The 144,179-nt window shown below is 41.3% G+C and overlaps 1 protein-coding gene across 1 annotated transcript; it reads left to right on the top strand.

The window, feature by feature from the left end:
* Positions 1–53,912: 53,912 nt before the first annotated feature.
* Positions 53,913–129,331, top strand: LOC115371772 (CXADR-like membrane protein). The gene is made up of 7 exons (XM_030069289.1): positions 53,913–53,993; positions 116,019–116,176; positions 117,402–117,600; positions 124,148–124,315; positions 125,042–125,164; positions 127,171–127,312; positions 128,956–129,331. The coding sequence occupies exons 1-7, from the start codon at positions 53,960–53,962 to the stop codon at positions 129,329–129,331; spliced, it is 1,200 nt and encodes a 399-aa protein (XP_029925149.1). The 5' UTR covers positions 53,913–53,959.
* Positions 129,332–144,179: the final 14,848 nt, after the last annotated feature.

Genomic DNA, 144,179 nt, shown 5'->3' with positions numbered 1-144,179 from the left:
CACCCAAACCCTGGCTTTTTCTATCAAAAGCTAAAGTGAAGATTTGGGTTTTTCCACTCTGCCTTTTACACCCAGGAAGCAAGACTTGCACAAACTGTATGGATTCATTTTGTTGTCATCTTTTGTCCTGTTAGAGCTCTGAAAAACAGCACCCACTGACAGCAGCTGATGCAACTCTTCTGCAAAACATCTAAATTGTTTTGCACGGAAACGTTTAGATAATGTCCAAATTTTCATCTTTGAGTGAACTATTCCTTTAAACCCACTGTTGCACTGCCTGTGTACCGGACATTTCGGCACAGTTTAGGGTATAGAACGACACATCCAGTCCGACCTCATCAGTCTATGTACAAATAACATAACTTTGCAACTTTCAAATGGCATGCAGTGGCGCATGTGTTGCACGCAGTCTGAAAGTGTGAAGTTGTTTTATTTGTACGCAGATTAACGAGATTAGGTTGGATATATCAGCTGATACCACTACATACAATGGGCTGGATGCTGTTTGATTACATGTTATTGCTGGCCTTTTAATACAGTGGTTGTATATGGGAAAGCCTTAACTTGATTCGATTCGACTCGATTCTTATGAGACATTTTGATCTGACTCCACGTAAGGCTGCATAAATACATATATTTTTATTTTCCTGGGTTTCAGTATAGTTTTCCTGTCTCTGGCTCTGTTTATTACTGTCATGTTCCACACTGTCAAGAATGACATTTAATGGAGAACACTGAATACTTGTCATCTTTTGAAATCTTACGCCGTAAAAATAGGGGGAAATTGGATGATATTGAATATTGACACACAAATATCGGCCTTCCAAATCCCACATCAGTGGAGCCCTTCACATATTTTACATTTTTTTTTACAGCTGCTCTGTATTTTTAGATGGTATTATTATGCTGAATGTCTAAAGAATGTCTAAAGAAAGAAAGATAAAAAAGGTTTCAGCATGGTGTTTGTATTTTCTAAATCCATACTCCCAACTGTAAATGTGTCCCAGTGGGACTCCGTGCAAAATGTGCTCAAACTTACATTTTTATATCCTTTTAGAGGGATCCCAGTCTCAGGTGAATACTTGTTGTTGCTTGTTAAGGCTGTTGACAGTTGTCGGCTTTCATCCTGCGCAGTTTTCTTTCCCTTGCATCATGTAGCAGCCACCAAGCTGCTTGTTGTGCATGTTTATCATGCCTCAGGCTTTGTCACCGCGGCAGATGCCTCATAATTCTGTTTATTCAGATGTAATGACACTAGTGTACAGTTATATAAATATAGTGTTAAGATGTTTCAGACACGCCCGTTCAACTGTTGACTGCAGCTGAAGGTGTGTGCAACATGCTGGGACAAAATGCTGGGTTTTTCCTCTAAAATACAATCTCCAGATAAAAAGGAGATAATAAGCAGCCCAAGCTTCCTCTCATGCATGCGTTAACAGATTTGTTCACAAACACGGGAATAAAATGCAGCGTAATTCAGAATCATTGCTGCGTCACACCAGTTTTACACAAAATTCACCCGATTCCAGTGTTATTGTACCATTGACTGGACGTCCTCTGGCATCTTCGCCCCCACCGGGAACCGAGCCCCGACTGCAGCAAGAACCATGTTGGTTTTGAGCTGGCTTCACCTTTTCCTTAACCTTTACCTTTACCTTAACTTAACCATCATGATGAATGCACTAACTGTAACAATGACCTTTAATGTTATAGTGGTTAAGAACAGCAGGATGATAACAGCCTTCTGACCCACTAGCAGGTGCAGTGACTTAATTATTAACACAAACCCGTGGGGGTGATTATGACTGATAACGTCCATGCAGTTGTGTGATAAGATTCGAATCCGGTGCAAAGTTTAATGACGCAAACCTCATGGGCGACACGTGCAGTCTCACTAGAAACTGTGAAACTACCATGAATAAGTTACCGCAAATTATATGATATGGGCACAAATCTGCCTAAAATTACATGATGGAGATGCGTTCAGGTTCATTCAAAGGTAATGAAAGTTGACTTTTTTTTTTCTCAAAATTAAAGTGGATTTCTACACTGTCACAACACTCATCTTTTTTTCATCAACATGAACAACTATATGGTCATTTAAATAGCTTTCTGTGAAATAAACCATTGTAATCATTTTGTTAAACTTCACCAAAATTTGAAGAGAACTGCCTTTTTTTTTTTTTTTTTTCACCACAGTGAATATTAGCCCAAATACCAAAACTGATGACACTTGACTTATTTAAAACCAAACTTGTAATTTTGGCCTGGCATAAACCTTATTTTCCCTTTAATATGCAAGATTTTAGCCCTAACCCTATTCCTAACCCCAGTACTTTAGCCTTCCCCCATTTTGCCAGTTAATTGAGGTGTAATATTGGCTAAACAAATAGTTTTCTAGCACAACTACCCTGTCAAAGCTCGTAGCCCTCTGGCCACAGCAGCTGCAGCATAATGTACATGTACCATTCATATGATTGTGGATTTTATTTGGGGGAAAAATGGACGATTATTGAAGAAACATGAACCAATAATGTTAAACTGATCCATAACTCGCTTAAACCTGGAACACTGAACCCTAAAGTGATGCAGGCAATGCAATGTGTTTGTGCTTGATACTCCTCCCCAAACTCACATTCACTATTAAACAGCTGCCTTCTTGTTTTCACTGAGAAGAAATGCCATCCAGTCCTACAAATGCCACACTGTGAACACTGTACAATACAGTGGTGCACCTGCTGTGCTGCAAGGCCTCTTCCATGTCTCCACATCTGTAAGCTACTCACAAAATGTCAAGTCCTGGCATAATACAGCAATGCTAATATTGACCTTTTGGGCAGTGCATTTCTCTTCATGAACCGTATCACAAATTAAATCTCGGCTGCAGGTTGAGGTAAAACTGCTTCAGGACTTCAGGCGTGCAAGCGACGCGAACGGCTCTTCTGCGCTATGCAAACACTTGAATTGATGTATTGATCAGCTGGAGTCCAGAGTGAAGAGGGAGGCAGAGGCAGGAAGAGTTATTGGCGAGAAACTATGCAGAAAATGGCTTCAAATGAAGACAGAATGGAATAATCGGCGAGCCTCATCTGCAGCTCATGAATAAGAAGTCGCTCGTGCGTTTGCGTTGTTCTGAGTCCTCGTATGATTTGCTTCGTGTTTAATTATCATCGCTGTTTTGATAGATGAGCAGGCTCGGTGCAGAGGGCTCGGTTTCAAAGGGAGATGATAATGCTGACAGCATCACAGAATCACATGGCAGGGGCGTTCGAGATATTGCTGAAGCACCAGCACGCCGCCACAGCCCAGCGCTAGGCTTTGAGACTGTGTTAGTATTCTGTGTTTTGTCTCTGTTCTTGATCAATGTTCATTTACAGCATGCTGCAGGACGTTGAGAGAGCGCTGGTCTTTACCGTCGTAACTCCCGTTATTGATTAGCCGGGGCTGATAAATCTCATTTGATGTCAAGCAGCCTGCTTTAAAAACCCGTGGTGCATGATGGTCAAACTAAGAGGACTGGCTTACACGACCAGTGGCAGTTCTAGGCCAATTTTACTGAAGGGGCCTGGCTGGGGCCAGGGGTTTTGTCAGAGGGGCACATTCAACCTGGGGCAAAAAAGACACAGATTCAAAATTATATCAGATTTTTTTTTTTTTTTTCCATAAAACTAGTGATTACCCATTGTAACCAAATTGAATGGTTCAAAATATCACATTTGAGACACAGGTATAAGAGACAGAAACAATGGAAACATCCTATTTTTCAGTGTAACCTTAGTACAGACCAACTCCTCACTTAGTACAAAGTCCTGCTTCTAAAATCTTGCCTCTTGTCGGATGGAGATCACGTAGATCAACAAAACTGACTGCCATTTCCAGTGGTGCAACGCTCTAAAGCGGCTTTCACATAGCGCATGCACGGCACAGCCCTCGGCCGGCGCAGCCATTCATTGTGTATGTGATTGCGGAGCGCACCAGTCTGCATTTATATTTAGAAATCTAGATGATTGACATTATAAGATATGCACTACTTTTGCAAAGACAATGCAGTATAGTCATACATTGATTATAAAATCCCATGTGAAGTCACACACACAACAGGTAACAGGTGAAATCAGATGAAATGAGAAAAAGATACAGCTTTCATTCATATAACGAACCGCCAGTGTACACGACCAAAATGGTTATATTCTTGTGTACGGTTTTTTCCTGATTGTCCATTTAATCTAATAATATTTAAACTAATACTCTACAACATGTAAATACAAACTCTGATAGTCCGTGTTGATGACCGATACAGCTCCATATATTGGATAGCCAGTCCTTTTGCATTTGTTGATCTAAATACCGGGTGTCTGGCAGCTATTTCCCAGGGGAATCCTTACCAACACAAATATGCATTCACAGATTCTCTCACTTGTCTTTGTATCTGCAACAAGTCCTCCAACCCACACAGCCCCAACGTCATTTGTTCCAAACGACCCACAGGAGCGTCTCTAATATGACCCAAAGGACCGTTTCCCGCCAGCCACTTATAATACTTGGTTAGGAGGGGGTTATTGTTAAGGTCAGCGAAAATCTTGTCATGGTTAGTGTTAGGAAAAGGTCAGGGATAAGGCTCCAAACATTGCATTCACTAATATTGGGTAGTTAATGTTAGCTGACTCTGCTAAGTGTTAATTGACCCATGTTGATTGACCAGCGTCTTTACGTGAACGTTGGCACCTCCACAGTGTTGTTATTTACTTGACCACTAGAGGTCATAAGTCAAACAAACAGTCAAACAAACAGTCACTACTCATGTGATGGACATATAAATGCAATGTCACTAGTTCAAGTCCCACCACTGGCTGGAAAACCAACAGTGGAAAAATTCAAAACCTTCCTTAAAATCACCATCAGCCTGTAACTGGGAGGTATAAAACTTTTAGTTGCTCTGTAAAGTAGGATTTCGTACTAATTAGTGTGTGAGCTTCTAAGTGGGATTTGCTCAAAGTGGGTGTTATGGATGAATAAAGGTAACATAGTGACTGGGCATACAGAAAAGAAAAAAAAAAAAAAAAACTTAGTCTGAAGTCTCTGCAGTAGGATATTCACGTTGGATGAGACACACCAGAGAATCATGCAAGAAAAACAAGACTGAAATGAGAATTGAATCACAAAAGGGCATGCTGATTGGTTAATTTTATTTATTGTCAACTTCAATTTCCATTTTAGTTCACTTTCAAACAGTGTTCAGTGATGCTGCTGTGATGCAGAACACAGACCACAGAGCGGACCTGATGCATTGTGAACAGCACCGAGTGCGTCACCAGTATACATTTAACGGCTATATTTCATAATAATACTCACTGCTGCCTCCGAATCATGTCCTTTAGTCATCCAAAGAAAATTACACACTAGGGAGTTGAAAGCCAGCCCTGTGCTATGCAGTACTTCTCAACAATCCCTGTGCTAATTAATGTTTCACATGAGAACACCTAGCTTCAGTGCATGGACTTGTTCTGATTCATCAGGAGATGCAGAGGATGTGACCGGTGTTCAGATGGGAAGGGATGTTCCCTGCCTCTCTTTTACAGTTGAGCTGAATGAAATGTTCAATCCTGAATCTCTATGGGATCCTGATTGACTTTCAATTGTCCTGCAATTCCAATTTACCATGCACAATATGGTACCATTAAATAAAGTTACCTAAGGCCTGGTTCTAGAGCTAAATAGTAAAAAACAAACAAAAACAAAAACAAAAAAAAAACAAGCAAGTGTCTGCTAGTTCAGTGCATGTCAAGGGAATGTGTGTGTACATTTTGGCCTGAGGGTGGCACTAGAAGAGAGGTGATGAGACCACTGAACTTGACAGAGTTCATCCTCTGGGGAGCATGAATGTACTTTCCAAATTTCATGGCAATCCACCCATTAGATTTTGAGATATCACATCTGGCTGAGGGTGGTGCTAGAGGAAAGGAAGCTTTCCTTTGGGGAGCATGAATGCACTCATCAGAAATCTGCCAATTAGATTCAGTGATATTTTTTTCGCCAATTGAACAATTTGGGCCTGACAGTGGTTTTACAGGATAGGTCATGAGATCACCAAAATCAACAAGGTTCATTCTCTGGGTAGCATGAATGTGATCACCAATTTTGGGAATCCGCCCAATAACTTCTGAGGTAATCAAATTGGACATTTTGGCCTGAAGGTGGCACAAGAGAAAATGTGATAGCAACACCAAAACTGACAGGGTTCATTCCCTGGGAGGGATGTGTACGCTGATCAAATTACTCGGCAATATGCCCATTACATTTAGACATACGTTGTGTACGAGTCAAGTGTTTGACCAAGAGGAATCTTCCTTTGGGGAGTATGAAGGAATTCACCAAATATTAATGCAATCACTAATTACACTTGGTACAAAATGTACATGAGGATGACACGTGGATGACAAAAGAGCAAATGCAAAGTCATGAAGTAACCAAAATGGACAAGGTTCACCCTCCAAGGAGCATGACCGTGGTCACTAAATCCCATGGCAGTACACGCTATATGTATGAAGAAATGTTGCCTCATAGTTTCCAAGTGTGGAATGAACAAACATATAGACAAACTTACAAAAACCTTAAATGATATGTGGCCCGGTAAGTCTGGTAAAATTTTCACCAAAATGATAAACATGTAGTTTTGAACATTAAGAGACTGCTTTCCCTGTTTCAATGGGACGTGAAGGTGGTGGAAGAGTGTGCACAGGGAGAGTGTGTACAGCTAAAAGTCAATGGGCAGCAGATGAATACAACTGCTCACCTGAAGCAGTTAAAGGAAAGCTTACTCTATCCTCCATCCTAGAGATACTGTCTATGTTCTCATCACTTTGCAGGTAGAAAAAACTTTTTACCTTTCATGCAAAATGTTGAACAGGTCCAATAGTGAACAAAAGATGATTGGGGTAAATTATAACAGATTATTCTCACTTGATATGATTTGAAATTGGTGGAGTGGAGGTTTTATGAAACGTAGAGACTAGATAGAAGCTGATTCTCTTAGAAAGCCTCTTGAAAGCTCTGGAGATTTCGTGTTGGCTTAGTATCACCAGGCTCAGAACATGTGACAAAGGCAGGATCCTGATTACCATCTGAATAACCCTGCAAGACTGTCTTAGTTCATAAGGACTACCCGTTGTAATACATAAAAAGTAGATCAGGTAAAATAATAAACTATTCACCTCATAAGCTTTTCACTTGTTGAAATAATTTTAATTAATGTAGTAGGGGAGAGCACTAACTTTTTTTCATATCCTCAGATGGCTGGTTATTGCTGGAAAGATCAAACATTATGGAATGAAAAATGAAGGCAGGATGCTGAAACACTTTAGAGGTTTTAATCTTTTAAATAGAAGCAAGCTATTCAAGAGAGGCTTCCCAGCAGTTCACCTCTCTGGAAACCTTTTTGTCAACATAAAATTTCTTGCAGATGTTTACACTGATTTGCATGAATGTCAGGTTTATTTTCTAACCTTTTTTTTTTTTTTTTTTTTTCTAGCTTTAACATTCCTTTCATCACCACTGGTTGGATAATGTGTGTCATATATCCATTTTTACTCATGACAGCATGCAATCATTTTTTTTTAAATTGCTGTGTCAGTTTTAATTTAAATGGATGAGAAGAGGACAAAAGCACCAGGGTCTTCTGTCTTTTTAAAGCCCAACTAACTACACACTGAAACAATTTTTCCAATTGAAAGTCAATATTAACCATTAAGTCCAATATAAGTATTCATGTATGAGTAATCTTATATTTTCACAGCTTGTTACTCCATCTAATGGATCAAATCTCCCTTTGAAAATTAAGGGTGTAATTGGGTACTTTATCTAAAAATGACGCCTTTAGGGATTTCTCACCCTTGCTCCAGTTTTTCCTAACAACGCCGCCCTTCACTGTTTTGTGTTTACGGCCAAAAAGCGTTGTAGTATTTCGGCAGTTTGTCTTGAAATGGCAGAGAAAAGGGAGAACATCCAAAACTGATGTGGATCACACACTTCTAAGAAAGCTTTGATTTATCAAGACAATATAGACATGGGTATCAGGTGGCTATTTCATCATTTTAATGGATTTTAATTGGGGGAAAAATCAACTTGAAAACCTAATTTATTGCTTTGCCAAACAGTAATCAGCCATTTGTCCAGGTTCAGGAGGTTTGGTAAATAAAATGTAAGTACTTTGCGACATTTCAGGTTTTAGTGAACTAACGCTTTTGGATGGTCATCCACTTGAATATTTGATCAAAATTAAACAGTGTTTAACCTGAACTGATTCCAATGTAATGTTTTTTATCTGATTCCACAAAACTATTCACACTTATGTTGTTATTATTCATATAATTAGGGTTTATTAATGTTATCATGGGTATCCAGGGTTTAGCACAATTTTTGTTATATGAAAATACTCAGATTTAAAAATAGTTGTATTTTCTAATCTTTGTCTCATTTTTTTCTAATCCACATTAAATTGAATCCAAATTTTCCACATCATTTTTAGCCACTCACACATTTGAATAGCAGCAATGATATCAGTGACTGGCAGCTTCAACCCAAACATATCAGCCCCGGTTTTCAGAAACCCATATCAGTCGAGGTGCAGCTTGCATCATGGACAAGACGAACATCCAGTGACTGGAGCTGTCCTGTTTTCCTCTGCAGTGACTTCCTGATTCCCAGGATACACCATGAATCATTGACTGAGGCCGCACGCATGCTGCCCCCAGCTCACCTCGCTCACTAGCTGTCGCTGCTCTCTTGAAAGTTAGGGAAGAAGAGTGACACACAGCGCGGGCCTTACAGCTCAGGCTTAGCGCTGACACACTCACAAGGTCATGCATGAACTCTCCAGACACTGTACATGACAAAGGCCTAACAGGAGGGGACAGTGTGTCTGGGGAGAGCAGCCATTTTAAGTTCTTTATCTGAGCCCTGTCGCAATGAAGAGACACCTGCCACTTGTTAACGGGCAAAGATGGAAAATCCATCGACCGGTGCCATGATAATGCAAGCTGGCCACAAAGTTTGGAAAGACTGCGGTTAAAGCTGCACTAGACAAGATTTTTGTGTGAAAATGCAGCTGTATTATCACACTAGATCACGAAGCGGGGCTGCAACAGAGAAAAACCTGTCAGCGCCCCGACTCAAACGTTGCAGAATCCAAATTAAAGGTGTACTAGGCAAAATTAAAGGTATAATTCACCACCGGGAAGATGGTCTTTTCATACAACTGGGCTGTCTGTGCGGTAGAAAAGTGCAAATATTTTTGAAACTGGTACAACATGACTAGAGAAAACAGAGAAAAGGGGCTGTGTTATTCCCTTTGGCTCAAAAAGGTAGAAAACTTGCAACAACCAGAAAGCATCGTGCAGATTAAACAGGCCTCATAAAAAAAATATGTGTTGTAGTTTTTTCACACAGTAGCGCTGAAAGCTGGTTGAAAATCAGCAACGTATTCCTTTAAAGGTTGATTCAAATAAGTAGATTCAAACATCAAATTTCATGTTTAGTCCATGTTTCCTTTTTTTTTTTTTTTTGTCAGCTGAATCTGACATGTATTCGTCATTGGTCCAGTGACAAAAAAACATACAGTTGATCATCAAACTGTGTGCTTTTTCCATGTTTTTTGTCATTTGCCTCTAAATGGTCCTCACTTTGATGCAATTTTAGTGTACCTTTAATTTCCGCCACATGGCCACTGAGACAAAATCTTCTCACGAGGGAGCAACAAAAATTTGAGAACGAAATACAAACCAAATACATTTCAAGCAGTGAGTGAGCCATCAGAGAAAGCCTCGACTCTCCATTAGCTCTTTCGCCTGAGTTACTCCAAAAGTCCAAAGTATTGACGTCGCCTTGCAGGATTTCTGGGTATTGAGGTCAAATTTCCTCTGTGGAGCTGCCAACATGCAAAGGTGCCTGGTGTAGCTTTAAGGTTTTTTTTTTGTTTTTTTTTTTTAAATGGGTTTATATGTTTCAAAATGGTTAAATTTAATAAGTTACACCAGACTTATATTTCATTAGTGGGTCACTGAGCTTTACAAAATACTGTTGTACCCACAAGAGAGTGGTTGGTAGGCCGCTGCATTCACTGAAGGTGTTTCTCAGTGTATGTGACAGAGAAAAATAAGAAAGCTCACTGTAGATGGGAGCAGTTAAGGGAAGGCGACACTAGTAAATGATCCTGGTTGCGCCCGTGCGTAGATGAACAGGGTGCCAGAGGGGAAATCTGATAATACTTATATCTTACAGGGAAAATGATAAAGATGAGAAAATAATCCCACCGAGAGCACAACACCAATTTGTAAAAATCTCGCCGCAGGTGGCCATTAGCGGAGTCCAAGCCCACGGCGCCAAGGATTTGACAGCGAGAATCACAAGATCGGCTCATTTTCGGAAAAATTCCCCATTTCACACTTGGAAAAAAAAAAAAGTCTTCAGAGTCACTTGCAGATGAAATGGTGCCTGACATATCATGATTTTAAAAACCTGGCAATTTCGGCCAAACGATAAAGCTCACATGTACAACTAAATGCGGTCTGACAGACTTTCAAGCCCATCAAACATTTATACAAAAGCTTGGTTACAAGAACATTTATGTGTCAAAGATTTATGCATCATGTCTCCGCCATCAAATACTTTTGTGATACAGTTTGAGACTCGAAAGCAGAGCACTGACAGGAGAAGGTAACGCAAAAGTTGAGGATTTACTGCCGATAATGGAGTCGTGGTAGATGAAAGAGAGGTTGGCCGGTGATGGAGTGACGCAGTCGAGGAAGCTGGAGAGAGCGGTGAAGCCAGGCTTTTCAGGCGGGCTTGTGATCCCGTAAGCTGAAGCAGGAGGCAGGAGGCAGGAGGCAGGAGTGGCGTGGGCGAGCGGGGAGATAATGAGGCAGAGGGCACGAGGGATTCCCGGGCACGAGGAGACAGATCGAAAGAAATCACAGGCACAAGGGAACACAAGGAGAACACTCTTGGAGAGTTAATGGGGACTAAGGCGGCGCTAAAGATCTGTTACCACGAGAGCGGCCTGAACAATCTGGTGACGAGTGGAGGGAGTGCCAGGGTCCTGATGCTGCAGAGCTGATGAGGTGAGGTGGTGAAGCAGCAGCCAGGGAGAGGGAATGAGGCACCCACACACACACACACACACACACAGACACACACACACTAAGGCCTTGTTCAGACCGCCAGCCCACTTCCACTTCCGGCAGCGGCCACAGTTTGGTGTGGCTCAGGTGAGGCTGAGGACAAGGGGAGTGTTGCCAACAAGTGCTGTGATTGGTCATAAAATTTACCGGCCTGTTGCCCATTCGCTAAAACAAAAGACTGGATCCAAAGACTGAATCTGAGGAAAATGAAACAAAACAATTTGGATTTTAGGATTTTTTTTTTTTTTTTTTTTCAAATTAAGTTTTTTGTAAATGGATTTCTTGGGATAAAGGGGCAGATTAAATATGATTATTCTTCTTTCTGCTCCCTTTCATTCAAGATCTGGGAACGTTTGTATTTATATTAAATTGTTCTTTTCTTTTATGAATGAATGAAATAAAGAATAAATAAACAAATAAATAAATAAACTTATGTCAAGAAGTTATCAGACAAAATGTCAAGTTGGACATTTTCAAGCACCATGATCTGGTCAACTGGGTCCATTTTTTTGGCCTCAGTAGCGGTTTGTGCAACTGTCCACGTTATTTATGTGTCATGGTCAAACAGTTGTGAGTATGAAATATTTGTCAAAGAAGTAGAAGTATAAGATAGCCAGCTTAGCCATGCAAGGTATTAGATCTGCTGTATTTTGAGTTTCTATTACAAAGTCGGTCAGATGATGGCGCTATCGAGCACAACCAAATATGTTTGGTGACACTTTTAAGTCCGTCCTAATTAAGTCCTAATTAGTATTTGAGGTTTGTCTGCTACAGTATCAAGCATGTAGGAATTATGTCTCACCTAATATGTCCATGTTTTACTTCATTTATACATCACAGTCAAATCTGTAAATGTGTAAAATTTCAAAACTCTGGATAAAAGCTGTCATCTAGGAAGTTTCCATATGCTGTGTAGATACGTTTTTGCAAGTTCAAAATTGACTGGATTAAAAGACCCATCTCACCCAATATAGTGCCTCGGATGTATTTTAGGGCTTTTCTCTTGTATATCTATTTTTGAGGATTTAAAAATTTGAGAGTTACCATAAAGTTACAAGTTAATGCTCCTTATGTTGAGTAAACTTTCATCCTCATCCTCATAACAGCCTGCAGCATCCCCCCTCCCCTCCTTGTCCGTCTTCCTCCCGCTTACCTCATCCCTCTCTCCTCCTCGGTGCTGCACAGAGTACATCAGAAAAATTACAGCAGATTGATTTTGCCGGAGCCTCAGTGGAGTAAAGTTCAACCAGAATCGTGTGTATGTGTGTGTATGTGTGTGTGTGTGTGTATCTGTGTGTCCACCGCGCGGCCAACCAATGAGGTGGGACCTGGCATAAAAGTGCTGACTCCACTCCTTGGCTATGTGGGATAGTCTCATCCCATCAAGTGACGTTATGGATTGACTATTGACATGCACCTGCCTGCCAGCCGCCGGAACAAGGCAGCGAGGACGACAGCTGCAGCCGCACCACGCCGCCGTCTTTTCTATCTTTTGCGAGAAATTGAATTTCTTCCCCCCCTTGCAATGAAAAGATGAAGCTATTAAGTATACACTGCATATCTGAAGGGGATAACTCTCGGGGAATAAGACATTGGGCTTTTGAATAATGCATCCATTTGCCAATTAGAGGTAAGACTTGTAGTGCCTCTGTGAGCAGACGCTGCAAATCGTACGGGTTACTTTTATTGGCGAAGTATTATTGGATGTCTGGAGATGCAAAGACACTGTCACCGGGTCAAACTTAGGTCAGATTATAAACCATAGTTAATATTCATTTATCGTACATCCGAGCGACCTTAGTGGGTTAGAAGTGAGGCTTACGGCTGAGGAGGATAGAACAGACAATTCTTCATTCTTTTGGAAATAAGCCGATGCTCTTGGTCTAGTCACATTTATTCTCATGAATAATAATATAATAATGAATTTGGAGAGGAGTTTTTTTTGTCTCATTTGTGTGATAGCCTCCAGTACAGAGAGAGACCGGAAAGAGGAGAGGAGAGCGAGATATCGTGTAACAGAGGTCCCGGGCTGGTGTCAGGCCCGGGGCATCGCAGGTGAAATAAAAGGCATGTGCCAGCCGCAAGGACACAACCATGAATAATTATTTTGAATTATCACCGCATAAATATGGACTGCATTGACAAAACCATTCGTAGGGTCCTTCCTTCATCCATGACTCTCCACATTGGGGCTCAGGCAGGTTCCACAAGGGGGAAACAGCAACGCTACGACAACAGAGAGCATCGCTGTTTGACCGGGACGCCGAACACACATGCAACTGGAAGACAGAGGTGAAGGCTAATCATTAACCGCTCTTAAAATAGATTTGGTTGGGGTAATGGAGGAAACTCGATGGTGGCGCGGCCATTGGAGGGAGAGCGCTCTGGGCTTTTGGCATTAATCTCAGTTGACCTGCGGGAACTGATTGATCTACCGCTGCGTTTGTGCCCCAAAGCGCCCTGAATAAATGGGAGGTGACAAAGACACTATTATGCAGGCAGGGGAGGGTTAAAAATCGCACATGTGATTGAATCTGGTGCCAGAAACCGGTCTGGGGAGTGTTTACAATCTTAACTGTGATTCTGAAATAATTTCCTTTGAGAGATCTAAGTGGTTTTCCAAGTATTTAAGATCTGGCTAATTAACAATCCAATTGGGAAGAACAAAACTGAATAGAATAGGATTTCTGTGTTTCCATCCGGATGAAACTGCATAAGAGTCTGGATACCCGTGCTCCCTTAAGGAGGTTCAAGGCCAGGGAATCCCAAGAAAATTGACAAAAATCTGAATTTAACTAAAGTTAATTTCACAAAAAATACAAATTATAGGATGCAGAGGACATTACTAGTCTTATTATAGATTTTATTTTATTAACAGCAACAACATTTAATCAAATGAGGGTCCATATGGCGTTATGTGTGTCTGCGTGGGGCTCCATGACTTCAAAATGCATGAGAAAACTGGCTTTATAAAATCATATATTGTCATTAACATGATTTAGAGGTTCACAGCAAATACATACATGTAATTTAGATCACGGTCTAATTTTTTAAGTATCTCCTGGTTAGCTGGCATGGTTGGACACAGTTTATTATGATGTAATCCTTGTGATATCTGCCCCCATTTCATATTTTGCCATTGTACCTTTATTTCTCACAAAATCCCTTCACTGTTGAGTGCCCTGCTGATGTCTTTTTGTAGGCCATCCCAGTTACTTCAACCATGGCTTCCCTTGGCAGACTTCCAGTGTTTTTTTTTCCAAGAGTTTTCAAAAAAAAATTAAGAAAATAAGCTCTTTCACAAACAAATGCTTGTGATAGACAGTAATCTCCACAAACCAGTACACTTTTGTCACGTTTTAAACCACACATGAAATTAACAAAAGCAGAAAGCGAATGTTAAAACAAACATGTCTGCTACTCCTCCTGCGTTCAGGCAGCTAGAAAACTGTCAAACGCTAAAAATCCATAAACACGCAGTGGAAATGTTTGACAGAAACATGATGCAGCTGGAGCAAAGTGAGAATGTGAGTTAGCGTGCTTGATGTAAATACGTTAACCACTGTGTTTTCAGTAGAGCAACTTTCTTTTTAAAGCGGTTTCAAGGACTATATCAATGATTCTGCATGTATAGCACCATATCTACAGCATATGTACTGTCTGCTAATCTCAAAGTGAGCAGTTGTATGTCAGAAGTCCATTTTCCTCCCTTTACTCCAGCCATTGGTTTCCATTCATCCTGGAAGTTCACAAAAATGAACTTCCAGAGACTTCAAACTTTCTTAAACCAGTTTTCAGCGTAAAAAAAAGTCCTCCACATTTGTTTCCCTAAAAGCAGTAGCACTGTCGTGTTTTGATGACTTGAAATTGGACAGTGAGACGACCTCTACGCCGGGGAAAATAGTCCCTGCGGAAATATTTGCTTTCCACAGCCAATCGTCAGTTCTGTGGTTTATGAATAGCGGCGACTTTGTTAAAGTGGCTGTTTCAACCAAAACTTAAAATTTGAAATCTTTAGTGCCCCTGCATGATTCGCAAAATGGTTTGTTGGAACGTAAAATGTGGGTAAATTGTGGCAAATGACCCAAACGTTCAAAATCAGTGGTACGGTCCTTTAACAGCTTAAAAATTGTTATCAAAACTACAACACTCTAGATCAACAGGTCTGCTGCAGTGTCCAACAGGATTGTTTTGCAGGTTTTAGTCTTCCTCAGCCAACAACAAATGCGAGTATTTTCAGACTTTGGGCACAGGTGATGAGACAGAAACTGTGCAGAGGAACAAACACAGAAACCGTCATCGAAGCTTACAGTCGATCCACGTCAGTCGTCGAGGAGGAGGAATCAGATCCCGGGGTCAGGCGGTTCTCGGCGCTGCACTGGGGACGTCTGCCCTCCTCCCTTCGGCTCAGATCCGCCTCCGTCACTTGAGAATGAATGAATTTTACTCAAGGTGACTCTGGTGATCCATGTTTATCTCATCATGTACAAGAGTACGGCACTTGTCAAACTGAAGAAGTGACTCATTTCACACACATATACACAAGTGTGTGCACAGTGTTGGCCCAAACCAGCAACATCTGTGTGTGTGTGTGTGTGTCTGTGTCCTCTCTGTCCTTTAAACTGTGATTCATGTGTAAAATGGGCCCATATTGTCAGTTTAACTCACAACATGGGGCTGCAGCAGAGATGAGCATCCCATCCCCCCTTACTCACACACCCATTCACCCATTTTTGGACAAATTTCTGGTATGCACATTTCTCCATGACCGACTGTAATTTCAGAGTGAAATACAAACTGTGAGAGCTCTGTCGAAGCTTTCTCTCCAATTTTAAAACGTCAATCATTTTCCTTTTCTTGACCTGTTGGTATATTTTTTGCTAAACACCAGATCGGTAAACATGAGGATGTTGTGTGCCAGTTTCATTCGGTGCCGTCAGCGTGCAAACTTCTCTAAAGGTCACATTATATTTTGGAGGTGACGTGTTGCCGTGGCAGCACCGTAGTGGCCTCTGCCGGCTCGTGCTGCCAAGTCAAAAATCACCAGCGTCACCCCGAGTGTCTCGTGAGCATACCGCCTCAGTACAAATGAGTGAGTTACAGAGCAAATTATGTGCAATATTTATCTTTTACATGGCAGCAATTATCTTGTTTGGATGCACAGCGCCAATGAAAAAGTCGAGAAAGCCTTTTTTTTCAAGCTTTGTTTATTAGAACATCATAATATTTTTTTCACATTTGATCCTAAAGTACCAATGAAATGAAAAATCCAGTTTCACCTTTTTCAAACATATACAAACAGAACAATAACATAAATGCATACATATGATTATGCAGAACAAATTTTAAAAATGACTTAAAAAAACAAAAAAAAAAACAACAACATCCATACCACCCTCCCCCCACTTTCACAATATCTATTAGTGTTTCATAGCAAAATATCTAGTAAGACTGGGTAGCATAGTCAAAATCAGATATCACAACCCTCAATTTAGTTGAAAAATACACACTCTAAGCGCTAGTAACCGTGGATGATTTATCAAAATATGAGAGCATTGGTTGCCATGTAACATAGAAATTCATTGTCAGTCCTCTAAGAGAGAATTTTTTTTTTTTTTTTCAAGTTTAAGGAATGACCTGAGTTCAGTTCTGCTGGGGGCTTAGGTGGTTTCCAGTGTCAGAGGATGCATCTACAGGCAATAAGAGAGGCAAAAACTTGGACATGAAATTCCTTTTTGCTGAATTTGAGAAATTAGACATAGTTTTTTTTTTTTTTTTGCTATGGAGTTGGACAGAACCCTTTGGAGTCAACAGCTGATAGACCAAAAGGCAACCAAAGGGTCTTGTATCAGCGCTAGGGTTTAGTTACAATTCATGCAAGAAAAGTTCAAACAATGAAAGAGGACGGAAGCACTTTGCGAAAAATAAAAGAAAAATAAAAAAAAACAGCACCAAAAATGATAAACAGCACATGACAGGCAATGACAAACATACTGTATGACGGCTATAAATAAACATGTTGATATGCATCACGTTTTGAGCTCAGTGAGCTCTAGCTTCTTCGGGCAGGATTCAAAGAAACCACAATGTATCAATAAAAGCGACATGGAAGCAGTCAGAAATAATGTGCAGACAAGACCTTTCTTCTGCGGGGAAACAAACACGGAGCCTCGGCGTCAGCTACAATGCACCGCGTTCTCTGCAGCTGCATGGGATTATGGTCAGATTGCCCCGAGGCAAGGTTTTTGGAAACGCATCAAGAAACCCGTCTCTGCAAGGTCTGACTGTTTTGGTCCGAACCTGAAGGGGATCGCTGAGTTGTGATGTGCACCAACGAACCAAATTCAATGGGAAGCTGCTGTGGGATTTGAAATAACAAGCTCATTGTGAAAAAAAAAATCCCTCAGTCCCTTTGTCTCATCCTCTGTCTCTGGAAGCACACACTCCTTTAGCTCCTTTACCATTCATATATATGATTTTTGAATGAGTCGGCTCAAAATGCATAAAGGGAGAAAATGGTGTGTGTGTGTGTGTGTGTGTGAATGTCTGCCCTCTATCCAGTGTAATCCTCCAGGACTGCAGGTTGTTGGCTGGCAGGTTGCCTCTACTGCCATTCTCCAGAGCTCCAGTGCCTCTAGTGCTGCTGTGCGCCCAGGACTCTCCCAAGGTGACCTCCTTTTATCATCATGCTATCAGATCCTGGGCTGCTCTCTGCCTGCCATGCACTACAACCACAGCACACACACACACACACACACACACACACACACACACACACACACACACACCAGAAAAGGAGCAATAGCGGGCCATGTGGGTGGACTGCTGTTTTACACCATAATGCATGGTGATGACAATGATAATGACAATGCTGATGAGATGATAATGCCATTATCCGCCAAGCCTATTGAGGCTTAGCACCACGTTCACCTGCATCGCTGCTCTTGTGATGGAGGAAGAACACCAAGAGCGAGCACGTCTGCCAGGATTTACATTTCAGCATGTCAAAAAGCTCCTTTCGATGCCACAGTCCTGTGTAATGTCATATAAACAAAACTAGAATAGGAATATATCTATAGCTGTCATAAGAACAGAAATGCACTGTCTAATAGTATGTGTTCACGAAATAATATATGAAATATTGCTATGAAAAAGCTGCTTCTATAAACTCTTATTCAAACACACCACCTTTTAACGAATGATCAGATAATGCATTTTTTATTAACAAACCATCACTCTCTTTATGATGAGGGAACAGAGGTCTGATGGCACATGAGGCGCTGCTTTCAGTTTGAAAAAAAAAAAAAAAATGTTGTATGACCTTGGGAACTCCCCAAAAATCAACCCCAGTTCAGACAAAAAACCCACAAAGAGCTCCTTTCTCATAGGATTTCTTTTGGTGAGACAACGCACCTCACTACGACTTCATCTTCACAAATGGCTGCACAAGATATGAAGCTCAGCAAACGTTCAAAGACAAGGCGTGCACCTACTTTTCCAAAGTGATGACAGCAGCATTGACGGAGGCCATCCTCGCTGGCACATCCTAAGAGCTGGAAAGCTTTGCCGCGGGCTAGAGGGTGGCTCACTGATACCACTGGAGCGGAAATGAAATGCCAGACTGTGTGAGACAAGTTCGGAGGTAGGAATATGTTTTCCTACTGTCGTCGGTAGGCGAAACCTTCAAAACACATCTTCCAGTTGCAGACTCTGGTGTCCCTCAGCTCTCACTCTGTCACACTGATCAGAGGCTGGATATGTAAAACAGCTCTGGGGTGCGTCTGTGATTCATTGCAGACTCTACAATTGCTTCTCGCGCAAGGGCACCGTTTTAAGGACATGCAGTGTATCGGCTATTGCAAGGAGGGATTGATTACCCTGTAAAAGTGAGAATCTGCAATGAGAATTTCAACACCAGAGAATAAATGTTGTTTAAACTTTAATTACTGGCAAAACAGATTAAAAAAAAAAAAAAAAAAAAGCACAATCCTGCTGCCCTTTTTCTAATAGAAAATACAGTGGGGGGCTATTGAGCTTATGAAAGTGAGGGAGCTCACTTATTAAAAATGGCTTTCTGGGCTCAGCTGCATGAATTAAAAGTCAGTTTTAGCCTTAAACATTTCTTTAATGGTCACCTAATCCTCACTGGAGTTGCATAACGCACCCTTGTTTCCATCCATACCTCGCAGCATATGGATCATCCTTTTATGATCATGAGATTAGCATTTATTTGGTTGGATAAAGTACCTAAAGGGCATTTTGTTTCTATGGTCTACTGAATGTAAATCAAGCTGAACAAGCAGCATATGAGTTTATGAGCTGGATTTTGGCTTATTTAATATTATATTGTGTGTATCAGTGGGTGTTAATCAATAAGTCATTATATAGGTTAAAAAGTTGAGTTGGAAATTAAAGTCTTGATATCAAGTTAGCTCCACTGAGGGGTATTTTGATCGTTCTACAGCTCCTCACTTATCATTTTTTATTTGGTGGCAAAAGTAGTTTTGATTTATAATATAAAAAGATGTGAAACACTTACACACTGTGATTCATGATGTTAAAGTGCGCCAGACCGGGGCAATTAAAAGAAAATAGGCTGCCTGTATGTAGTCAGAACTATCTAAGCTATGCCTAATTGTCATTTATTTCATCATTTGACAGTTTTGTTTAAGGAACACCAGCAACTTTTTTCATTTCGGAAATGCAGCAAGCTGAGCTACAATACAATGACAACATGTAGCTTAACTACATCAAAGTTACTTGTTGTTTTTTAACATTGAACCAACTTCATTCCAAGTCACTGCTATCTCAGTGATCAATAAAACTGCCAGTCAAACAGAGTCAGGCAAAAAATGTTCAGCTCAATAATTTATGAAACTGAGCTCTCTCTGCTTTTACTGCTACAAACCACGGCAACAAAAACACACAACATGCCTCACATGACAAAAAGCAGGTGGTGTGTATATATGTTAGTGTGTGTGTGTGTGGTCTAGGTATTGCTAATGTTGTGGGGACATAAATCTGTTTACACAGTCATGTTGTGGGGACTCACCTCCCTTATGGGGACAAAAAGCAAGTCCCCTTAGTGAAAATCATTAATTTTAGGGTGAAGACTTGATTTAAAGGTAAGATAACTTTAGGGTTAGGTTAAGGTTAGGGTTAGGCTTAAGGGTTAAGGGTTAGGCAGGTAGTGGTTAGGGTTAAGGTTAGGATCTCCAGGAAATGAATGTAAGTCAATGTAATGTCCTCTGAAGTGATGGAAACACGACTGTGTGTGTGTGTGAGAGAGAGAGAGAGAGAGAGAGAGAGAGAGAGAGAGAGAGAGAGAGAGAGAGAGAGAGAGAGAGAACAAGTTTTTTCCTCATCAGTGGATCCGGAGGCCAGCCATCCTGATCTTTCTTACAACATCATCATCTTCCTCCTCTGTCATCTTCATCACCTGCCTGCTCGTTTCCCGCGGCAGCAGACAGTTAGCGCAGGTATGTGACGTCACAAAGAAGACCGTCTGTCGGCTACACGTGCAGGTCCGTGTGCGGCGGTCACGTCACCCGCTGCTCCCGGTTAGATTTCAAACTGCAGCAGAAGATCCGCTGCGTTTAAGGTTTAGAAATGCCTGGGAAAATGTAGCTCCTGTGGACGCTACTGCGCTATTTGATCCGTATAATGGTTTCACTGCTTAAAAGCTGTTTGATTTAGAAAACAGCGACGTTACAGCCACGCTACTGAGAAATGTAGGTAAACCAGTAACGTCGCTACTTGTAACGCCGCTACTGCCCTAGACTGCAAATAGTGGGGTGATGTTGAGTGTTTTGTCCCTACCTGACAACTGCCAGTGGTGTTTCTGCCTACAACCACAAACACTCTGTTTAAATCTACAAGATATCACCTCAGATGTGTGCATTTGTATCTGGACTCAAATTAATATGTCCCAGCTTCACAGCGGAGACTGAAAGCTAATATAACGGTCAAGAATGTATCTTACATGTTTTTTGTAGATTTTACACTAAACATGTTTAGTAGATATGTTTCTGCTAAACTTTTCCCAGAGCAAGCAGTCATATTTTAGAACTAGAAATATCATTTTTCCTCCCTTTTATCCAGCCGTTGGTTTCCATTCATCCCACTACAATATGAAAATGAACTTCCAGAGACTTCAAACTCTCTGCACACCAGTTTTCCATCAACGTAATAAAGTTTTCCACCGTAGTTTTCCTAAAAGTAGCAGCACTGTTGTGTTTTGATGACTTGAAATTGGGTGGAGTGATACAGCCCTCTGCCAGGAAATAGTCCCCATGGAAACATTTGCTTTCCACAGCCAATTATCTGTTCTGTGGTTTATGAATAGTGACAACTTTGTTCACCACAGAGACAGAACATTATAAGATGGGTGTGTTTCAACCAAAAATTCAACTTACAAAACATCGAAGGATCGTGATAATGTGTTGTAAAATCTTTTGAACCCCCTGCGCGACTTGCAAAATGATTTGCTGCGATGTAAAATGTGGGTAGAATATAGTAAAAGGGCCAGACATTCAAAATCACTGGTATAGTCCTTTTTAAAGATGCACTATGCAAAATGGCAAAGAACTGGTTGAAGCAAACCCTTACGAAACAAAAATATATTGCAGTATATTGGAAAATATCATGTGATATATTTGATAATACATTTCCATATATGGGAACTAGTCTTTATATTTTCCAATATATTGAAATATATGCATAGACCATACATGATATTGATACATATAAAAAAAATATATTGCAATCAAGACCAAAAATGGCACTATATTTTTACATGTAATAGTTTGTCTTTATATGTTCAAATATACTGCAATATATGCATATACAATATATGTATATACACTACTCACAAAAAGTTAGGGATATTTGGCTTACGGGTGAAATTTACGGAAAATGTAAAAAGTTCATGCTACAGTGATATTATATCATGAAAGTAGGGCATTTAAGTAGAAGCATGCACTGGTGATTTCCTCATCTCAAACAATTTCTTGAAACAAAAGCCAACAACAGTGGTGGATATACCACAACAAAAAATGTCAGTGTCAATAACTTGTCATGTGCCCTTGAGCATCAATTACAGCTTGACAGCGACGTCTCATGCTGTTCACAAGTCGACTTATTGTCTGCTGAGGCATGGCATCCCACTCTTCTTGAAGGGCGGCCCTCAGGACATTGAGGTTCTGGGGTACAGAGCTCCGAGCCTCTACACGGCGACTCAGCTGATCCCATAGGTTTTCTATGGGATTCAGGTCTGGAGAAAGTGCAGGCCACTCCATTTGAGGTACCCCAGTCTCCAGCAGCCGTTCCCTAATGATGCGACCTCGATGAGCTGGAGCATTGTCGTCCATGAAGATGAAATTAGGCCTGTGTTGTTCATGCAGGGGCACAATGACTGGATTAATGATGTTATTCAGGTAGCATGGGCTTGTCACAAAGTGTAGGGCAGTTCTGTACTGACCAGACACACCTGCCCACACAGTAACACCACCACCACCAAAGGCTCGTCTGGTGACAACAGTGGCTGATGCATAGGGCTCTCCTTGACGTCTCCAACATCGTTGGCGGCCATCATTTCTGCTCAACATGAATCGGCTTTCATCAGAGAACAGCACTGAGGCCCACTGGTCCCTCGTCCAGCATAAATGCTGCCTGGCCCATGCAAGACAATGACACCTGTGCCTGGTGGTGTGGTCAGGTACCCTTGCAGGTCGTCTAGCACGCAGACCATGCTAGTGTAAACGGTTTCGAATGGTCTGACGTGACACTTGGGTGCCTCTCACCTCCCTTAAATGTGCCTGGAGTTGAGTGGCATTCATCATCCGGTTCCACAGGGCACTGTTCACAGTGAAGCGGTCATCAGTGTGGGATGTGGCCAAAGGACGTCCACTTCTATGCCTTTCTGTGACTCTTCCAGTCTCTCTGTATCTCTGTTGCAACCTGCTGATGACACTCTGTGACTCTGTGGCCACTTCCGTCTGAGAACATCCTGTTTGAAGCCTCGCAATGGCGAGGTGCTGCTGATCAATTGTTAGGTGTCGTCTTGGTCTCATGATGTCAAAATGTGAACAGCATAATGAGGAGGACTGTTTAAATACAAATTCTAATTGAACCAGGACATTTATTGGTCGATTCATGGATCAAACACCTGTTGTGAATTTTGCCGTTAAGCTCCTTGTTAGAGAACAGCAACTTGTGCAAAAAGTACTGAAACACTGAACAGTTGGACATGTGCATTCAAAAGTTTACAGAAGGTCACATTAAGTTCACCTGTAAAGGTTATAATGCATTTTAGGTTCATCCTGAAATTTCACCCGAAAGCCAAATATCCCTAACTTTTTGTGAGTAGTGTATATATCGCAACATATATAAAAATATATTGGAATGTTTTTTTAACATTGCATATTTTCCCATAAACAACCATGACATATGCATGGACTATGCATGGCATATATTTGTACATATATTTCCAATACATGTTCCCATTTAATTGGTAAGTCATAGATCATGTATGTTTAAATATATGTACCCAGTATTCATCACATATAAATCTAAATGCATTATGGAGGATATTTATAAATATGAAATGACATATATTACGGATATAAACACATATATTCATATGCAATATATTGCAATATCTGAAACGCACAATTACTTATGTATTATTCCATATATTGAAATAAATTACAATATATTGATGTAATATATAAATATATTGCATAATATATGTTACACCAATATATTATTCCATGTATTGCTAAGACATTTTCAAATATAAAAAATATTTCAATATATTGTTATTCCATATATTAAATGTAATATATTCTAATATATTACCATATATTTCATTTAATATATTGGTAAATATATTTTCTTTCTGTAAGGTAAGACTCACTCATGGAAAAAGTATATATCAATGAGTTGCTCCTACAATGACAACCGTGTGGAATCAATCAAATTATGAGCTTATTCCATATTCATCAACCCTCAGTGCTTTTAGAAACCCAAAGAACTAAATAACAGAGAAAACCAACAGGGACTGAATGGACAGCTAACCAACCAGATTAGCCAGCTAGCATTTACTTTATCTGGAAGTTGACCTAACTGGGAAGGTAAGTTATAAAGAAGAGCCAACAAGCTTGCTAATCAGCTGGCAGGGCCCAGGAGACAGTTGCCAGGGGGAGCTCGCTGTTAGCCGCCGCTGAGGTAAACACGACAGGCTGGGAGACAGCAGCCCAGCCTCGCGGCCCCGCTCGCCGACTCGATCGTAATGACCAAGTGAAAAAGTTGATTCCTTAACGAGGGAAACGAGCGGCTCAGCGCTCCATGGTGTGACAGCGCACACCGGCTCCAACAGCCATGTATGTAAAACAACTGAAAAGGCAAGGAATGAGGACACACACACACACACCTTCTGAGCCCTGAAATAACCATTAGGCATGATTGGGCTTCAGCATATGACCCACGAGAAGGCATGTTCCATATGAGATGTGGTGTTACTCAGAAAGAGCAGCACTTTGCTTATGGAAGATGTGTGTAATGAGGGTTTCCAGCCCTGGCAATAATATCTGAAAAAGCATAAGGAGGATTTAAAACTGTCATCCTACCTCCTGAGTGTCATCTGTGGCCGGAAAACAAGGGCCACGGATAATATGGGCCGTGCTAATTTTGATGGAGAATGTAATAGGAAGGAAGACCGCACGCTGGATTGATGTTCGCTTAGTGGTTTAATCAGCAACTATTTGACCTCAATTGGTCTTTCTCAGGCGGGTATCTTTTTTCCCATTTCCTGGTCTTGCCTTTTGCATTAAGCAGCGGGCCAGCGGGCGACTCTGGAATTTAGATTTTTGCATCGGTTTGAATGAGGCTCATTACAAAAATGGGTTTTGTTTTGATGGTGTTTGTCATATGCTTATTTGTCAGTTAGTTTAAGGTAATCAGGAAGTGGTCAGACAAGATGATTATGAAAGACTCATGGTCATGTTATAAGTGTGTGAAAAGTACAAAATGTGCTCAGCAAATGATATGCATCACACCCACTGCCTCAACACATTCCTGTCCCTTTTTTTTTAAGAGCGATAATTCAATTTTAGAGAAATCATCAAATGCAAATGCACCCAAACTGGACACGTTGCTTAGGATTTATAAAATATTCTGTATTTACAGCTGACAACATCTGATCTGAACCGTCATTTTTGTTAATGAGTCACTTGATGAATTGAGCTAAACTGTCAAAACTCACCCACAAATGCCCACCCCAGCACTATATAAGATCAATTCTCAATGTATTAAGAAGCTGGGCCTCAGAGGATTACCTCTTCATACATTTTGTTTTATTCTCAGTGAACATGCTGAGGTCACTGTCCCATGTACAGATTACTGAGTGATTGAATTATGTTAATTATGCTGCGTTTCCATCACCAGATTGCGATATATACCTGTTATTCTTTGAAAAAGTGAAATAAATAAATACATAAAATAAAGTACATACATGTTCAGTAAGGCACTCTGGTAGTGGAGTGGTACTCTTTGACACTCTGTCCATTAATTCACTATATTGGGACACCTGCTTGTGCATTATTGCTAACATAAATCATGATGTATATTATAAGTCTGTCTCACAAAGATAAATGTAAGCCTATAGAGTGTGTATACCATTCTGCAAATAAAAAGATGGATAAACTGAGTTAAGCCAGGTTTCACCAAGTTAATACAGAGGTGAAAGGTCAATACAAGTGAAGGTACTCTGCGCATCTGACTGCGCTAACCAGCAGATTTATTTTTTCAGTTCTCTCAGTTCATTCTGAAAATAAGTCACTCTTTGATTGGGTCGGTGCCAGGGGACGAGCCATGAATTCCTGTTTGGCGCTTTCAAGTAAGTGGGAAATATAGACTTGACAGATACATGAATAAGATAGTTCTCAAGAAAAGCACAAGTGGAATTGTTTTTGATGTTTTTCTGCATCTCGTTCTGGGTTAAGTCTGTGTTACTGTTTATGTGAACTGCAAGTGACACCTCCACAATCTGATCGTTTTGGACTACAGTCAGGATTTAAGGTAAATACTTGGGGCATGATATGTGTTTTCATGGAGAACAATCCAAATGTCTCTCAAAATCTCCGCAGAGTGCATGTCGTTGGCTAGATATTTATATGCCTGCTCCACATGTCAGATTTCAACAAGATTTTTTTTTTCTTCCGTGTCCTTTTACCAACTTATTTCCCATCAGGAGATGCACACATTTTGACCTTACTTGAAATGGGATATGCAGAAAGACATGCCCATTTTTAATCCTAGACACTTGTATTATGTCAAAACCACATTTTAGAAAAAAAAAAAAAAAAAGAAACTACAGAATATCTAAACCAGAAATGACATCTGCTGCGTCCCTCTGTTGTCCAATGTGGCCAAAAATAGAGGGAGTGTATCTTCTAATATCTGCTCGGCACACAAAGTTTCGCAGTGTTATCTGAATCTGCCCAGAAGTTATGTATAGCATGCAAATCTATTCATAAGTTTTCTGAGATATCCTGCTTAACGGGCAAACAGAAAAAAAACAGGTGGACCAGGGCAAAGACATAACCCCCGTCCAGCTGTGTTAGTGGAGTTAATTAATCAGACTTGGGGAACACCGGCTGCCAAACGGTGGAACTCGGATCCAAACGGCGAACGCCATCGATGTTCTTATCCCGACACACACCAGGCCTACACGTCCCATCCTGCACCAGGGCCTCCCATGGCATTTCAGATGAACCCAGATGCATTGTAGCTGACATAAATTGTGTATTCCGTCAGTGTGTGAGAGAGGTGTTGTTGTGAAACAAATGAAATTAACCACCATATTTCACTGGGAAATGAAATCTAGATTTTATTTAAGACTCCGACTAATGTATGCAGAAGCCTGTGCATATTAGCATAATTGCAGCATCTTGGAAATAAGACCCTGGCACATTTCTGGATGTTGTTTGCCATTGCCGTACAGGAGATTTGCCTGTCTTAGTCTTTGCTGCAGACAGAGGGGGGAAATCATCGTCCATCCGGATGAAATCAGACTGCGCCTGTAAAACTTTAAAGTGTTTTGGGGAGATCATTTAGGGAGCCGTAGCTTTCGCTGTGTGACACTGCCGCCTTGAAATTGGTATATTTTTGTTGTCATCCGGCATGTAGAGGACGTCCGCCTTTTATGCATTTCAGTTCGGCTTGTTTTGTGGAGGGAAATGCGTGCCAAATTTAAGGTCAGATATGCAGAATAAATAAGGATTAGTACTGAGAGTCATAAAGCCAACATCATTTGCAAGTCTAATGGCTCGCAGAGGCCCATACCGCAGTCTTTAATGAATTTAAATAACCCACTTAAAATGATGCCACGTGTGTGGACCGTGATTGATGCACACATCACTCACTTCACTCCACTTGCTCCACTCACTAAATATTTCTGACCTGCCAGTTTCGCCAGTATGATCCTGGAACAGAGGAACGGTTACATGTATAATGAGGCGGTTTACATTTCTTATTCCCCCTTGAAGGAAAGAAATAAAAGAAAAAAAAGACTGTTTACCTGCGAATGATGCCAGTCAGTAATTGAAACTGTCCCAAGGTTAATTAGTGTAAATCATCTCCCGAAACATGAAATTAATCCCGGCTAAGGACCTCCGCCTGCTTATTTGCTTTGGAAAGTAGTGTTTATCCCCTTTCATCCATCTGTGGGCTGAATCGAGACCTTGAAATAGCACCGCAGTCACCTTTTCCTTTGATAATGATGTGTACATGTAGTACCTGCGGTGCTCGCTCCCCCCTAACACACACCGCAGTGGGGGGAGGGGGAGGGGGAGGCGCGGCTCTGAGGTATCCATACTTAAGCCAATTGAATTTCCACTATTTTTAGTCCGGCGCTGAATCCATAGCATGTGAGGTGAGTTAATTAAGTGCCTGGCCTTTACCCATCTTACCCAAATGAATGTGACTGCTGCACGTGTCTCAATAAGGAAAGATCACTTGACTATCTGCACTGCCCCTCCTCTCTCTCTCTCTCTCTGTTCTTCAGCTTCTCTATATTCTCTCTCCTCCTCTGTAGCTCCGCCAGCTTCCTCCTATAGCGCCTGCCTCTGCTGCTTCCTCTTACCTTCCTCTTGGTCAACTTAGCCTTTCTACTCCAACAACGTCTGCCTCCCTTCCTTCCCAGCCTTAAGTTATTCATATTTTTTGAAATGTAAAGAAACCTCCGGTATGCGCGCACCAGCTGGGAAAATCTCCCGCTCTCCTTTCCATGTGCCGTTTCCTCTCACACTTCTCACAAGGAAAAATGCGCATCAGGTTGTTCATTAGGCAAATGCAGCCCCAAAGCCCTTGTGTATTTTCACTGCGGTGTGATGCATGACCCCTCCCAATATGTTTTTCTTTTCCCCCTGTGTTTCCCTGCATACTTGAGCGTAGGTGTGTGTGTGTGTGTGTGTGTGTGTGAAACCCGTATTGAGAGCTACAGCATGTGTTGTGCATTGTTTTTACTGCCTTGCCGTCGGTGACTTTCTCAAGGGCAAGAGCTCAGAGTTTCAAAAGGGCACTATCCGTCTGAGAATGTGAGGGTAGTGAGCATGACCAGAATGGATCATAAAAACACATTTCTAATGACTTTTTTGGGGGGACCGTGACTTGAAATTGCAATCTACATTGTAATTTAAGGAAAATATCTGCACACAGAGAATAAAGTCATGAGATTATAGAGATTTTTCAGATTCGTCTCTCACCAAATATCACATCTTGGTAACTTGGGTGTCATTACAAAATTCCAGTCTTCTCTGTTTACCGGCCATTTTTTCAGCTTGTGTGTGCTCAGCACTTTCAAACAGTCATCTGTGAGTTTCCCGTTGTTTTTTTTTTTTTTTTTTTTGTCTGTCTTTCGTGCTCATTGCTGTGGTGTTTTCTGCACTGCATTTCCCAGAGATCGCCTGTCAATCAAACCGCGAGTCCGGAACCGTCTGGACGAGCTGAAAATCTCTTTGGACTTTCTGTTGATTTGAGTTTCTATAGGTGGTGTGCGTTTCACTGTGCATGCTAACTACCCACCTCCTCCTCTAATTATTCCAAACAAACCAGAAGCCTGCAGTGCATCCCTTCCTTTGTGGCATAGCACTGACTACACACAGTGTTTAGAGCAGCAAATGGAAAAACTCTGATGAACCGGATTTAGGTTGAATAACTATCGTGGTACTCCAAGCACCTTCAGAGACTGGCAAATTGTATTTATGGGGAAATTATTACATGATTACTTTAGGACAGCATGAATGTGAGAGAGGTCAAGCAACAACTTATTTTTGTGCCACTTTCTCTTGGCAGCCCGAGGACCTCAGACGGCCAGACGAAGGCTAAGAAGGTCAACGGAAGATGAGAAGCCAGATAGAGGTGAGAGATCTGTGGATGGAATTAGATGGAGGGATGGAAAAGAAGGACGGAGGCAACCGCTGGAAGAGACGATGAAGAAGGGTAAAAGGTTAGACAAGTTTTGATCACGCGTCGAAATTGAACTCTGGAGCAATCACATAATAGGTAGACACCGTGAACTATTAAGGTAGTTGTCGAAAAATGTTAAGTGATGCGTAAAGGCAATGCAGGTAATTATGTTAAGGAGGGGCAAAACATCTCCTGCAATAAAAAAAAAAAAAAAAAAAAAAAATGAACAATGGTTGTTTATTGTTGTTATGGATCCCCATTTGTCTTCAATATGAGTCCACATGGTGCTCAAATATCCTCATTGGTCACTCCATGCTCTCCATACTGCATTTGTGTCTCTCCATTCACTTCCGTAATGACTGATGAGGATTTTTCATCACCGTGTGGACTCATATCACACCCTGGTCATGTAAAGTTCAAGGTAAAGTCGGTAAAGTTCAAGTTTGCTTTAAGCCCTCAGAGTCTGAAATAGCAGAAGATATTGCTTCACCAATATAGCCACCACTTTATTGCCACTGTTGTTGATATATTTCTGCTGTGTTGTGTCTCACATACATCGCCACCTGTGGCTCAAACTCCAACTCCAGCACCTTATGGAAGTCCAGATGTTGCTTCTGTCTGGCTTACAAGGGCTAGATTTGAATCTTTTCAATTAAATATCTGCTTTTCACACTCTGTTATGCCCCGTCTTGGGGTGTCGGAGACGCAACGTGATAAAAGCAAGATCTTCATCGAGTCCCAAGCAGCCATAAAGACAAATACACTTAAGTCAGTGACAGTGGATTTATTTAAAGTGTAAAAAATAGAGTCATGATTTAGCGCCAGGGTGGACCAAAGCCAAAATAATAAACAAAACACATCTACTTGGGAAGTAATCAATATAACTTAACAAACCAGAAATCAAGGAACAGCTTACCTCCCTAACTAATAAAACAGGAGAAAATATAGTCAAACAAAACTGGCAGTCCACCCCGACCAACTCCAACTCAAAAGAAAACGAAGAGTCGGAATGAGTGGCCAGTTAGGAGGATGATGGGAATAACCCAGCACAGTGGCAACGTCATCCGGGCCTTTATAGCAGCCAAGCCTCCGGAAGCAGCGAATCACAATAAAGGAGTCAGAGCCAATCATCTCCTCGTCCCTGCACACACCTATTTACATAAAGAGTGAAAGACACACACATACCTGGCATACAAAACACATAAGGAGCAAACAACACGAAAATTAACTTTTGTACACTCACAATGTGTCTCCAAGCACTGAAAAGGATATCATTTTCAGGGTGCCACAGTAGAATCACTTGTACTTTTTTTTTTTTTTCCCCTTTTTTCCATAATTCACTTCACACAAGGAGAATCTCTGATGTCTCCTCTGTGATTTGACTTTTTGTTTTTTTTGCTGTAGATCCACAGCTCCCTTGTAGTCCAGTAATTTTAGGCCAAAATTGGGGTCAACCTAGGACAAATTGCAAGAGAAGCAAACTCAACTGATTTTGTATCCTCAGTTTGTCCTGAGTGAGGGAAAAAAAAAAAGTCCCAAGAAATACCATTGGTGGAAAGTTTTGAAAATCACCTATTTATGACCACATATTACCAAAAAACACTGTTTTTAACACACAGGGGAAAGGGGTTTAAAATTTTACTTTCAGATATCACTATAAAAATTCACATGTTGATTACACACACAAAGACAAGAAAAAAAGTCAATTACAAGTTCTTTGAATTATTCTGTTTACACATGCATATCACACATTATCTGATTTGATATGCGCTAATTTGAATAAATGCCAGAACAGATATTTAAACAGTGAATTAAAAGGTTACTATATATATAGTAACCTTGAATTAAAAGGTTACTACATAACAGTGAATTAAAAGGTTACTGTATATATAGTAACCTTTTAATTCACTGTTTAAATATCTGTTCTGGCATTTATTCCTTATATTCCTTATTAACACATATCAAATCAGATAATGTGTGATATGCATGTGTAAACAGAATAATTCAAAGAACTTGTAATTGACTTTTTTTCTTGTCTTTGTGTGTGTAATCAACTTGTGAATTTTTATAGTGATATCTGAAAGTAAAATTTTGAACCCCTTTCCCCTGTGTGTTAAAAACAGTGTTTTTTTGGTAATATGTGGTCATAAATAGGTGATTTTCAAAACTTTCCTCCGATGGGATTTCTTGGGACTTTTTTCCCCTCACTCAGGACAAACTGAGGATACAAAATCAGTTGAGTTTGCTTCTCTTGCAATTTGTCCTAGGTTTTTTCATAAAATGACTGGACTATTGGAGATCGTTTAATTCTGAAACCTGCAGATGGAGAAAGAGCGCCACCCCTGAATCATCTGAACCCAGCGTCTTCAGCGAGTCTTCTCAAAGCGGCTTCATCTGCAGCTCAAAAGAACGGGAAGACGGGCGACTCCTAAATAATTTGGCGTGATTGAACGAACATGAATTTACAGGCTTGCACTGCGATCAGTTATATATTTGTCTTTGTGTGTAGATGTGTAATGCAGATATATATACGATAACCGGTTCAGTTCACCACTGGAGAACAAAGTGCACGTCCTGAGAGACGCTTATGTTTATAGTAAAGGAGACAGGTGAGACTGTTTCCACCATATGGCGCTGATTTCCTCATGTGTTCAAAGATGCATGGAGGCTTTGCTGGTCTATTATTCTTAGGAAGAAAGTTTGGAAATCCTCATCCTGAACACCATATGTTCATAATATATCTGCTCCTTTCTGGCCCACCACCAGAAGAGAGTTAATTGCTTTTTGTAGAAAATGAAATATTCTGGTTATTATCAGGTTGGGATGTGTGTGTGTGTGTGTGTGTGTGTGTGTGTGTGTGTGTGTGTGTGTGTGTGTGTGTGTGAGCTCAGTCCTCCATAGAAATCCCTCACATCCAGATGGGAGTGGTGGCTGAGCTGAGGGAGTTACTTGTGGGAGGCTGCATGGTTGGCTTCCTGCCACAAAAACTGTACCAATGCAGGAGAGTTGGGCATACAACTGCAACAAAACTAGTAAGAACAAATCTCACACACACACACACACACCCACACACACACACGTGGGCCTACAGAAATAGAATCACACCCAATGAATATCTATCAAGCTGACCTTTGGCTAATATCCCAGACACAAAGCGCGTACATGACCAGAATGACGATCGTATAAGGAGATGGCACCTCAATAAATATGATGTATGCAGCAAACATTTTTTCCTCATTAATTCTAAAAATTCTGGACATTAATAATTCAAACGCTATGAGCCTTGGGTCATTAGGGCAGTAATCCTCACCAGCATATTTCATTATGTGTCTCCCTTAAAGGCTCAGTTGAAGTAATCTCAAAGCAAAAGACTGGCGCTGTTGAGCTGCGGTTCATTAGCAACAAAAATAAATTGGTTTGTCTCACTCCTGTTGGGAGTTTTATTACAGTTACGTGATCTGGCATCAAGCGGTGGACAAATGACACACAATTAAATTTGCATTTTACAATTCACTGGGCTTTTTCTAAAGCCTAGCACAAAGCATACAGCACATAGCATGCCGCAGAAAGGATTTTATGGGAGTTTTACGGTTTCCAAACTCCAATTCAGCTCTGAAAGCCACTAGATCTGAGCTATACAAGATTACAGAAATTTCCCCTTAATGCACTGCAGGATTTCCAAAACATTTTAGTGCCCAACAAAAAAGCCTCATAGTGCTTGAAGTCGCAGATACAGAGAGACGGAGAGACACAGTTGAGCTTCCAGTTCCTCGGCAGCTGCTGGGGGGTTTCTGCTTTTTATGGTTTCTCTAAAAACACCCCGTCTAGATTAGTATGGCGTTTTATGCTTCACAAAATTTGGACCACATTTCTCATGAACCCTGTTGCTTGCTGTTGCAAAGACGGTTTTGTTGCTTGTCCCTCTGGCCCTCTCTGGTATCGCGCCATTTGTTTTTAAGTGTTAGAAGCAGCATAAGAATGACTAACGGCCCTTAATAGCAGCACATTTTTGGCATGAAGCTGAAAATATGCAGCAAGAGAAATGGAACTGGAATAAAATTGTTATTTTTGGTGTCATAAAGAAATAACTGTATACTTGTGCCATAAAGTAACACAGCAGCATTTCTCACTAAACCTCAGAGAGAGATACCATTGTGTTGAAATTAAAGTGATAATGAGTTATCATTGGTAAACTAGTGCATGAAGCACCTTTAATTATGTTTTTTGTTTTCCAGATAATCGGGTAACTACTTTATTTGGAATATCCAGTGCAGTGTCCAAAGTTCAGTGTTAATATTCAACGTAATATCATAATAAGTCCCCCAATCTGTAGCACACACGACCCACTAATACGACCCAAAGGACTGCTTCCTGAGCCAACCAGCAAGTTAGCGAGTTAGCCACTAAAAATACTTGGTTAAGGTTCAGAAAAAGGTAATTGTTAAGGTTAGAGAAAGGTTTGTGGTATGCATCGAAATATTGCAGAATATTAGTTGCACATAGCATTGAATCAACATTGGATAAATTAAATGCTTGGAAAAAGGATATGCAAGAAGACACTGATGAGTTAGATTGGAAATAAAAGCACAAAAACAAACAATAAATACAAGGTTTCAGTTACTTCAATACAAGTGGTTAATGAGAGTATATACATAACCCCCGTTAAACTCCACCATATGTCTGATTATATTCCAGATGTTTGCACTAAATGTTTGAATGAGAAGGGAACGTTATTTCATTGCGTATGGGAATGTTCAAAGATCCAGAAATTCTGGAAGGAGGTCATAAAAAGTTTGTCAGAGATGTTTGACGCTAAAGTCCCCTTAAATGCCAAACGGTGTGTGCTTGGAATATACCCAAAGAACTTTCTGCAAACATCGAGGCAATATCCAGTTCTGGACTTTGGACTTCTTCAAGCCAGGAGAGCTATTGCATTGTGCTGGAAGAGTATGGATGCTCCTACATTGAGAATGTGGATAAGGGAGCTTTCTGATTGTATTGGACTGGAAAGACTAACGTATGTTGCCAAGGGCAAACGAAAAGACTTTGCTGAGCTCTGGGAACCATATCTGCATATCATGACAGATGAAAATACAAGATTTAACTGAAAAGAGTTTGTAATTTTTGTGGGAAGTATATTTGTTTATTTATTTAGTTTTATTTTATTTATTTCTTTCGTTTTTCCCCCTTATTATCTAATTAATACAATTTAATTATCTATGTCTAAATTGAAAACGGTGCAGGTTAAGTGTATGTGTATGTCTGTGTGATGTGAACATAAATGTCGTACGTTTGGAAAAGTTTAAAAAATGACAATAAGCACAGTGTGGAAAAAAAGAGAGGTTTGTGGTAATGGTTAAGGTTCAGAAAAGGTCAAGGTTAAGGTTACAAAACGGACAGGTTGATGTAAGTATCTACATTGACTCACTGAATATGAACAAAGGGCAGTCCATCTGAAGTGTGACTAATTATTGTAATATATTTTTTTGTTGCAGCCACTGATACAGACCTATCTGTAATGGAGATTCCACCACTTTCATGTGCCTCTGCTAACAGAAAACTCTCTAGTTTTAAAGTTTTTAAGATGTTTTTCTATGAATGCTCAAGCTTGAGAACCCCCCATATTTAAATTTCCCACAGTGCAAGTGGATTTTTCTTTACACTTGCATTTAAGAACATTAAAAGTATATTCTCTTGCTGCAAGCCTGCTCTTGCAAACGTGTTTCATGCTATGGAAGAGAGCACATAACTCTGCTAGAGGAGTTCATTTATCAAGAGTCTATATAAAGCACCACTCTTAGATGAAATGGTACTCAACATACCCTTGATGGGTGCTTAAAATGCACTGAAACACTGTTCAAAACTGTTCAGGCCGTCTTTGCCTATGTTTTACCCACATTTTGAAAAGTGCATATAAACAGGGTGGAGAGGGACAGAAAAGGGGAGCAGGCACCTCAGATTCTCAGTAAACGTGTGAAGAATGACACGATTATTGTGTTGTAAAATAGAAGAAAAAACAATGAAGAAGAAAAATCAATGGCGGCTCAGTCAGCAGCTGGCTCTGACTTGCACAAATCTGAAAATGAACCAACGGCAGCCCGTGCATTTTCAGAACACACAATAACCCCTAAAACATGTTAAATTCCTCTACATATTGTGTATCTGCCAGATGCAACAATTCATTGAAACTACATCACATCAAACATAAAATATCTAGATGTCTCGTGCATCAATTTATACACATTTCCCTGGAATTCAGTGTATTCGGTATCTTTGGAAATCTTTGCACCTCTACTAAAATTTAAAAAGACATTCTGCAGTCCACATGGTGATAGTATGTGGATGCATTGCTTTTATATGTTATGTGACCAAATGTGCCTCCAGTCACCTGTAGAGCCGGCTTGAATCATTATTTAATGCATCCGTGGGGCAATCACAGCTGAATTTGGTGTGTACTTTGTCATCGGATTATAATCTGATCATCGCTCAGGTTGTGTGTTAATGACAAATGGGAAGGAGCGGCTTTCTCCTCCGCGTACGATTCTTCAAGAGACGGCCTGGAGTCTGGGAATATGGGCCGGGGGAGACGGAGCAAGCTTGGGTGTTTGCTTTGATATTTACTCTGGGTATTTTCAGCGGGAACACACAGGCTTAGGACTCTCTCTGTGACCTCTTTGTTATTTTCTTTGTTTGTTCAGTGATGTTTTATTCATTCCCTTTTTTAATGAGTTACTATATTTCTCTTACAGAACAGACCACACCTGTCCCAAGCAAAGGAGTACACCACCAAATATATATATATATCTATACATAGAACAGTTAGTAGACCCTGGTTAGTTAAGATGGTGTGGCAAAAGGGCAGTAAATCACAAACATAACTAAAATCCCTGGGGAGAACAGCGGTGGTGCAGATGAATTGCACATTTCCACAGTGTGAGAAATTGAAATGCACTGGCTTCCCCGCCTGCTCAGTCATGTCTCGGTTAAAAACCGGGTTGTTTAAAAAGAGCAAAGATTAGTTGTTGTTTTTTGTGGGTTTGTTTGTTTTGTGTGTATGTATTTGTGTGTGTCTATGAGATAAGATAAGAATATAAGAATGAGAATTTCTATCAACTCACACATAAAAACTCCTCTACATTTGCAGCACACTCTATAGGCAGATACAAAACCACAAGGCTGTAATTAAAGTCCCAGCTTAATTACCTTCATTTTTTTTTCTGAATAGACAAAAAGGGTCACTGCAATAGCAAAGGCAACACACACACAGCATTTCATTTGCTCCATGGAAGCGCTTTTTTGTGTTACCCCTCTAAAACAATCTACACTGTTCACATTATTCTGTCCAGTATAATGAATTACCTTTTAATCTTTAAAGAGATGTCAAAATAATGAGTTTTTTTTTTTCCCCCCTGTTTATGAACTCAACATATTATGCTTTATTTAAAGGTGGTTTCAGATCAGAATGGGAGCAGAGTTTGCTGCTGCAGCGGCGGTGCTGCATACAGAGCAGTGTTTGTGTTAGCTGGAGGATTGCTGTCTAAATGCTTTGTGAAAAGGTGGGCTAGGTTAGTTCCACCTGACCTAAATAAAGTTGCTAAACTTAAATGCCTTGTTACTGAGGATCTTAAATTAATCATTGGCGAGCCTTTTTTTTTGCTGCCTCCGTTGTTTGCAATCAAAGCTTCCTAAAAAGGGAAAATCCACCCTCAGATAATCTCAGGTTCAACTTGGTGTCTGGTGGATCCGCCGTCCATCAGCCTGCCTTATTTACTTCTGTTAGTGATCTCCTACTCTTCCCTGAATGTCTGCTGACAGTTGTCAGGGTAGGGCTGTAGATGTGTTGCATTCATACGCTGGTTATGGAGGTGGAGACAGTGATATGGATTGATCGTGAGAGCAGGAAGACTGTTTTTCCCATTGAGAGCAAATGTGAGCTGTGCCTCTTGCTCAAAACGAGCTGTCAAAAACTGCTACGTTCATCAGATGTAGTGAGCACACCCATGCTCCACAGAGGATGAACCCTGTCAGTTTGGGTGATCTCATCATTTTTTTTCCTCTAGCGCCACCCTCAGGTGAAAAAGGTGAGGTGAGCATATTCATACCCCCAAAGGAAGATCCATCTCGATTGTGGTGACCTATGGCCTTTCCCCTAGCGCCCCACTAATGGATGAATTGTGAGGTAATTTTCTGAGTGCACTCATGCTTCCAAGGGAACGGACGCTATCAATTTCGGCATCACTACCACTTTTCCTCTAGCTCCACCCAGAGGGAAAACTGGCAAATTTGATCTCAGAATCTATTGGCTCGATTGCCATGAAATTTGATGAGCGCATTCGTACTCCCCAAAGGAGTTTAATTGTGCTACAAAGTTAGTTGTAACTGCATTTTGTGACTGGACTGAATCATTGTCCTTCAGCGGTGATCACCATTATGCATGCATGCATCCATGAAAAAAAGGCATATTATCTGACTTTCAAAGCGTATATGGGGTGCCGTATGCTGACCATGCTTTCTAGACAAGAACAGTGGTTTCCTGTTCTGTGATGCAGTAGTAGCCTACACCACAGCAGGGAGTGTGCTGCTATTGAATCGAATGAGACAAGCCTCTGTCTTCCGAATCCAGCCCCTGCGCCTTCATGTCTTTCGTGAATCTGTGCCTCGATTCACAAAAATGAAGCCCGGTATACCTAAAATCTTTCTTTCTCAAACTCCACTGCAGCAGCACTGTCTCAATCCTTTTTTTTTTTTTTTTTTTTTTTTAAATACAGTGTTACAATGTTAAAGGCTGGCTCTTTGCATGGAAAGTGCAGTGCAATGTTGTCTATAGTCTATTTTGAGAAAATTGACAAGGACAAGGGCAAGGAAGATGACATCACATAGAGTAAGGTCTCACAGGGTAGGGGCACAACAAAACTGAGTCACAATCGAGGAATACTGGGGCTTTTCTGTCTCACTTATGACTAACATAACAGCACATTCAGACTGAGGACTTTCTCGGTCTGTCATCCTTTTCATCACTGTAAGAGTATGAAAATACAAATCGCAAATCACTCAAATGAAAGGGTGTTGCGTTCTGTGGCCAATTTACTTGAAAGTAATCCGCGGTCCTTCTGGCTGTCAACTTTGACAAGGAGCTGGCTCTATTACACTGTTGCCAGTCTCTACTTTCCTTTAATCAGGTCATGATAATAAGTTCCAAACTCCCTCTGTGCACTCCTCTTTTTCACAAGAAGACCTTCATGAATAATTGGGGGTGGGGTGTGTGAGTGTGTGTGTGTGTGTGTGTGTGTGTGTGTGTGTGTGTGTGGTGGGGGGAGTTGGGGGCGGGGGGGCAGGCCAAAGCAGCGAGGCTTTTGAAGTTGTCCATTCCATAACACAGAGAAAATAATCTAAGCAGAGGAGGGAAGAAAGTCCCTGGGCGGGTTGAATGAATATGGCTGTCCTCAGTAATAAAACACAGGATGTGTGAAGACAGGAATCAAGTCAAAATTGATTACAGCCCAAAATCACAAAGTATCTCAAAGGTCTGTACAAATAACAAAACAGTAATGAGCAACAAAAATGAATAAAATGAATAAAGGTGAGATAAACTACATTTAAAACATTACAAATAATTCTATGGGTCCCACTCCAGAAAGGGGAAAAAAATCGCTGGTGTTGCTCCCTTAAAGTCTGGAAAATAGCAAATTTTGTCAATCAGCTCTGAGGTAAACAGTCCTTATGTAATGGTTGTGTGCTCATTAATTTCATGATCTATTTATGGACATTTGCATGCCAGGCCAGCCATCCAGAGATATATTCTATATAGGAAATGCCAAAAACATGCCAGTTGTTGGTGTTTTTTCTGCTTTAACAAAAAACCTGTTTTTCATTCTCGCTGCATGTGGGTGTGACGGTTTTGATGATCCAAAATTCAATTTTGAAGCCATGTAGGCTTCAGCGATGTGGCTATTACATCGTAAAAAAAAACAAAAAGAGTTGGCCAACATTTTCAAACACACAAATGACCTCTCAAACATGGTCATCCTTTCAGTTACCACCACACAGGATCTGATGTAAGCATCCTTGTGCTGCTGAGTTACCATGAACTCCTACATAAAAACCTGTTCCTCCCTCATCTGACAAACACTCACCTACACTAACACGATCACCAACAAGCAAGCAAAACTATGGCACGCTTCATTCCTGGTGGAGGCACAGTGAGTGGGCTGCCATGGAAGTTGCAGCCACAGAAAAAAAATGTGGATAGTCTACAAAATAAAATATTAGATATAAGTAAACACAATTCAAACATGACTTCACCTAAGACCGAGGCAAGGCAAGTTTATTTGTCACCTTTTGGCACCTTTCAAACACAAGGCGATTCAAAGTGCTTTACATAAAGTTTAAGAAGACATAAAGACAAGATTTAAAAGACACAAAAAATAAACGTCAGCAAAAATAAGAATATCATAAGACATAAAAACAAGATTTGAAATGCACCGTTAAATTAAAAAAAAAAAAAAATAGACAACTTAAATAAATTAGGTAAAATGAAATGATGTGAATTATAGCCATAAAAAAGTAAGAATAAAATAATAATTAAAACCAGGAGACCAGACTACTGAAATGCATGGCCAAAAAATGGATATTTTCAGTTTATTTTTAAAAGACAATGGTGTCGCAGCCGACCAAACAGGACGGTGAAAAATGTTCCGGTGGTTTGGAGAATAAAAAGCAAAAGGCAGATTCACCAGTTTTCATGGAGGCCCACCGGCACTTTGGCTTAGACTACACTGAACTCGAACCATCTAGACCCAACCCGATCGTAAATCTCAGAGGCTAAATGTGCCAGCCGGGGCTTTTGGCTTGAAAAGGCGCACTCAGCACTCAGCACTGTATTGTACCAGCGTTCACAGGCTAACGGAGCAATTGCAACGTATCAGCGAACAACAGACTTTGGTAGAAATAATTACCCCGGGAACGGTGGACGGTGCATTACCACCCATTTGTGCTACAATGAGAATGCCCTCATATGATTAATTAAGGCTCCTGGTTTAGGTATAGATCCCCAAACTTTGCTTCTTCATTGTGTATTAGGGTTGCACAATTAATCGTAATCTCAATTCATACATGTACGTGAATCTCTCATTTCTAAATGATTACCATTCACTGTGCATTCACGTCACACGGTTTTCATGTGTTAACCTCTTTGCTTTGAAGCAATCCCAAAATGTGTCCAAGATGTTTGCTAATACTTTATGATAACTTACGTCTTACATCATATCATATCATGATATGATGTATATCATACGTCATATCATGTAACGCTAACAAATGGTGACGTTAGCTGGGAAATAGTTGAATGCTAATGTTAGCTATTGTCTAGAGTAGTTACTGAAATATGGCCCCATATCCTGCCTGACTGTCACTATCCATTCGTTTCTCAGTTGCTGATCAATCAGGAAGAGGTGAAACAATGACGTTTTATCAGATCGTAAAAGATACAACCTGCAACACAGCAGTACAACATGATTAGAGAATTTAAGATTCCCACCCTGCCGTGTGAATGTGGTCTGTTGGCTGTGTTTTTACAGGTGAGTTTTTATACAGGGCCTTTGCTTTCAACATGGATTCCCACCTCAGGCAGCAGGATGCCATGCAGCCCCAAAAGTCACTGGTCTGTTCCCTACTGCTGTAACAACAACAGAAACAGGCTCATTTTGCAGGGCCTGATGTAGAACTGGGCAGTTCAGGGGTTGGAACCAAAGCAGGACGGCCCGGCACCTTGAGGGAAACCATGGAGATACTGATGAGGATGGTGATGATGATGCTGTTTGAACTAATAATTGCTTTTAAATATTTATCACAAAGATATTGTGCAGCCAGACAGTCAAAATAAATCCCACAGCGGTGACCAGCACCCTGACATGAAATGCAGGGGTCTCATTTCACTTTGTTAATTTTGACGTAGTTTTATTAATCTTAAAGACTCAGTCGGTGATTCTGTTTGCCTCCACAACAACCACTCATATTTTGGGGGAAATAAACCCCCACTAAATGTCTTGTCCCCTGCCAGAATAGACAGATACAATAAGATTTTTTTATTACCTTACCTTTGCAAATTTGTCATTTTTTTCATCATTTCAATCATATTTTGTCACCAAAATGAACTAAAGCAGCAGGAAGCATGTTTTCCTGCAGTGGTTAATGAATTTGGTGCACAGGTGCACAAAAACAAAAGACCTCAACCAAATTTTGAGCTTCCTCACCTCTGAACTGGAGCTGTTCAGAGCCGCGGGCAGGTCAGTTTCCATGGGAACCTCAGCATCGCACCCGCTTGGTACCATCTTATCGAACTGCAGGGTCAACGTGGACAAAGACGGTGAGAACATGGTAAATAATTTTTTTTTTTCCACTGAAAGTATGAGCCAAAATAAAATAATTAATAGAATAAATCCAACAGGCAGCATACAACATGGCAGAAGACAAATTATTTTGTGTGCAATGGCTAACTTCAGAATCCACAAGCCAGATTCTCTATTTAAACGGCCGACAAGGTATTTATGACAGAATCCGACTCCAAATGACGTTTGGTTACCTGCCACTCTCGCTGTTACACAAGAAAAAATATCCATCTTAAAACGTGAAATCTTATCTCCGGAGTTAAAAACTTGTCTTTCCTTTTTTTAAAAATCAGCCAGTGGGATTAGATAATCCCTGCTAACACCAATCAGCTTGTTTCCATCATTTTTTTTAACCAGGTGCCATTTCTGGATACTAGTGGGTTCATCTGCATTATTCCATGCTTTTTATTTGAATTTATCATCATCTAACAGGTAATTTACATGTACAGAAACAACAGTGTTGTTGCTATAGTGCTTTTCTAGTCTGCTGACCACTCAAAGCGCTTTACAACGTTTGCCTCACATTCACCCATTCACACACACAGATGGCAGAGATGGACAGCTGTCCATCAGTCTGTCCATCAGGAGCGGTGAGGGGTTCAGTATCTTGCTCAAGGCTCAAGGACACTTCGACACACTCTGGAGGAGTCAGGAATCGAACCGGGAACCCTCCGGTTACCAGACGACCGCTCTACCTCCTGAGCCACGCCTCACCCAGAGCCTTCCTTATCACCCAGAGCCGGCCCGCTGGCTCTGGGTGATAAGGAAGGCTCTGGCTCTCAATATCTTTTCAACCTTTCATCTTTTCAGTGGTTGATCCATCTGATCTATCTGTGAAGTACAGTGGTAGCAACTATTTAGTTTCTCTAAAACAAGTGAAATTGAAAGTAACCACTGGATCTATATTACTACAGTGTAAGCAGGATATTGTTTCTACGTTTTCATTGTGATTAAGCCGACTGATGCCACAAATGGAGACACTCTCAAATCGATGGCAGGGATTAAAAAAGCATCTTCTTAAAGGATGCTTAAAGGATGTCCTTTAAGAAGATGCTTTTTTGTTTCAATACTGTTAAAAAAGAATTGCACACCTGTGTTGAAAGCTGGTCTAAAAAACATATCTGCACAGAGCTCAAAATGAGAGTCGGTGCTTCTCTGCCACTTAAGTTGTAAAATCTCAGAAATCGGCCATGGCTGCCTCACACAGCAGATATACAGGCATCCATGTTGGAAAGAAACACAGCTGCAGATTTTCTAATTAATTCCCTTTGTATGTTTTTCTTTGATAAACCCTCAAGACAGCTACTTTGAAAAAAGCTGTCCAAGAGCTACGTATTACTTAGATTTAGCGGGCGTAACTTAAACTGGAAGTTATTTATTTATTTATTTATTTATTTTTATTCATTGGATTTTAACCACAAATAAATATAAAATTGAAAAAAAAAAAAACTGAAATTCCTGTTTATTAAAACTACATAGGTTTAGGAAACCCACACTAACGACTATGTATTCTGCAAATCAAAAGAAATCTAATATTATTCACAGGTGTAGCTTCCAGGTTAATGCTGCTTCAAATTAAAGGGCTGGGTGTCAAATAGAGCGAAAACAGTGTTGTCTTTCGCAAGTAAACTCAGATTGTGAAAACATTGCATGTATTATTTAAAGCCCGACTTAAAGAAAAATATCCAGAAGAGTGATTTATTCAGCAGAAAGTCATTATTTGTTACTTGCTGAATATGGATTTGGGTTCAGGTGCGACTCTGTCGCTCCCGCAATTCTACAGTGTTGTTATGTACGGGGCCACTAGAGGGCGCTCAACTTTAAACATGACTATGGATCGTAATAAGATGCTGTACAAACGACCTTTGGGGTCGTTTTTAGCTTGAGGACAGTTTTGTATTTTCAGGTGTATTGATGTTGCACCAGTGTGACACACAGACACTGGCTATACTCTGCAGTCTGGACACTGTACCCACACGGTGCTGCCACCTACCATTCAGAAAGTAAAGGCTCCCACACAGTTATGGCAGTGTAAAACAAACCTTAATTGATGCCATGCATCAATTTAAGTGGACCGTTATAGATTTTTTCATAATCATATAAAGCGCCCTCTGTTGCATTTCTCCTCATACAGTGAGCTTCTCAAAGTAATCATACAGCTGACTCTTGGACATCAACCCTTCTCCTAACATAATTTGCTGTTTGTTTACTTTCTGTGGTTCATACATGAATAATAGTCTCATAAAGGATGCACGATTATCCCACCTCACCACAGAATAAAGACTTCAAACTCATATAAGCACTTTAGTGAACTACCCAGGCCCAATAAGTGGAATAACTTACATTCAAATAAAAAAAAAATAGTGTGACGGTACCTGATGCTACTTTGCTTGCAAAGTCCTGGTCGGCAGAGGGAAGTGGTACTCAGGGGAGACCATTTAAACTCTCATTAAGTGCTGTGGGGAAAGTAGAGCAGTCAAATATAAGGGACAGGGTACTCTTAAAGCCCTTATTGCCTTCTGTACTACACCATTTGGGAGATGGGCAAAAATTTGCATCCTAGCATGGTACAACATCTCAACCAATAGAGTTGGAGGCACTACGCAGGGGGACATAAAGGAGTGAGTGGCCCTCATCAGATGAGTCATCGTGCAGCTCACTGGAGAGCAGTGGTTATTCTGCAAGTTGCTCACTGGTAATGAGAGGCTTGCAGCATTTCTAGGTGGGAGGGGGAAGTGTTTATCACAAGTCTGAAGTGCTTTGTGAGGTGGGTCTACAGGAGCGGGCCATAATGGAGGCATCACTATATATACACAGCAGGATTGGTGGTGTTACTTTAACTCTGAGATTGTAAAAATCAACACTATGTCAGTGTCTGTATTAGTCCACACCCATCAGAGTTAATTTTAACAGTTTCTGATCGTTTTGAGCAGCTGCCCCAGAGCCACATCAGCTCTACGAGTGGACAAACAACTCTCCAATCAACACTTGTCAAAACTTGTCACAATCAACACTTATGAGGCGTAACCCTGAAAAATCCGCCGCGTGGAGTGGAAAAGTCAAACAGTCAGTGGAGAAAGCTGATTCTTCCACCGAGCAAACATTGTCTTCTCCTCGTCACAGCACAAGCACAGTAATGGAGACGAACACATAGCTCGCAGTTCTGACTTGAGCTTGAGTAACTTGTGTACCTTCAGGGAATCCGATCCCCATGCATCTGTTCTGCAGAGACGTTGTGCCTCCTTTGTGGTGCAGCAAGCTTCCCGCTGTGCTGCTCTAACGCCGGTGAACGGTGGAGGCTGGTGGTGCAGTGGGGGCAGCGGTGGAGGCTAATGCCTAGTTGGTGCTTTCTGTGTGTCTTGATGTGCACAAGCTCTGTTCTGAATGCAGATGAGCAGTTCATGCATCCCGGCGTTGGCTGGTTCGTGACAACAGCACTCCTGGAAACTCCAGTGCTTTAATACTTTTGATGATATGAATGCTCAGGATGTATACTTCCTGTATACATCCTGAGCAAAGCTGTAATGTAGACATTACAGCTTTGAAAAGAAGCTTAGTGCAGATTTATTCATATTACTAGTCGTGTTTTGCTCTTGGTCTTTTCTATCAATGACATATGCAAGCGTTGTCCTTTTATAACTGTCAAGGTCTCTTATGCTGTTGCCAGTTTTGCCATTTGATATCTTTCAAGGAAGAATCATAAAGATGACAGTATTATCACAGCTCCTCTGAAAGTCTCTTGGCAAATATTCTCCTTTTACACATAACACATAAACGTGTAGCTAAAAACCTATTTTTTCATCCAATCCTTGAAGGACACATGTTTACAAAACTGTCATTCATGCGCTGGTTCAAACTCGACCCCGACCCTTAAATGCAGGCAATTTGCCTAGGCGTCGCCTGCCAAACATTTGGATTGGATTTCCTTGACCTCCCTTGCAAGACGCTGTCCTCAGACATTGGAAAATCCTATTTTTCTCTGGCAGAATTAAAAACACCGGGCGATAGAAAGATGGCACATGAACATTGTGGTTCTGCACCAGATGTGCCCTGCTGCTATGGGATAAAGAGCAGCGTGTGACCACAGGACATGGACACCTCTAACACAGTGCTGCTACTGCCGGTTAGGATCCCCATAAGGTGATGCATCATCAACAACCACAGTGTCTATGGTCCACTTCAAGCACTTTACAACATTAGAGACATTACAGAACAGAGTACAACATGATAAACATTAACAAACACAGATAATTCAACCCAATCAAATCTCAGAAAGGCTGACTGGCATAAGACACCTCCTAAAAGTGTAAGTGAAAGTAATCTATAGAAAAATGATAAACACAGAGAATACAAGATTAGTTGAAAACATCTTAAGGCCAAAATATTAGTCATGGTAGATCCGAGCTTTTGTTAATTCTTTGGCCTTAAGGAGAAGTTTCTTGAAATCAACCTCTGGTAATATACAGAACCAAAAAAATAGAAGTTTCCATAGCTAGAAAGGAAGAAGTAGAACACAGTAATAGTTATTTAAGCCTCTGAAATGAGCAAAAAAAAGGTAGATTATGGTGGAAATAACAATCAGCAACAAATCTACAGGTGTACATTTTTAATTTTAATCAGTATTTCTCTTCTTTGGCTGTACTTAACGTACTTTGGATTGAGTGTCTGCTCTGCTGGGTTGGATTTAGGAAAATTACCTACAGCTTCCTCACAGTCAGTCTTCCCGGAGTGCGAAAAATCATTCAAATCAAGTTTGGCAAGACGTTGGCAATAAGAGGTAACAAAGGAGAGTGATGATGAAGGGGAAGAGAAAGCATGGTGGAAGCACAGATACTGAACACGTTGCTGAGTCCCTCACGGTCTGCTGCCCGCCCCAGGCTCTTGGCAGAACCAGAACCTCAAGCTCCATCGTCTCCATCTGCAGCCTCATGCCCAATCCAAGCTTGGCTACCTCGAGACAGACCCGCTCACCATCGGTGGAACGTCTGGCGGTCCTGGAACGCCTCCCAATGTTTTCTTGAGAAGGTTTCCAGGGATCTTGGCTTTGTCGAGCGGTCACAACTCACAAGAGTGGCGCTGTTTTCTTCCATCATGTGAAGGTTTTTCTCGACGATGCCCTTGGGTCGTGGGTTTCACTGAAACAAAGTGGGAAGCGACAAAGACTCAAATGACAAGAGTCTATTCATGTTTTCGTAGGGTCACTTGCTGCAACATGATAATCCCAGCTACAAATGGTTTATGCACATGCGCTTATCAATATCAATGAACACAGGGGGAGATTGATTATACATGTCGATGCTCTCCACTTGGCTGCATAGGATTTGTTGGCTGTGCATTTTTTCTCAAAAGAAAAACTGGTCGGCACGCCGGCTGCACTCTCTTATGAGCGTTCCTCAAGCAGTTAGAGGCAATGGTGGCAATGAACTCAAGAATGAAAGGCATTGTTGGAAATGATGATAATGTCCTTAGCCTTTATTGAGCCATGAAGAATCCCTGAGCAAGGAGAAACACAGGGGCTGCTGTACCCTTGATACATTTTTAATGAGCCTGTCTTTGTTCCGCTCCCTGCTATTTCAGGAGGATTTTCACAGTCAACACACATTTGATCATGTGGACGCCGCTTGTCTTTGTTATTCTGGTGTGAGAAAAGAGTCCGTTTTGATGGTTCCACTGGCCAGGCTTGTTAATACTTGTTTAAATGTAAGATTCCTTTTAGATTGGCTGACAAATGCACGATCATTGTCCTGCTGCACACAAGCACAGTATTCTGCTTGCCCTGTTGTGCACTTTGAATCAATACCACCTGAGATCGCTTATCATAGTTTGATTTTTTCCCCCTTTTGTCCTTTGTAAATGATACAATTTATGTTGAATACGTTGGTTTCAAGGCAAGGTCTTGTTTTTACCTTACGTTTATGAGTGTGGTTATTCTGCTGTGTTAGTTAACAATTCATCCCGGTGTACTTTACATGGTTGTGAGGCATTTATTTTAAAACAGGTAGTGCTTCACAGTGAGATAATTCATTACATGACTTACTTATCTTGTCGAACACGTTTTCAAATTGTGTATGTTTACCCTGTGAGATACATGTGAGCGGCTGTAAGTAACAAATTATTCTGGACATATAACCTTGTTGCAGATTGTGTGCATTAATTGCCCCATCTGCTCTCTTGCTGAATGTAAAATGGTGAACGCTTTTTTTCTGGTGCGTCTTGCAGGCCCTTTTATCATCCACCTGTAGTAATATTTCAGCATTACCGCTTTCATTTTGTGTGTGCTGCTTTTGTTAAGTAAGTGAAAGGCCCCATATTATTGATGTTTTCAATTAAACGTAATTAGAAGGGTATTTCTTGAGGGAACCTGAGGATTAAAATGCAAACATAATACTAGTCCACAACTGGCAGACAATTCCCTCCTGGCTGAAATGATGCAAACCAGAGAGTTTGTCAGTGCGAACGTTGCATTCCTGCCTGGCTGGAGGGTTCGCAGAGAGGTGCTAATCAAGACCAGATCATGTACTAACGTCTTATCCTCAGCTTTGTATGAAACTGGATGGAAAATGAGTAGAATCCTGGACGATTTGACAAAGTCTTCTTTAAATATTCTTCATAATAGAAAAAAAATACTAACCTAAGGCCCTGGGTAGAGCGCGTACCACATATCAAGGCTGAGTCCTTGTTGCACTCGATTCTGGCCCAAGTCCTTTGCTGCATATCTCTTCCCTGTCTTTCCTGTTTCCCTTGACTGTCACTATCAAATAAAGCAATGTGCTGAATAAAATCATAAAAAATAATAACCCTTGAAACCGTGGTAGAGTCTATAATCAACACAGGTCATTGTATCTGTGCAGTTACTGAATGCAAATTATTATCCCACACTGTAATAATATCACATTTGCTTATATTTAAGTGTTTTTTCCTTGGTTTTCTCCTTAAGTCCATAAGAAAGGTAGCTAACCTTGGCAAATATATCTACATTTGAGATATAGTAGATTTGCCAACATATACAGTATTGCGAAATAATGGGAAATTCTGTGACATTTTAAAAACAAACAAAACATCTTGTTACAGCAAACTTTTAAACAGTTACAGCAAGTAAGATGTGAATTCAGTTAATTCACTTCTGGTTTGAAGTGAATTAACTGAACATTTCATGTCCAAAAACACAAACATGAGGAAAACTGAAAGAGAGAATCAGTTGAGAATTGACTGGACAGGTTCTTGATAATCTTTGGAATCAGCTAATCAGATTTTTACAGTATTCTAATGAAGTGGTTCCCAAACTGGGGTCCTGGAACCTCCAGGGGTCCTTGAGAGGGTATTGGGGGTCCTCTGCAAAAAGAAAAATTCCTGATTTATGCCATTCCCTGGAAGTCAGAACCACAAGGGATTGAATAAGAATGACCATTTTGAGCACAAACTCTAATGATCCTGGTTGATTATACATACATTCACACACGATTATGCAAAAAGTTTGTGAGCCTCTGTCCTGATGCACCGGCTCGTCCTACAACCAAGACAGAGACTAACCAAACGTTTGCTTGAGGAGGAAAAGTTTCTGTTATATCTGCAAAAATTTCAACATAAAAAAAAAAAAACTTTTTTTGTGTGACGCTTAGGACATTATAATTCAATTTTCCATTTCCTCTGATGTATTTTTAATTTGACACACCACGATAATGGAAACCTTTGGACTTCACGTTGTGTTATGAAGCGACGCGGTGACAAGGGAATGCATCAGGTTTCAGCTCCACTAACAAACAACTGCAGGCCTTTGAGCAGCAGCACCTCTGGGATTAAGACATCGGCACACCGCTAAGTCTCGCCAGCCTCACCGCTGTTTGCGACAGAGGCTAGGATTAAACTCTTGGAAGGCAGTACTTAGAAATGATTGTTTTGTCATTGAGATTGCATGGTGTAAATCTTACTCTTATTTCTACATTGCAGGTAATTAACTGGCCTCTAGGCTGACGGTGTCTTGGGCTGAGGCGATGCTGTCGTTTTAGCAACCGGCTTGGACTCGCGCACTGCCCTTTATAAACTATGGCTGAAAATTATGGCTACCTGCCCTCACGTTGTGAAAAAAAAAAATCTTCAGAGGACTTCAAGTAGACTCATAAACCCAAATTTATTGGTGTTAATTAAGTGGCAATGGCTGCATTACAATAATGATCCATAGAGGCAGCTCAGGTTTGGTTTCACTGTTCAGTGAGAGATGATATTGTGTCACCGAGGCTGTAAAGTGCAGAGTAGACAGTGGCCGCTCTCTACGGTATATGGTACACATTACCTGACAAAAAAGATACTTAAGCCTTGAGTTATAGTGAATGTATTACAGATTTCACATTCGGCACTATGTGACTTGAAAACTGTTTCAGGAGAGAGCAGGTGTAATATTCCAAGCGTGTCTTTCGTTATCAAATAAAAGAGAAAGTCCAAGTGTGTTACATCCATCAAGTTTTTTCCAGATCGGATACAAGAAGTGGGCCTGCTAAGATGTAAATGAATACTGCATGAGCGCACACACAACTGGCTTTTTCAGAGCAAGTGTGGGCTTACAAAAATGGGAACTCATAAAGTGCAGTTTCGATTCAGATCTGATAAATCAGGAAAAAAAAAAAGACAAGTGTAACCGTAGCCTCTGAGTATGCCGAGCAAGGAGAAGCACTGCCAGTCCTTGTGCTCGTGGAAAGAAAAGAGGCAGGAGTGGGAATTTCCTGTCTTTGGTTGGAGAGCTGGACGTTCAGCAGCTCACACGGCGAGAGCATCAGAGATCCTGCAATCCCGAGGCCGAGGAGGGTCGAGTGAGCGAGGGTCACGCAGACTTTGTAGCTGTGAAAGACTGCGCAAAATCTGTGCAATAATAAATGATAATGGATTCTTGTCCGCTGACTCGAATTGTCCAGTTTTTCACGTCAGCACAACTTTAAAAGTAATGCATTTCAAGTCGTCGTATATTTTGTGTCTGTACCACAAAATAAAGGGGAAGATGAAGAGCCGCAAAGCTGTTTGGACTCCGAGGCAAGGCTATTGTTCGTTTTCATAGATTGAGACTGTGGTTGTTTTCCGGTTTTCATGCCAAAAAAAATAACCTTTCCCCCTGGATTTACATTTTTTTTTTTTTTTTTTTTTTGACTAAAGCTACCAAAATTTAGCCCCTGTTGGAATTGGTTTTAACCTCTTCTGGTAAAGGAAACTTTATATTCATGGGCACAAATTAAATTCATGTCCATAAGGATAATTCCAAATCTTTAGATTAAATTTGTGACTATTGCATGAACTGTGAGACAGGGCTGAACCACCACAGAGACAGAGGTAGACAGCTTCGGTTTGCTCTTGTTATTTATTATTTTTTTTCTTCACTGAACACATGTACGCATGTTAGAGGACAACACTAACTTTCTCTGGAGAACTAAAAGGCAGCAGGCCAGTAATGTGGCTAGATTCTTCTTTTCCCCCGCTCCCCTCATCACACACATTTCTTGTACTTTTCGGGCTTCTGCCAGCCACCGCTGCAACTGAGGACAGAGAGGAAATAGTTCTAATGCTGTTTTTTTGTTTGTTTGTTTGTTTGTTTGTTTGTTTTGTTTTGTTTTGTTTTTTAACAGTTTATATTTTTAGGACCACTGCTGTCCTAGATAACAGTTGAGGGGGGTGAAAGTGAAATAATATCACATTTTCAAAATTGGTGAACTGTCCCTTTAAGAGCACTTCCTTATCACTCATCCACTGTAACAATACTTGTTGCACTGCGGTTTCCAGCTCCCACTCACACATTTCTCATCAGGGTATTTCACAACCAAGGTCAGCCCACGCCTCGGCCCACAGTGACCCAACCTCAACCTTGTCACCCCCACACACACACACAAACACACACACACACACACCCCTCCCTCCTCTCCTCCCAGCCACCCCATCCAGCTAAAATTACCTCCCCCTCCTGGTGCACCAGCCCATCTTCGACAAACCTGCAACATTCGAATCCTACAAAGGTCGCCGCCACCTCCAGCTCCTCCAGCTCCTCCAGCTCCTCCCTCCACTGGAGGTGCCTGCCCTTTTCTGCTTGGTCCGCTGTTTCGTTGTTCTCCACACCCACAAGGCCGAGGAGCCGGAGGAACCTCCAATCTGCACCCAATTTACTGCAGCCAGCACGGTGCTGCATGGAATATTTCCACCGTCAGGAACCTAAGACTTCCCCTCGGCTCAGGCCAAAGTTGAAACACAACATATCACTGCATCAGCCTTGGCCTTGCCTCCTCCACATTCTTAAGCTCCGAGCTCTCCGTGATTCCTCTGGAGAGCCTGCGTCCGTGGCGGAGCTGAAGCTAAACATGTAAAATGATGGCAGCTACATGAGATCCACAACCTGTAAAAATGAATGAATGCAGTGTGTTAACATGAGAGCAGAACTGCCACACTCACAGTTTGTCAAAAGTACTAACAGGCATTAATTATAGGTACATCTATCTGCTTGGATTTGCATCTGATTTTCTATTGCACACCATTCCTAAGTGCTGTTTGCCTGTGGACACTGACGGAAACTCAAACAAATTTCCCTATAGGGACTTATAAAACACTTTCCCTGACACTGAGTAAATTTTGAGTGACTTTATTGTGCTTGCGGGCTTTTTTCAATGGACTTTGGTGTCACTTTCCTGTCACTGCTCATCACTAATCGCAGTTTTAGCGCGCTAAAATTCCCATTAGTGACAAAATATCCCCCCCAAAAATGGACTATTTTCATTTTATATTTATTTGACCTTCCTTTAATCAGGAAGTAAGACAAGTATGAATCCTTTTTCATTAAGGGTTTGAATTTGAGTGTTTTTCATTCTGCATTTCTGAGTATGCTCATGAAACAGTCTGTGCTGTGACTCAGTGACTCTATAAGGAAACTAGCTGGGACCATGATAAAAAAAAAAAACAAACAAAAAAAAAAAAAAACACTATAATATTCTTAAAGGATTCCTTGAAGAACTTATAAAGCGGCTCAGGTAATTTAACTGTGGCCTTACCATACTTTAAAGTATTTATCAGCGTATTAATGTATATTTCTATACTATATTTTGAGGTACCAATTCATTTTCCAGCTTTCCAACAGGCAAATTAGTCATTTCCCCAAGCCTCCTGTAGTATCATTATAATATTTCCAAATGAATTCCTATAAGGACTCTCTTGGCTTTCTTGGATTCAGTATTGAATCTACTTTCTGGTAGTTTATTATATTCCACTTCTGTACTGGGCTATTCTATGGGAGTTTCCTTGGTTTCATTTTTTGTATCTGCTGCATAGCACTGTAAAGTTTACGCATCGTGTTTCCATAGCACCATTCTGCTTTATTATAAGGGAGGGCGGGTCATCGCCATGCTTGTCCCGTAGGAGGATGCCGGTGTCAGGACGCAGTAAATACTACTATTTATTATCCGCCCGTTATAACTGTAGAGGTCCCCCTTTTACTGGGTGATACGACACACACACACACACATAAACACACACATACACACACACCTTGCTTGCACCTCCTCTTTTGATTTCAATGCAATGGACCACAGGGCAGGACAGAGAGTGGGAGAGCGAGAGAAGGAGAGAGAGAGAGGGAGGGATGCGTATGGACTGAGAGAGGAAGGGAGGAAACACCCCCACGCATGAACAGAGGCTGATCTCAAGGAGAAGAGACGCTTTGCTGGTGTTTATTGTAATAAAGTAAGAAGATGCTGCCGCGTTTCCCAATGAATGAATGAGGATGTCGCTGCTGTAGGCTGCACGGCGTGCGGGGAGACATGCGGTGCTCTTCACTCCTCCGTAAGGTCACACTGTAGTTACAGCAAAGTCGACCCAGTCACTCTCAAAGACACTCCTGCGTGCATCTTAGTTTTGTTTCGTTTTTTATTTTTTGGGGGTGGGATTTTTTTTGCCGTGCCGGATGCCGGGATGCCTGGGTCTCCTCTCGTGATTCTGTTCTTGGGTAAGTTCAATCCACATTTCCCAGCTGCAGTTGTGATCAGTGGTTTTGTGCTGAACTGGACTGTTGTACTGTACGGCATCAAAGGACAGTGGCGGGGAATGATTCACCTTGCGTTTCGTATTGTGTTTGTCTCAGCTTTTTGATTTAGCATCGTAGGAAACTTAAAAAATAGGATTTATTCTATTCATGTGGCAAAACTGTTAACCCGAAAAAAAGATAAAGTAATCCATTAGTGATTAATTATAAAATGACATCACACATTAAAAAAAAAATCTAATTATAACTCCTTTATAGGAGTATTATACCAGATTACACTGTTAACAATGCCATAAATTATGTTAAGGTTATTACAAACTCATAACAGTACTATAGACACAGTTCTTATAGGAATATTACAGAAATATTTAATACTGAGAAATTGTACTTAAAATACCATAAACTACCACAGGGTTACCTGCAGTCACTTTTGAGTATCACTATACACTATAGGATCCAACAAGATTATCATAGACACCTCATAGTGATCCATAGGAGAAAAGAAAGAAAGAAAGAAAGAAAGAAAGAAAGAAATGAATTTGGAAGGTTACTGTAAACTCACTACTCAGAACACTAGACATTGGAAGCCTTTATAGTAATATCATAGTACACAAACATACCTAAATGAAATAGTAAGTCATCATTAAAAGTAGAGACGTTTTACCACATATTATGTTCACAAAGTCAAGAGAAGTCATGCCAAGCTGTTTCTATAACATAACTGCAGATTTTCTTTAATGTGTTGGCACTGTAACAGAGCCGCATTGATTTTTTTTTTTTTGGAAATATAAGTTTAATGGATGGCCTGTTGTAGAGGATGACTTCAATTATTCACATGAGCTGCATTTTTTAAGTTCATCTTAGAGAGCCCGCTGAAACATCCTCATTAGACCACCTGACCTTTACTTGACAAGGGTTTGATTCCAGGAAACCCATCGGAGCAGATTTCTGTGTTTGGTATCTGAAGCCTGTGATCCATCAGTCATCTTTATGTTCTCTCGCTGTGTTAATGTCCAGTGTGTGAAATAAGAGCGAAATTAAACTATTTCTTATTTTGCTGGAGTCCCTCTGGAACCACCTCAGGGTCCCCTGACATTCTCCCAGTCCTCATAGGGAACCAGTGTTCTAGCATAGCACTTAATGAGCACATGCATGTGTCCTGTAGCTGGAAACGCAGGACCAAGACTCTGGTGTGTGATCTTATGCTGATGCACGGCCGGGAGCTGCACCAGTGGCGATGCACAGGACCCTGGAATTGTTGCATGTGGGTTTGAACTTTCACAGCCACATGAGCCGCGTGCAGAACTCCCAAGTAAATCAGGAACTTTACTTTCCGTCCCAGTAAATCATGCCGAGCGCTGTCAAAGGCACCTTTTCTATATTTAACAATTCATCCTCCGTGGACCTTTGCATCTGATATCGCTGCTCCAAGGGAAGCACAAAATCCCTCTCTTCCTCCTTGTTCTTTTGTTTTCGTGTTCTCGTCTCAGTCACAGCTGTTCTAGGACAAAGAACTAACGAATTTGGATGTCAAAATTAGGTGCTGTCCTGTTTTGGAGACGTTGTGAGTGTCAAAAAAGATATAAATTTTTCCCTTAAAAGTGAAAGGCAAAGTGAATGTGAAATACGGCATGCAGAATGTCGGTTGCACAGCATTTTCTCTGCAGAGGAAGTTAGATCTTTGTTGGCCTTGCGCCCCAATTGGAAAAAGAAACTTAATGTCAGTCTGAAGAAGATACATTTTTAGTCTGGTGCAAAGCAGTTGGATAATATGTCAGTATATTTTTAGGGACGATATTTCTAGATTTGGAAACATTTCTTTAAGATGCTGACTATTTACATATTTCTTCTCATGGCCTACTGAGGCCAAATTGTCAAGTTTAAGCGGCATTTGCTGAATAAATCGCCTCATGGAGTAATTTGTTTTGCAGCCTCAGTCCCACAAAAATATATGACAGACACAAAAGCATAGGATTCACAAAAAGCAGATAAAACCCAAATTATAAATCATTATGAAATACATTTGCAAGAGGAATAAAGTTGCCTGCACTGATATATGTGGCTGTATGTCAACCTAATTGTCTGTGCAAAGGCTCTGCCGTTGTCAGAAATTACAGTTAGATTGATTTACTGTGAAATGCATTCGACACAGAAAACAAACCAGTGTTTTCTTTGGCCCCGTGCTGTTTGCTTTGTGTTTTGGCGAGCATGCCTCAGACACATGTGACCACATCCCGGCCTCGCGCTCAGCCGTGGCGACGCATGCAGCGCAGGGCATGCCATCGCAATTAGTCCAGTTGTCCATGGGGTGACGGGAGCTTTCATTAGTTGCATTATGGCAGCGAGTTCGACAGGCCATGGCGAAAACAGCATGTTCTACCTCGTGGCGCTGCCTGCCTCTCTTTGCAATGGAAACAAAACTTGCCCCTCGCCCAGGCTTTTGCCACAAATGATGTGCATTTGAATACATTTGATGCGGTCTGTATTTTTTTTTTTTCTTTTTTTTTTTTCCACATGCAAGCCATTTCACATCCTTCTTCTTTGACACAGCACAGCGAAGAAGCAGGCTAAAGATGTTAATTAGCTAACGACGTGCAGTACTTCGGGGTGGCGTGCATTCTGTGCAGTGCTGACTTTGTGGTAATTCACTTCGGGATTGAGCCTCAGCCTCACACCCTGCATATGAAGACTTTCAAGGCAAGCTGTGCTGAAAGCTATTATCATCCAACATCTGCCTACAACGTGACCTTGAAAAAGAAGTACAGGGGGATACAATATCCTGAACCGGAATCGCATAATTAAAGGGCTTTTTTACACTCAGACCCCTCCTCCCACCCCCTGTGTTTAATTTAGAAAAGAGAAGAAGGAGCGTCTGATGAAAATGAATTGATTTTCTAATCGCCGGAGACAATGAGCGACTGTGGCAGGCTTCATGTGCCAAGGGGACGATGGGGGGAAATGCTGTCTCTCACATCCTTTTCAGCTGGACGTACACACACTCTCCAGCTCTCCCCTCGGATTTGTCTCACTCACCCAGTCGCCCGTCGTTTCACACTCTATTTTTAGTACACTTTCATTGTGACCTTTATGATACTTTTTTTTTTTTTTCTTCCCTTCTTTGCGCCTCTCATCCTGCGGCGCACAGAGAAAAAAATCTCAAAGACCCGGCAGACGCCGATACCTACTGTGTGACCCCTGCGTACGCCGCGGCGCGCGCCCGACGCGGCTCCATCAAGTTGATCATGTAAACAATGAGTTAAGCCATATCTCTAAATATAGAGTGGATCACCGGGGGCAGGCCAAAGGATCTGTCAAGTGTGGAGATGACAGAAGTCTCCAGTGCCAGAGGTTAGGATGTGACATCTTGCAGCGCTCTGGTCTCGAATCACTGGCAGCCACCCTTCCCTCGCCCTCCCTCCCTCCCTCTCCGTCTCTCCTCGCCTCCCCTCTCTCCCTCCACAGCCTGCCTCATAGGTGACTTTGACAGTCAAGAGGCTCAAAAAGGTAGATAGCTTTAGATTTGTTGTTGTTGTTTGGAAGGAGGGAGTTAGCAGTGTCCGTGAATCTCTCTCTCTCTCTCTCTCTCTCGCTCTCTAACGCACATGCCATCTCTTCTTTGAATCAGTTGGCGTTCACCTTGGGCCCTCGCCGCCTTCCTGCTTGCTTACTCGCTCGCTAGCAGCTCGCTCAGGTGCCCATCACATCAGCGAGTCCCGGCGTGACACTTCAAGTCAGCCGGACCAGTGGACCATCACGAGCCCCGCGCCGCTCCACACCCACATGAATATCCAACGGGTGAATAAGTAAACACTCCGCGCTCGGCTTTTGGTGTAATTACGGCGTTATTTCGAGTCGACAGCAACAACAGCGCCGACCTCAATAAATGGAAAATAGATTTAAACAAGGCTAGGAGGAGAGTGTCTGGCTTATGTTGTGTGATAATAGAGCGCAGCTTAGCCGAGGAGTGGGGTTTGTCCAAGGGTTAGAGATGAACCTGTGCCTTTTGAAACAGTTTTCCTGAAACTTGAATCTTTGTGTTCCTTGGAAATCAAAATCAGGAAACCACGGTCTCTAATTTCCATGTCTAATAGTCAAAATAATCAATCAGAGTTCAGATCATTGAGATTGATTTGACTCAGAAGTAACATCTTGGCTTCGCTGGCCTGGGGAACCTCGGACTGCATGGATTTGGACTCTGGCTCATGCTATAGCTGTTATATTGCCCAGCCCACATCTTGTTCATATTTACTATCTAATATCATTTAGCTATAAGTAAACGGTGTTCCTTGAAGTACCATAGAAGCTCATCGCTTTGTGTTTGTTGGTAAAGTATATTTCCTGAGAGTTGTGCGCTGCAGTTTTTATGAGTGTTTTCAATTTTGCTGATCAAAATCTCAGTTCTGGGAAACGTCTGGTCTAGTAAAACAACCATGAGGCCTCAAAATGTCTGTCCTGTGCTTCTGTGGTACCTAAAACATTCTCTCGTGATAGGCAGAAAGCATCCGATGGGTGTCGATGTACAGACTGAACTGACACAAGCACAAAATGTCCACTATCTGATTTTGTGCCAAGGTTAAAAAAAAAAATAAAATAAAAAATCATAATAACAATAATAGTATAAAAGCAGCTTTGGAGACTGTTTTGAACTGATATCAAATACATATTTAGTTTTCCACATGAACTTTTCTGTGCTATATTTACAGAGGCTATCAGCATCTATTTAATGTCAAAATCGTTCAGTCACATTCGTAGCAGGATGGCTGAATATAAATAAATGAGTATTACAATGGTATTATTTGGTCAGCTGTAGCAAAACTAAGGGATGGATTCTTCTGGCAGTGAACGCACAATATGATCCCGTTGACCTCACTTGGATATGCATCCGTGTGTGTGCGTGCGTGTGCATGCGTGTGTGTGTTTGTGTGTGTGTGCACAGGCATGTGTAAAGGGTGAGTTTTAATTAGCTGAGCGCAGCACAGCGGGGGGGAACCTCCCTTTACCGAGCGCCTCTTCAGCCAGCTGACAAAAATCACTGTGACACCGCCTCTCCTCCCCCCTTCATTTCTTCCCTCCTTCCCTGCCCACACTCAGTCCATCCACACAGCCATGCCATCTCTCCCTCTCCCTCCCTCGCTCTTTCTCTCTAAGCATGAACAGAGACTTTGGAGAGAGGCTATGCAATCCATATAAGCCACTGGCGCTGTAGAGAGCAAGCTGTGTACCAAGCCAAGAGCTTGAGGCCTTGTATTTATTGCACGGAGACTAAACGCTTCTGCCGCATGCTTACTTACGCGATAGGTCCTCGAGGAATTTGCACTAATCATTTACTTTAATGAAAAGAATTTGTTTTCCGTGTTTATCCATGTGCTCTCAAAGGATATTCCTGTCGAGGCAAAAACAGGCAGGCGATATGATTCGTCTGATTTTTTTTTTTTTTTCTCCCACAAAATATTCCTTCAGGTATAGCCGTTGTTTCTCTTCTGTGTTATCACATTATTCAAGTGTTACATGATTCCCTAAATGAGCATTACTCTGGCAGTCAAACGTACCGGGGAGGTGATGCCTATCTTGCCGTGAACGCCTTACTTCAGCAAGAAAGGCCCTTTGGCTGGAATTCATGACTCCGTTTCAAAGATTCACAAGATCCCGTCCTCCCAAATTTGAGGTATTTTGCTGGCAAGGATGCTAAGGTGGTTATTAATTTTTCAAAATAACTTTCCCTGTAATTGTCGGCCTTCATCTAGACTCTTTAAAATGGTGTCTGAAGCTCAGCACAGGCTCTTGAATTTGCTTCAGCTTTTACACTTGGAAATTGCATGCAGTGCATATGGGAAAGTCTAATTTACATGCAGCAACGTCACCCAGTATAAAAAGCCAGAAAGTCGAAGTTGGTCCCGGGTTCGATTCCCCCTTCAACCCAGACCGGTGTTTGTTAGGCAGTAGCGGTTTTAGGCACGGGCGAAGCGGGCAGCCGCCCGGGGCGGCATATTTTCATGTCACGTGGGGGGCGGCATGAGAGCAAAAAAAAAAAAAAAAAAAAAAAAAAAATCATCCTTGCTGCAAAGCAGTTTTCTATTACCGTATTCATCTGAATATAAGACAATATTTTTTCCATCGAAGATGCCCTGAAAAAACGCTCTCGTCTAATATTGGGGTCTAAGCAAATACACATGTATTGTGCTTGCATATAAACCAGTAGGTAGGCTCGCCTGATGCCGCAATTACCGGCGAATGGCCGCATTGCGCAGTCAATAATCAACCATGTTGTCTGTGTCACTGTCCGTTGTGCTGCTGCAGCCGCGTATGAACAAAAGTTGATTTATAATGAGAGGATGGCAGTATGTGTGCGCCGCTCACCTGTCAGATCCGGCAGACCTGACCGGGTGGGCGCGGCACCTGTAGGCATCAAGCCGGTGCCGCGGCCGGCCCGCCTGATGCCGACCGGTGGCTTTTTTTTATGCAAACAAGATTTTGTCCATATAAAAAGTATTTTTCCAAAACAGGTATTTGTGCAGGTGTTGGCGCCCCTGGGAGGGGCGCGTCTAGCCGCCAGAGGGGCACCGGTAGCGGCCGTTATCGCTTGGAAGTTCTTGCCACGCACGCTGGAACGGTAGGGCGCAAGGCAGTAATTTCGCCCAGGGCGGCAACATGGGCAGAACCGCCACTGTTGTTAGGTACACGATGTCAGCTTCCGGTGGCCGCTGTGATTTGACTGGTGTTTTGTTTTTAACATTAACTTGCAAACATCATCTTGCAAGCTATGGTGTCATAACCTTAACCATAACATCCTCCTAACCCTAACCATCACCTTTTTTCCTAAATGCAAGTAGTTGATGTTACGTAACGTCCGCACATGCATGAATACTGAACGTCTTGTCCGCACAAGTTAAGGGAAAAGGCTGGAGAGTCAGTGGCATTGAAAATCACACCTTTGTGCATGCACTGCATGTAATTCCAAAGTGTAAAAGTTGTGTTATTTGTATGCAGATTGATGAGACCGGCTTGCCTTTAAGGTTCTCACCGGGGGTCTTGATCGCCTTCACTTCCTTTTTGCAGCATGCCAGTCTGCTAAAATGCACGGTGACTCATTTGGAGTGGTGAGAATTCACATTTGCACCAGACGGAGGGCAGGAACTGTCCTCCTGACTCGGGTGTTGAGGGAGGCTCGGTGTGTGTGTCTCCAGTTCCCCGTAATGCAGACCATATGCTCGCCATTGTTTTCACTGTGAAAAACGAGGTTGATATTCATTTCCAAAATATTTGTCTTGCGATATTAATTCCACCCACCCTGCAGATTTATAGACTGTTCAGTCATGCGCTTGGGTGTGTGCATGTCTGTGTTTGTGTGTGTGTGTGTGTGTGTGTGTGTGTATGGGAGGGGGGGTCATGAATAGGCCTGTCTGTGTCTGTGAGTGTGCTGCAGTGATTTAGCACGGTCCTAATGGAGTTTGGTTTTCGATGAAACAGTGGGATTTGTCCAAAGAGTTTTGCAATCATAAAGGCCCAAACTATCGGTGGTTCCTTGGTGATTCACCGTCTTGCTCATTAAAGCTCTTCTTGATCACTATGAAGACATCTGGAGCAGTGCAGGCAGATTGCAGATGGCGTAAACATAGCCCATACATCTAGCATTGACAGAGTGCCCGTTACGTGGCTGTCAATACAAACAGCAAAGAAAAAAAAAAAATCTAGCCTTTTGTACAGAGAGAGAACAAAGTGCAGTCATTGTAACCCCACAGAATATCATCTGTTTTGCATTCTGGAAATTAACACAATGTGATAAATCTGACAGGGCTGCTGCAGGGTTGCTGTTTGACAAGTTTGAATGGTACAGATGGAAAAAAAAAAACAGAAACGAGCAAGGAAAATCAAATTTCCTCTGGCAAGCAAACCAATCAATGTCTAAAATATTGCAGAGACAATATATTTGAAAAGGATAACATTGGCTGCTAATGTTATACTGCACTGATATACTGTATCATTTGGGGCCTTAATCTGTATTATACACCCCACTGCTCCAATCTGAGGTTATTTTTCAACTGATGATCTGTTTTTGGTGTTGAATCCTAATTCACTAACTGCAGTACTGCACTGTTCAGCTGGCGTTTATTATGATTTTTTAAAATATTTTGATTAATTAAAAAAAAAAAAAAAAAATTCACTCAATCTGATGCAGCATATGGCCTCTAAATTACATTGTCACTGCATTGTTGACTTTGGAATACAGTTATGTTATGTTGCAAAAATCCTCAAATCACAATCTTTAACAATTCATGTGAATCTAAAGCTGCCTGCAACCAGCCAAATTCTGCACTGGAAGTTAATATGGATTAGTTTATGTTGCAGATATAATTAATAGGGTTGATTCTGAGCACATGAGCTGCAGTAGCACAGTCAAATGATTTGTGAGAGTTTATGAAGGCACAGGAGAGTGCCATTAACATCCACTGGCTTGAGAGTATCAGGAATGAAGCACCTATTTTCTCTGGAAATGAAAAGCAAACAGAGTGGGAATTGATCCCTGTTTGCTGAGGATATCAAATCACCCATTAAGCTGAGGTTAGGGAACTGCTATGCTTATGAAGCAATTCTGCTAAACTAAGCTTTCTTCTCTCTCCCACACACACACACACACATGCACTTCTGCTTCTCTTTCTCTCTCTCTCTCCCCACATTTCTTCTTTGTTTATCCCTCTCTGTTCATTTGGCCCATTGCAAACAGATGGCACCGACATCTAAGGTCTTTTGTTTATCGCTAGACTAAACTTCTGGGTGAAATTAAGTCTTTTCTGCAGACATGACAGATCCACAGATATGCATCCTTCTATTTATTTATTTTTTTTTATCCCTCTGAAGAGTTAGGGAGGGGGTTCTCCACAGGTAGTAACCTCGCTCACACGTCAGCCATTTTTAAAACTCTAAGGCGGCGATCGCGCTGCAGTTATGAAAGCGTTCACAAAGCACTGCTCTTGGACAAACAGTCTCAACAGATGCAGCATGTTGCTCCATCTGGTTAGGAACGAGAAAGTTGCTCGCCAACATTAATTTTTGCTGCCACACTAGACGCAGCTGATAAGTCGCGCCTTATTAGAATCTGGCAATTTTGATTGGTCAGGTTATGTTGAAGTAGTACTGACGAGTGTAGCACATAGGCGACAATGGGAATTACACCGCCACCACTGCCAGTGCCAGTTCCACTGCCACCATGAGGCTCATTTTCACCCCCTTTATGTATGAAAATAAATACATCTGATTCAAACGATGTCCACATACTTTCATGAGTAGTCTATGTTGGCGTGTTCAGCAATAAATCCACTAGAGGGCAGCTCAGAGCCAAAAGTTTCTGACAAGAACAAACATAGCGATGGTGGAGGAGGTCATAATAATGGACCTGCTACAAAGGGGGCAGTGTTGTAGACAGTGGTGGTTTGCAAGGTTTTCTTATATCCTTAGGTGGTTTCTTTGGCGAGCTCGCGTCTTTGGAGATCGGAGATCTTTGACACCGTCTTGTCCAAAACTTCCATGTATCCAAGTTCATTTTGTCTTAGGGTTAGGGTTAGGGTTACCAGTCTTTTTGGAATATAAGAAAACCTTGCATATTGTAACTGAAGACAAAATGAACTTAATCCATTGGAGTGGTGGTTTGTGAGGTCATTAAATACGTCACGGCATGAGGAGAATTCTTTTGTGTAATGTTACCACCGAGAGACATTTCTTCCTTGTGTCTCACCTCTAGACCGATCTCGCTTGAACCACTGGCTGCACTCCTCCCATTGTTTCTGGTGGTGCTGCTCCGTTTTGTCTGTATCCGTACACTTTCTGAAAATGTGCACAAATAAGGACGAAATGACCGCAGATTATGGACAGAATTCTCCTTTCGTATCCATATACGTATCTAAATGAGCCTTTAGGGTGGGACGCCCGCCTGTTTCCTGCTGTTGTGTTGGTGTGTTAACTAATTCCCTGCTAAATTCAAGCCCGCATGATTGCTGTTGCTGCTTGTTGTTCCTAAGATTACTAGCAATTTGATAACTATTAGGTGTATGTGAGCTCAATTAGGTGTTGACTTAACACTAGTTTTATACAGTATAACTGTATATGCCAGGTTCCTTGGAAGAGTTCCCACCTCAAAATGGCCTCAGTTTGCAAAAGTCATGCTGTGCTGCTCTGCAAGTCATATTTTACACAACCGTTTTGCTCCTTGAGTCCCATTTGTGCTTTTTCCTACCAGTTCCAGCTACATCTCTTTCAGTTAAAGTTCTTATAGCACGCTCTTATAGAACGCTTTCTTGTAGATTTAGCAAATATGTGCTGTTAACACAGGTGCTGTTTTCTGTTTTTTTTTTTCTTCTTCTTCTTCTTCTTCTTTTTTTTTCACTAGCTGTCTCTCTAATGTCTATTCCTGGCCTTTCTGCCTTGGCATTCATGCGAGCTGACAGCCTAACTGCAGTGTGCAAGGCTTCCAATAAAAAACAAAATGCTACAGTTCCTGATACCTACCTGGGCTTTGTCTATGGTGAAATGTGGCATTTAGGAAAAGACATGCCATTTACAGATGCGGGAGGTAAGAGAAACAGGAATTAATATTACTTGAGTTTCCAGGGTAGATTTAAGATGTGATATATAAGATGTGACATATAAGATTGCTATGGAGGAACAACAAGGAATATGTGTGTGTGTTTTTTGAACACATTCAATTTCTGCAGCAAACAACGAGGCAATAGGCTTGAGAGCTAAAGAAAGGAAATGTTCATGATTACAATGTACCTCCTATATTTTCTTCTCATGGCACTTATCTCATGGCATGCTTCTCATTTTTCTAGCATTGTGTCATGGTGAAATGATGGGAAATAACAAGGGCCTCCTGCTTTGCTACTGCAGTGGTAACGAGCACAATATCTCAAAATGTAAAACCCTTTCTGACAGATAGACATACTGTATGCCATCCATGCTATAAAGCGCTCCACTTGGTTGCACTCGTGACACTGCATTACATGCAAACATAGGATTGGCAATGTGCTCCCTTTAGTAAGGCTGTTAGACCTCATTTGCGATCAGGCAATACAGTACGTCCCTACACAGCAAATAACTGCTGCCTTACTTGCGTTAAAAAAAAAAAGCTCTCCATGGTTACATGATTAGTTCAGTGGAGGTTGGAGCTAAACACGTGTGTACCGTGAAGAGGAAATAGAGGGGTTGAGGAAAAAGAAATAGGTTGCACCTGCAAGTGTCACCTTCCTTGCTGAAAGTTTTAAAGGGAAAGGGTTTGCCATGTGCAGAGTTTGTTAGGTAGATTTCTGTGTGGAGCATGCAAAGCAAAATTAAATGTATAGCAACTGAAATAACATTTAAAGATACATCTGCAGCTTTTCTTCTATATTCCCATTATCAAATGCATAAAAAAATCACCAGAATGCAACAAACAGAATTACTGAATCTCAAAATGTTGTGTTGGACAGCACGTCCATCCCCTGCATTGGTTTTAAAAAATCTTGTTGACTCCCAAGGTTGGCAATTATGTGGCTTAAATGTTTCACAGATAAGCAGAGATATTACAACCTTCAGGAAACACCCATAATCAAATAAATGTCAGTGTTAACCATAATGGCAGATTGGGTGGATTTAGCTCCCCAGTTGAAAACCATTCCTAAATTGTAAACTCCACACGCAAGAGCCTTTGGGCAGTTCTTGGCTCCCAGGTTTGGTAGTAGGTTGTACCGAAACAATGACTGAAGTCAGATTCAGAGAGTCTTGATTGCAAGGGTCACACAGTACCACACACAAGGAATTTGTCTCAATTATAGAGAGCTGTGACATGACAGGTAACATGAAAAGCAAGTAACAAGGTGACACGGTGCTAACTGCCCTACACTGTACAATGACATGCAGGCGCTTGTGTGTGGTGAAAGGAGGCAGTTGATTATAAGTACATCATCGAGTTAAAGCCATAAACATACTGGAATAGCAGCATTGCCCTTGTGTCGTAATGCATCTCAGTAGAGGTAAATCTAGGGAGTGTCCAATTAGTGCATCCGTCCACTACGTGCACAATTGGAGTAGCAATGCAAAAGACCACACAAACACATGGTTTAAGGCTCTGAAGCTTTTGACAACCCTTTGGAATAGGCTTTTGAGGCTATAATAATTCATCAGAGAACGGCTTGGATGCATCATTGCCATGTCCTTCACTATCAGGGCTCTTTTGCATGTCTAAGTCATTCTAATCTCAAGGACGTTTGAAAGATTCCCATTGTCTCATCGCATATTGCATTCACATTGGAATAATTCCACTGGCAGGTAATCTCCCCCCTGCAGGTATTTCAGGATTCAGTATAGTCGTTTTTCTTGTTACAAGCCATAATCCTGTCCAAGAAGGAAGTAACTGACAGCCGCCTCGCAACCTTGACCATTCGTGCTTCCCTTGCGACGATAGCCTTAGTCATGGACCGCAATGTGTGGATTCAGCTTGCAAAAGGCGAGAAATATGTTTAGAATGGATTATTGCCCTTCCAAACTCACACATCGGCTTATCCGTCAGTGGTGCTGGATGAGGCATGGGTCCCAGAAGCGTTCTCTAACATGTCAACAGTAATGCTGGCTACAGTGATAGGATTGACATACCAGTGGCTGAAAATTAATTGGGTAGCTGTCCTGAAATTTCACAGCACAGTGGAGTGAAAACAGATTTGAAGTGGCTGGGAAAAAGACTTCAGAAAGGAGACCACATCACAAGCATACAAACAGGATTCAATTTTCTGCACTTGCTCACGGAGCTCAATAACATGACTTCTCTCGATGCGGACGTGCTAAAGTGGTGACTGATTTGACCAATAAGCCTCTACTTTACCAGCGCACGCGTCTGAATTACTCAGGTATCCGCGATCAGGAAGAACCTAAGGTCATGCGTTATGCCCCCAAGACAGGGGAAAAATGGTTTTCCCTGGAGTGTTACTGACCTTTTCTACAACCATTAACAAGAGGCGAGGGAGCTGCAGGACAGACTGCAGAGGAGAGCACCGTCACAGCATTTTGGAAGGAACCTGAGAGAGCAGTTACAGCCGCTTTTGTCTAGCAACGGTAACCCAGGACTTTTCGTAACCTGGGATCTTTCAGATCCTGTGAACTTGTGGAATTAGCTTTTGTTTCCATTTCAGCAGACCCAACCATAAAGGTTTACAAAGTGCTTTGTAATAGCACTTCGTAAATACCTTCTGATAAAAACATGTACCTGAGACAAAATCCTGGAGGTCCTGCTTGATATTAGTCTTTGGGTAGTGCAGAACATCATGGGATATTACTGTTTATAAGTACTTGCTGGGTTCTTTACAGGATTTAATATATTTCCACTTAATGTAAATCACTTAGAGTCATGTTTTATTGTAAATTCATGGATCTTCAGCAATTATGTATATATGGGGGTCATACTTTTGGTTTAGCACCATCTTGTGGTATACACAAAGCCTCAAATCGTTAGGTGGAATGCCACCCACCGCTGGTATATAATTCAGGTTAATTATCTGTTTGTCAGACCCTGATGAGGACATAAAGTGGATATGCGTTGGTCTGTTTAGTTGCCTTGTCCAAAGCATAAATTGTTGCCTCTCTAAAAGACAGAGAGCCTTAGATTTTTTTCCATGGGCCTCTGCACTACCCAAAGACTATTACCAAGCAGGACTTCCAGGATTTTACTTCTTGTACTTCCACCTGTCCCACTAAAAAGCCCCTGTCGTATGAGCCACTAGAGCCATGCAGCGCTTCCTTCTCCCTTTGCAAACTAAAGCATGTATGTCTTTGTGCAGTTTGCAGTTTCCTCTTCTTTGCAGTTTCTTTTCACAGTTTGATGTTTGGACTGCATTTAATGGCGGTGTTGTTGCCCTCTAAGGATTGCACATGTAAGTGGAAGCGTTGTCGTATCGATGCTTGACCAACCAAGATTGCCAGCACTTATAGCTCCTCATAAATGTTTCTTGTACTCAGATTGTGTATCATTCCCAAACAGGGATTAAATTAGATTGCGGGAACATAATCTGGAACTGTGTCGCTGCCATCAGAAACAATTCCAAAACACGTGAAACAGGTTTCATAGCGGAGCATGCCTCACTAAGTTCCTACAGTCGAAAGGGCTATAAATCGGTTTCTATGGTGTTACTGACTACCAAAACACTGTAGCTGCACATTTTCAAATCGTGCAAACTCCACCTCAAGTCAGTTCATGGCACCTGGAGCAAAGTTAGGTCCGTCTCGCTACGTTTGCCTCCCTCTTTTGGCTGCGTGAATTTGTCATTTGCATGTGTCTTACAGTAAGGGAGGGTACTGCATTCCCAGCCTCAGGTTAGTATTACAGTACAAACACCTGCAGCCAGCTTTGTGCTTGTTAGACAAAGCCTGGTATGTAAATAAGTTCCAGGGTTATTTAGTCATGTGAGGGATGTGCAAGTGACAGATATACAAATCACACATAGCCTTACAGTATGTGTCTGTTTACTGCCATTTCATGACTGCTTTTATGTATATGCTTTTACCTGCTTTTATGTGTAATAGCAAACAGTGTCTTGATAAAAGACGCTGTTTGCTATAGTGATACTACACAAGAAGACAGCCTTTATGGTCATAATGCAACAGGTACAGGTACAGCTGAGTGGCACTGGCAACATCAAAGGCCCTATTATCCTGGCAAAAAAAAAAAAAAATTGCCTCTGAGATATTATGGCTTGTATACACTGCACTGTTAAAATAGTGTACAAACAGAAGAATGAAAAAAGGGGAAACAAGAACAATGGCTAAACAGCTTATCACAGCATTTACCATAGCAACCCATTATGCAAAAACTTAGCTATGCTTGTGTTCCCAGCATATTCAATTGGTCACATTGCTTGGCTGAAACCAGTTATTGTATTATATGGCGTGTCTATAGATTTCCCATAGACACTCCGTATGACTGCAGGGGCAAAACGCACCCATTCACACAATAATTCCTTATTTTTCTGCATTTAAGACAGAGGAGGGCCACTGAAATGACTGCACAAGATGAACAATGTCTCTCAGAAACATATTTCAACTGTGCTGCCATTTTAACACTGACACGCTGACTCCACCTCATGATATACACATCCACACAAATGTAAACACACACACGCACACACACACACACACACACACACACACACACACACGGATACAGTAGAGACCTTGCTTGCTATAAATCATAGCAATGCTTCCCAGATCAATTTGGTTCTTGATGCATTCAAGCTAACAGGCTTATGTAATCAACTGTCTGTTGTCTGAGCATGCATGTGCATGTATATTTGCAATTTTGCATGCATGTGTGTGTGTGTGTGTTAGTGTGTGCGTGTGTGGGTACATAAACAGCTCATCTGTCCTTGGCGTGCTGCTGGCCAGTTGGTTCCCCTCTGAGTAACATGTAGCTGTCAGTGTGACATTGTTCTGAACTCTACCTAAGATTAGAAAACAGAGTAACTAGACTGACAACGCAGCCACTGCAGCAGAGCACACACACACACACACACACACACTCCCCAGCTCTCTCCTACACGGTCAGCTATATTGTTCTTTCACTTTCTGACTCATGCACAGTCTATGTCCCTCTACCTCCTTCTTCTGTCTCATTTTCAGTGTTTTTTTTTTGTTTTTTGTCTCGCCAACTCAGCTCCACCTTCATCTAAACAATTAGGCCTCATTTAGCTTCAGGTTTATTCTTAAAAGCCAGTTTTTCCTCAAATGAAAAACTCAGTGGTGTTAGATTATTCCATGTTTCTCTCAATGCAGTTTCTCATGTTTCAGGATTTTTCTAGAGATAATCAGCGCTTTGAAATAAGGTAGAAGAAGGAGGATCAGTCCACTGGTAACATCATTCAAGTTTAATTGTCTCATCCACATCCGCAGCTTTTGTTCTCTCATTTTCAGCGAATTCAGATGTTTGGACTCAAGACTAGATTACGTGTTAAGAGGGATATTTTTACAACACAGGTATGAATGAATCTATTTATAAATAAATAAAAACAGAAAATGATGGGAAATTCATCATTGATCAAAACATTCAGTGGACAGAAATAGTTCAAAATGACCAGTAAAACAATATTTGCAATGATTATGACTCTATATTTAAAATTAAATCACAAGAAAAATACCATCAAATTACAAGAAAATTACAAAATAAAACCCCCCAAAAAGTGAATAATAAAAATGACTGAAGTGAATTTTGTTCAGATGCTGAAATAAAATCTTTTCAGAACAAAAGCTCAACTGTCCATGGGCTCCTGGGATCGGCAGGATTAGATCCTGATTAGATTAGATTAGGGATTACTGCTTTTCTGCACATATCCTCTGGGATTTGATTGGCTTTTTTTCCCCAATGTTTGTCCAAATTATGTGCATAAATTATGTGCTTATTCCTAGTTTACTTGTCAGTTGAGTGTAAATGGTCTTTGCTTAAATAAAACCCACATTTTGCCCGGTGTACCTTCAAAATGTCGGCTCGTCTGCTGGCCGTCGATGAAAAAGCCTTTCCGGTAAAAATTCGGAAAATTCCCAGAAACGTTCTATGGGAAGTTCAGCATGGGAATTTTGGAAATATTCAAGGCTGGCAACTTTTTTATGAGAATGAATGGGAATATGCAGGAATTAACAGGAATTAACTGGGAATTTGAGGCAATTTACACCAGTTATATCATATACATAAATTTAGACATTTTGTTTTGTCTTGTGATACGTGCACAACATAAATTTTAAAAATGACATATTTGACATATTTTAACTTCTGCATTTTTTTTGTGTGCATGTATGGATGAATGTGTAGTGCAGGATAGAAATTCAACTGACTGAATGAACTCTGGTTGTTTTAACCAAGATTATGCAGCAAGCTGAGTTTGAGTTCCCTGTTATAGGCTAACCTGCAATTTTTGCGAATTTCCAGTTTATTCTGGTTAATTCTTGTTAATTCCCGTGGAAAGTTTGAAAATTCCCAGAATGTTGTGGCCCTATGTGTGACTAGTTAGCCAGCTGACTAAACCAGATGCCCACAGCCAGCCTCGCCGCTGGCCCCCGACACAGCGGCAGGGCTTGTGGGGTGACGGTGCTGCAGATGGATTCATCACGTTCAGCATGGAGATTTTTTGCAGCGCTCTCTCTCTCTCTCTCTCTCTCTCTCTCTCACACACACACACACACACACACACATACACACACAAACTCCATGCACACAATTTCTCATAGTGGCAGTGTAACAATACAGCACCTCCGCCCCTCTGTTTGTCTTCAGGACTGTGGTGTCAGTCTTTTTAAACTTCAGCTGCTCTTGCCTGCTTACTCATTCACTTGCGGTCTCATTCTCTGTCTCACACACACACACACACACACACACACACACACACACACACACACACACACACACACACACACACAAACACACACACGTGTTATGGATGTTGTTCACGTGAGCAAGCGCCATAGTTTCCTCACAGGGAAAGTCTCTCCCCAATCTTAAACTCCAGTCAGGCAGAATTAAAAGCTGTTGAATGACCAGAAATTAGTGCGAGATAAACTTCCAGCTCTTTCACACATGAATTTACTTGCATTTCTGTAAAACAATAAGTCTGGCTTTTTTCCCCAATGTCCTGGTTTAGTGAATGAAAGCACGTCATTATGTAATCCGCGTCAATAATTTGCTGAGATTACATCTAGCATCAGCTTTTGTAGGCATAACAACATCATATTCTATTGATTTTCTTATTATAAATATCCTTTGGCTGGTGAACCCCCTCTGGGACACCACTTGAAAAATCCATTATGTTCAAATGTTGTGATATGTTTTCTGTAGCTTTTGATGCATTATATGTGATTGATATTGATGATAAAAATGAGTACGGTGCCAGCAGGATTGTCAGCAGCACTGCAGTCAGTAAATTATCAGGCCATTCTTTTGCGATAAACTCAGATCTGCTTTTTCTCTCTTTATTGTTTCCGTCGCTCGTTGTGGTAATTAGCGATGAATCAGCAGTCGACATCAGTTTACCGCGAGGAGGGATGGGTGGGAACAGCGGAGTTTTTGTGAATAATGTCTGATTAATGTATTTTTAGAAGAGCTCATTCATTGCACACTGACACATCAATAGATTGCAGTCTATAATGTTTTTCAGGATATGAGGAAAAAGCACCATAACTCTCACACACACACACATTTATACAGCACAATGACTAGTATATGTACATAATACACAAGTTTGAACAGCTGTATGTTAAAATACATACAGCTGTGCATCCATATCCCTTCACAAACCTGTAAACACATTTATACAAACAGCCATTGTCTGATTGGTGGTTATTATATGTCATTAGTTGCATTATATTGCATCATATTACACATGATGGAAGGACATCAAGACCCGGGAATGTTTGCACCAAATTTCATAGCATGTGGTCAGCCAGGTTGGACAATATAATGGTGAGGCATTCGTGGTGATGTGTGTTTGTTGCTAATACGCCCGTGATGTTTATGGGTTTCACACATCTGGAAGTTATCACGCAGCGAGCGGTGTGTGCAAAAAAAAAAAAAAAAAAAAAAAAATGTCGGCTTTACTAAATATTATATGTCCAAATACTTCTGGTGCCCTGAAATGGGGGATCGTGAACAGAGCGGGTTGGATTTCTTCCACAGTTTCTTCCAAAATGTTGGAGCCAGAAAGCTGAACACACACTGGTGACTGGTCATTTCACACTGAAAATAACTGTTAACATTTGGAAACCCAGGTTTTTATGTTGAATTTCACCCTCTTAACAAAATTCCTCCCTTGGTTCTTTTGGGAGTAATTTTGTGGTAATTTAATTTTTAGTAGATGGATATAGATATATAGATAGATAAACATAGATATGAAAGAGAGAGTAATATAAATAATATATATTTACAATTATTATTTTTCTTGTACAGTTTTCTTGAATTTATTTATTTAATATTATTAGTAATATATAACTATAATTTTTTTAAATATATATTTTCTTGTAATTTCTTGTTTTTTCAGGTGTTTTCAGGTAATTTTTTTGCTTTTTTTTTTTTTTTTGTATTTTTTTTTTCCCCCAACTAACGTTACAGTGGTTGTTTGCTAATTTACTGACTGCCTTCTCTCATGTTTATGAAGGAAATCAGCTCAGGTTTCAGAGGGTTAAGCCAAAACAAGGTGTCTCACTCTCCCAGTATGACTTCATTAATGCACATTATGTATCTTTTTAGGACTACGTGGTGTGTTTGCACAACAATCGTCTTTCTAAGCATACTCACTCTGTCTTTTTGTGGATTATGTGTGTATGTGTGTGCATGAGAGTGTGTTTTCATGCCTTCGTGCAAGCCCTCGTGTCTTCCCATGGTACGTTTATTTTCAAAGACAGATCTCTGCCTTTCACTTTAAGCCGCCGCAGCTTAAAGCGGGCAGGTCTGGCATGCTGGGCCCCGACTGCCCACTGCGCACTGTCTTCCATCACTCTGCCTCCACCTGCATTGTATACAGCACAGAGAGGAGGAAGAGGAGGGGAGGAGGGGGTGCTAGTATGGAAGTAGGGATGAAAAGCAGGCATGGAGAAATAAGAGGAGAGAGAGGAAAGAGAGGAGAAAAGACAGAAGGGTGTCATATCTGGTCTGGACTCTCTCCCTCGCTGTGCCGAGGTTCCCACTTCCTCGTCTGTCTGATCCCTCCTCCCCGCCTCCTCCCTCCATCCATCCAAGCTCTCTGCAGTGCTGGCACACTCGTCTCTTGGACCCACCTGTTCTGCACTGTCAGTAGGGAGGACCTCTCCTTACACACACACACACACACACACACACACACTTTTACTTGATTATTCACCAGAGCAGTCTGGTTCTCTGCAGGTAACCCATCACTTTCTTCTAGCCATGTACACTTCAAGTCCACAGTGGCACCGTAATAGCACCTTCCTGCCAGCATGCCTACTGACAGCCCATGCACACAACCCCTACCTGTGTGTGTGTGTGTGTGCATGCATCTTAAGGGAATTGTAGCAATAATGGGCCTCATTTATCATTCAGCATACCAATAAATCTGTATTGAAAGCATTTAGATGCATACGCAATGGAAAATGCTTCAGCAGCAAATTAGACGGCAGCTACCTGTTTCGAAACCCATTTGGCAAGCACATTTTGTTGCGACCGTTTTGGTTCAGTTGTTTGTTTTAACTCGTCCATCGTTGCATGTTTTATGCATCGCGAGCAGCAAATACGGGGAAGCGCCCACCAGGGTCTTGGCGCACATTTAGGCCTTTTTAACAGCCCAGTTTCATATAAATGCTTATTCATGCGCGGCCCCGTACCTCCACGTGGGGGCCGCTGACAACGCTCAGAGCCTCGCCTCCTCATGCACCCCACCTCCTCCCCCCCCAGCTAATAGCAAGGCAAGCATGCATAATAGTTGTCACTGCGATCATATGTCAGCAGCTTTTTTTAATTAATTTCCTCCCGCCCCTTACTCGTTAAGAGCTATGGTGTTGCAAGTCAATTGATTGCTTAAGTATCTGGGAAATCAATGGCTAAGCCGGCGGGGGGCCCTGATTGTGTGTGAGTGAGTAATGTGTGCATGTAAATCACAACTCACATACATCAGTGTCTGACCAACCTGACACTCTGAAGGCTGACTCTGACTGATATCTTTGGATTGAAGCTGCTAATTGTACTGATATTGATTATCTTCAGCTCCGATTTTCCCTCAAATTTCCCCTTAAAGCTTCTGTGGGTAACTTTTTTTCTTCATAAAAGTGATGAATCATTATACACAGAGGGCTCCATGCACCATCCTATTCCTCTTTGGCTTTGCAGCGTAATCGTACACATGAGCGCGCACGTGGGTGGCAGCAACTTCGTACTGAAGTACTGAATCTCAGGTGGGTGCTGCTTGAGCCGTTTGAAGCTCTGCAAAGCTCGTGCAAGATTGAACGGTTGATGGCAGATTGAATGACAGTGTCACATGGATATTCTGAATCACTGGTTGCTTCACTGAATCATCACCGTTACATTGAATGAAATATTCAAAGCCAATATGCCATTGTTATATGGCTGCACCATTACAGTCCACATGTCCTGTGCATCATTTCATATGTTGTCCTGGAATTTAGCAGGACACAGTTGGTATCTTTGGATCTCCAGTAGAATTTAAAATAAAGCTGTGTGGGTTTGAAAGAGCCCTGCAGCTTGTATTTGTATTGACAAACCCACTGATGGAACCAGCAGGGTTGGAAAGGTTAAAGTTGACTGTTGTTTTGCCACTTTTTCAGTGTTTCCCCTGGAAATTTATTCTTAGCAGGGGGGGGAAAGCTTCTGAAAAAAACAAAACATTTATACTATAATGAGATGCTAAAACTTCTAGTAGTAGAATTAGTAGCAGTAGTTGCAGTAACAGAATAAAATGTTGATTGAAAAAGTCTAGTTAGAATCAATTCAGGTTTTTGTAGCCTCCCATGATATAATATCAGTTTATTATCCAGTGAATATTTAATCAAATCAAACTGACTCACATCCATCACATAAGAGGTGGACAATGCTGACTGGACCAGATTCTGTGTAATAAATGATGAAGGGCCAATATCATGCAGATGTAGTTGATATATGTTAGTCAGACCCTAACACACATACTAAGAGTAGAATATGGCTGAGTAACAACACACACACACACACACACACACACACCTCTGAGCTGGCATGCTGGTGAAAATGAAGTCAGAGCCCGGTGTGGACCCGAGTCATTATGTGCCACACATCTATAATGCCACATCTGTAAGAAAAGGGAAAAAGTCTCTCAGCTCCCTGTTCCCCATGAAAAAAACATGACGGCTTGTGGTTTCCATTAGCTGGTCTGAATGCCAGGTTTTGGCCAAAATGCCGAGAGGCTGGTAAACAACAGTTTTGTATAAAAATGCACAGGGCCTTTGTGCATTTTCCTCCCGTAAAGGTGTAAACGTGCACAAATGCATGACTGAAATCGTGCATAGGACGTTAATGGTAGTTTTAGTTGATATTTAGTCAATCTCAAGCTGGTTATGTCTTTTGTTGTTCCTGACATTAATGTCCTGCGATGGCCATTTGCATCTAAAATCAGATGACATAATGCAAGATCTCTAACATGAAAGTCGCAGTATCTTTCTGCTGTAATTGTCTCGTCCCTGGAAAAATCATCCACAAGACTATAACTGCACCCAGAAAGGCACACACATTTCTAATGAATACAATACATCACTACAATGCATTCATGAAATGGCTACAGAAATTGGATTAGATGTCATTACTGCATACGTTGCACATTTATATTACGTAATCTAAATCCATTATATGAGCACATTTATAGGTGGAGTTTTTGTGGTGCGCTCTCTAATTAATTTAATATATGCCAGTGTATAATAGTGTGGATTTACAGGTCAAAGAGCATCATGGTGAATAGAGATTTCACATTTTTGTGGCTTTACATCCTGTCAGTTTTGGACGCAGCTATTCCATTGATGTGGTTCCACCGTATATTGTTTACAAACCAAAAGAAACTTCCAGGCTCTTTTAGCGCCGTGGCACAGATGTTTATAATTTTCCATGTTGCTTTGAATGCAAGGCAGTTGGAGTCTAAGTGCTGTTACACGCCCAGGATCGCCTGTGCTGCATGCCTGCGAGGATTTCATTATTAGCAAGAAGTCAGTATGCGAACAGTTAAATTAAGCCAGCATCAAGTGAGTGACAGATGTTCCAGCGGCACCACCAGCTGAGAGCAATGCAGCACGGCCCTGAATCCTCCATGTTTGCAGGGTGCATCCATTTGATACTGTGAATGTTTGCCTTGCAATCTGGGCTATTTATAACCACCATCAGTTCATTTTCTCCTCATCCTTATTCATACATGTTGCATACCTGTGTAGTTTCCTCAGCTGAGACGAGCACTCCTTAAAGAATTCCTGCAGTTTTGGTCAAAGTTAATCTCCAGGTTGGCTTCTCTCTCCCTCTCTCTTTCTCTTATGAAACTTGCTTGTTGTTTTTATATAGAATACGTATTTTAGATGTCCTGAATTTTACGTGACTGGGGACCGATCCAGGGTTTTTCCCCCTGCATGCTGGCATAGGCTCCAGCCCCCTTGAGAATCTGATTAGGATAAGGCAAGGCAATTTTATTTATAAAGCACCTTTCATATACAGAGGTGGATTCAAGGTGCTATACAGAGAAGTTAGAGCAGCAATACCAAGTTATAACAACGCAATACAAAGTTAAAACAGCACGATTCAAAAAGTGAGTATAGAAAATGGATTGGATGGATGAAATTTAGAAGGTAACCCTACCTTTTACAAACAGCATCACACCAAAAACCAAATTACCTTGGTGCTGTCAGTGGCTCCAACTACATGTTGAGACAAAATGAGGAATGGTACAGTTTTATTCCACATGGTGTTTTTTCATTTTAACCAACATGTGCACTGTATGTTGTTAAATAACTTGTTTATGCTGGCTGGTGCTTGTATGTCCCAGGTTTGTGTACTGTTTCACTTTAAAAGTTCCATATATTTTTCCAGAATGTCATTGTTTTGTTTAATTTTGTTTTTTGGGAGATTAGCAGTAAGATAATTCCTCACAGTGGCAGATTTCATTGGAATAACAGGGGCTGAAACCACAGAAAATGTGTACTCATATGTGTATTAAGACAGTACAACACTATTTTACTTTTCCAAACTTCCAAATTTCCAAACTTTTCAAACTTTTCAAGACCAAATTGTTGTGTTGATACTGACAAGGAACCGTAGCACATAATGGACCGCTTCCTTCGCAATGAATTATGTGCCCAAGATGATTATGTAGATAGATAAAGATATAATAAAAATATCTGCAAAACATTAAAAAATGCATTTATCAAGCTGAAAAATGTATATCATGATGCAAATTATGTGCACTGTATTGTACTTGTACACGCCTGTTACAGTATTGCTCTTGGGAAATGAGACTATATCAACAGTTAATGTAAATTTGGAGACAGATTTTTCACACAGAAATCAACAAAGGGAGACGAAAAGCACAAAACACAATGGTTTTCACCCATGCATTCATATTTTGGGACAATGGAGCCCTGCATCGCTGGCCGCTGTCCATAACGCTGAACTCGGGCACGCGGGATAAACGAAGCATTTTCTCCAACCCTGGCAATGTCGCTGTCGAGTGCTCGGTCACTGTCTGATTAGCTGATTAGTTAATTTGTTGAATTTTAAATGTTTATCCAAGCCGCTGTTTGCAGCGAAGGACACGGCTCCCTCATTATCATCAAGTATGCCAACAATCATCAAAGGAGACTCACCAGGCCTGTGCTTCAGCGAGGTTTTGAATTTTTGAACTTCTTCCAAGGAGTTTATTTCTTATTTTTAGTGTGATCATTTAAATAATTTACATGTATAGAGGTTCTGCTAGCTTTAATGAAGCAGTGCCACCGTCTCCCAGCCTTAACAAACACAGTGGAGCCTCTGTGAGCGAGTGGAAAGGCTGTTTTCTCCGTGGCTCTCCAGTGGCTTGGTTAGCGGCCCTTTGAAGATTCCCTTGTTTGCTGTTTTCTTCTCACGTGCTGTTGTTTGTCTAGAAATAGGGACGATAATTTACTTCGTTGCTGCTGCTGCTGCTGATGATGATGATGATTATATGGCGCTTTGTGCAGATACAGCTTTACATATCTCATAGTAGTTGCTTCTTTGTTCTTAAATAATGTCATATTTAGTATCTTCAGTGAGGTATACGATTAATTGATCTTAATTAATACCATGAGTCAACTTCTGGTAAAGAGCCTCCCCTTATTGTGTTAAAGGGACAGTTCACCCATTTTGAAAAATCTTATTTCCATTAATTAATTTCCCCTCCAGCTGTTATGTAGGACAGTAGTGGTGCTATCTTCCTCTCACTGTCACTGAGTGCTGGATACTGGCTGGATGCTCCAAATGCTAACTGTTAGCCATTGAGGTGGACTTCCCCCCAGCTAACATTCTTTAAAAAATAATTGCCTTAATCCACTTAAATTGTTAAATAAACCAAGTGTGATGTGTAGCAGAATTTTAACTAAGTAGAAAACCGAGCTCTCGGGGCTCAGAAGAAGCAATAAATGCAAGATTAATTGGCAGCTATCTTTTATTGCTCCATTTATTGAGCACTGGTGTATGTGGCCAATGAAGAAAACAAACAATAGCAACTCAAGCAATCTACTTGTGTCTACTGCTACTGCTACTGATGGCTACTAGCATGGAGTGATGCAAGAAGTGCAGAAGTTTCGGGATCTTTCTGGATGTTGTCAACACCGGAAAAATACAGTTGTACGCAGTAATTTCAGCAACAATCTCACTATCTGTCCGTGTGTTCTCAGTAGTTGTGTGTGCATTGTTGGGATAGTGACACTAAAGTGACGTTAAACCTTCTTTGAGTGGACAAAGTTGGTTATTTTTCAGAGTGTTAGCTGGGGGGAAGTCCACTTCAATGGCAGGAGGCTAACAATTCGCATCTGGAGCATCCAGCCAGTATCCAGCACTCAGTAACAATGAGAGGAAGATCAGCACCACTACTGTCCTACATAACAGCTGCAGGGGAAAAGAGAAATAATAATAATAATTTTCAAAATGGGTGAACTATCCCTTTAAGGCATGAGCATCCATGAGAAGAGCAGCAGGTTAAAATACATTTCTGGACAAATGTGTCTCACGGATCCTTTAGGTGTTTAGTTTAGTTTCATATAAGCTGACAGTAAAAACGTATGACTGAAGCGACTCATGAAAGCATAACATGCATGTTAAATATTTCATTCATGTCATGTAATGACTCGGTGCCTGTTTACAGTGTGTGGCTGCCTGCTGAAACTTATTTCAACTTATTTCTGAAGTCTGCATGTCTGACTTTGAATCGTGCTGTCAAACTATCAACTTTACATTTCAGTAGGACGGTCTCCATCTGTCTGTGTAGATATATACATTTGATATCATATGGTAATAAGCACAACATTATACTGAGAAGAGAGCCTCGCTAACATCATAAAATATTAATCGCCATAGCTTAAGAGTAATTGTTGAGCTGTGCATCTCCCACATTCTTTCTCCAAGCTTCTTGAGAATGGGATAATGCATGGTAAGCTCGCTAATGCTCTAAATTTTTCATAAACCCCGTTCAATTCATATTCTGTGTGATCTTAATGAAACACTACACTTGCATTAATCATTGTCCTTGCCAAGCATTGGCTGGTGAAAATACTCAATTTGTGCAGCAGGATCTACACTGCAAATGGATTTTTCCACTTCTTGATCAATCTACAATAATCTACACTCTAACCTAACATCAGTTTATCAGTTGGAGGAAAATGCCAAAAGTACTATTTGTTAACTTCTTGAATACAAAATAACACATTATTACAATGAAGTGATATGGAAATGAATCAGTATTTTAGTATTATATGGTATTATTATACAGACTGATGTCACTGTTTGGCCAGGAATGAGAAGAATACACCACCAAACAACAAAATGAACCCAGAAATCCAAATTACTCTTTATTTTATTTTATTTTTTACTGATGTCATGGTGTCTTAGGCAGATTTTTCCTTATTGTTTATTGTTTATTGTTGTTATGGATCCCCATTAGTCTTCAGTATGATAAAGACTATTCTTCCTGGAGTCCACATTATGACACAGACTCTTCTCTGTGGTCATGGTATGTTCTGGATATTGAAAAGCTCTGTTTTACTGGAAAGCCTCAGAGTGAACTGGTTTACCCTGTTACATAGCTGTCCTCTGATTTTAAAATATTATCTCCAGATTGATATAAATAAATTTGTCAAAACTTGAGAGAGGCTAATGAGTCTGAAATTAAACATGTCAAGATTTTTTTTTTTTTTTATCCTCTAATAATTACTTTTTCTAGTTCAAGATCAAACTGGAATACAGCCTTTAAAGTAAAAAACAGTCTTGTGGGCTGATCCTGAAGCTGTTTGAGCTGTTGAGCCCCAATTTCCCCTGGTCGTCCACTGTGAATCCTCTGATCATTGATGATAAATATTAATGTCACTGATGGCCACGGACACCCCAGACCACCTCGGTCCACGGCCACGGTGCAGCAGCCACAGAAACTCATGAACTCTTGAGTTGCACCGTTGGAAATGCAAATGCAGCAGGAAATTTTAGTGAGCAAATGATGGAGGGGAGACAGAGAATACTGTCGGCCTTCAGCACCATGTGGAAGTTCAAGTTACTATTAAATGAGACAGATTTTGCAAGGGCGCCATGGATTAGATATCAAAATCAATGCCTGATTTCATAGTCAGTTGATTAAGTGCCCAGTGATGGTATCGACTTAGCAGGCGGTGCTGGTTTAAATAAGCTGACTCTATTTTCCTGTGAGGCGCATTGTTTCTGGACCTGGTGGTTGCCTGGTTGGAAAGGATTAGCAGCAAACTTCCTCAGCCATTTCCAAACTCAGGTACCTCAAAAGTGCAAGCAGCTAATGACAACTTCAGCAGTTTCGACAAAACACCGCTGTCTTTCTCTGGTGTGGGGAGAAACTTTTATGCAGGCTGTGAGGATTCTTTTGATTATGCAGCATGTCTGCAAAACGGGGTTTCGGATCAGTCGTGAGATATAACCGTCCCTCAGATGCCACAGCGCGCTTGGTGTTTGGTGTTGTGATTTATTCTCCCAGTTGAAGCTTTTGGCGACGGCGGCTGCGGGGAACTTGAAAGAGTCGGCCATGTTTACAGCTGAACTGTTGATCTTCAGGGGGAGTTGAGACAAAAGTTCCTGATGGAAGTTCAACCTCTTTGTATTTTTGATTGGGTAGATTGTGACCAAGGTGAGTCAAGCATCATCCCTTTGGTGGATGAACGCCTTGTTGTTGGTAACTGGATCCGATATGGGGTGATGCTGTCTGCACCTGTGGCCAATCAGAAGGATTCAAGGATTCTTTATTGTCATACCAACAACACATATGAAGGATGAAGGACTTAAGATTCCCAGGCAATCTGTCGCTCCGTCTAGCTCCCATTAGTTTTTGTAACAGTGGCAATGTGAGACACAGATGAGGAGAAAGGGAGTCAGGTAAAAAAAAGAAACGCCTTCTCACCTTGTTCCTCTTTGAGAAATACCTCAGTGATCCCGTCTGAAAGATTAAGCAGGGAAGTGTCCCGCTTTAACCGATTACCCTGGAAGGTCTAATGAGGGGAAACTCGACCTGCGGTCCAGTCTTCAACTTGTCAGACATTTTGCTGCCTATCACAAGACGTGCCATTAGTATCTCTTAGCTCCACATCCTGTTGCTAACCTTTGCTCATTTTCTTGACTGATTCGTGGGGGCAGAGAGATAATTATTTCTTCAGACTGGCAATTCAAATCCATCACTGGATTCTGGAGGTACTGCCGCCGTTATGGATCACTTTGCCGATGGCCGCCTGCTGCACAACCTTAAAAAAAAAAAAAAAGATTAATAAATAAATACAATGAAATAAATCGTGAGCACATGCAATATATAACTCAATCCTCCAGTGCAAGCTCATAAGATGATGTGAAGAATAACTTTGACATTTGTCATATTTCTCAGTGACCTCAATGTTTAGATGTCATTTTGGGCATCAAACAAAGCCTTGATTTAATTTGCCTCCAAAAACAAACAATTAAAATTAAATGAAATAATAATAAGATTTGCAAAAAAAAAAAAAAAAAAAAAAAAAAATGAATAGCTGGCCCAGGCTGTTTGTGACAAGCGCTGGCAGCTGAGAATTATTAGTTAGATGGGAGGATGAGGGTTTGCTGATATAGAGAAAGGGAGCCTTGTCTCTCAAAGCACAAAGAAGGCATAAAAAATAAAGATCATCAGCATAGGTTCACACGAGGTCTCTGTCTTTTTTTATTTTATTTTATTTTGTTTTGTTTTGTTCGTTTTGCAGTTGTTGCTCACTATGCGCCACTATCAGCAAAGTCTCTGTGGCTTGCTTTTTGCTATGATTTCACCGACCTAGATGCCTTGTTTAGCTCAGTTTTCAGCCAGCTGGAACGCTTCCCTTTTTTTTTTTTCTTCCTTTAAGCCCATTCCTAAATGTTCCTTAATTCCCTCGGTTTCTTTTTTATTTTTGCTATTTTTTTTTTTTTTATCTCTTCTGTCTACATCAGATGCAAAGCTCTTCCATCAAGCTTATCAGACATCAGAAACAAAAGAGTGTGCAGTTAACGCGGGGATATAACTCCATGAAGTTTTCAGCTGCTGTTGCGTCAGTGAGCGCTGAATCTGTTAAAAGGCAGGAGAGGAGATTTGGCTAAGATTTAGCTGGATTGCACTAACGTTTGAGGGGACATTAGCCGAGGGACGGTCCGTTATCATGATTAGGTTTCAATGGGGCTTTACGGTATTTTGACAAGACCTGGCTGTGGGAGAGACTATTGTGCTACTGTCCCTCACGGTGGTGGGCAACTGGCCAGGGCATGCCAACGTAACCTGGCACTGCAGACGGCATCCTGCTGTCTCCTCATTCCTCCCATGTTGTCGGGAGGGGGAGTCCGCTCACCCGTTCCATCCAAACTCCAAATATTACAAGCTCTCTAAATGGCTTGAATGCCAAGCCCTAATCCCCCCCACATGGTTGCATAATGGTCCAAAATCTCAACTCAATAGACTCGGGCTCGCCTGTTAAATTCGAAATCATCAAGCACAAAGACGGATTCTTTGTGCAGCTATTGGTGCCACTTGAAAGTCTCGCTCTGGCCTTAATCATCCCTTGAAAAATTATCTCCCACTTCTGTATGAATTTTGGCTGTGCTGAACGGAGCGCTGTTCGTCAGCAGCCAAGGCACTCAAAGGATCTCTGTGTTTTGGCAACTGTTCATTATAGTGATATGGCCGTGGCACAAATTAGAGTGGCTAAGTATAAGTAACCTTGAGCTGACCGCCTTCTGGATGATGGCTATTGTTTTAGCCAGCGAGCAAGCGGAGCGCTGCAGCAGCTGACAATAGGGATCCAAATTCAATCTGGCTTGATATAATTCTGCTCTGATAACCTCTGTGGTTGCATAGCGCTGATCGAGCAGAGCTGTCGTGTTTAGAGTGTAAAATATGAACAAATGTGTTGTCCACTGACACCGGGAGATGCAAGCAGACGTACATTTGCTGCCCATCGATCCCTCCAAAGCGTCCCCTTGTTTTCCTCTTTGACCACGCGGTCTTCCCCTTCTGCTTTAGTGGACGCACAGACGTACAGAAAGCAAGGCAGGGCGTGCGAGCATTGATCACATCAGCAGACTCCCCTCGCTCTCTACGTCTCCCCCCGTCCTCTTTACTCACTTAATCAACTGTTTTGCTTTGTCTGCCTTTCACTTTCAATTTAACCGCCTTTCATGTGTCCTGTCTTGTCTGTTAGCGAGGCTTTTATCTCGTTCAGCCGGTGGAGCCGAGGCGACAGACAGGCTTCATGACATCCATCATATCCTCTGTATTTATGTCTCTGTGGCCAAAAGGGAAATAATGAGAGTTTGATGAGAATTTGTCTCCTTTAATACTCTGTACTGGAGTTCCCTGTTCATTTGATTTTACTGAGTAACACCCTGATCTGATGTCCACTCTTTGACGTGGTGTAGCCTGAGGTTTCGGGTCCCAGCACAGTCATTTGTCCTGTTGAAATGTCCTTGAGCAAGGCATTGGATGCTTACCGGTTCACCCATTATAATGTACCCTGGATAGGCATAAATGCAACCGACTAGTCTTGAATTTCATTAAATGAGACATCCTGAAAATTCAACATGTGCTCTGCATATGCACATTACAAGATTTCGTCAAGGAACAAATCCAGGAAGGAGAAGATGTCGTGCTGCAGGACGTGAACCCAATTTGAAGAACAGTTTCCAAACACAGCAAAACACACAAAAACATGAACATCTAAGATATTTACAGTGAAACACTGATCACACACACATATATATACATATATATATATATACACCATGCAGAATGTGAACGTTTTGTGTGTGGAATGTGGATTTATTTCATAGTTTTTATTCATAGTTTTTTTTTAAGATACACTCCAAGGACTGCATTTCAATTTCATTGTTCTTGTACCATGACAATAAAGACATTCTATTCTCTTCTATCAGTGGCAGTTTGGTGTTGAAACTTTTAGCGTGATTGACAGAGTGGTGATTGGGTTCGCCTTCCCTCCGTTTATAAGCTAGCTGAACAGATTATCCCAAAAGTCAGGTTTTGGAATCAGTGATAATTAGCTATAATTTTAGCGAGCTCATTGTGTCGTTAACGTTAGTTAGGGCTGGACTGTATATTCTAGGCAGCTGCTGCACCGACTCCTGAGGTTTTGAGACCAATAATACAGACAAATGTTACTGGTCTATATATTAAAAAAAAAAAAAAAAAAAAAAACAGCAGTCTTTATTAAGTAAAGAGGGTTTTTTTGTTATATTGTTATATTAAACTGAATGGAGCCTTAATTAATTTCATCAGTAACACCCGTGTTTACCCTGCTATTTCATGTCAAAATGGCTGCTAACATTTCTACTGGGATTGAAAGTTAATGTTTTCTTCACCATTCCTGTTGTGTTAGCTTAGCGGCCAGCAGTGTTAATTTTGACAGCCATGTTAATTTTAGTCTTAGTCGTAGTCATCTTGACGAAAATGCTTATTAGTCTTAGTCACATTGTAGTCATTGCTATCCTTAATGGTTTTAGTCTAGTCTTAGTCGACGAAAATTAAAACGATTTTAGTCCAGTTTTAGTCGTTAGTTTTAGTCTTATATTCAAGCCACCCCGGTCGCGGTATATCAGCTATGTTCACTGTGCACATCTGGCGTGGGACACAGTATAAATGAGGCTGTAGGCGTGGTGGCTGCACCAGATGCACCCATTTTCAACCAAACAAGCCACAGGATGCACTGCTCATATTTTGAGCTTTTGGCAGACAGATTGCACGCACAATTGGAGGAAATAATACATTTTGAAAGTCCACTACACCACCTACTAACATTTTTGTCCCGTCTCGTCGCATCATGACAAAAATGCACACACGTGTTGTTATGTTTCCGTCATCAAAGAGCTATTTTTAGCTCGTCATCGTCCCGTCTTGGTCATGAAAAAAAGGGCCGTTGATGTAAATATTTCACCATCATAATCGTTGACGAAAGTATCACTGGCCGCCAGCTAACCTCCTCATGTGACAAACATGAAAACGTCCGGTTTATGTTGTTGTCATTTTCATAGTGGAGGTATTTAATGTTAATTCATAGCTACAAAGCAAAATCAGCAACATTTTGTAAAGTCGTGCTGAATGTATAGAAAAATGTGAACGATGAGGAAACGCTGTGCAGCTGCGCACAAGGAGGCACCCAGGTGGGCAGAGATGCCAAAAAAAAAACCCAACCTTCAAGCGTTGCCCCCCGCCCAGATTTACAGCGTATTGCGTCATGCGGTCTTACTTGGATTGCACACAGTTTGTCTTCACATAAAAACACAACAGCAGGAATTTCACTCCCTCTGCACACACACACTCTGCAAGTTTGCGAGTTTGTGTTTATGAATTCTTGTGTGAATCAGCCTCCATCTCATTTGTTTGCTCAGTTATAAACAGGGTTTTTATGGTTTACCTGTAGCTGTGGCTGCATCGGACGCTATCTTTATGTGGCTTTTAAAGTATTAGTCATAACTGGATCCGTGCAAGCCGGGCTTCTCTGCCAGGGTTTTTTTTTTTTTTTCCTCCTATGAGGACTGCGTATACCTCACACTGCCTCATAGTTGGCATTAAATTGTCCACTGTGAGGCCTGTGATAAATACTCATTTGCCTCATAAGCACTGCAGAGATGAAGTTGGATAATACACTGATGGATAGGGGTTTGCTTTCTGGGTTTACAGTTTAACGATATGAGAAGAACCTGCCAGCATATTTACAAATTTAGATTAAGAAAATGATGTTTTTCCCTGGAATAAAATCATAAACTGTTTGAATTGTATGCAACAGCTTGCATGTGAGTATTTATGTAGTAATTGCAACTAAATGTTAACAGCCTGCATGCTAACAGCTGTATGCTAATTGCAATTGTATGGGAATGAGCAGGGGAATGAGGCCTTGAGAAGAAGATGAGGTTCAGGCGAAAGTAAAAACACTCCACTTTAACCACTTCCCTTCCTCTCCTGCATTATTAACGTTTATCACCTTGTGGGTATTTAGGAGCATTAGTGGCTTACGCCACTGATTATTATTTTACACCCTTGACATTTTCCAGCCAACATTCATCCGTTTAGTCAGACTGATGTTTTAACCATGCTCTCTCGGCCCATGCTTTATAGATTGGATGGAGAGCTAACTAGTGGAAGCCAAACGGGGAGTTAGACGTAGCTCTCCTCTCATATTTTACAGTAATAAAAGATATTACTGCTATAATAAAGCATCTTATGTTTGATTTATGTCATCAGCAAAAACAAATAGGAAATAAAAACAAATCCCATCTGCATTGATTCAATAATGTATACGCTCTGTTTGGGAATCGTATTCAAAAGAAAAAACATACCATACCTAGTTTTTGTTGAACAGGCCCTGTTGATTCTCAATCGCCCAAAAAGAGTCAAAGTAAATAACAATGAACTATGAAGCACTGCGATATTTACCGCTCTCTCCGTGGAAATTGCTCTGTTTAGTCTCCCATGTGGTGATGCAGCTGCTGCGTGTTGTGTGTTTATGAAATATTTTGATTGCCATATAGGAGGGACGGGTTGAGCCGCGGCCCCTGGGATACCGGAGCTCCTGATCAATTTCCATATCCTTTAAAAGCTCTCTCCTGGGACGGCCTGCCAATGTGGCCCGGGGTGGCTCTGATCTATGCGCATGTCTATCAAAATGAGTGTGTGTGTGTGTGTGTCCTTTCCTCTGTGTGTCCACATTCCCCCATAGCGTGCATGTGTGTGCCTCTCGAGCTATAATGCTTATGCGGGAGAGTCCCAGTGCTGACAGGAGCAAAATGCCTTGGCCTTTTTGATGGATGCCCACTGTTAGCATGATGGGGTGCGGGCATCAATCTTTGCAGTCTGATTAAAATACACGGTGATGGGCAATATTTGCGCATCCAGGGGACATGAAACCTCCAGGAAGCCCCCTTTGCTGCTTAGAAAAACAAATACTACCAACGACGTGTGGAGCGCTCTAAAAAATATATGTGCCAGAGTCGTCTTTTTTTTTTTTTTTTTATGTCCCAGGCTTCGAGAGGGCTATGTTCTCTCTAGCGGGGAATCGGGACTCATTTCCTGGTTTGGGCTCGGTGTCTGCCGGGCACTGTAGTTTTGGAGATTTGTATGCTGAAGTGCAGTGTGAACTGAAGGTCATCCCAGTCAAAATGACTGAAAGAGGCTGGGCTTAAATTGCAGCAGAGCGTAATTGTCCTCTGGAGCGTGACATCATTTTTAAAGGATTACAGATTTCGCCCTCCGCTCGCTCTAATGTGAAAATGAATAGAGGAGGAAAAAGACTGCCTTGTACGCCAATCTTGATTATTATTATTTTTTAATTTTTTTGCTTCTGGAAGTGCCTCTTGTATGCATTTCCTTAATTTGTTGAGGATTCTGAGTTGAAGTGCAGTTGCAGTGTCAAAAACAAACAAAACAGTCATATTACCCAGCTCAGCATGCAGGCATTTTGCTGCTTTATGACATCAGTTTGTAAGCAAAATGTTCACGATAACATAAACTACATGTCATAACTTTGTCATGTGTCAGTTCTACTTGCATTATTTTACCTGTTTTCATCAAAATCCGGATATAATCTGAAAGCCCCGAGAGAACAATATGATGAGTAAGAAGTTTAAACAGCTTACAAGGACATTTAACAAGAGAAAAATATGGAGACTGACTGAGCGGGAGGCAAAACCCTCCCTCGCAGATCCTTAAGGATATTATTGCAGCTTATAAAAATGAATTGAACACATTTCCACCTGACAAGACGCCCTAAATATTTCTCCTCTCTTCACTACCACAGCAGTTTTCTTCTTTTTTTTTTTTTTTTGGCAGTAATTCATAATTCTTTTCTCCGGTGCATCCAGCAATTGGAGGTAGTGGGTATTAATGGGGAGCACGGCCGTCCAATCAATATGGCTTTAATATGACAATCTCCCGCAAACTAGAAACTGATTTGATGTTGGGAGCTCGCACAGTTACTTTTCTATCCTCTCAAAGTCATTTAGTGCGACATTACATCTCGATAGCAACCTCATCAACCACTTAGAGGCTAAAAGTCACAATGAACCTAAAAAAACTGCTTCTTTTTCTTTCTTTTTTTTAACTAGGTTGCTATTTTTACATGCCAGAGCAGCCTGATTAAGAATAAAAGCAACAATAGATTCAATTTAGATTTTTTTCCTTATATTTTTTTTACACTAAATGAATTAAAAAAAGAAAATTTATTTAATTAACTGAAATAATACATTAAAGTCTTCCAAATTCTGGAACCCAAATAATCACAGCCCTCCATCAAATTGAACTTCCTGTCTCTCCACAGCCGATCATCCACTTCTGAAAGACACCTCGACCCAGCAACCTGTTTCAAGTGGAACTGCAGCAAATTAAGGGAGCGAACCGCTCTTTAAAGGCTGTTTCATCGTGACTTTAATTCTGTGGTTTCGGGCTTTGGAGGGAAATTGTTCATATTTCAGCGTGCACGGTATTCATTTTGGAATTGAGAGGTATTGCCCTGCAGCACACAGACAGCAGCGTACAGCTGACCTGGCAAAGAGTCAGATCTCTTTTAGAGTCAAACACTATCGTCTGTCACTGGTTTTCACCACGGGGGCTCCCTCGTCAGGGGCATATTGTGTTTACACACACACACACACACACACACACACACACACACACAAGCAAACTCATGAATACCTGTCTGCCACCCACGCTCGCTGCAACTTCAGTTTTACTTCACTCTCATTTACCCATCCTTTCCTCTCTCCTCTCCATGTCCCCACCTCCCAGACTGCATTGCAGCATCAATTGTGACTGCTGCTTCAGTTTCAACTTACGGCTTGCCAGAAAATATAAGCAGAGAGAAAGAGCGAGAGCGTGCGTGGGTGTGTGTGTCTGCATATGTGTGTGTGTGTGAGAGAGAGAAACATCTGCAGTTTGCAAACAGACTATTGAATAATTTACTTTTTTATTAATGCTAATACATCTTCTTTTTTTCCAGAAAAGCCCCTATATTGAATTATTGAAGGCCTTTAGATTGATCCTTGCTAGAGGTATGAAATGAATCAAACATTGGTAGGGATGTGGCCGATCAAATTTACTGACGGGGACTAGCGGTAATAAAGAAGGGTCAGCGGGCCAAGCGAGAAATGCTGAGACTTGGAAACAGAGCGATTCATGGGCCTATAACTCACCACAGTGCCAGAGAGAGGGGAGGGAGGAGGGGGGGGAGAGAAGGATTGGAAAAGGGATGAGGGGGGGTGAGGAGAAAAAGGAATGATGGGGTCAAGCTGGTGTGAGGAGGAGGAGGAGGAGGAGGAGAGGGGGAAGTGTAGAGATGAGAGTGAAGAGCCTACTGTGCAATCACTGGTCCAAAAAAAAAAAAAAAAAAAAAGTATAGCCCGTTTGAAATGTCCTGTTGAGTCTAATCAATAGATGAGAAAAGGTCACACGATGGCTAAATGCAAAATTACAAATGAATCCTTGAGAGTGATCTGATGTATGCATTTATGTGCAGCAAAGCATGAAATCAGAATAAATGTTAAGAATGATTTAGAGCGACGTCACCCACTTTTAGCAGGCAGAGATAATATAATGTGCTCCAGCCAGATAACATATAGCATAATCTGCTGTTTAATAATAATAGGGATTGGTAATTTACATAATATTACACCTTTTTTTTTTCATTTTGTGAACAATAAGCAGATCCAGTGATGTGCACTTAAAAGAAAATAAACTCACTGATCTACAACAGGAGGATTAGCTGCCAGGCTTCAATGTCAAATGCTAAAACTAAAAATAGAGGAAGAGCTCCCTGCTTTGTCCCATTAAGTTCCATTGCAGCTGCAGCTGCTCTCTGTTGGGGAGAGTTACACCCCAAAAACAATAAAACAGCACTAGGAATGCAGTGGAAGTCACTGGTCCCTGCTTTCCAACAATGCTCATGTGTTTCAGGCTGGATTGCTCATTTAAGTGTTAACACGGCCATTAGCGGCTAATATTCACACTGCAAAAACTCAAAATCTTACCAAGATTATTTGTCTTATTTCAAGTCAAAAATGTCTTATTCCTAGTCAAAATATCTAATTACACTTAAAATAAGACATGATCACCTCAGAAGTAAATTGTTTTTAGACAATTGTCTCTTGTTTCAAGTGAAAATTTGCTTGAAACAAGTGAAAATTTGCTTGTTTCATTGGCAAAATTTGTTTCTTGTTTCTAGCCAATTTTCACTTATTTCAAGTGAATTTTCACTTTTTCCACTGGCAAATTTTGCCAATGAAACAAGCAAATTTTCACTTGTTTCAAGTGAATTTTCACTTGAAACGAGTGAAAATTGTCTAAAAACAATTTACTTCTGAGGTGATCATGTCTTATTTTAAGTGTAATGAGATATTTTGACTAGAAATAAGACATTTTTGACTTGAAATGAGACAAATAATCTTGGTAAGATTTTGCGTTTTTGCAGTGCACTTACTGGTTTATGGAGGCTCTAAGTACCGACGAAATTTCATTCAGAATCGTCTGTACATGAGGTTACACACTGCAAAAAAAAAAAAAAAAAAAAAAAAATCTGCATCTTGATATCTACCCTTTAATTCAATGTTCAGTCTTGTTCCTCTTCCAATTAGATTTCCCAGTGGGAGATAATCCCGCTAGTGTCCGGTGCAGCTTGACTTGATTCACAAATTTTTCCAGGAACAAGTATGAATCTGTTCTCAGGGGCCCAGTAAGGCAGATCAGCCGGCTAGGATCAAGAAAATGACACTTGATTCAAAAAATTCTGACAACAAGTTGATTAGCGTTGCAAAACAAGTGGGATTATCTCAACCCACTGGCAGATTTTTTACCTCGCTGGAAGAAAAACAAGATTTTAACACTGAATATGAGGCTACATGACTCGTTCAGAGGGGAGATTTTTTGCAGTACATGAGGTGCTTTTAATCTAATTGGACCATTATTCAGATTATTAATGTAATATTAGACTTGGCCAGGCTTACAGTATGAATGAAAAATTAAAATCTGAAGTGAAATTTGAGATACAGGACCATCTGTCTGTTTTGAATAAAAGCTCCCAATGCATAATACATTGTTGGCAAAAGCCTTTATAGCAACATGTTCAGTAGCTTATCTGTTGTTTCATGCCAGTGAGAGACACGGTGATGCAGGCTCTTGAACGCCCACACACACACACACGCACTGTCACTCTCTCTCTTTCCCTCCGTCTCTGATTGAAAAGTCAGAACAAAGCGCCTCGCCCCGAACGTGTGCACAAAACCTCCGCCCGGTGTGGTCACCTTTGAAACGCCAACTGATCTTTTCCCAAAAGAAAAAAACCCCAAAAGCTCATCGGCTCTGGTCTCCCAGCACAAATGGTTCAATCATCGTCGTCCCACTGAACACAATGAAAGGACAACTGCGAAAGACAGAGAGAGAAAGAGAGAAAGAGAGAGAGAGAGTTATATTAGCTCTAAAGGAGGGCTCAGATTCTCTCTCTCTCTCTCATTCTCTCTTTCTCTCTCTCTCTCTCGCTGTCACACACACACAAACTTCGACACCGAGATGGGATTTCTCCCTCTCTCTTGCTATTGTCTCTGTCCTCCCACTCAATTACATCCAAGTGAAACAGAGCAGTGTCTGTCCAATTTGTCGTCTTTGTCAGGATAGCAAGCTGCAGCGTGCCCCTTTTGAATCCCTTTTCCCTTTCATCTGGAAATAGTTAGCATATCAGCACTTCAAAAACGGCACTATTACAACCGCTTCCCCTGCTCCTGATTGTCAAACACGGGGCAATTATTTGACAAAAGAAAGGTACTGTATTGAAAGCTTGTAATCTGACACAGGCCCGTCTGTCAGTAGATGAGGAAATGGCAAAGGGGTAGGAACACCGACGGGACAGATCGGCGTCATTCACTAATTTTTAAATCTTCTTTCATCTTTATCACACGGCATAATAACGTACAATAACTCATTAGGATAAATCTGTCGAAGTGGGCATTCGCTGCGGCCCCGGCGGCAGTGAGAAACAAAATACAAGGCAGATCCGCCTCCCAGCCACATCATTAAGATGCTTCGAGTTGAGAGTCTCTTCACGTTTGTTCCCCTACATGTCAAACTCCTCATGAACACGCCACCCGCTGCGCCAATGTCAAATGACTCCCTGGGCACCAGCGGGTTCACCCCACATTAACATTATTCATGCTGACAGAGAATCACGACTCCTGGAAGAGAAAACTTCCTCCGCCTCTCCAGGTAGACTCATATCAGGTCGAGCTCTTGCCTCGCTGTGGAACGGGCGAGGCTGGGAACACGCAAATCACTACAGCCGCTGGGCATCACGACTTAAATTTCAAGATCTTTAATCTGTTTCCCGCCTGATGCAGTTGGGACCATCCCAGATTATCTCGAAGATATTTACATCGACCCGCAATGACAGTTGAGCTTCAGAGAAGGAAATAAATATGAGTAGAGAGAACAAAATTCGATCTCTGTGGTTGTTTCAGTTCGATGTTTTTTTTTTTTTTTTTTTTTTTCTAGACTGGGGGCTTGCAGTGCCTCCATCGGAAAATTCACCCAGAGATCAATAAAAAATATAGCTAAGGTCCACTCATATCTCCAACTAAAACAATCGAGCTGTGCTCAACAGGGAAGCTCAGCTCACCATCGACCAGTTCAAGTGTTGTTCATGAAGCTATAGAGAATTTCAGATGCGGATATCAGATTATTTAGCTCGTGCTAACCCAATCTAACTATTTTAACTATCTAGTATAACTAAAACAAAAGGAATCTGTGTCCGCCTGCAGTTCGATTATCTCGACAACCGTTCATCCAGTCGACTTCACACCTAAAGGAGGTGCAGTGTCGAGTGTGAGGTTGTTGTGATGGACGCTTCTCCAGAGAGCTGCAAGCAGAGCTACCGGAGGCCAGAACAGGCCCGTTCTGAACAGGCTTGTTTTGAACGGACACTAGTGAAGTACAACTATTAGATCAGATTGTAGGGCTTTGCTAGAGCTAACCCGCCTTTCACTTTTCCAGCAGTTGGGGAAACAACAGAGGAGACTTTTCTTGGTCTTGAGAAGCTGCAGCATTTATTAACTTACACACTGCAGGATAAACTGTACATTTACTGCCATACTGACAAGTTACTGTTCACACAGTTTAGTCGCTCGCTCAAACACTCGCTTAATGCACACACACACATTACACGCTGCCCTATTTCTTACGGGAGCTACTCTACTACCTTCGAGGAATGAGGAGAGGGAGGATTTTGGGATTTGATGCACTAAAAAAACAATTTCATGATCACATAGGGTGTTATCATGTTATCATGGGTCCATTAGTAGCCTGTTTTATTAATAATTGTGTGAGATTTTAGCAGCGGCGCACCAAGAACATAGAGTTAACACGTAGATCCATGCATGCGGCGTGCACTAATAGTTTGGATTTATGAGTATTTTGTCTGTCCACAGGCGTTTGTCCATTGCGAAGAAATTCCTACTGCTGCCTTTGGCAATACAGACTGATAAGGCAATCAGCTGCCAACACAGCGTGAGACCCTGCCTCCTCTTTCTCGTGACAAAAACAGATCCGTGTCATCAACAGTGCCACGTTCACTCCTCTACACGAGTGGGGTTTTGCTCGGCTTCAAAAAAGTGCCTCGACAGAAGCCACCCACCACGTCGTTTCAGAGTGACTGTCCTGTCCACTCCGCATCGTCTTTTCAGCAAAGAAGGTGGTGGCGGTTTGAAAAAAGAAAGCCTCGTGTTGTGATTCCTCTAATTCCTTTACGAGGCGCCGCAGCCCGAGCTGGACACCTCCAGCCCCTGCGATTAAGCTTGGCCGAGATTATTCTCCAATCACCCCCTCCATTGCTGTCCAACTTGATTGCACGCGCGTCATGTCAGCCCAACTGTCATTCAAGGCGGCCTCGCCCTGCGTTCGTCATGACCCTCGACCAAGGGCGAAATGTTGGTGGGTTGCGTGACAAGACAGTGACAAGGCTGTGACTAACTCTGCTGCACCGATGGGGGGACAACAGCGGTGATGATTGTAGTGATGATGGTGATGTCAGTCTGGCGCTGACATGTCACGGCTGTCCTCATTAAAAGCCTCTGAATTCTAAGCAGGCCTTACAGCTGGCTCCACTGCCAGCATGCCAAATCACATAATTAGCGAAGGGACGGATCAATTGAACACAATCAGAGGTCACAGAGACACAGTGAAGTCCTTGAGTTGTTCTTTTTTCTTTTTTTTTTAGATCTTTAAAGCGTTTTGGATGAGGGAATATCTTTTATACATGTGCAAATGAAGCTGTCTTTTTTTTGTTGAATACTGTGATCTGTTTCACTGTTGAGTAGTGTGCATTTGTGTCACCAGTGTGTGCATGTGTGTGTGTGTGAAAGAGAGACGGTGTGGAGGAGGTCCTGTTTGACTGGTTCATGCTGTATCATGGAGATCAATCTTGATCAAAGGCCATTTTGAGGCTGTCAGCTTTCTGTAATCCCCTCCTCTCTTTTCGCTTTGCTTCCCTCCTCCATGCCTACCTCTTTTGTCTCCTCGCATTTTAATAACAGAGTTTTAGAGACAACCCAGTCTCTGGCTTTGAGACAAGTGGACTTTTCTGGTGACAGAAGAACATTGTCTGCAATGAAAGGGGTTTATATTTTGCATAACAACATAGCTCCCTCTTGGCAGGGCACAAATATGTCAAAAGTGAGAGATTAATTTCTTCTGCTGTTTTGGGGGAGAAACTGCCAAATATTGGCATATAACTACATTCTTACCACAATATAAAAGTGGACAGTGAGTTTTGGGCGAAAAATAACCATAACAAAAACAAGATTAAATAAGTCTGGACTGGAATGGCAAGGTTGTAGCTGCCATATGAAAAAGAGAGGTGATGCATAACTGAAGAGTGCATGGTAAAGGTGTTGGAGTTTTGAGTGGCATCAGATTCATGAGTTCAATTGATAAGAAATTATAGATTCGCTGCTGGACCAAAAGATGCAAAGAACAGGAGGTTCAAAAGAATGCTAACCCTAACCCTAAACCAAGTATATTTTTCTCTAGAACCAATATGCAGTAATGATAAACAAAGAAATATCCAATCCTACAATATTAAACAAGTCTTAAAGTTCAGAAGAAAATGGAAAATTTTACATTCAAGAATCTCAAAATCCCTTCTGTTCATGTTTTTTTTTTTTTCCCTTAAGAAGCAATATTAGAGAAATGTTAAGAATGTACATAAGAACTCAATCTTTTTCTCAACATTTAAAGGGGTAACAGGGGTTGGGAGGAGCAGCTATCAAATCCGTGTGATTCCATAGAGCCAAACTAAAGCAAAACATCCAATTATGTTCACCTACTGTTGATTTTTACCCTGGAAAAAAAAAGATATTTGTTGATTTAGTTAGTGCCTAAAGTGATGCCTAGTATTACCATCTGATTGTCTTAAAACAACACCTAGATGTCAGTTAACACTTCTAAAAATATGTTTTAGTGTTTCCAGTTTCTTTACTGCCCTGGAATGAGAAAGTTAAAGGGTCAGTCCACTGTGGTCTTTGTAATCTTCACTGGACAAGAATCACTTGTGTGCAACAGCAGCAGTCCTGGCTCTTAAATTCCTAAACATTTCCAAACAAGGACATATCCTAATTGAGTAGAAACAGAAGTGAAAGGAAACAGCAAAAACTTGGAGGGGACAAAGGTTGCTTACAGAAGACCTGGAGAAGGGAAGGCAGGATGGAGGAAAGACTGAGGAATTAGAACAGCGAGCATGGGAATTAGGGCTGAAGGAGAAAGACGGTGGAGGTAGCAGGGAGAGGAGATAAGGGCAGCTTTAAGTGGATATATAGGTCATCCATAGGGGTCATGCTAGACCTTAGTGACACTCTGAGACATCTCCCTCCCGCTCTGGTCTCCATCTAGTTCCCCTTAACACTGTTTAAACCACACACACAGTCGCACGAACCTATTTATCACAAAAAGATGGGCTGAAAGTACACAAGAAGTTTTCCCAGCAAATAAAGTCATAGCCAAAGAAGAACCTCCTCATCAATCTTGTATTCGTCATTAGAGCCGCGGTGGCTGCTGCAGCCTATTTCCTCTCAAATGTGGTGCAGGACGACCTAATAGACGTGTTAGACTGTTCCTCTCAATGGCCGTTCCATAGTAGATACTCTCACTGGACCCATACTTGTGTCTCTGTGACTCAGTGCTTGTTTGTAGTGCTTTTCAGTGATGAACTCCAGTATTTATCAGACCAAAGATCATTGTCTTTTGAAAGCAATAAGCCCATTTACACATTTGGCTGTGTCTCATTTGCAAGGAGGCTTCGTGTCATCTTGGTACCTTAGGAACGTTCCATGTTAGGGACCTGGGGCCGGATTCTCTAAAAAAGTTCTTACTAATAATCTTAAGACGTTTCGCAAGAGGAAAAAATCAGAAGTTCATAAGAATGTTCTCAAGTGCTATTCCCCATTATTTTCTTAAGAAGTACACATTATCTTGCAAACTTCGCAACTATCTACCCAGGAAGGGCCAGGGGATCCATCTGGTCTGTCAGAGGTCTTTCTGGATTGCCCTCTCTCGCTGAATCCCACCATCTAAAATACAACAAAACAATATCCATTATAGTCTCAACTTTGATTTGATGTTATAAAAGTGTTTTCTCAAAAATTGAGATACATACTTTGTATTGGACAGCGATGATATTACTAACCTATTATTTAATAGAATCTAAATATAATTGACACTTGAGTGGTGATTGGTGGCTAAACAAAATGTCCTCATATAGACTCAGAAACAATAGCCTATATGTGTCTAAATACTGGCTTAGATATTAGGCTGAATTACAGTTTAGATAACGATTATCTCTATGTTAACTTATACAATGTAAAATTATTAAGGTATTACTACATTAATCTATGTTACATAATCAAATTTGGCTCTAAATTAATCAAAGATGTTTGAAAAATAGCTTACCTTCACACAGCATGTGGTTAATTAAGACGACCTTTACCTGTCTTAAAGTTACGATACTATTCAAGAAAAACAGTAAGATAATTTATTTCAAGAATCCCATTTATTCTCAAGAAAAAGCATAAGAATAAAGTTGCGAGTATTCTTAAGATCTTTTGTTTGGGTTCTTAAGATATTTTGCTTGTGAATTCAAAAATATCTAAGATTTTTCTTAAACCCAAATATAAGAAAAAAGTGGAACTTAAGAGGAAATTTAATTGTAAGAACCTTTAGAGAATCCGGCCCCTGTTTTGTCCGAAAGGTGACATATATTCAGACGACCTAACCAGGAAATGTCACGTGAGTGCAGTATCATGTGGTGTCACTGGTTTCCATGATGAACAACCTCTCATACAGGAACATAATGATAGTTACCACATAGCTATCCTGTAGTTCGTGATCCAGATCCTCAGATGTTAGATTTATGTTCTGAAACTTATGTTCATAGCTTGGGAAACCATTTCTTGAAGGAGGGACTTCCGTCTGCCATTAATTTAGAGGCGGTTATTGGAGGAATTTTGTTCTTGTACTTCTTAGTTGACGTTTCCAGGCATTGTGAGATTTCCTACTCCGCCTGTATAGCGTACTTCCTTCAAAGTTGGCCAAAAGAAGGAGGACTTTAGAGGGGAGCCCTGAACGAAACAGCCCTACAACTAAGAATTTTGACTTCCTGCCCAGAAATGTCACTCAAATAGGAAGCCTCCTTACGTTCAAGGCAGAACTCTCCCAAAATCATAGATTAGGAAAAAGACAGACTCAAGAAACACACCACTGCAAAGTCAAACCAAGCCAAAAACTTTAGGATGTCAGCTGGAGAATCTCATGATTTCCTCAAAACAAAAAAGATAACCCTGCACTACACCCCACCAGTATGATTGGCAGCATCTCACAGATAGCAGCCATATGGAGCAGAGCAAACCTCTATAGACTTTATTAGTCAGCTACACTTTCTTTGCTCGAAGCATATGTACAGGCTAGTCTTTAAGAAATGCTGTAGCAACTATCAGGGGGGCACTGACTGGGCATCCATGTCAGCTCATTAAATATCTCTGGTGTACATTTGACCCCTCCAGGGTGTTTTGCCCCTGGCCTGACCTAACAGGGTGTTGGATACACACCAGTGACTTGTGTTCATTAGTGCACATTAACTGAGACTTTGTGGGTGAGAACTGGGAGGTTGCAAGGAGACGTGAGTTGATGGGAAATCTTCAAATGTTTTTGTGCTTGGAGATGGGGAGGAGATTGTCCGATATATTGTCATGAGGCTCTTTTGTTGTTTTCATTTTATTTCCTATGCCAAACAGCCACTTTCACAAAGACGGGCCTCCTGCTGGGATTTTGTAATCCAACACTCACATTCCTCTCTGCACTAGCGAGGATTTCTCCAATCTTGGAGGATGTCTCCCTCTCTGACATGCATGGATACTGTCACAGCGGACGACCTCTGAACCAGGCGCCTGCATTTCTACCTTATCAGGCTGACAAATGGCTCACCGCTGGCCAACCTCGTCTCATGCTTTTATTGCTCTGCGATTTGTTGATACTTATTCAGCTTGACACTGCAGACACTTGCAAAAAAAAAAAAAAAAAAAAAAAAGGATAGAAAGAGTTGGCATCGTCTGCAAAGTAGATCCCACATCCCAGGTGAGCTGTAGGTAATTGCAGTGTGGATGTATGGGGTAGTTATATAGCTGAATGCATAATTTGTAATAAAGAATCAGCCCTGCCATGGCTGCCTCTGTGCCTGCTTCCCCCTCTCTGTCTGGTTTGTCAGGTCTTCTCCCTTCCCCCCATCCTCTAATTCTTCCCTCTCTCCCCATCCACTGGATCCCCCTGTTTTCTGTCCTTATCGCCCCCACGGGGTAATTCATTTAACAATCACGCCAGGCTCACCTTAGCACAACTAATCAGTGAACCCACATTGTTCATACGCAAGGCAGTTTCAACGTCGCCGATTGATTAGTCATTCACTCCCACCACAAACTCACCTGCCGCTGAGTCACTTAACACTTTGATGTTCCTCGCCCACTTTCTTGACTTCTGACTTTCTCTCTCCTCTCTTTTTTTATGCATGCTAAGAGCGCGATCACACTTACGAGCTGGTCAAATTTGGTCTTAGCCATAATGGAAAAGTTTACTTTGGAGCATTTTACTTGAATCATTAAGGTTCACGTTGCTCAGTCACAAGAGAACCAGAGCTTATAAACCAAAGTCGCCAGGACTCAAAAAACAGCTTGCTTATCGGACAGTTTTGGTAAACTGTCATCTTGCCGGGTTGGAGATTTTGGTGTCAAAACAAATCTGAGTATAATCCCTGTAATTTAAGCTAGGCATGAAGGACTTTGCTGTAATTTACCTCCTCTGTTGTTCATACCAGCCATGAACATATGAGCAAACAGTATGACCATTAGTCCTTAGGGTCATTTTGTTAAGGAGAAGCTTTCCATGGATGATTTACTGCTGGCTATCTGATGTCAACATCCATCTCCGTATACCCATAATCCCTTGAGTTTTTTGTGGTCATTTCCTGTCATTGTTCAGATTGCATTCTCACTCCCAGCAAACCACACCACAGTTCGACTCTGAAATCTGCGTTTCCAGGTGTTTGTCAGGCTGCCTGCTTATCTGGCAGGCACAATACACATTCCTGAGTTCAGTTAAACAATATTTGTGCCTTAGCCCTAATAAATAGGCCAGATAAAGCTAATTAATAAACTGATTAAGATGAAATAAAAGTTGCAATGGTACACTCTCTGTCCTTATCTCAAGCACTGACCCCCATCTCACCTCAGAGGCTCTTTTCAATTTCATCCATCTTTTTTGGCACCGCGCACATTCCCTTTCGCTTAAGTGCTACTGACAGATAGTCGCAGCAAAGCCAAGAGATGAGATTTTACTTCCTGGTGCTGAAGGAAAATCCATTTATTTTGGACTCCAAAGTGTTGTCTCCAGCTAAAAGGGCTGACGCACTGATTGCATTCCAAGTGCTATAATACCTTAAGTGCTTCAATAGCGCGGGACCCCCCACCCCTTTTTTTCCCCCCCGCCCCCCTTCAAAACTTTAATGAAAATAGATCAGGTATGCATTTTAATCAGCAGGGGAAGGGAGGGGGAAGGAGCCGGGGGCGGGGGTTGATTAAGCTGAAACGAAATAGGTGGAACTAATTTGGATATAAACATGGGCATGCAGTGAAGAATTTGTGTTCCCTGTCTGGACAATCCTTCACAGCTCTTGTGACTGTCTCCGTTTCTTCTCTCGCATTATGGCATTTTTTGGCAAACACGTCTGCGTTCTCCTTTAATGGAACAATTTCAGCTCGTCTGCGTCTGGCTCTGGTCGTTGGGAAATGCCTGAAGAAGGGCCTTTGAAGCCCTTCTCTTCGGTTGATAAATATGTCAGGATATGCATTGCTAGCTATGTCTAATGTGGGATATAACTCAAAATGAACATGCGCGGCCTTTTTGCACATGTGAGTCTATTTTGTCTTCCTATTTTTTCTGCCCTTATTTTTTTCTGCACATTTTCATACATACACATTGTATCTCTCTCTCACACACACACACTTATTTGATGATGAGGTTTTGGCACGGCATCTCCCACATTGTTTTAATCTACCGTAGGGCTTTGGGAGGTGAGATGTGAGGAAGGAGCCAAGGGTGGGGAAGTGAGGGAAGTGAGGAGAGGTAAGAGAGAGGGTTGGGTTGGCGAGCTTTAGCCTGACCATTCATCTGGTTCCAATCACTCCACCTCTTCTGCCTCCTGCTGTCAGACCTGCCTGAATGTAGGACAGGAACTGTGATCAGCTTCATTCTGTATGTTTATGTGTGTGTGCATGCTATACTTGGGCGAGGTGGGAGGGAGGCTATTGCACGTTTGCCAGCGGATGTGTGTTTGTGTGTGTGTGTGTGTGTGTGTGTGTGTGTCAACGTGGTGGGAAGTCTGTGTGTGTTCCAACTGCCAACATACAGTATGTTGTGTGCACAAGCATGGGGGTGTGCACATGTTTGTGTTGCATATGTGCCAGTAATATCCGTCATTGCAAGAGTCAGGGCAAATAAAACCGACTGAATAAATCATTTAAAAAACATGGTACTACTATCCTGCTGGTCAGCCCAGCTGTTAGCGAGCTGATGAGGACAAAGACACAAAAATAATCTGTTTACCTGGTAGATCACTGGCTCTGCTGCGTCATGCTAATGGTTTAATACACATGATGCTGCGTGAATTATTATCCAAAGTAAGAAGGCTGGCTTTATTAAAAGTTGTCAGTGCTTTTTTTTTTTTTTTTTAAATCAAATGGTCTGTTGAAAAATTAAATATTATTTACCGGACATAACAAATGCAGCCAGGTTTATTTTTAGCACTGTTTCAGGTTAACAACAACTCAACCACTTCACCCACCGCCTTTTCTTCCTGTGCAGAAAGTAGTCCCTAGCAGTTCAGCTCTGCGTGTTATTTTTGTGTTATGTTTTGTGCGGATTTTATCAATCTACCTAAAGTTGCCAGACTTGTGATGCAGCATTACTTACCACCGTGCTTTGTGCTGAAGCATTGGCATGAAGCAGCAGAGGCGGTAATCTACCAGGGACACATGCATGAGTTTGGTGTCTGCGTTTGACAGGTACGTTGATCAACAGGACCGTCTCCCAACAACGGGATGGATTCCTTTAAAGAGTTCACTTTCTCTAATTTCATCATCTTGTTCCTTCACCTCTGACGTAACTAAGTTGGTATGTTCCACTATGCGCGCGTCGGTTGTGAGGCTATGGGGAAGACCTTTGCAAAACCCGCTGGGTTTAGTTCCTGTCCTGCTGGCTCTCTGTGTGAGGAGGACAAGGTCCAGACCACTGGGGCTTAATCCATCTGCTGAGATAAAGAGAGGCCAGAAGGGAATATGTGTGTGTGTGTGTGTGTGTGTGTGTGTGTGTGTGCTTGTGTGTGTGTATGCAGGGAGGGGCTGTTGAATCTTAAAATCTAGGTGGAGCTATTCCATTCAGGCGTTTGCTCATGCACTTTCTCTGTTGCTCCACATTGTAAAGGATATTCAGTAAAATGTTAAAGGGCAATGCTGCTGTTTTTGACACACATTGTTGCTTGGAGGGGTCACTCCATCATGCCATAAAACAGCTTCTGTGTTACAAGCTCCTTTTCATGCTAGACTGCTGAAAAAAAGACACTGAAACACTGAAATTCCTGCACTGCTCAGCATTGGTTGGAACAGGACATTCCAAGTCTTTGAATCTATCACAAAGGGTCAACTGGTGAAAAATTAAAATATCAGCAGAAATGGTTGAACTTCTCTGGGTGGCCTACGGGTGTTTGAAAATTTCAGTAACACTAAATAATTTGTGCGGTTTCTTCAAATTCTGCGCCCGGCTCTGAGGAGAGGCATCCAGCGTGAACATGTCATTCCCTGTTGCATGTTTCATCCTGAGCCTTTCTTTTCTCGCTGATATATTCCTCCATATTATGAAGGAATCAGCGAGCTGCAGATGTGTGTGCATGACATGTGTCAGCGCTCGTGTTTATCTCTGGGACAGGGCAGCGGCAAATTAAGGATAGACGGTTTGGTGCCTGTTTCCATTTAGATGTTGGAATACTTTTTTTGCACTGTCCTTACAGGAAAATAAGAACAACACCGTAGCTTTTTTGTGGTGTAGAAAGATGGGAGCGACAGTGTCCACGTAAGGACGCTGGTCGCTGAGTTCAAATCCAACCCAGAGTGTGGCTTGTTCATTTTTAGCTGGCCAACATTAACCCTTAACCCTATAAAGCCTGAAAGAATTGGCAGAAAATTCAAATTTTTTGAAATTGAGTTTATTTAGTCCTATAACAAAATATATATAAAAAAAGAAAAAGAAAAAATTATGTTATTACAGGACCTTTCTGTTGTATGATATATGATATGTACTTGAAGTGCCAATGGTATGGTCCAGGGTGAACAGGGGAAGTGTTCAAAGGTATACAGCAGTATTTTGGTCGAGTATTGATTAAACTGAAAACGAAAAATGGAATTGAAAATATGTATCATATATATGATACAAATGGCTTTATAGGGTTAACTCTGACCTTTCCCTAACCTTAACCATTACAACAAACCCTTGCATTTGTCTGAACCTTAACCAAGTATTTTTAGTGGCCTGGAAGCTAATAAACAAACTCACCATTCTAGCTCGCTCTTGTGAAACGGAAATCTCCAAATGTTGGTGCAAAATTCTGCGGTGGCTATTAATATACCCGCTTACTTACTTGCTTACTTATGTACTTGCTTATATAGCCTACGTACTCCACTGTAATGGAAATCTCTGTGTTATATCATGTTGTGTACATTTGGCCAGGTATCCACAGGAATAAGAAAAGTACACCAAAAGGCAAACTGGACCCAGAAACTCAAAGGTCTATCATCACTTTTTAATAGAAGAATTGTAGTGTTCTAGAGAAGACTGTACCTTTAAGACAATGTGGGGCATTAAATATATTAATATGCAACACTTTTATTGTTGTTTGGATGCAGTCTGTCCAGCTTACGGAAACATACATAAACTTATAATGGCTCAAGTTTTAAAGTCGACACGTTCAGCAGCCTGATTATATTCTCTTTCGAAGGCAGCAGTCTGTCTTCCTTTGTGCAAATTGGACTGCAGAGTGTGAAACAGGGCAGAAAGCTGAGTTAGAATAGAAAGTAGGAATAGAGCAGAAACGACTGCACATGTGATGGGAGGGTGTTGGCTGCAACCCTCTGTCCATCCAACAAAGCCGGGATCACGCTCTCGTTTTAAAGATCCTTCGTAAGAAATGACTAATGGAAGTTTTCCTGAGCGCAGCCTCTCTCCGCTCTGCTCCACTTCAGTTTCATGTTGCTCTAATTGCCCTGGACCTCAGTCTCGTTTTTTTACAGCCATGTATGGTCTACTTCATGGTTGGTTGGGGTGCTATCCAGCCCACTTCTCCTCCCCAATTAGTCATGTTTTTACACCACACTGTCTGCACTGTTTAGGCCTGTTTTTACAGCCTCCCTGCAAGTGGTAAAAGAATGTCTGTAATACTGTGTCAAGCTGCCCCGCGGCTGTTGCACTAGACTTAATGAAAACCAAACCGACTTTGTGGCTTTTGATAATTGGCAAACTTTTAGATCAGCCAAAGAGCCAATTGAAAGTGGATTTAAATGGTGGTTTAGATTGGCTTTCGCATAATGACACACACACAGGGACGTGCAGAAATGCATTAGCATGCACACACTGATTTTGAATAATATATTTGAATCCACAGAATGAAATAATAATTGCATACATTCCAGCCATTACTGAGATTTAATACAGCTTAGGGACATTTAGGGATGGAGGAACAGCTTGTCCACCACACAGCTCCACTGAACAAAATCTCAAAACCTTTCTGGGCTGGTCTGCAGTCTGTGACCCGCAAAAAGCAACATAGACATACATAAGATCCCTCTCCTTGCTCCTCACAGACAGAAATGACAGCTCATGCATTGAAAATATTAGAAATGCCATCTTTAAAAATTCTCTCAGAATTGAGGGATGATTCAAGAAAGGACTGTTCAGACTCACCTTACAAAAAATGTACACCATGTACACTTAGTCATTCAATTTCAAGCTTATTCCTTATGTTTTTTATCAATTAGGTCTATAAAGGGTCCTCACTTCAATACAATTTTACATAGTGTACCTGCAAAGCATTCAGATTTAAAGCAAGAATGTTTGTAATGCCTCTCTAGCAACCAAAATAACACGATTACATCTTTGTATGCATTTAAATCCAGTGACATTAATGGCCGGTACAAAGGTTGGTAAACTATGTGAGGTGAGGATAAGGCTGCACACCCACCAGCATGCACAAATATCACACATTTTCACAAAAACATTCATTTGTTTTTCTTGAAATTGGTGTTATTCTGCCTATTAGCAGGAAACTATACATTTAAGTCATAAAGATTTATTTTAGAGTTCAGGTGGGTTTACCGTCCACTACATCTCTGCAGACGAACCCCAGCATGCGCAGTAATTTCTGGATGTTGGGTTAAATCAGAGTGCATGCTGTAAAGGTTACACTACAGTTTGCAGCACCTAAAGCGAAGAGCGGCTGCATCGCAATACGTGGAGGCTGAAACCAAGAAATCAGCAAACTGCGGGGAAGCCGCTCTCCCCTGCAGCCTCGGTCCGGGCCGGCGTTGTTAAGTGTCTTATCTGCTTCACACTAAGCGCAACTCTCATTGACATTGTGTGTTGGAGTGTGTGCTGTGACCACACACACACATGCACATACACAGTCAGCACCATTTCCCACCTAATGGGCACGAAAGTTGCAAATTGCAGCAAAAAAGGACTTGGTAGCTCAGAAGTGTATTACATATTGATTGGAGAAGGTCAATGCTATGCAGCCGACAGCATCCTTAAGGCAGCTGGTCCAGAGATCCTGAAAGATACAGTAACAATAAAATGTCACTGACACTCATAATCTTAAGCACTCATGCTACATTTTGTGGCTTTCTCATTCAGGGCTTGAAATAGCAACAGTGATTTTACAGAAGTCATAAATCACAGCTTGAATGACGCCAAATGGTGTAACTTTCCAATCAGGAGGCACATACCGATCATATCTGTGAGTTCCCTTAATCATTCTTGGCTGGACGGGGATGCAGCGTCAGCAAAACACATATAAAACTCAGTACAGCATGTTAGTGTTGACAAGGGCATCTCCTCCTACTTTTCATGCAGCAGAAAAAGGAAATGAACGGAGAAATCTACACTTAATTTCGCATGAAGCTCTGCGATGTGAACACGAATCGCTCTATGCATTATGTATCGACACAGGAACGACACTGTGGAGATGGGTGCAAAGGCAAAGTGTTTTTTTTTTTTTTTTTTGGTGGAGAGGACAGGCGATAGTCAGTGTGTGTTCCCGCCTAGAGCATGTCTGTGATCAATACCTCCTTTGCATAAAACTCAGATAACTCCAATAACACTGGAGATAATTTCTTAATTTGATGGCTATTGGTGATGTGAGGGTTTCTTTCTAGATTCACTATTTTGCACTAACGTTCAGCAATCATACAGATACATAGATAGATAGATAGATACTTTATTCATCCCGCAGGAAATTCACAGTTTTTCAGCAGTATCCACAGATTACAGATTAAATAAATAAAAAAAGATTAAAAAAAAAAAATAAAGAATAAGATCTAAGTACAACCCAGTGTGCAAAAAGCAATGTGCAACAAAAAAAAAAACAGAAAAAAAACATGTGCATGGGTGTATAAAATGTGCAGAGGTAGGTCAATGTGCATATTTAGAAGAAAGAAAAAAAAACATACAGGCAGAAAAGAGAGAGAGAGAGAGAGAGAGAGAGAGAGAGAGACCAAGTTCTCCACTGACAGTAGACTCAAAAAAACAGAATCCAATACAGTCACAAAACTTGTGCTCTCCTGCTGTGATTAAGTTTATTTTTAATTTCAAACTATAAAAGACTATACTCCCATTTATGATCCCAAGGCATCTTGGAAAATGAAATGTTGGAATCACTAATTAAACTAGTAGACAAGGGAAGTTGAGGGAAGGTGGATTCACCAAAAAAAGTAAATTCCAACACTTCGTCATAATATAGTTTCAGTGCATTGAACATCACAGATAGGGATGAAAATCATGATATGATTCATGATACTTTGTCTGTTGCAGGGTTGTGCATCTCTGCTCTGTGGCCAATCCAATACACATCTTAATGCACTGACAGTGATCTGATACATTAAAGATACATAAGCAGCAACTACTGACGCGATACAATGCAATTCAACAATTTGAAACACAATGCGATTTGACCTGATGCAGTGCGATATGATGATGCAAAGGAATGATGCAATGCAATTCAATGGGTTTGATTATTGATTAACCAAATAAAATTATGACCTATTTTAAACAGGTTGGTTTCACAAGTCATGTACTTCAGGTTAACATTACAGTTCACTTTCTCTGTGACACTGTGAGGCTCGATATCTGTACAGATAAAGAATGCTATACCGTCTGTTGTTGTCTTTGAACAAGTGTGTAATAAGGTTAGCTGTGCTGCCTGTGTACATTACAGCAGTATGGCAGATTTTGCAAATTGCATTTGATTTGTTGAGTTGTCTGTCTCTCTTGTAAAGTCCATAATGTTTCCAAACTTGTCGATTTGCTGGTGTGTGTGTGTTCTGCCGCAGCCACCTTCAACACATATGAGTTTGTTGTGACGCCCCTAACCCATACTGCTCTGCAGTCGGTGTCCACTCCATAACGTAAGGAAACAGAGGGAAAATACTCCATAATATCAAACTACTGGATGGGCCATGTTTGAAAAATAAAGGCTTAAAACATCTAATAATGAAATGGATATGATTTTATTTATGCAAAGACGCAAAAAACAATGCATCTTGATTTCATCCCAAAATTATATCTATTCACGGCTGCTCTGCCATTGCACACTCACATTGTGCCCGTGTGTGTCTGTGTATCAAAACGAATCAGTTAATCTTCCCATCCCTAGTGTGTTGTGATGTGTATTGTGATTGTTATTGCACTATTGTGCAATTCTGGATGTCTTTTTTTATTATTTTTTTTTATTTTACACTGAACTATGGAAAACAGCTGAATCATTCTTCCAAAGACAATTATATTGTCAGTCAAATTTACTTTGCGCTTTTACCTTTTGCTGCAGGCCTAAAGATATCAACAACCCTGCAAAATGAAAGCATGTGGTGTTTTTTCCTGATTAATCTGAGCCTAATAAGGACAATGTAGGCTCGCATGTTGGTCTCATCACCACAATACTTGACTTTTCTCCGGTATCATTTGCAAACAGCAGCACTCACATCCAAATCGTCTTCACCTTCTAAACGATTAAAGTTCCTGCAGACTTTTGATTTAACGTGTGGAGCTGCAGCACAAATCTCTATGTGTCTTTAACTCCTGTGATGACAGACTTGATTCCCATGATGCCACAGCAGAGCAAGTAAATGTTAGTTTGAACAGGTCACATTGTGTTTTGAACCTTGAATGAAAAAAAAAAAAAAAAAAAAAAAAAAAAAAAAAGTAATGATTCATGGTCAGCATGATGATAAAAAAGAAAGAATTTGGGACTTGTAACTGAATCAGTCTATTTCCCATCACTAATTAGAGATAATAATGATATATAAACATGTAAGAGAATGCAAGGGTGGGCTTGATGAGATATGTATGAGCATCAATAGGATGTCAGTGTTTATATGATTGCGTGCGTGTGTTTGTGAATGTGTGTGGGTCTGTGCAGCTTCTGTGACATATGCTGGAAGGTTTAAATATCAGCACTGATTGAATATCCAGATATGAACAAGCCATGAACGCAACGATAGTGGAGGTGACATTCTCACTTTCCCATCAAAAGTAAGACGGCACACATCACAGACTTCATACACCATTTATTTTCATGTTAGGCATCCTGCATTCCCAAAATTACAATGAGATATCTGCCTTGTTTACTGCTGTTGCACGGAAGATGCATTGAACTGTAGAGCAGTACATTACATTACATACATTAAATTACATTCTAGCAGCAGTGGTGGCTAAATCAGGAGTGATAGAGAACAATGGAGTGATTCATCTTGAGTGTTGGTTCCCCTCTCCCTCCCTCAGTGTTGGTGGCTACAGTAAAACGACTGCACGCACCAGATAGCAGCTAATGAGCAGAGAAACAGGTAAAGGAGCGGGGCAGAGGGATGCAAGATGCCGTATGTGCATTAATCACTGGATGTCAAACAAACTCTGCAGGCCCACAATCATTCAACAGAGCTCAAAGAAGTTTTTTTCTGCTTTCTTTGGAATGTCTTGTCCTTAAGAAGTACAATAAAAGGTTGTCTGAGCAACTGACATCTGTTAACAAGACATACAGCTGGTCACAAACCTTTCAAGAAACAGTTCCCTGTCTTTTCCTTTTAGACTAAGATTTCATGTCGTGAAAATGTCTTGAAATGCAAATAGAGAGATACACTTTTCCCCATCATGGGAGGATTATGTGAAGGAGGCATGACTATATAAATATGTAGGAATCAACATTAAAACAGCAGGATGGAAAGAAAAGGTGTAGAGGCTGGGCTGGTGGAGGGACAGACACATTTATCTTCAACTCTGACTGTGCGGGTTTGATTCCCAAAGCCTTACCCTTAAATGAACCAAAATCGTTCTACTTGCCTGAACTTAAACATCAGCTGACTTTTTTACACTGTGAACAGGTGAAAATGGTTTGTCTCCAGTCCATGCTGTTTCCACACAATCTAATTTGTGGTAGATGAACGGTAATCATGTCCACCAGGTGTAGTCTGGGTTTCAGACTTTGTATCAGTTTGCCGTCTTTCCATTTCAACTTTTCTCAGAATGCCCTCGCTGAAAATGTCCTTTGTTTCTGCCACAAGCCAAGCTGTCAGGAACTTGTGTTTGCACCATCTTTTGTCCCGTTGGTAGCACGATCTAAAAAACAAGCACAAACAGATTTAGCTGAAATTTGGTGGAACAATGGCCGTCTGTTCAACGAACAACTGAATGGAGTTTCATGATAATCCAGATTTGGCATTGCTACCATTCGATAAACAGAAACCATCATGGAGGCTGTGACTTTGCAACTTTGGACAACTGTTCAGCGCTGGGGAAGGCTTGAGCTCTTACTAATGGCTTCTGGCTATGATTCTGAATTTATTGTGTTTTTTTTCCTATTTCATTTGTGTGGTGTTAAAGGAATAAAATGAAACCTTTTCTTTCAGCCGCTTTTGGACCTACTCATGTGGTTCAGTGCGTTGTCCTGTTGCTCTGTATTGTGAGACCTTGATCCTGGATACTGGCTGAAAACAACCTTGGTGGCTTAGATACAACAATCAAAAATTTTCCCATTAGCGCTTTCTATTAGCGCAGTTTAGATATGCAAATTCTTGGCACAATGTCCTGTTGTGGTAACAGCCAAGGTCTCACTGTGATAATCTAATTCGTTAAGCAGATTTTCCATACATTAGAGTATCCATGAGCTGGGCTGAAGTAAATGAATGGGCTTTCCAAACATGGTGCAGACTTACATTACGAAAACCTCATCATGAGACAGCGGAAAGAGAGAATTAATGAGTGTTAGGCAAGCGGTCATTGTTCTTTTCTGTCAGCTAATATTTCATGTTGTCTGGAGAAGAAAACAAAGAGATTTAGGTAGTCAGCAAAACTGCGTTATACATGGGAGAAACAGCATGTACCATCTATCATTAGATACGGGATGACCCAGTGGACAGATGTGCAAGGCAAAAAATATTTGTAACTTTTCCATTTAAAAATGAGCATGTAAAAATTTCTGTGACTTGGAAACTGTGTCTGTAAGCAACATTTCTACCTAAATACATCATAATTCACGTAGAAATACCTGGACGGGACATCTTTGATCTGAAGATCCCTTCCAAGGTTACCAACCATCAAGGCCGATTTTTCAGTGTGGTGTTGCTATTGCATTGTATTTCTGCTTTATTAGATAGTACACAGCAGAGAATGACAGGAAAGATTGGCAGAGATGACAGACGGCAGGGGTCATCGGCTGGGTTTGAACCCCCGATGTCATCAATGCACAGCGCACGCCTTGGCCAAGCCAGCCACCGGGACATGTATCACCTCGCCTTTTTTTTTGCTGGATTTTTACACTCAAGATTTTCTGTTACGCATGACTGGCCGAGCATTTATGTGTTTGTGTCTTTTCCCATGAGCAGCCGGCTGCAAAATGCATGGACATTAATACATGACCACACTATCAATGCCCTCTCAGACAGTTGTTTCCTCTGAACAAGCACAGGCTCATCTTGGCAGGTCATCTTATCTTTAAACCGAGGACATCAGTCTTTCTTACAGACCTTATAATCTATTTGAAAGTATTTTAACACAAGAAGTTGTTGTTGTGCTAAGTATGTTGCCAAATCCATGCAAAAAGTGTAGTGGTTTTCTTTCTTTCTTTGCCTAGTTATGTGTGGATGGATGATCTGGGTAGGCTAAATATGTCGCACCTCATTTCCATACAGATTTTCATTGGGTTTCATCCCGCCACACTCTGGTAAAGTATCTCCACAGTGGTAACTTTATTAATGATCTGAAGTCACTGTGCTCTGAGTTTTTATGAATATGGGCCAACATGTCTTGTGGCCACCTTGCATTCTGGTCTATTCAGGCCACAGCCTTTGGAGAAATTGGTATCGCTGCCTCCTCGATGATGGATTGCTCCCTGTTTTTCTGTGCAAGATGGCGAGTCTAGAGAGAAACCCTTGCTCTGAAAATGTGGAAAACTTCCTCTCTAGTCAAAACCCAATGTAATCGCACTGGAAAAGTCTCGAACTCAAGCTCAAACAGTGAAACTATAGCAAGTTCAGATATTACACTATCTATGTAAGGTAGGTTGATTGATTTCTTCTGTGTCCTGGTGGCAACAGGTGCCTGTTTGAGTGTGGAGGACTTCATTACCCAGAAGTCCTGTAGGCCACTGATCATGAGTCCAGCTTTTTCTTGATCACTGCTGAGGGATTTTTGATTTTGTTTATTTTCGATTCTTAGGTCAGAAATGACGTCTTGCCACTGTTATTCTGTGGAAATTATTACTGTTATTATAACAGTAATAATTTCCACTGATAGGATGAGTCTATGGTGCCTCGGTCAGTACAGATGGGAAGCTCTTCTCCATTGCAGCCCCTTTTTTGTGATTGAGGCTGATAAGATAGTGTGTGTTTGTAAAACATAGCTTAGTCTAGCTATGCAGTGTACTGTATAGCATATCAGAAATCCATACATCCTCCATTGCTGCTATACCTTTGACTTATTGTTGTGGAAGCTGCACAACCCCTTTATATCCAGGTTGCAGTGTGAACTCTGTGGTTACTGATTCCCTGGTTAAATATACCTAAGCATTGCAAATTTGGCATAATCCCAGCTAGTAGTGACCACCCATCTGACAACCAGCCAGCAGAGATACAAAAACGTAAATGCAACATGAAACAGTTTCAAAGATTTACTTTATTATTGTTCATGTACAAAAAAAATCACTCATTAAAAGCAAGTGAGCAGCCGTGTAAACATAATTGTGCATACGATTTGAAAGAAATAAACTTTTGTCAACAAATGATGAGGGATGTAAATTCACCTCATGAGACATAGAGCAAAAAGTTCACATGCTGCATCCATATTTTTGTTCATTCTATTTACTTGGCTGCAATAATGGCTGAAACACCATAACTCAAATACATAATGCACCTAATAAATACATGCTGTAAACTGCACCATATTGGAATAAATGTGACTGCCGTAATGTCACACGTGTAGCTAAGACATTTTACTTAGATGTTATGAATTGCTTTGATTCTTAGATTAAGTTATTATATTATAAAGTACTTATAGGTGAGGAGTGGTATGCCTCAGTGCAGCTTCTGGCTACATCATTAATCTTTTACCCTCGTGTAAGCAGAAAAAGCAGCCTGAGATCCTGCAAGGAGAGTCCCAGTCTAGGTTAAACTCAAAGAACGATAATGTTTCTGTAACTAGAGCCTTAGACTTGGGAATGGCCTGCACAGGGAAATCTGGTTAGTCAGTAAAATCCGTGTTAAAGGCAAGAAATGTTTTGCAACCTTAACCTTAACCGTGAAATGCCTAGAGGTAACCTTTACACTAAGCTCAAAGCAGCCGTAATTCTAACCCTGAACCCATAACTCTAAATGGACTGTATTCAGATTTACAACTAGTAAGAGTTTTAGTGGTGCATTTAGTGGTGCATTTGGTATTTATTTTTATCACTTGTCATCATTCCCTCACACCACTTAGAAAATGAAAACCTTCCCCCACGGTGAGATCCAAGAGCAAAAAATTGCAGCTACAGCGCGCGCACGATGCAGAAGAAGGCACACTTAATGCAGTTCATGCTTGTTTTTGAAAAAGAAAGACCCCCCCCCAAAGGATGAAGGATGAAGGGGGATGAAGAAACAAGAAACAATTAGGAGATCTAGAAGAAGTGAGCTTGAAAGCAGAAGTTTGTCCTCCTTTCCTTTTTTATTTTTCTATTTTAAGTGTTCTTCCTTAGATCAGAGCTTTCTGTGGTAGCAGCCTCCGAGCCCGGGCGATGTGCTGACTTGCATATGAGCGAGCAGGCAGGAAGGCAATGTGACTTTCGACAGTTTGAAGGGTAACCGGGTCCATGCTGTGTCCCGCTGGCTCCCAGTGCCACTATAATTGGTCCAGCGAGGACTCTACTGGGAGGAGGAGCGAGTTTACTGGAGCACAACTCACCCCAGGGCTTCTTCAGAGGAACTAAGAGGCTCCCATGCACCTCTTTTCTGTGAGCCACTGTTCTAGCCAAGAGGCTCCGGCCCTTTTGTGGTGATAATCGCTTATGGACAGCAGTGTGCATGTGCATATGCCACGTGCACACACACACACACACACACACACACAAGTGCAAAAACACGCAAACTAGACACACGCCTGTTCATACCTATAAGCACACGCACACACATTAGGAACACATAGGCGTACAGCACACGCGCACATATGCACATATACAAAAAAAACTCACACACACACACCAGTTCATGCTTATCAACATGCACACTGTCTGATTCTACAGGTAAAACACACACGCATGCAAGTGCACGCACACATTTTTTACGGGTCTATTTTTGTCCTGGTCTCCCCGCTGGGCACGAATGCATGCAGCCACCAGGACATCACAGTCCGTACAGTTGATCACTGGCCAAAGAAGGATAAATAAATAAAAGGGGGGGAAACAATTGAAGGCTCAGGCTTTCATCCTCAGCCTCTTGGTCATTCTACCCCAGAAAGCACTGCCAGTATCGCTATCTGTCCTGTTGCGGTTGGTAAGCTGATATCCCATCTGGATCGTACCCATTGTACCATGTATTTGGTCTGTTACAGGCCTATTGTCAGTGTAACCTGCTCAGGATTGGATGGCGTGGGTGAGCGGGGACTTAGCTCTTGGTTCCCAATTACTGATGATAGAATGAGGCATTTATGGTTGACAGATGATATTTGGTACGCTCTGGTTCAATCTAACTGTGGTGATAGTGCACTTTGTCCGTGAAGAAAGTACTAACATTGATTCTTTTTTTTTTTGAGGGAACTGTCATCTAATCGGTTCTAAAATTGGCCACAATTATTTCCACCATTTCTCCCCTAAAAGCTCACCTTTCAGGTACCACACCATACCTTAAACTGGAATATTGTTGGAAATTCTGATTCAAGCAGTCGTGCACAGCTCTTGTGCGAAATGACAAATCTCCAACAGCAGTTGAAGGCAGCAGTGTTGGATCTAGTCCCTAACTGGTCCACGTTAAGTGTGTGAGTGTGTTAACATTTGGTAAATTACTTTAATGAAGGTGCAAGAAAATGAGTGTGGATAGCTGAACACTCCAGCTGCCAAATGTGGAGGTAGCACTGCAAATTGCCCAAGGCAGATCCTCCACAAATTTGGAAAGCGAAATGCCGAGGACCTATAAGCTCTTTTTTTTTTTTTTTTTTTTTTAAACTTGTAGCAAAAATAGCCATGAATGTTGTTTTATTTGAATTGTGAAATTAAAACCTGGTGCCACATTTATCTGTGTTTGTTTTGTAACACCTAAGGCGATGACTAATACCCGGAACTCCTTTCAGTATTTTATATGATATTTTATATAATATTTTATATGATTCCTATGCGGTGAACTGACCTGTCTCTCTTCTCTCTTCCTTTTGGCAGTCTTACTGGGTGTGCTGACAACATGCGCCCAAACAGAGATGAAGAGGGTTGTTGGAGACAATGCCACGCTGCCCTGCCACCATCAGTTCTGGGTGGGTGATGCCCCGACGCTGGACATTGAGTGGCTGTTCCTCAAGCCCACCAACAGGCAGAGAGTGGTAAGATAATCAGAATCAGCATCACTTCATCTTTTTCCTCATTTATGTGTTTGCATTTAGGTGCATTTTAACATCAGTAAATAACTTTTGCATTCATTTTGAGGCATTAGCATGGCAACCATAAACAGGCAAGACGAAGAAAGCGGCCATTATCAGCCATTATGAGCCTTTTCCACCGCATTTACACATTGCATGCCACCATGTCATATTCGGCAGGAAATCAGCTGCATTGCTTTATGGCATCAAACCGGAAGAGGACGCTCATCCTCAGCACAAATGGATTTAATGCTGTGTCTGAAACACAAGGCAGGTACCAGCACAGTGTCAAGCAAAAGCGTGTAATAGACACGCTGGTCGACCATAGGAAAGTATGTCAGTGTCATCTTTAGTGCCACCTAGGCATGAAAAGTACATGGTTATATGAAGGGGCAGTAACATGAAGTAGTATAAAGGAGTATAAAGGTGTAAGTTGGGATGGTCGATGGATCAAACACACCGATTTTCCCACAGGTGACCGGACATCAAATCCAAGTGCAAAGCAAGACCGGTTTGAAGCTATACAACTTATATTTATGCACTTATATCTCCACAGGTGTGTGATAGTTTGGGCTTTATTTTACACAAAAAACATAACATTGAGGGATATCCCATCCAGGGTAGGATCTATGCTGCCTTCAAAAATGTAGGCACCTCTTTAGGCAGTGTTTTTTTTCCCCATAATTTGATTTGGACATGATTTTCTGCCTCTGAATACAGCCTGGTAAGCTGGCAGCATTTTGTCTGTTTGTCATTTCTGGTCATTAATGATACAAGAAAAATTGGAAAAGAGTGTTCATGCTCATCAGTAAAGTGAAGGAGAGAGCCTTTGACCCAAACTCATGTGCCAGGAAGAAATGTCTTAATTTAGTGAAATAATTTTTTGTTCACAATAATAATACCAAATTTTGACCACCATAAATTAGTCTTTTTAAATGGGATGAGATGCGTGACGTACACTCAATTCTAAGAGTACTGTAACATGAAGATGGTTGTGACACCAAAGCAATGTGAACACCATGATCCAACAGATCAACAAATCCATTTAAATCATGCATTGGAAGAACAAATAAAGTTTGAATATTACCACAGTACTGTACGCATGCACCTTGATTAAATTCCATCTACCTCATTTACCCCCACCCAAACCCAACAACATGCTCACCCACATGTTTCCTTTCCCCACCAGGTGATCACCTACTTTGCTGGCAAGGTGTACGACCCCAACGAGGCAGAACGAGGCCGGGTGGCTTTTGCAGGGGAGTATTTGAAGGGCGACGCCTCTCTGCTCATTCGTGACTTGACGCTGACGGACTCAGGAGAGTACAGCTGCAAAGTCAAGAATGACGGAAAATACCACTGGAGCACCATCAGCCTCATAGTGCTGGGTAAGTGGCTGCCCGTCCTTTGGGGTTTGGAAGGAGAGAAACCAGAAATCAAGGCAGGGCGCACTGAGGACACTTTACCACAGGAGGTGTAATGAATGCCACCGAAGATACTCAGACATCTCATGTTGGCGGTGTTCACGCTTAGTTAGTTACACTTAGGTGGAGAGTGTTTTTGCGGGACCGAAGCGCTGCACGGAAGTTTTGTGAAGTGGCAGAAAATGACACGCCAAAACCTGTGTTTGCAAATGAGAAGCTCTGAGCACTAATTACAAAACTTTGATGACATTCTTTCAGCTTTAAACTCTGCTCTTACAATATAGGCTACTGGTAGCATCTGACAAATTAACCCTATAAGGCCATTTGTATCATATATGATACACATTTTCAATTCCATTTTTCGTTTTCAGTTTAATCAATACTTGACCAAATACTGTTGTATACCTTTGAACACTTCCCCTGTTCACCCTGGACCATACCATTGGCACTTCAAGTACATATCATATATCACACACCAGAAAGGTCGTGTAATAACATAGTTTTTGATTTTTCTTTTTTTTATATATATTCTGTTATAGGATATATATATTCTGTTATATAAATAAAGGGTTCAATTTCAAAAAGTTGGAATTTTCTGCCAATTCTTTCATAGTTCAGGCTTTATAGGGTTAACTATCTGAAAAATTAAAATTTGTTGGCATGCCATCACCTGTTGTATTGCATTATAAGTAAACCTCTGGTGTTTTTTTCCTAATGAACTACAGTTCTGCATCTTTCTGATAGTCTTACCGCGCCATATATTTCTGTTCCTATAGAAAACTGCAATTCATCAGAATTTATTGATGTGATGTTCAAAAAAGAGTGAGTCTTGGGAAGGACAGTAAATGCTGATATTTTGCCTTTCAAGTAGTAAGGGTACAGAACTTGGAGGCAGAGGAACATAATAAAAAAAAACTCCACTTCCCCTGGAATTATTATTAGCTACTCTAGAAGAACTATGCTCGCCAAGTTATTGGTAATATCCTCCATATCTGCAGCCTCATACACGTTTACATGTGTGTTTCTTCAGAGAGGAGATCAGAGTACAGTGGACGCGCAACACCCATCAAGCAGTTTGGAATAGAATAGAATAGAATAGAATAGAATAGAATAGAAAGCCTTTATTGTTATTTTACGACTACAACTCAATCAGGAGTGCTCATCCTGATCAATGCAATTAATAAGATAATCATAGACCAAGAACAAGCACACGTCCAATAAATATGAAACTAAAACAAATACTTTGATAATAGAAAGGATATTGCACTGAGTTTTCTGACAGTGGTGATAAATCTGACGTGAACGCACATGAAAGCAACTGGATTTTTTTCATGTCTTAACTTTGCAAACACACAAAAAAAGTGGGAGCTTCCGAGCCCTGATGAGGATGAGGAAATGACGAGACTACTCTCCATTTGCTAGCTGATACATAAATCTTTATTACAGGTGACTCAGGTATGACCTTGTATCTCTTAATCATTTTTCATGCAGCATCACTAGTCATATACTGCACTAAGTCTATACAGACTTTTAACATGTGTTATTGGGATAACATAACATAAGCAAGCAAGCCAAATACTTAACCCCCACCTACCTCAGGCCTTTGTTACTCACACAACTGGATGTGTCACAGATTTACTGCCATTCTCCACAGGCTCAAGAGCAAACGTAACTTTCCAGTAGATAACTGGCCTAAATGAACCCCAGCGGTTCATAGCATCCATTTCTGAATAATTCACTGCTTCACCTTCTAGTCTACTGAACACACTCCCTCTCCCAGAAGCAGCTGGACTTGCACACATAAGTGCATCAAGTCATTTCTTACAGCAGTTCACTCCCACTCCCCGCTCCACCACAGCGATCTCCTGGTCTTGCATAATGGTTGTTCATCGGGTTTTCCACCTCATACCAGATGTCAAGTGTTCTGGTTGCATATTGAGCCCCTTTCTCACTCCCCCTCCCTCTAAACCAGCCCTAGAGACACCCACGTAATGACACTTCCAGAATAAGACATCACTGTGACCACGCTCATACTTTCTAGTACATCTTCCACTTTCTTTTTTGTTCGCTCCCAAAGCTATTTCTTTGCCCTGTCACTCACACGACCCGTTCAGTTTAAATTAAAGGTTGGAAAAGCACAGTGGGGGCTTGTCATGCTTTTCAACAATAACTGCAACCCACTGCATAAAATCTGCTTCCCGTTAATTAGATGTGATTCGGAAATTTACGGTGTTAGTAATTGCTGTGTCAGAGTCAGATTTCCATCCTTCTATTCTGAGCAGTGGCGCAGGTGACAGCCAATGGAATCATTATGCTAATTGCAACCTGATCTCACAGAAATCCGTGAAATGAGCACGACCTCTTAACAACGCATTGCGTGCTCCTGGCACATAACCTGTTATAATTACGTCTGGCCACCACAGAAACAGCGTCCACTGAAAGTCAATTAGGATCCGTGTCGTATGGCCACCACGCAAACGCTGTCCACTGAAAGTCAATTTCACGTGGGTGGTAGTTCATAGATCCCGGAAGTGCAAATTTAATCAAAATAAAATAATAAAATAAAAAATAAAAAATCGCCAGTTTTCTAGACTAGACCTACCATATTGACCCGCATAAAAGACGACCCTGATATTAAGATGACCCCTCTTTTTCAAGACCATTTTTTGGAAAATAGGCTACTTTTTATATGGACAAAATCTTGTTTGAATAAAAAAGCCACCGGCCTGCATCAGGCGGGTCGGCCGCGGCACCGGCTGGTACCGCGCCCACCCGGTCAGGTCTGCGGGATCTGACAGGTGAGCGGTCAGTGCCGCGGTCGGCCCGCCTGGTGCCATGGCCGGTAGGAGTAGTATCTAACATGGAAGGGCGCAAGCCAGTAATTTCGCCTAGGGCGGCACATAGGCAGAACCGCCACTGTATAGTTTATAATGTCATCATTTTCATATTTTTCTAGTCCACAAAAATCACATTTTAAGCCATTTTGAAATCAATGAACGAAAATTTATTTTAATCTGAAAAACACCGGCGTTACCAAGGCAACGCGCTTCATGCTACCTGGTGACTCCCGGCTTCTCGGCTTCAAAGACGTCACGCCGTGGGTGGTGGTTCATAGATCCCGGAAGTGCAAATTTAATCGGTATTCTGAAAAAAAGGTCTGATTATTAGCCATAACGTTGTAACCACCCAAGGCAGACTTACCACGAGCTATGAGGATGTGTAACGATGGCATGTGTCCACAAGTCCCGTATAATATCAACTTTATTTTAAGAAAACACGTTTTATTTGCGATATCATATCACGGAGAAGCACTACATTACCCATAATCCTAGTGTTTATCAGCGACGTGTCTGAATCGACAGCTTTCATCAATAAAGTCAATAAAATCTAATAAAGTGCATGAAAGTTGATAATGTGCTGATATGTTACGCCATTGAACACAACCCTTTCAGTCAGCGAAACAGAGCGGGTGGACAAACCGTCGGAACACGTCAAAAATAGCACTAAAGATTTATATAGTCTATATATATATTTTTTTTTTCATAACACATCTTTACTCGTGGTATAAACATAGGCTACATGTTAAGGTTATGCTTTTGCTGTTGAAAAACTACCGTATGTATGGTTTTTAAACCTAAATTCACAATGTTTATCCTAACCCGGAAGAGGGGTACCAGAACTACAATTCGTGCAGAGTTGCAACACACAGAGCTGTCCTGCGCCATAGCTTTTGTAGTTCTAACATGTTATGTCTATTATATGAAGTGGTGATCACTAATTTTGTAATCTTAATCAAAGTTTTTGGGTGTGGGAAGAACGCCTGAATGGTCAGATTTTAATTTTTTTTTTCTTAAGATAGTGAAATCATGTTTTTTCCATGTTTTGACACTAGTCGGTGGCGCCCCCTATTGGTTTGCCATCGGACATGATAGTAGAGGTCAAGAGCTTTCCAAAAATGTTGACCCCATGTCTGTGCCATTTTTTGTTGCTGCACTGTAAGCCTTTATAAAAGTGTCTCAGGTGCAAGGTTCTAAGGGCACTTGTGGGGAGCAGGAACTGCCCACTGGTCTCACACTGAGATATGTTACTCCATAGGTCAAGACCTTTCAAACGATGTCTTCATTGTTGTTCTGTGACAAAGTTTGATTTTCATCATGCTCCAAGTCAAGGCTGTCTCAGGTGTACATCTGCAGACCTCTTTTAGGGCCAAGCTTGATAAAATCAGTCAAACTTCTTTAAGGGGGTATGTAATGGCCAAATTTATTTAGAATATTGATGTTAGTCATATACACAGTCATACTTTTCAATTTGGACCATTTCAAAGCTTTTTTTCCCCATAAAATACTCAATGTTTCATATTTCAGATTTTCCCATTAACTTAATATGGCCACCTGAGACACTTTTAAAGGCTTACAGTGCAGCAACAAAAAATGGCACAGACATGGGGTCAACATTTTTGGAAAGCTCTTGACCTCTACTATCATGTCCGATGGCAAACCAATAGGGGGCGCCACCGACTAGTGTCAAAACATGGAAAAAACATGATTTCACTATCTTAAGAAAAAAAAAATTAAAATCTGACCATTCAGGCGTTCTTCCCACACCCAAAAACTTTGATTAAGATTGCAAAATTAGTGATCACCACTTCATATAATAGACATAACATGTTAGAACTACAAAAGCTATGGCGCAGGACAGCTCTGTGTGTTGCAACTCTGCACGAATTGTAGTTCTGGTACCCCTCTTCCGGGTTAGGATAAACATTGTGAATTTAGGTTTAAAAACCATACATACGGTAGTTTTTCAACAGCAAAAGCATAACCTTAACATGTAGCCTATGTTTATACCACGAGTAAAGATGTGTTATGAAAAAAAAAATATATATATAGACTATATAAATCTTTAGTGCTATTTTTGACGTGTTCCGACGGTTTGTCCACCCGCTCTGTTTCGCTGACTGAAAGGGTTGTGTTCAATGGCGTAACATATCAGCACATTATCAACTTTCATGCACTTTATTAGATTTTATTGACTTTATTGATGAAAGCTGTCGATTCAGACACGTCGCTGATAAACACTAGGATTATGGGTAATGTAGTGCTTCTCCGTGATATGATATCGCAAATAAAACGTGTTTTCTTAAAATAAAGTTGATATTATACGGGACTTGTGGACACATGCCATCGTTACACATCCTCATAGCTCGTGGTAAGTCTGCCTTGGGTGGTTACAACGTTATGGCTAATAATCAGACCTTTTTTTCAGAATACCGATTAAATTTGCACTTCCGGGATCTATGAACCACCACCCACGGCGTGACGTCTTTGAAGCCGAGAAGCCGGGAGTCACCAGGTAGCATGAAGCGCGTTGCCTTGGTAACGCCGGTGTTTTTCAGATTAAAATAAAATTTCGTTCATTGATTTCAAAATGGCTTAAAATGTGATTTTTGTGGACTAGAAAAATATGAAAATGATGACATTATAAACTATACAGTGGCGGTCCTGCCTATGTGCCGCCCTAGGCGAAATTACTGGCTTGCGCCCTTCCATGTTAGATACTACTCCTACCGGCCATGGCACCAGGCGGGCCGACCGCGGCACTGACCGCTCACCTGTCAGATCCCGCAGACCTGACCGGGTGGGCGCGGTACCAGCCGGTGCCGCGACCGACCCGCCTGATGCAGGCCGGTGGCTTTTTTATTCAAACAAGATTTTGTCCATATAAAAAGTAGCCTATTTTCCAAAAAATGGTCTTGAAAAAGAGGGGTCATCTTAAAATCAGGGTCGTCTTTTATGCGGGTCAATATGGTAGGCCTAGTCTAGAAAACTGGCGATTTTTTATTTTTTATTTTATTATTTTATTTTGATTAAATTTGCACTTCCGGGATCTATGAACTACCACCCACGTGAAATTGACTTTCAGTGGACAGCGTTTGCGTGGTGGCCATACGACACGGATCCTAATTGACTTTCAGTGGACGCTGTTTCTGTGGTGGCCAGACGTAATTATAACAGGTTATGTGCCAGGAGCACGCAATGCGTTGTTAAGAGGTCGTGCTCATTTCACGGATTTCTGTGAGATCAGGTTGCTAATTGAGGGCTGCACGTTTGACGCATATGCTACACGGTGTTCATGCCTCTGAGCAAATCCAGTGCAGCACTTTGAAGACGTGACAGAGCATCAAAGAAACCCAAATCGCTTTTGCCTGCTGAACTTGAACTGGAAGAGAAGTATTTTTCATGATACGGCTGCTATTACTCCGTAATGCACTTTACAAATGGCGTTGTTGCGTTGATAAAAACCTACAAACCCAGAAATGGTAAATCTGACCTGGTAATCCACATTTCTGAAATAGAAACCGTTCTATCATCGTGGCCTCGGCCTCTTCAGTTGCACTAAGTCTGCTGCAGAGAACGTGAATCTGCAGAGTGTAGTCGCTAAATCTATGCATGGAGTGTGTGCGTGATGAAGAATTAAGGGTTTATGTTTGCATCTGTTTACATGTGTGCAGTGAAGCCGTCCAAGCCGCGGTGCTGGATGGAGGGAAAACTGTTGGAGGGTGGCGATGTGAAGATGAGCTGCAAGTCCGCCGATGGCTCTGATCCCATCCACTACAAATGGGAAAGGGTACTGGACAAGGGCAAATATATTGGAAAACTGCCTCCGCTAGCCCTTATAGGTAAGCCCACTGAGACTCTGTGTTTCTGTGTGTGTGTGTGTGTGCCTGCCTGTCCATTAGTTTTATCAGGAGACCCAAATTTTTACTTTGATATCATTGTTGCAGTTGTGGGGATTCGACTTAATTGGCTCAGGAAGCACGGCGGTCACTCCTTGCACCAGCTTGTCAGTCACTTCAGGTGGACTGGGATTCAAGATGTGATGGACTGTTGGTGCTGTTGTCACGTTTTCATCTATTGGACTCTGTTGAATTTTGTGCTGACTGCTGTAGTCCGCTCTCAAGAGTTAGACTACCGCCAGACTAAGGCTCTTTTTCCTCTTCATGCTTGTTCTCCCAGCGATTCCAGTCAGCACTTATATACCATCTGGCTGTGAATTTCAGTTTGTAGAGAACAACTGATTAAAGCACATTCATGAAATTTAGCATTGAAGACAGTTTTTACCTCTGGCTGCGGAGTTGGATGGTATTTATATTTTGCTCATAGGATATCTCAAAAAAGTTATGAATAGGTTTGCATAAAACTTGAGGAAGAACTGATAGAGATTTCACACTGATTGGCCAAAGGGGCACATGGTAGTGGGCATGGCTTCTTCTCAAACGGATTCATAAAAGGTTGGATGTGTAGTAAGGAGGACTGATTCACTTTTCACACTGCCTGGCCAAAGTAGGGATTGGCAATATTGGCAATTTTTAATGTGCCGTTTATCTTTTTTTTTGTGCTATCAGATTTGAAAAACCCAGAGATTGTGACACTGAAGAACCTGACCAAGGACAGCGCCGGAGTCTACAGATGCACCGCCAGTAATGATGTGGGAGAGGAGAGCTGCACGGTGGAGGTCAAGATGCACTGTGAGTGGATGCCCCTTCCCTGCACCAAACCCTGGATCCAGAGTGCTCATAATCTGCAGTTTATGATTTATGTCTGGAGATGGCTCTGTTACCATCCTGCGGTCACTTATTCCCACCAGTTCTTTCCCCACACCGGCTTTAAAATGTCTGCCCTACCCACTTTTACCCACAAAGAATGCCTCAGTAGAAGTAGTGATTGAAAGCCAGAGTTGGAGAACAATTCCTCATTGTGACTTTTTAAAGGAGCACTTTACTTAAGGCCTGTATATTTTGTATCATTTACTTGAGATATCCTCAGTTTCTGACAAATAAACTGAGAGTGAAGGTTACAAAAACTGTAGTCATTTCTGTTAGAAAACTAGCCGATGCATCCTTTTTTTGTCTTCATTTCATTGAACATGTAGGCGAGTATTGCACAGGTGCTTGTGCATCAGGCATTTTCTAACATGGTTATTTAGCAGTTTTAAGCAGGAGTACACTGGTTTGGGATGTATTTAACATGCAGATGTCTTGTATGTTCGTGAAGACTCCGATAATTCATTCTAACAGAAATACCTAGCTTTTGGAAGCCCCTAGTAAAGGAATGCAAATTAATCTTATTCATTTGAGATTCAATACAATTCAGGGTAAGTAAATAATACAAAATATGTGGTTTTGGGTGAAGTATTCCTTTAAAAGCATATGAAAACCATCAATCATACTTGTGCAGTTTGCCATCCACGCCTGTACTGTAGTGCATTAGGAAATTATGTGCGAGGGATGTGGCACATCTGGAAAAGACCACTGAAATCAATTCTTGCCCATGTGTAACTAGATCAGTCGCACAGCAGTGTCAAACACCCATCTTCTACCACTTTCAATATGGCACAAGACAACCTCTGTTGCAAAACTTTTGGTGTGACCCGCGGGGCTCCCACTGTAATAAAACCCTCTACTGTCATTGATCGGATTCATCAATCACCCGGCTTCCCCATAGGCTGCAACTGACACAATTTATTTCTCCACCGTCATAAAGTTCTGCGGCCCTCCTGAGAGTTTCCCACAAGTTACACAACGCCGAGCCACGAGAGCTATGAGGACAGGGTGTTAACAAACAAAGAAGCCACAAGCATGAACGACTGGGGGAAGATTTGTTGATCATGCCGTGCAATTTGTGGAAACTGTCAAGCACGGCGCAGGCCTTGTTTATATATCTGCACAATCCACATTGTTTGCCTTATTTACAGCGGCTACTATTTCACATCCGTGTGACAGACGGCCACTGGAAATAGGCCCTTATAGTCTGCAGATACCCACACACACTGTCCACTCAGACCAGACATACAAAAAACAAATCAGCCGCTGCTTGAATTAGGGTGTAGACATGTATGCATAATCCTGCGGTAATCTGACAAGAACACTGTCAAAGTTGCACAGATGAAGTTGTTTAAGTTGTACATATCTTCAATGTAGTGACATTAGTTTGGCCTCCATCCTGTTCAGTAAAGATTCCCCAGTATTTGTAGCCTTTTCTGTTTGTTGCGAGCAGAAATTGTTCTTGTTGATGACTAAAATGTGGAATAAATAAAGACCTAAAAATATTTTTGGAACAATAAATGACGCAGGCTTGGTTTAGTTTAATTGCAAAACATTCCAAAAGTGGCTTTGGATGTCCGGAGAAAGTCTGCAAAATGCCCACGTCGACCTCAGAGGAAAAGTCACACCTGCTGTTGCTCCCATGTAAAAGTTTCCCATCATGCTTGTCCCTCATTAGCTGATAATAATTTTGACCACCATATGTATTTTTTGTATTCATTGTTGGATTATAATGTGAAGTATGGCCAATGTTAGTTGACACAGGAGAACAATATCAGCTTGGACAACACTAATCGAGTCTTAGCTGTAATTTAAGCACAATGCACTGAATTTATACTCTTTCTTGCTGTTTTTTTTTTTTTTTAATATTGGAACTTTAACTCTTTTTGTATGTGTGTGTTGGGATTTTTTGTGTTTATCTGTGTGTGTAGATGTAAGGGGCATGGGTGTGGTAGCAGGGGCAGTGGTCGGTGTGTCCTTCGGCGTCCTGCTCATCATCCTCATCCTCTGGTTGGTGTTCCGCAAAAAGGAGATGAAAAAATACGAAGAGGAGGAGGTTCCCAACGAAATCAGGTACAGAACGGAGCAGAGACACTCCCGATCGATCACAGCCGCACGTATTTGCACAGCAACAATGCAGACAGTCCCATGATGTACAGAAACAACGTGATAAAAGGGGGCACTGGCAATGTTTCCTTCTGTATACCAGCTTAAACCATTAATCCCTGCTTCCTTGAGACACACTGCCAAGTCAATTAGCACTAACGTCATCAAAGCACACTCCAAGCAAAGCATAACTATAGGGCTCCATTCTCTGCCCCCCGACAATGCTCCAGCGGTAAGAAATCCAGCAGCACTTCTCCTTCTCAGATAGGGTTCCTAGCTACCATCCTTAAATTATGGCCTGAAATGCTGCCACTATTTGTTACAACAGCGGGGTTTTTTTATTTTTTGCACAACACTCCAGCATTCATACTGTTGCCGATTTGGAGGCGTCAGAATGAATTATGTAGGCTCCAGGGGATGGCTGGCTATCAATAATGTAACCAGCGACAGAGCAAGGGTGAGGCGTGGAATCCAGACAGGCGCTCCTCTACTGTTTCCATATGGAGGGTTAAGTCAGCAGCAAACAAACGCCGACTTTCCTTCAGGGTCGACTAAAGACTGAAGACGGCTGCACGTCCTTCTGACTTTCCTTCAATCTAGACTGAAGTCTAAGCCCTTGTCCCAGCTTGGCCCCTAAACGCTCGGCCTAGACGCCATCTCTCAGATTTGCACGGTCACAGAAACTATGTTTGAGGGTGTCCCGTTACCAAGTGCTTGCTCAAAAGGAAGGGCAAAGCTTTTTAATGCTTTCCACATTGTGCATTTGATACAAAGTTGGATGGATTTTACGTATAAAATATTAAGAAAATGAAATCAGGTACACACTACTACAACTACTGCTGCTAGTAATAAACTGAATCTGTGTAATGTGCCAGTGATGCAATACAGAGGTATGTTTCTTAAGGCTTACGGGCAGCATATTTCCAATAAAACTGAAAACATATACTGCGTCTGTGGCCGGTGAAGGTTCATATCAACATAAAGTGATGACAGAGGGAAGTGCATCCCAGAGCTGCTGCTGCTGCAGTTCATAACTCCTCTCATCTCACACTCCTCATTTGTGAGTGGCCCCGCTTATGCATCACTAACACCTCCGACTGTCACTCAGAACAACAGGGGAGGGCCTAATGGGATGAGGAGCGCAGGTGAATTCACCAACAGGGCCTTCAGAGGAATTTGGGCTGCTACTTAGTTTCCATCTTTTTTCTCATTTTGCCTTTTTTTTCCGCTGTATTAGTATTATTGTGCTACTTCTGGTGTTTTTGCTGTTGTACTTTTGTCATTTTTATATGGCCATATTCATCATTTACTCATGTTTTATTGTCTTGTTTCTATGCCTTCCCATAGTGTACTTTGAAAAGATAAGTGCCTTATAACCTTTAATATTTTTATTAGTAATATTGGTAGTAGCAGTAGCAATAGTTGTAGTAATAGAGGTAGAGGTAGTAGTAGCAGTCATAGTAGTAGTGGTAATAGAAGTGCTTTTATTAATAGTAGTAGCAACAAAAGTAGCAGCAGTATCCATTGCTGCTACTTTTGTGAATGTTGTGTTGGTACATTGAAGGTTTTCTTTATATTGGGGTGATAAATATTTTTTGCGCTCATTTCAGAGAGGATGCAGAGGCCCCGAAGGCCAAGCTGGTGAAGCCCAACTCCCTGTCCTCGTCCCGCTCTGGCAGCTCTCGCTCGGGCACGTCCTCCACCCAGTCCATGGTGCACAACATGGCACCCCGGGGCCAGCGAGCATGTGTTCCCGCTGTGGCGGCCCTCAAGGAGAACTGCCAAGCCCCTGCTTTTTCTCAATCCCCCCCTGCCTACACCCAGAGCGTCCCCAAGACCCCTGAACCACGTACAACCCCCACCTCCACGTCTACCTCCAACTCTAAGCCCAGCCCTCCCCCCAAACTGAGCCCCGGGAACCTGGCCCGCATGGGGGCCACCCCTGTTATGATCCCTGCCCAAACCAAGGCCTTCCAGACTGTGTAGGACACTTCAGGCAGCCTCAGGACAACCGGCTGAACCCGAGGGTTAGACACTGATACCGATCCGGTCGTACAATCCAGCTCTATTCCCACCAATCACGATCGGACCGACGCTGTCAGTGATTTAACTCTCGGAGAATCTTTGCTTTACACAAACAACAAGGACACAAGCCTCTCCTGGTGCCGCTCTTTGACACACCTACGTCCGAGCAACGGCTGTGATGAAAGCATCTGTGTTTTATGTGTTTTTGATTTCGAATGACAAGGAAGCGGCGGCGTGTTTAAAATGAAGAAGCAGTCGGTCGAAACCAGTGAGCGAACGCAGGAGTGCAGGAAAAAAAGCCGGAGCCAGACTGAGGAAGGATAAAATGAAGACTTATCAGAAGATGTTGCATGGTTAAATCTTCTCTCTTTCGAGAAGACGACAGACTGCTCACACTAGCTACAACTGAAGAGGCCAAAACAGGTCACGGGAGAATAGGAACACAGGAAATGCCACCTTCACATCCACTGCAGTGTATTTTTAACGAATCAAACGATGTTGGACGCCTTCATCGACTGAAATACTCCACAGCCATGACCAAACTGAAGAGGGTTCATCTTAGGTTGATATATAAGGCGGATGTGTGGCTCTGATTGTACAAACATGTTAGTTTTACAGACATCATCTGGACACTTCATATTATCCATCGCTACCTGTCACACACATTGCCACATGGACATATATGGTATTGAATTTCTTTGTCACTGCTTCCTATGTGCTGATTGCAGTAGAGTACGTGCTCATGTCTAGCTGTGCACACCCCCCACTTTCAGTATTTTTAGCCGTCAGAAGGGAACATTTCAGTGGACTTAGGTTGGGTTCATTGTGGACACACAATTTCAAGGACAGAGGAAAGGCTAGAATATAGTGCGTATTATTTTGTGTGACATATAATGTACATTATCATGGCGTACCGAGATTTCTGAAGATTGTTACAGGGTCGAGCAGAAGCCCTAATGAGAAAGTGCCACATTTGAATGGTTTACAATTTCTATTTTGTTTATCCTGTTTGGTGCGAAGCATAAACTTTGCTTTTTAATCAGAGAATGAAAAACTGTAAGAATGTGATGCTAAATGAGATGTGTTATGTATTTTTTTCATAGATTTGCAGCAATAAGTTGAACTCTCCGCATTTCTTTCTTTTTTTTTTTTTTTTTTGAGTCTAAATGAGTTTTCTGAGGCTCACAGAATAATTTGTATAAACAGAAAAGCCCATCATACTCTGCACTCTTAACACAACAGAGCTTAAATAATGATCCCTAAAGAGTGCCTTGGGTGATTTACATGTCCATTGTTTCCATCGAAGATATAGGACTGACCAAACATTCAGTGCAACCGTCTTTGCAGCACATTGCATGGCAAACTAGCGGGCTTTCACGAGAAACATGATACTAATCAGACTTAATGTAGGTTTGGGAGGAGAGCTCCATTTATAGCCGCCCTACAAATACCAGACATAGCCAAAAGATGTTGCAGGAGAGCAGGAAATCCCGCCCGTGTGCGTCATCTCCTGTTCAGCGTGGAGGACAAACCTGATCCTTCTCCATTCCTCATTCTTCAAACACATTCCTTCCCTTCAAAACATAATCTGCCTCTTATCCCTCTTCCTCTTTCAACTTGTCTCTCGAATCTCACCACCACCTTGCTCTCCTCCCATGGCACCATGCTTTATCCACGTCTTTGCATGAGTGTGGGGTGGGGTTGGGGAGTTATGCACAACCTTGATCCAAGGACAGAGATCTCTTGCTGTTACAATCAAGCCAAAGTTACTGTACGACGACTTAGAGATGCTAACTTTTCACATGGCCCTAGTATTCGGTAATGACGGCGGCGTGACTGAAGGCTACTGTGAGATCCCCTCTCTGTTTTACAGCTGAAATCTGATCGCCGCTTCCAAGGAGGCATTTTTGTCGAGCTGTAGTGTTTCCTGAACACAAGCAATACAACGGTCCTTGTTGCGACAACACAGTGCATGTGATAGATGTGATAAAAGTGGTCATCACTGCTGCTATACACTTTCATCGAAGAATTTAACAATTTATACTTTCTTTTTTTTTTTTTTTTTTTACTGCGCTCCAGGACAGGACAGTGCAATCGATGTTGGGACACTTAACCAACTCTCATGGGGAAACTGATTCGGCACGCTTAAAAAAAACATCATTTTAACCAGAAAATGTGTTCTTTTCATTGTAAAATAAGACACTTCTGTGATTTTCTGTCAGCGCCCTTCAACCTTGACTGAGCTGAATCCTAGAATGAGGGATGCGGCTCCATCACCGAGGGCAGCAACATATTTCCAACAGAATTTGGACGACTGACTTTATGACACATGAGCTGGCACTTAAAGGTGCATTATGTAAAATTACACCTGAGGACCTTTTAGACTCACGTAAGCACAAAATTTGATGGCCTGATTACGTGCTTGTTCTATGTTTTTCGTCAGTTGAGTCAAAACGGTCCTCACTTCAATCAGCGCTAAATTTTGCATAATGTGTCTGTAAAGGAATGCACCAAGTTTTTCAGAGATTGTCCATTGGTTGTCTTAACGTGTTGAGCAGCAATGCCAAAATCATCCATATGTCCCTGGTAGATCAGTGGCTCTAATTCTCTATGCATATGTGATGCTTATGGTAACAGGATGCTGGTATTATCCAAAGTAAGAAGACACAACTTTTAGTTAGTTGTGTACAACACATTGTAATAACGCTGGATTTTGTAATAATTTTTTCAGCAGTTTGTAGTAAAAAGCTTGAATGCTAAATATTATAAATTGTCCCGCAGTTTGTAATAACTTATTAAATCTGTTATTACATAGACCAGAGCGGGAATTGTGCATTTTTACATTTTGTGGGGTAAATAATAATTCAGTGCGTTACGTAATAACATGCCACGATTGCTGTCTTAATTTACATCAAGTGCCACACTTTATTTTTTGCATAAATTAAATTGCACTAGAGTGCAGGAACTTGCACGCCCCCTTGAGGCTGATTCCTAATGTTGCTAAGAGTATCCAACTGCAGCTTGCAGACTCCAAAAGAGATCCTTATAAGACCTGAAGAGAGGGTAGGTTAGGGAAAGGTGACGCCAAATCTTGTTTTGCAATCCAGGTATTTATTACAAAATGGGGCAAGTTAATACAAAATGTTGTTGTTACTACAAAATGAAGGAAAACAGTAGTTAAGTTTGGGAAGTTATTGCAAAATGCAGCTTTATGATATAATGCATTGTTAGACAGAGTTTAATGTATGGCCTGTAAATTGATACATTTTAAACAAGAAAACATGAGTAACTCTGTTTAGCTGATGTAGCCAGGCTTATTTTTGAACGACTTCAAGGGACCAACCGTGTATTTATTCACTGCCCAGTGATTTTTAGCTGTGCAGTCTCCCGCCACCACCCACTTTTACTTCCTATGGAAATGAGAAACGTAGTCCTTGGTAACCATGCTCAAAACAGTGTTAGTTTTATATAAAATATCCTTTAAATTTTTACCTGATATACACAAAACTGCCAGAGAGCTGCGAATGATTAGCACTGTCACTTACTATGTAGTGTTACTGCTGCAACAGGCCCTTATTTTCTGAAGTCCAACATCCTCGACACACTCAGTGTACGCTGAAGTGATAGCATGGACCAATGGAGCCAATTACCAACCAGGGACACGTGGATGATATTTGTGTCTATGGTCTCCTTATCATTTTTTAACAATTAACTCAGCAGGATGACTATGCTGTCAAATTTGGTTGTATTTCTTTAATACATTACAATAGAGCACCTAACTCTATGTGTGGGATTTTTTCCATGGTAATCAAATTAATTGTGATAATGAGCTTAGACTCAAATTTCAGCAGACCTTATGAGATACTAGAAATGTGAATATTTTCCTCATTTTTTGCCAGCGCACATTTTGGTGGATAGATAAGCGGGGAACTCCAAATTGGATCAAACTGAAAGCACAAAGGATTAGAGGTGTCATGGTAACGAGACAAAACCCAACTCTCTCACGTCCAAAAACTTGCTCGGAAATGGGTTTACACAGCAGATTTTCGGACTGCATCAAGTGAAATGCTACAATTATCGCTCGAGTCATGGGCCATTACCAGACCATCCAGAGACAGCGGCCAATTTGTGTCTGCGGATCTCCTGGGTGTTTGTAGCTTACGTACGACTGGTCTTAACGGCTCTGTTTAGGCTTGGAGAACGAGGAGCTGAGAGATACGGTGACAGCACCTGAGGGAGAGCCCCTGATCACCCAAACAACCTTTGAATTTCCCATAATGCCCCTAAAAGCCAACAGAGCGAGGCCAGGTGGATGATTGAATGCAGCTCCCACAGCCATTTGACATGGTAGGGATACAGGGCATGATTGATTTTTTTTATTTTATTTATTTTTTTATCCTCAGTTAGAGTCCAAAGTGAGACAGCCCCTTCCCTCCCGCTCAAGTTGCTCATCCATACCAGATTAGTTTATGATCAGAATCAGAAACGTCGCTTTCTGCTGGAGCCTTTTTGCCATCAAACACCAGAGCAAAGACAATTATCAGTGAGGAATTGTCCTTGTTTGTCAAACTACGGCAACACCAGTGGACACAGGAAGGCTTCCATCTTCATTCCACTTGGAGACCAGCACCATTATCTTTGTATGGGGACTTCTGAGTTTGTACCCTAGATACAATGTAAAGTTAAAGAGAAACCTAAAGGGGGAAAAAAATCCCTCCATAAAAGCTGAGGAATGATGGTTATATGCATGTCACAGATACTAAATTATAGGAAAAAATATTATTTTTTGCCTCAATGCTTATATAATATAGAAATGATACTACTATAGATAAAATGTAATGATTATACAACACCAACTGTAAATTCATAAAGGTTTTCTATCATTTTCTTTCTTTTATTTTTTTGTTTGCTGTAGTGCCGTTGATACAAAGTACTATGTACTCTCTTTGAAACTTCCATGTGTGCTTGTGTAAAAGTCCTAGCTCACTGTACAGTACGGAAACAACACAGTGCCAAAAGGGACAAATCGCCTGTTTTTTTTTTGTTTGTTTGTTTGTTTTGTTTTGTTTTTGTTTTTTTGTTTGTTTGTTTTTTTCTTTTGTGCTCATGATATCAGTGTTATGCTTTTGTTTAGATTCGGGTTTAACCAAAAAGGCCATGTATATAATTCACCTCTCGAGTGAAACATGTATATTTGTACAGTAACTCAGTACTGTTGTTTTTTAATAAAACTTTTGACGGAGATGCACAAAGAGTGATGGTCTTTGTGTTTTTTAACCCACTGAACCAGGGCTGCCTCGTCTCTCTCAAACAGTTTCTCTCTTGTAAAAGAAAAGTGAAACAAACTGGTCGAGCTAAACTACAAGAATGAAAAAGTCATATTTTAAACTATACTGTGCTAGTTACCTACTGACAGTTGTTCAGTGTGCTTGGAATAACAAATGTGACTTCGTTCGATGTGCCACATGACCTGGGTGCAGCTCGGCTTCACAGCATGGCAAGATTAATATTGTCCTGTGGTGACGCACAATTCACAAATGCTTTGTTTTAGTGGCTGTTTCTGTTGAAGTGGGAGTGACAACCCAGTGTGTCTGTCACAGCATCGCTCATCATGCAGCACGATGCTATAGTGGCTCAATAACAGGAAAATTACTTCACTTTTTTTTTTTTTTTTTTTTTCATTTACTCTAATCACAAATCCCATGCTGCGCTGCATAGACACAACCTGAAGGAACACATGGCGTGATCATGGGGTGGCCACCCCTGGAATTTGATTGGCCACCCCAAGTGCCACCCCAAACATTTTTTTAAAATTAACCATCTGGAATAATTCCTCAGTGGAAAAAAAACAATGCTACTTCATATATGTAGGAGCCAAATCTGCATGTATCCTGTGTTTTTTTATTTGTTTAGACTGCACACACATTCTTTTTGGTTACTATCACTTCCGGTAATTGGTACAGGGGCGTGGTTTCTCCTTATTTACCTGTTCATTCACTTGTTTGGCGGGCTTGAGACAAAAAGGGTGAGTAGGACTATTTTCTGTTAACCGGCACGTAATATCACATCACATCAGTTACAAGTTGTTAAGTTAATCAAGTACAGTTGTTTGTCAGTCATTTTTGTTTTTCATCAATAAACAGTATGAAATACATCTGGACTTCAGTAGTGAGTGACATGACACATAATACAAGATCTAATTCCAGCAAGAGTTTGCTTGGTGCCACCCTGTCTGTGCCCCACTTGGGCGACCCCGGTCAGATCAGTCTGGAAACGCCACTGGAACACATCAAGTTTAAGAGGGACCTGCCCATTGGTCAGCTTACCTCAGCTAACCCTCTGAGACCTGAGCAAATAAACTTCTTTTTTTTTTTTTTTTTTTTTTCTTTTCAAAAACCTGGGAAAAGGCTGCTTAGTAAGTTAGCAACAACAAATCACTGGAAATTTAGGGGAAAAAATGTAAAAAAAAAAAAAAAAAAAAAAAAATCACAGTAACACTACATTATTTTGAATGATTGATGGTCCATGCTTACACTTTATCCAACACTGCTGGTGCTCTTGAGCTGATTAATTATTAATTATTATATTATTATAATTATTGTCATCTGGGGACTATTGCATGACTTTGGTGTTTATGTTGTGTTAGAGAATTCTATATATCTATTTATCTATTTATCTATCCAGAGTTATGTGTGTTTTTCTGCAATGAAGAAAAAAATCTAATTATATGAACATTTTCAGTTTCAACTATTCTAATTCATAACATTTACTTGCAAAAAACACCAACAGGTCGAGATAACAAAAGTAATGATGTATACTTCATTACGTATTGAAGTATACAAACTAAACATGCATAACTACACATAAATCATACAAATAACAACGTCCTCGTGTAGAAAGGGTTCAACAGTCAATATTTGGTGGCGTAACCCCCGATTCTCTATCACAGCTTTGATGCGTCATGGCATGCTGTACGTCCTGCGGTCCTCACAGTCTGTCTGGCTGACTTTCTGCCCGCTGCTGGCACACCAACGCAAACATGGAACGGTTGCGGTTCCTCAAAGAGAAGTCAGGGAGCCACTTCCACAGAAAACATACATTTATTTTAAAAACTATGCAGTGGTTTCTTAATTTTCCCCAGATCTATATGCTTTCATCCACATGACTGATGATAGATGACTGAGAGGATGATGATAGATGTTGACACAGAGGACTCTCAGAAAAATGACTATTTTTTGCAGAGGAGCAATCTAAAAGTACATCTTGCTGCACTTTCTCTTTAATCTGCACATAAAAGGAGCTGCCATCCAGAATGCTTTAAAATACATCCAAATTAAAGCGAGGCAATCTACTATGTGACCACAGTCACAGTCATCCTGCCAGTAATAGGAACAGAGCCACAGAATATCAGATGGACTCTTTTTGCTCAGATATTGCACATTTGGAGCTCACTGTACATCACTGCACAACCTAGTGGCTGCACAAAAAATTGATTTTCATGTGTTTCCTGTGGGCAAAGCAGCAGACGTTACTATGCTTGACCTCTGGCACGGCTATGGTGCAAAGGTAGGGCTGGAAGTGCATCCAAGGTAATGGCTTGACAGGCTGACCCTAAAACTGATTAGTGGGGAGGGGGGCAGGGCGTTTGGTTTGGTATGGAAGGTCAGCATTGATTGTGCACAAGCCAGCGGAGGAACTATCCACAAAGCCTGCAGCAACACTGTCCAACTTGTTGCTATTTCAGCCATCTGCTCACTTTTTGGCTATGTTTTGTTAAAAATGATTTACATTCACTGGCCGGAGAGCAGGCTTTGGAAACTATTCGAAAGCCAATGTTGGTCTCTAGTGGTGAAATGCTGCTATTGCATTCTGCTGTGCAGGAGGACTTAAGCAGCTGTTCTCAACCTGGGGTCTCGGGTCCCACAGGGGTCCTTGAGGGGGTTCCAGGGTGTCCCCAGACAAATGGCGAATATTTTAATTTCACTATTATTTCACTGATTAGAAGTCATCTTAATGAGAGAATGTATAAAAATGACTATTCAGTTCATAGATTTCACACTTGTCACTGTTAATCTGCTAATCTACAGTACAGACAGTTATGGAAAAACTAAATCTGATCAAATGGGGATCCCTGACGCTACATCTTATCAAATGCAGGTCCAAACTGATGGATATCAATTTGGGAATCCTTGACACAAAAAGGTTGGGATCCACTTGTCTAAAAGTTGTTGTTGTTGTTGTTGTTGTTGTTGTTGTTGTTGTTGTTGTTGTTGTTGTTGTTGTTGTTGTTGGGTTTTTTTTTTTTTTTTTTTTTTGGAAAAAGTAATTTCAACACCACTTGAGTTCACCACAGTGACTTTATCTGAGTGCCATGTCCTCAAGTCCTCATGTAGACAAATAAGCTGCACAAATCTGCTGATAAACCAGTTGCCGATATGCTTAGAAACATCATGGACACACGCATCAAGCATCCTGATGAATACTTGAGTCACTGTGGAGTTTTGGGGTCAAGGCTGTGCACCAATAAACCAATATTTGCTGTGCCTGTCACTCCAAGGCTCTCCGGCTGGACCAGGGAAGGTCATGAAGGTTGTGAGTTGTGTCAATGGCTTATTTACAGGAGCCTCTCAAGAGGATTTTTAGTGATATGTTTTTTTACGAGCTCCAAAAGGAATCAAGTCATCTGGCAACAACATACACATGATGTTACTGTGCTTACTGGTGAAGACCATGAGGAAACATTGAATGTTTCAGCACAATCTCATACAGGATTTTTGTATGTTAACGTCAAATATTATATCACAGCTTTCTTTGGAAAACTGCGATTTTCTCATAACTACACTATTGGTGAATTTCATGTTTAACTTGAATGTAAGCTTCTTCATTTGTTAAGAAATGAAAAGGACGATAATTTCACTTGTTTCCAATGTAAATCCCAGCATGTGTCCCCATCATTTAGGACTATTCCTCATCATTTTCCCAATTCAGAGTTGCAGGCATTCAAGTTTCTAAACTCTTTCTAAGGTTCAGGTTGTGTAGAAATTTTGGCCCCCAAAACTCATTTGCATGTGTGTGTGTGTGTGTGTGTGTGTGTGTGTGTGTGTGATTTTCTATAAAATATCACAGGATCAGGCTGCCAGTATTATCCCCTTTCAGTCACAGAGGAAACACTCTGTGGCTTTCTCCCCTTTGTCTTCTGTCAACAGAGCTGTACAACAGTGGAAGGTTTCATTTATTATCTGACTTATTGTTTGGCATCTCCCGGGTCTCAAGTCTCATAACTGCTTACAGGGACTTTTTTCAGCAGTTTGGAATGGGGAGGTGGCAGCTATTACATCACTTTCAGACTGTGAAATAACATTTTTTTTTTTTTTCGTGACTAGGTGGTTGGCACGGCATGGAAGTGATTTAACCTGAGAGATTATGCTTACTATACGAAATGCCATAGTGCACCTCATGCACAAATCCAGTAGCAATACGGAAACCATTCTCCGAAATCGCTGTGACAGTGACAGTTGTTTCATCACCAATAGAAAATAATGTAAACCTTTAGAAGCATAACATAATTGACGATACATTTACACCATGATGTGTCTCTTACAACATATTTACAACATTTTCAGGTGGACCTACATGCATACAAACATCACAGCCTTTCTGGAAAACGGTCCATTGTGCATATTTTTTTATTTTTTTATTTATTTATTTATTTTTTTAGCCTTAAAATGCATGGTCAAATTATCAAATACAAACCATGACCACTCTTATATGCAAATTTCTGCCAGCAATGCAAGTATTTCTTTGAGGAATCACCGCATATGGACAACACAACCGAATACTATTATCTCTCTCTCTGTCCAAAACCCATTATATACAGACATGCACACATTTCATGAGCATATAGTTAAAAAGAGTGTCGCCAGGCTGTTGCTGTGGTTACGAATATAGAAAAGTCAAGAGATGAGCAGCATAATAATCATGTGGCTGTTAAGAGTTATTTTGTTTGTTTACCAAATATCAAAATGTGTGTGTAGGGGCCCAAAAAATGCAGTCTGCCCAATGTAATACACTCAGTGGCCTCTTTACAAGGTCCACCTGTTCAATCTAATACAATCCAATACAACTTTCCTGCTGCCTTTAATGCCCAGGTTTTCTTTTTGTCACAGTAATAGAGGTGTTCATTCACTTCTATGTTTGGCATTGAGCTCATAGTTAGTGCTGCTGTTGGACTGGACTGCATTTTACTGAGAGCTGTTTCCACTATTCTGTCCCCCCTCATGTATATAAATAGGGAGGACAAAAAAATTAGAAACACCTGTCAATATAATGTAGTCCAGTACAAAACCTCTGCAAACTACAACCTCAATAATAAACATAGAAATAAATTTACACATTCTGCACAATGTGAATAAAAATTAAAGATTATAAACTTTGTTAAAAGTTAAAATTTATGGCAGAGCTGTTGCACTGAACTGCATTAGATTGTACAGGTGGACCTAATAAAGTGGTCACTGACTGTAAATGAATTTAATCTGGCTCTGAATAGAGTACCTATAAAATAATAAGAGTGATTTTACTTCTTGTATGCAAACCTTGGGCAGTGGTGCAAAAATATAATTGAACAGTACCAAGTCTAAAGACTTAATTGCATTTGCAGTGACTCATAAACAAATTTGTCAAATTAGTCCCCTCCTCTGCATTCTAACGAGGGAGGGGAACAGTTAAAACCTCCAGCGATTGTTTCAGATCTTTGTTTATTCCAGAGCTGCGTTCCTTTTACTTTCATATATGTTGTTGTTGTTGTTGTTGTTTAATTTGTGCTACCCAGCTGACTGAGTCACCTAGTACGCTGATGCATTTATTCATGGGAACGTAGCCCTGTATGTCGCTGGTTTAATGATTTATGGCTATGCAAATGTGATTAAGTCTGCAGATGTGTGCCTGTTGAAGTGTGTTTCATCCAGCCGTGCTGCAAATGTGTTTGTTTTTGCATGTGTGTGGCACTGTGTGTTGGTGTATAAATATGTGAGAGGCCATAAAATCAATAATCATTAATGATATGATCATAGTCAGCCAAGTTAAGTGAAGCTGCACTGCACCAGGCGTTGCTTGCATGACTTTTAAAAACGGACTCACTTTGCAATAAATCAGTCAGATGTTTGTCTGGTGCCTTTGGGAAAACATGTAGTTACAAACTGCAACGGCAAAGAACAACATGCATTCATGCACAAACGGACACAAGTTTACATACACATATGCACACAGATATATACACACACAAGCGCATACATGGAGGTAAACATACTGCAGGTAGACAGTTCATGACAAATGCGGTGGTGGCGCTCCCAGGGCATGTATTGTCTCCCTATTGGCTCGTGGATGACGGCAGAGCAGTGTACCTGCAGCTGGGCAGAATGTGAGCAGGTGTGTACCGGAGTAAGACAGACGGCCGAGAAGAAATGGGTCACTTGGCGAGAGCACAGCACGCAGAGGAAGGAGGGAAAGAAGGAGGGAGGGAGGGATAGACGCAGGCCAGTGTAGGTGTATGCACAGGGTTTGGGTGGGTGTAGAGGAGGGAGGGACTGCAAAGAAAGGTAAACTATTCGAGGGAGACATGAAACAGAGGAGAGGGAAACCTGGAAGGAAGTGTGAGATGAAGCCGTAGGCCATGTATTCGATCCGGTCTTGCATCGGCCACTATTGGCCTTTTGCAGACCCCTAGCTTTGCATCCTTTATAAAATAAAGTGGTGGATAGTTGTATGGCTCACCATGGTCCAGAGCTGCGTGGGCGTCAAACAGGGCTGTCACCTGCGGGTGTCCTCTCTCAGGAGGAGGCTGGCCTTCCACAGAGTCAAGTGAGTAATGGACTTCATACCACTGCACGTTTTCTTCGCACTTCTTCAACAGCAAAGCTTGTGCCTGTCTGGTCATCAGAGCCCAGTTGCTCTTGCTGGCTGCTGCAGATGATATTTTAGTGTGTTTTCTGTATTTTGGGGGGTGAATTTCAACTTGATTTGCATGATTCTGTGTGTTAGTGTTGTTTGCTCTGAGACAATGCAGATCTGCTGCTGAAGCATAATGTGCTTTTCTCTGTAAGAATGAGCCTGAGAACAAAACAGTGCATAACAGTGCTGCTGGTTGAAGTGGCCTCATTTTTTTTTCTCCAGTTTCTGTATGATGTCTATATAAATGCTTCTTGCACCTTAAACACATGTGTTCTTATTGGAACTTTGTTTAAAATCCATTAATTTTGGATTATAATTGTACAATAACTCATCCAGTGTTTAACCACATTATAAAATTAGGCTGGAGAAGTGCAAACAATCAGCTCTGATTTTTGGGCTATTTTAATCCATAACAGTTCATGTAATAAATGTAATAATAACAATAATAATAAATCTAAACTAATAATAAATGTAATATAAAATTAAATTAAATGAAGAAAAGATAAATTACATATATTTTTTTAATGAGTATGTACGATTCTCATACTTTCTCCTTTCTCTCTCCAGGACTGACAGTGGGGCAGGAAAGCTGAGGTGAGAAGTATTCATTTCTTGTAAACATTCAGCGCTGACAATGCACAAAAAGTTCCCCAAATAGGACTCTTTTTTTTTTCTTTCTTTCTTTCTTTTCTCGCTGAAATGCCATTATTTTAGTTTCTCCAGCAACGGCTCCTCTCATTGTCAAGAACACATCTCTCTGGATTTGTTGAGCTTGTTGTTTTGGGAGGTTTTGCCAGGTCCAGGTGCAGGTTCACCTTTAGCAACCTGAGCCTGAGGCAATCTATTTGATTGCCAGAGCTAACAGATAGAGAGAGAGAGATAGGGGAGCATGCATGACACAATGTGGCTATATTCACTATAACAGTATGCTTACACCTAATTCATAAGTCCAAAGGCAATGCTGTAATTTTGTTATTGGTCTGTGGCTTTGTGCACCATAAGTGTTGCAAGATGTATTAGAATTGGCCAATAGTGTTAACATCAAGACTGTTTTATTTAACATCATAGCCATCAGCAACAAGGTTCCTTATCAAAGTATTCATCCTCATCATTCATCATCATTCATCTTTTATATAGTTAGACTACCTAAAGACTGGAGCAGGAAGAGATGATATAAGATGCTTTACCCCGATGTCACCTCTGTCGCTGACTTTTCACCCATGACATCAGACTGAGCTTGGATGTCAGTGACAGTGAAAAGGACACCAAAGCCTTTGGCGCTCCCTAGAGGTCATTCCAATCATCAAGGAGTTGTCACAACAGCACAAGCATAGCAAAGGATTTTGGGGACTGTGATAGGCAGAATTCACTGGGATGTCAATTATCTTGCTTGTTCTGGGTGAAGTCAGAATTGGAGAAGCAGATAAGACAGCTGTCTTATCTGCCAAACGAAGGACAGCCAGTAAAGTTGGATTACGACTGACAAGCAATGACACTGTAAAATAAAAAAGCTAATGTATCTATAGTAAACCCTTCACATTGAATATTCATCTTGCAAGATCTATAAAGACATAATGTGTCCCTGACTCTCTGAAAAGAAATAATCGGGCCTCTGGTCTGGGGGGATTTCATCGTCATCGTCGACTCTTGCTCTTCATTCAGTTGAGGTAGATTATATTTCTGCATTTCTATTGCTAGTAGTCTCCTGTTTGTATGTTCTGCATGGCTGATGCATTTATTACTGGGATGTCTCATGGGACATATGTGGAAATTACATTTTTTTCTGTGTATGAAAGTAGGATTGTGGATGTTGCATATACATTTGCAGCTATGATGTGAAAATCCATAGATAATGTTGAATTTTTACAGTTAGACTTTTATTCTTTATCTTACTGACTAGATACTGTCAGAAAGTACTAGCAGTTGATTTTCTCAGTGCTATACACTGATGATAAATTCAGATTGACTGACTTTAATGTTCCCATTGATAACACTCACAATAACACTGCAATTGAAAATTAATAACAGAAAAATGAACTACATTGGGAAAAAACACATAAAGGAATAGGAACACACAATGAACTTCAAATGTAATTGACAGAGATACTTTGAAAAGTATAAAAACAACTTTACTTTTTATATGCCGTCACAGTTGGGAACAATCAAGTGGGTTAACTTTCTGTTAATATCCTCCAGCTTTATAGCCTTTTAACCTCTTGTGTCTTATTTTCAGGTACATAGACTATTTTCTGCTCTCATGTACCAATAGACAGGATCTGATGTAACTATCACTTGTGCTATTTGGGTGAGAACCTATTTAAAAACCTGGCTGGGATGTTGGAGGATAGAAGGGTGCGTGAGAGCGAGTATGTCATTGGGGTTACAAGTGGGCAGCTCTCGAAACAGATATATCATTGATTTACAGGAGACCTGCAACACCCACACAAGTTCAGGAAGTTCAGGCTTTGCCCAGTCAATGTTGGTCTCAAAAACAATAAGCTAAAGAGCCAGCTGGCCTTTCTGGATTAAACCTCTCTCTCCATAGCAATGACATTATATAATATATAACTCCTCCAGTCTTGGGAGATGGTTTTCTGCTTCCTTTGTGGCCTACCATGATCCCAAATCCCAAACCCCAAATCCCTAACTAAACTATTGGATGTTGCTACAGTACACATTGTTCAGGGGCCTACCCTGACTCTTAACTTTAAATATTGTACCTACATGAGCAACATCTGAGCTCCTCTTCTAGTCAAAAGAGAAAAGAACGATTTGCATTTGTATGAAGATTCAGCTGCAAACTATTTTTAATTCTTAATTATTCCTGCACAACATAGACCACATGATGGGATACATTAATGTA

This window comes from Myripristis murdjan, chromosome 14, assembly GCF_902150065.1.
Source record: "Myripristis murdjan chromosome 14, fMyrMur1.1, whole genome shotgun sequence".
Lineage (NCBI taxonomy): Eukaryota > Metazoa > Chordata > Actinopteri > Holocentriformes > Holocentridae > Myripristis > Myripristis murdjan.
This window is presented reverse-complemented; position numbering and strand designations above follow the sequence as displayed.

Excerpts from the sequence above, each read along its gene's own strand:
- LOC115371772 (XM_030069289.1), top strand. The coding sequence starts at position 53,960 with ATGCCTGGGTCTCCTCTCGTGATTCTGTTCTTGG. Across the intron at positions 124,316-125,041 it reads GCCTCCGCTAGCCCTTATAG|ATTTGAAAAACCCAGAGATT; the intron begins GTAAGCCCACTG and ends TTGTGCTATCAG. Across the intron at positions 125,165-127,170 it reads GGTGGAGGTCAAGATGCACT|ATGTAAGGGGCATGGGTGTG; the intron begins GTGAGTGGATGC and ends CTGTGTGTGTAG.